Below are 144,179 nucleotides of genomic sequence, written 5' to 3' on the forward strand. Positions count from 1 at the left end.
GCTGAGTGCTCCAATATTCTAGTTACATCCTTGACTGGGTTAACTGCACCTTCCTCCTTATGATGCTTGATGGTTTTTGTTTGACACACATCTTGGTGATGGTTAGGGGCTTTTCTCCTATTACCCAAGCCATTTTTTCCACAGCATCATTGATATTTATAGAGACATAGAGTCATAGAGATGTACAGCACGGTACAACCAGTCCATGCTGACCAGATATCTCAACCCAACCTAGTCCCACCTGCCAGTGCCCAGACCTTATCCCTCGAAACCCTTCCTATTCATATACCCATCCAAATGTCTTTTAAATGTTGCAATTGTATCAGCCTCCACCACTTTCTCTGGCAGCTCATTCCATACACGTACCACCCTCTGCGTGAAAACGTTGCCCCTTAAGTGTCTTTTATATCTTTACCCTCTCACCTTAAACCAATGCCCTCTAGTTCTGGACTCCCCCACTCCAGGGAAAAGACTTTGTCTAATTATCCAATCCATGTTCCTCATAATTTTGTAAACCTTTATAAGGTCACACCTCAGCCTCTGATGCTCCAGAGAAAACAGCCCCAGCCTGTTCAGCCTCTCCCTATAGCTCAAATCCTCCAACCCTGGCAACATCCTTGTAAACCTTTTCTGAACCCTTTCAAGTTTCACAACATCTTTCCGATAGAAAGGAGACCAGAATTCTAACATGAACTGAATATGTAATAAGTGAGGGCTCTGTCAGCTAGGTGAAAGTGCCCATAGTGTAAGGCTCTATGATCTATTAAGCAGAATGTGAGACTGCTGTCTTACTCCAATTGTCCATAGAGCAACCTTGTCCTAGCTATAGAAAAGCACGACTGTATAGTGGAAAGTTGGATTCCCTTAAAGGTCTTTTCAGGAGGACTGGTCAATGCTATTGTAGCAGAATCATTACTGATGAGTTTCAGGATATTATAGCAATGGATGATGTTACACTGCAAACAGCACAACATTCTTGTGTTGTTATCAACAGGGTGCCACTCAAACTGGAGCTTTATATCCCATGGTATCTTATCTGACTGACCAATGACAACAAACTATTCTCTACTTTGCACATTTCCAATTTATCACTCCCTGAATATGTTCCATTGGCAGGTCCTTATAGCAAAAGTATCATTGTTCTCCATTCTTCCATTTTACACTGTGTAATTGTCAGTTCCTTTTCTTCTCCCTGAAAGTTAATAAGACATTTATTTTCACAACTTGATATATATGTGAGGGTTTAGTACCAATTCTTACGCCCTTAATAACCATTCTAATGTTATCTACAAGGTCGTCAACATGCTACTGATCCTTCCCTTGAATTTTGGGTCAGTTGTATTAATGCTACTTGGGAATAGTGGTTGTAATTCTTCTAATACACCTTTCCCCTGGACCTGTATGACCATAAGCACACAATCAGTTCTCCTGGTTGTGAATCCTGTGCAGTCTTTGACTATGCAGTCGTAGTAAATTCAGGACTAATTTAGAACTTCCAAACGCCCTATCCCCCAACATCTCCTAAAAAGCTTCACTTCTCCATCCTGTCTGGGTAGCCTGAAACACTGATGTGAGTCTGATAGTCGAGGACCACAAAGCATAACTTCTGCTTCATCCAACTGACAAACATGCCATTCTAAGAACCATTTATGCATCTTCTAGACCTGTTTACAAACAATTCTTCAACAACAGTTCTATTTCAAAGGAATGTACTTAACTCCACAGCATTCTCATCTTCAATGAATATTTTGTAGTGACAGACTTGTCCTTTACAACCTCCCAGGGCCAAAGTGACTGATTTCTCTTTCCTTGTGACCATCTTGATCCCCTGCTCACTGATTAAACACTGGTCTAGTATCTGTTGGAAGATACACTCTGCTTTTGCACCCCTCTTAATCCATCAATTCTTCTGCTGAAGGCCCTGCTTTCCATAATTGGTCCCTCCTTGATCATTCTGTCTGCATAGGATGCCCATATTTTCAACACTGGCTGGATCTGATATTCCCACAATTTCCACCAATACTGCTCTAATCTTTGAGGCACACTTCACTAGTTTAACATCTATTTCACTTGCTTGTTGTAGGATGTTTCTGAAATCATTACCCACTAAGATTTCCAGATTTAAGATTATTTGGTGGTTCAGATACAGCCCTTTTGTGACATTTTAAGAGAGACTGGATCATTCTGGGTGGGCTTCTCTATCCCAGAATATTCCTCATATTCTGAGTATGTTTTATCAACATATTCATTAGGGGTTTCTCCACCTTTTGGGTGATTCCTCTTACTGCCCATAAATTGATCTGTTACTCAATGTCCTTCTAAACTGCATTCTTACACCAACCAGCTCTCTGTAGTATTTGCTGCCATTGCTTATGGTTCAGCTTGGATATTAGCCAGGCAGGTAGGCCACTACTGTGGGGAGCATTGTGGCTCATACCACAATCAGTACAACAATCACACACATATGCTATCAATCTCTTTCATTTCCACCAAAACCCCCAGTTGCCACAGTTAGGCTGAAGAATGACCAGGTCTTCTAATATCAACTGCTTTCTAACCAGAATGAAAATAAATGATCATAGTCAAGTTTTGACCAGGGTTGTTAGAATTAGGCATCATTGACTTGTCTCTATGGAGACCCTGAAAATAGAGCTACAGTCCCACTGCACCACACATGGTGCAGTCACACTGTCAATGGAAAGTAATTTCTCTCTCTCTCTCTTTGGACTCTGGTTTGGACTTGGATTCTGAATAAAGGAGACAAATTGCAACTGGGAACTCCAGGTCAGAGCCAATCTGCATTTGGGCTTCATGTCTCAGACAAAATGTTAGCATTACAACAGGCTTACTCATAACTTAAACAATTTCCTTTGACTGATTTACCGTTAACCCCTCTCACTCCTATTTAGAACAAACTCAGCTTAATTTTGCGCTGTGTACAAATTGCAATTCACATCCCCTCCTCTAGCCCATCCCCAGTAAGTTTCCTTCAAGTCACTGAAAGTTAACATGGCGCTTCTGCTTCTTTACCCGGTTACAACCGGAGACAACTGTCTAGAGTTGAAACCTATCCTCAAGGTTTCCACGAATGTTATTCTCCTGACTTTTCACCTTCCGTCCCAACCATTGGATGGAATTAGAGTGTGGTTCAGTTTTGATGAATTGCAAGTGTGTCTGGGAAGTGCATTGAGATGAGCTATACTAGAAAATCTTACAGCATACTGAACAGTTATTTGACAGAAATGAACACTGATGAATATGAGAATGCAATTAATATAATTCAGTTTAAAATTTTAGTACCGGAAGAGGCTATTTGGATGGTCCTATCTTCCTATAAATCAAAAGCCATCTTCACCTTGAATTATGCCAGTGTTAATCATGGTGAGGTAGCCCTCTGACATTCACTGTATCAGCACACACCGGGTGAACTATTGTCCCAAGATATAGGAGAGCACTGATCATCTGAGGAACCAAACTAAAACAAAAGTTTATACTTTCATCAGGCAATGGGGAGAAAAATATGCTTGAAAGTGCAGAATTCAAAACAAAGTTCTTTCTTCCTCAAAAAGGAACCAGAGCCAACAATAATCTCACTGCAGTTGCTGACTTCTAGAGCTTAGTTAGTTAGGCAGACAGGCTACAATGTTACAAGAATCTTAAAGCTCTCTATCGTTTTCAAGAAAATAACACAGAAAATGAGTGATCTCAACTGTTTTTTTTGATACGAGACTATAATGTGAACAGATGTTGTTAATTTTTGAAAACTTTAGGAAGTCTTGATTAACCAATTAATTCATACAACAGGGTACACTGAGTACTTGAAATAGAACATTTGTAACACACATTTCTAGCATTAGACACTAGACAATTTTTCAAAGGTCCAGAAGACATGTTCAACCCAAATAACTAAGTGCTTGATTTGTTTCCACTTCCAGCCATATATTTGCAGCCACCACTCTAACATGATTACCGACCTCCCCCTGTCCTGTTCCACCCCACTGCTTCTTGCACCACCATTAACAGTACTGCTTTTAGCTACAAGTCACTGAACTCTGTAACTTTACTTCCAATTCTCTTTACCTTGTCACTTTTGTTTCCTTCTTCAAGAGTCCCTTGAAATCTGACCTTTCACAATGCTCCCAGTCCATTCCCCAACTGCTCTTTCTACATTTGCTTATTCCTCATACTTAATAACTTTACAAGAAGCAAATAAGTCCATAACAATGCAACTTGTTCACATTTTATTCACATCCTGAGCAAATGTACAAAACATAATTGTCATTCATAAAAATCATACATAATACATTTGGAGCAAGGGGACCTAATGAATTGTTAAAAAGCAATCCTAACTATAAGCAAAAATAGCAAACTTTTCTCAGAAAATACATTTTATATAAATATACACAAACATATTTACAAATCCTTCTGCAAACCTACAGTCAGAGTTTGATCAACACCAACTGTAGAAACCCAACTTAGCATACTGAACTGAACCTGGAACTTGACTGCAAGTTTAGTACTGCTAAATCAGTCAGAGCATTAATCAGTGAGAGGAACCTATTTACACAGTTCCATAACGTATAATACAGGAACAATTACTTTCACAAAATTTGAATAAAAATGTTGATTATGAAGAAGAGCCAAGATTAGAGTAATCCATGGGATATGGATTTGTCTTAGTTGGTATCATACTAACTTCCTGAAGAAGGGCTGATGCCCGAAACGTCGATTCTCCTGTTCCTTGGATGCTGCCTGACCTGCTGCGCTTTTCCAGCAACACATTTTCAGATCATACTAACTACACATTTTTTAGTGTTTGATATTCAGTTCTATAGCAATTAAATATTAAAGGACAATGAATAATGGTTTGTCTATTTGGCACAAATGGCATGTGTCACAGCTCCCCAAGATGAATTTCTAACTGTGTCATTGAAGAACTGAAATAATCGTTGAAAGGGATGAAATTTCTCTATTTGTAAATTTTATTAAAATGCAGTATAAGCATAAAATAGGACCTCCCCCAACTGATAAGTTTCAACTGAAGAGCACAGAGGAGATTAAAGATGTGGTGATCAAGTTATATCAATGAGAAAAGAGTAGGGGACTGAGTCCATAGCATTATCTAGTAATACAGCACAACTGTTTGGCCTCCACTATTTACAATCCATGATGAGGAGATAGCATACAATGAATGTTTCCAAGTTTGCTGACAACTCAAATTGTGGGGCGAATAAATAGTAAGGAGGACATAAAAAGACTGCAGAAAGAAATGAATAAGTTGAGCATGTGGTAGATGAAATAAAATGTGAAGAACCATGAAGTTACCCATTTTGGTAGGAAATTCTTTAGGATTCTGTTTTCAGTCCTAAAAGAGATTCTAAATTTATATTACTGAATAAATTTCAGTGGCAGGTTGATGACAAGTATGGATGTAATATGACAAGTATGACTTAGTGAACTAAGTCAGACATCTCATCTCTGATTGTTTGTAGTAGGCAGAGTGCAGTTCACACTCAACCATATCATGCTTGCAAATCTAAGACAAAGCATTTAATGTTAAATGTGATTCCTTAATTCAGCAACCCTTGCTGAATAATCCTGAGTGCATTAATAGCTACTCTAAGAACCAATATAAGATGATCAGTAAAACTCAGAACATGGCTCATATATGCATCATGGAAGTTACATACATTCATATGCAGAGGTCAGTTCTCTGTACAATGAAATAAGATCAAACATTACTTATTAGAATTACACAGAAGCATGGCAAACCTACAGTCTCCATTTGCAACACTTCCACCAATCAAAGTTGACTTGTCAGTCTATAAGTTTCCCTTTTTCTGTAATATAAATTGTTGTGATAGTTTAAAATTTGGCATTCTTGCATTTGTTCTGAAAAGTGCATAACAAACAGCTTCAGGAACAGGTCTTTCTTTTCAGCAATATTCAATATCTGCACTACTAAGTAACTGGTTAATTTTTAAACAAAGCAGAATATTTTTTCAATGGGCAACAGATGAAGAAATGTGTACAGGGGGACATGTATTTATATTTAGGATTTGCAGAAAGTTAACATCCAGATAAAAAGAATTAAAATCATAGAATTGGAAAAGCAAATGCTATGTGAGCTTTTGCTATGAAAGGGTTAGATCATAAGAATAAAGAAGACTAACTAGAATTACATAAGGCACAGGTGAAGCCACACTTGGAGCACTCACTAAGTATGATTTTAGTCTCCTTAGGTAAAGAAAGCATTCATCCTAGAGAGTATGCAAGGAAACGTTCACTTGACATCTTCCTTAATAAGTGATTGTCCTATAAAGGAGATATTTAACAGGCAAAGGCTATATTCTCTGGATTCTAGGAAAATGTGAGACAAAACGGAACTATACACAGGACTACAGTTTCAGAAGAAAGAGTCAGATATTTACAAATGAGATAAAGAGATTTCTTCACTCAAATGGTTGTGAATCATTGGAATTCTCTGTCTGAGAACTTTGGATTCCTCAACTGTTGAGTACATTCAACACAGAGGCTCATAGAACACATTAATGGAATTAAGGGCAAGTTGAGTTGAGGTAGTAGGTCAACCTTGATGTTATTAATGGCAGAAATGCCTACTGCTTCTATCTCTTACATTCTTAATTCTAAAAGTAATGCAGCACTGTGAGTCAAAAGAAGCAATGTTACATAGCCATTTTTAAATTATTACAATTTGACTAAATATTGCAATTTCTCTTGCATTACTGTCATGGACTCCATAAAGACTGTCTGCTTTTATTTTTACATATGAATAAATCTTACAGAGTGACTGCAGGGTACATCAGCTGGTCACCACTTAATGTTCCATGTGAATAAGGATTATGAGATTGTTGTCCATAACCTGGTCTGTCCACATATGCAGAAGCCATTACGAGTGTATGATCTGGTGGAAGCCCATAGCTAATATATTGTGCTGGTAGGAAAGGATTTCCTGTGGATTGTGAAGGTAGGAATTGCTGAGTTTGGTGGCAGCCCATGACAGGGAAATTTGTAGGCATGTTCATGTAGAGGTTTATACCATCTGTTCCCATGGAACAGATGTTGTTCTGCCGTCCCATGGAACTCCTTGTGGAAGTAGTCGTGGAGCTGGAAGTAGAATGGCGGGAAGGGGTTCTGATACCAGTTGAAGGAATAGACTCCAGCAAACGGCTCTGGGTGGGGGCATCCTGCTGGTTCTCCTGTGGCTTGGGTTTCAAGCATCTGCAGCAGCAAACTGCAATGAATGAACCAACTATGATGAAAGCTACAAATATGGAACCAACGATGAGGAATGGCAAATACATAGGAACTGCAAAGAAAATGTGAAAAACAGTGTTATTATTGGGCACTATAGTTGACACTCCGCTTATTAAAGAATTGTATAAAGCAACAATACAAACATTTAAAGACTATTTACGTTACAATTTGGTGGAGTTCAGTGGTATGGAGAAATTATACTGCGTTCTAAGTAAAAAGAAAGGTTCTGAAAACGGAGTCAGATTTTTCTTGCGAATTTGTTCTTAAGCACATGAAGTAACAAAATCATGTCAAATATTTTATGGTTAAGCAATATTAAACCATCCCCTGGTTTTATCTACAAGTTACAACAAAAAAGTTCTGAAAAGATGCAAGATACATTTCCCTACATTGTATTATTTCCCGACAATGACGATCATTGATGAAAGGCCTTGCATAGTCATGTGATGTAATTAAGCTCCTTTCTACTAAATTTTAAAGTTATGAATATTCACATTTCTACAAACTGCATCCATTTTCTCCTGTCATTTCTGGACCATACTTTACAGTGGCTGAATGCGTACACCATCAACTTTAGTTACACATTCCCTTGTACTTTTAGTTCAGACTAGTCCAATACCTGGCCTATGAGAGCACACCAATCCATTCCAGCCTGCCACTGGTTTTCCAAAACACAAAATGAAGCTGGAAGATTCTGCAAGATGTTCCTCCAACCACTGGCCATTTTCTTCTGTTATTTGCTGTTGGTAAATCGACTGGTGAATGAGTCTGTTGGCAGAGGCTTCATTTAGCCCAAAGCCTGAAAGCCAGAATGGTGAAAGTGAATCTGCTGAAGGGGGGAGGAGAAGTGTGGGGTTGGAGCATGTAGAAGAGTGTGCAAAGGATTGGATGCCTGTTACACTAGTGGTGGACACAGACACTCACGTGACAAAATGCAACTCCGTATAGTTCTCATCTGGTAAACAAATACAATAACTTTCTGCCATTCATTGACTGGAACCAGCGTCAAGATGTGTTTGCAAGATGAGAGCAATTTCAGGACTTCCATCTTTCACTATATATCAAATCATCTGAAGTTGCTATTGCACTTGCACAAAAATAACCATAAGCCCCATTGAGCTTATATATATTTGACAGCAGATCATGGGCCAATACAGTTTAATACAGCTGTTGACCATTTTGAATGACAACTTTCAAAACCAACTCAAATGATATCTGGAAACTTCAATAACGGGAAGTAATTAGGCAATTCTGATCTGCATAATATTTCTTGTTACATTTCATTTCATTGCACAAAGGATTTAAATTGTTTTCATTAGCTGAATATACTTTTATTCATTTGGGAAATTGGCATCATTTATAAGGTCAGCATTTAATGTACATCCTCAGTCACTCTGACAGCGTGGTGTCCCTGACAACTTGGCAAAGAGATCTGGATTTTATTATATGCTGTGTGGAAAAGTTTTTACTCCCACACATTGCACTTGTTCGTTTTGCAAATTACTTAAAATCGCCTCCTCATTCACAATCCTTTTTAAGAGGAAACAATTTTATCCTAATTACTCTATTCCGACTTGACTGAAAACTTCAATCAAATCTAATGTTAGCCCTCACCTCTCCAAAGAAAACAGTCCCAAATTCTCAAATTTATCTTTACAACTGAAGTTTCTCATCCCTGGAACCATTCTTGTAAAACCTCTTTGCACTGTCTACAAAGTGATCACATTCTTCCTGAAGTGCGGCACCTAGACTGTACAAATACTCTAGCAACAGTCTAATTAGTCTCTTAGAATCTGGAATGCCCTGCCTCAAAGTGTAATGAAGGCAGATTAAACAAGGTAGACAAGAGAACATTAGATAATTATTTAAATAGATATAATGTGCGAAGTTACAGGAAAAAAAGGGCACAAGAATGCCCCTTCAGAGTCCCAGTGCAGACAAAATGGGCTGAATGGCCTTCTTCTGCACTCTAACAAGTCTGTGATTCTCACATAAGTTCACATAAACTCCTTCCCCTTATACTCTATGCCCCTCTTAATAAATCTCAGGACACGGAATGCTTTATTAACTGCTGTCTGCACATCTCCTGTCACCTTTAATGACTTATGCACATATACAGCCAAGTCTCCCTGCTCCTGTGCACCCTTTCTTTAATCTTGTTTTTCCATGTTCCTCACTCATCTTTGCATTCAGTTTGATCTGCCATCTATCTACTCACTTCAACAGTTTACAATACTTCTAAAGTCTGTTTTGTCTTCAAACTTTGAACTTGTTCCCTGTACACTAAGGACTAGATAAGTATCAAGAAAATCAAGCATTATCAACGACTGGAAAAATCCAGCACAAACCTTCCTCCAGCCCATAAAATGTTCATTAATCATTGCTTAGTTTCCTGCCCATGTGCAGATTATTGGTAAGTACGTTTTTGTAGTTGCTTACAAACATTACTGCTGTCTCAGTGGCAGGTACCTGGGTTTGATTCAGTCTTGGGTGACTGCGTGGAGTTTGCACATTCTCCCTAAGTCTGGCTTTCTATTGGGTTCTCCAGTTTCCTCCAACAGTCCAAAAGATGCACAGATTAGGTGGAATGGCCATGCTAAATTATACGTTAGTGTCTAGGGATGTGCAGGCTAGGTGTATTAGCCATCATAAATGAAGGGTTATGGGGAGTGGCTCAGGGGTCGGTGACGGGGGCGGAAAAGGTGGTTGTGGTGGGGCCTGGGTATGATGCTCTTTGGAGAGTCAGTGCACAATGATGGGCCGAATGATCTCTATCCACATTAGAGGGATGAAAACTGCTGAGTGTTCAATGCATAAATTATAATTAGATATAAACAATTCCTACTGAAATTTCAATTGGTAAGAACACTACCGAAATTATATGAAATTTACAGACGAGGAAAATTCCAGATTGGATCTAATTACCTTTGTGTGTTAATCTTAATCAGGGCTATGGTTGGGGTGTCATTATTAGTGATACTCCCCTTAACTCAAAAACAAGACCTTTCAGTAGGGATGCACTGACTGTCAAGAATATTTCAGGTTTGAAATCTACAAGTCTCACTCAAAAGCCCATTCAATTGCAGCACAAGATATCCACTGTAACCAGCAAATTCTAATAAATATATATAGTTGTGGATATCAAGTGACAACAGGACCAGAATTCAGCATTAAACAAACTCCACCAACTGATTTTTTTACACTCAAATGTCAAAACCTACCTATACTCACAATCTGGGATCACATAAAAACTTGCAAGTGAGAGAGGCAGTGAAGAACAGTCAGAATTTATAGACTGAATCCAGCAAACAGTTCCAGAAGTGGAGAGAAGAAACCTGCTTGTCACACTCTCTGATATTTCCACAACTACTCTGATAGACAATTTTAATAATGGAATTTATAGACTCTGCAGGACTGTATAATGCAGGAGTGTTTCTTAAAGCAATATTTTAATAACATATCAGACATTTTTAAACTTACCTGGCTGGAAGGAAGTGGAGTAGACTATGTTGACTCTTCCTTTCATATGGACTGTAATTTTACTGTTTATCCAGTGTAAAATCAGATTGGACTACAAAGGGAACAGTGAGCCTAATCCAACTTCCCACTTGGTAGGTTTGCTTAAAATGACCCCCCAAGGCCCAATAATAAAGGTCTTTATAACTAGCCTCTATGAGCAATTATAAACATACTTTTAGGACTTCTAGTAGCCTAGTTTTTTTTCTCCTAACATAATCTCCACTTGGCAGAAGGAGAGTTTGTTTTGGGATTAGGGAGTGTCCTGGTCAGCACTTTGGTCAATGGAAGTTATTCATTTAGTGATATACTTATAGATGCACAAACATCCTCTGTGTACATACTCCAGCACTTGTTGAATACTTTGGCATCATGGGTAGCAGGCTGCTTAATACTTTTTGTCATTCAAGGTATGTATTAAACATGTATTATTTTAATCTCAGTTTCCACAGAAAAACATGATGGAACGACTATGTTGGCGGTATGGAAAAGTTGTTATAATTCATTAGCATTATAGCTTTTGAATGCAAGGTCATAGAATACTTTGAGAATTTTTATTAGAACAGAGAAGATCAATAGGAAAATCAAATAAGTTTTCAAAATTCTGAACGGCTTGGAGCAGATAAGCAGTAAAACAACAGTTTTTGTATTAGTAGCAAAGTGGAATATATTAGAGATTTTTAATATAGATGGAAAACTGAAAAAATATTTTACAGAATGGGTTGTTCACGTAACTGTTCATTACAACATTAAGTACTTTCTTGCAAATGGCTGAAAAAGTTTCAGCCTATATGATATAGGTTGTGTATTTAGTTGGGATGGAATGCTACAAAACAATAAAAGTCACCACAGTATTACCAGACTGTTGAGCTGCTCTTTCATGACAGGGAGAGAGACATTCTCTCTCTCTCTGTCATGAAAGAGCGAGAGACAACTGGTGGTAGTTTAACCTGGGGGCCTCAGGAGAGTGTAGAAGGTCCTTGGTAACCTCAACCAAGGTAGGTATCAAATCCTCACTATAAGTAACAGTTGAATTGCAAACCAGCCATCTAGTCAACTGAACTAACTAACCCACTTAGAAAACAACTCAGGGAATGTGATTGCAAAAGATATCACAGTTGAAAAGCTAGCATCAGGGATCAATATGATTAGCCATTGGCCTTCAATCCTTTTACCATATTTGATAAGGTTATTAAACGCACTTGCAATTTCTTTTGAAAAAAAGTGCCCTTAAAGTTTCATTTTATTTCAATTCCACTTTCTTTATAGATCACTACCAAAGGTATAATTTCTGAGGCATGCAGACCAGATGGCCTAACGTTCAATCCCTATGTTGCCCTGAATTAGATATTTCCCAGGGCAATAGTTAAGATAGACTTGGCTGCAGTAGTCCTTCTATTAGGCAATGGAAAATCAGCCAATATTTCCAATCCTGACCATTATCTGCATGTGCCTGTCAGTGAGAAGATGATATTATATTCTGTAATATTCTCAAGTTAATGAGTCTTCCAACACTTATGCCAAATTCCACACATGAAAAAAGACTAATTGAAGAGCACCAGATGTCGATTGCCACGAAGCAAGAAAACTACAATTTAAACCATGTACAGATCTTTAACAAATGCAAATATGCTGATAGTGTTTTGTCTCAATGGAGTAGAGTTCCACATGGGCCTCCAATGCTAAAGTTTAGAAAAAATATTTTTTTACAAATAGGCAGCTGTTAAGACTTGGAACCATCTCTTGGATGTAGTGGCCCAAGCACTCTCTGAAATAATGCAAGGAAAAAGCAAGGGATAGGGACTAAATATTGAGAGTTAAGACTGGTATAATGGGTCGAGCAGTGTGTGGTTTTCCTCAGAACTGTGAAACATGTATGATTTCCCCCACTCCCATCCCCTATCCAGCCAAAGGATCTGAAACCAATTTCAATGAACAGCCAAAAATTAGTTAACTGAGCACAGAAGAGGGATCAAATCCATTTTGCTTGCATAACTTTCTGATGTAAATCAGCATACACATTCTCAATCTTTTACTGTAACTTCCCTAGCTCCGATCCGATAACGAGAAAATAACTCATACAGAATATCAATAATTACAGTGTATTTAAAGACTAGATGGGATGCGGTAAACCACCTGTAGTGATTAAGATAGGATCAATGTGTCCCCCTACCTGATGTTGACCTGTTATAAGAGTTTGCTTCCTGATGCTCATTGTTATCGTTGCTGCAGACGCCCTGGTTCAGCCGATTATCTCGCAGGGAGCAACAATACCTGAGACCACACGATCCGCAACAGAAAGTGGCCTCTTGGCCATCATATCTCTCGGGACATTGGAATCCCGAGTGCCAGCTCCCGTTACTGTCAGACCAGCCGTGGCAGTACTCTCCCGAAGCGGCATGAACACCGAGAAGCCAGTTGGTGAAGAAAAGTAGCAGTGTACCAAACTGAGCAGTCCCCATGGCCACAAGGAGGACTGCGGGCTTCAACAATTAGTTTATAAAAGCAGATCGATTTTAAAGGAGATTGAACAAATAAAAAAAAAGCACGCTGTTAATACTCCAGCTTTCACAATCGGTGTCTGTCCTCTCCCTCCTCACGTAGGGCTGAACCTCCAAATATTGGACAATGCGAGGCGTACTGCAGGAGTGTTAACTTCTCAGTGTTAAATAGCTCTATTCATGGCGATCACCTTCTCAACTTCTAACCGGGAGAACATTCAGATAATTTTCCATCAGTTCGCAAGTCTTTTCATTAGAAACAATAGCGATGATCCTTTTTCTTAATATCTCATAAGACACAAATTAAAGTCGGTAACGTGCAACTTTCAGACACAAGTATAATACTATCCACTTTCCATTCCCTTTTGACTCAGTCTGCTGTTGAAAAAATCTTTTTTTTACTTAAATTGTGGCAAGTGCATCCCTATAGGCTGAGCTTTCTCCACCAATCCTGATTGAAAACACCTACAAAGTCACGCCTTTAGGGATATATATTCCGCCTCTTCGGTGAGATTCGGGTGAGAGCACATTTAATATAATGACTTATTTAAATTTGTCGATTGTAAAGTTTGATGTATCCTATCAAAATAATCTTGATAAAACTGTAACAATGTAGAGGCGTTCAACCCAAAACCTGATACGAGATTATTCCGAGAAGATGCGAAAGGCTATTTTTCAAAACATTATTAAGTCTATGTGGTTAAATTTAAAATCTGTCGGGTATTTGAAGTAAAGATTAAGGGGTGAAAATGGAGTTTTAAAGAGCAGAGCTGAGAAATGTTTGAAGTGAAATCTTTGGAATGTGTTGTTCGTCATGTAAGGAACATTGAAATCAGGCCGTATAAAAAATAACAGTTTCCGAACGTGAATTGAGTTCCTGAGCTTCTTGACTTTAAACTGAAAGATTAACCTATTCAAAATGAACTAGTTGAATAAAATAAAAGTACTGGAGGAACTCAGCTGGCCTTCCAGCATCTGTGAAGGAAGAAAGATTTTTGTAACCCTTGCACTATGTAGGCAATGGCAATAAAGTTGGCAGAACGCCGGAGAAGTTCAGCGAGGAGTTCCCACATGGAGAACAAACAATCCCATTTCCCAACGGTGTTGAGCTGGAAGTGAAAGGACAGAGGCCAACTTGCATTTATTAGCATATATTAACATCTTCATTGTGACATCTCTTTGATTTGCAGTTTTCCATCCCCCACCCTGGATAGAAACGCCATGGTTCCTGTTGCCAAAGTAGGATGCCAGTTTTCTCTGTCCAACATGTTTGGGGCAATTGACAAGGACAGCACAAGGCAGTTGTGGACTGCCAGCATTTGACTGGTGCATGTTGGGCTTTAAAAATGGTGTCAGTACCTGAAATTCCGAGAGTGGGAGGTCTCAACAATGACTAAGACCAGCAATGATCTGTGGGGCTGACAGTGGCCCAGAGTTCTAAGCCGTCTGATCGGCCCATTAACCTCAGGAGTCCAACTTTAAGACCCACTGCCTTGTGGTTGATTTCTAAGTGTCAGCTGATTAGCCTAACTAGCCACACAATTACATTCAACAGGATGGCTTGCCACTTATATTTCTTCTAATTTCACTTTTTTTCTGCTTGGCTGGTTTGATCTCCCCATGTCTGCGTGGATTTCCACCAAGGGCTCCAGTTTCCCAAAGATGTGAAGGTTAGGTGGATTGGCCTTGCTAGATTGCACTGTAGTGTTCAAGGATGAGCAGGCTGGGTGGATTAGCCATGATACAGGATTATGGGGATAGGGTGGAAGTCTGAGTCTGCTTGGGACACTCTTTGAGCGGTTGGTGCAGAATTGATAAGCCAAGTGGCCTCTTTCTGCACTGTAGCGATTTTATGATTCCACAATTCTATACATAGTCCCCTTAAGATCATGCATGTATCCCAAAGAGAATGTTGCTTGTATGCAGCCTGCTTGATACATATGCACGGCATTGTTTAAATTGTACATAGTGTTATGACATGGGGTAAACCCTCCTGCTTAATTTAAAATCAGCAACACAGAAAAGATTTATTCCATGCACTAATCTGTAAAATTTCAAGTGGCCAAGAACTATTTGAAGTAAAAATTAACAACTTTATTTCTTAAAGTGTAACAGAGAATAATTAACTAACAACTATCTACAACTCCTTTCTCTAATCTATCTTTACCTTCCCTTCTATAATACAGTAGCTGGAGCTTATGTTACATCGTGTCTTATTGAAAACACTTGGTGCTCTCACTGATAGCTTTTACTCTTTTAAAAGGTATATTACACCCACATCATCATAACTATATATATATATAAAACATTAAATAAAGACAAATTTCATCTAAGCTCTATCAGTTAAATCCATGATAACGCATCTATGATTACATTCTTCCAACCCACAACATATACAATTTTTAAATTAAAAGTCTGTAACATAAGACTCCAAAAAATTAGTCTCATATTCTTGTCTTTAAAGCATTCTGAGAATGTAAGAGGATTGTGATCAATGTACACAACTGTCTCCAACACATTTTTTGTCACATACACATTAAAATGTTGTAAAGCCAGTACCAAATGCAATAGTTCCTTTTCGATTAATGAGTATTTCTTCTGGTGGACGGTAATCTTCTTCGAAAAGTAACCAATTGGCAGTTCAATCCCATCCTCATGTTCCAACTGCAATGTCACTAGCATCGATGGTGACTTTAAAAGGTTTTGAAAAGTTTGGTGTAGCTGAAACTGGTTTGGTGGTTAATATTGATTTCAAATGGTCGAAAGGCATTGTTCTGTACACCGAAACTTTGTGATCTTCTTCAGCAAATTGGTTAATGGTGCCACTACACTGCTGAAGTTTGGAACAAACTTCCAATAGAATTTGCTGGGTTCTAAGAATCAAAGGCTTCACTGGAGGCTCCCAAGCACTTAGGATGTCACCTAGACAGGGGACGAAACGTTTGCAAGACAAATTCCCAGCTCGGCGAACAGAACCACAACAACGAGCACCCGAGCTACAAATCTTCTCCCAAACTTTGAATCAAAGCACCTCTTTCTTTGAGATTGATCATGGAAATTCCTCGATGGCCTTCGTATTTGCGTTCTATGGGGTCAACCTTCCATGATCATTGTTTTGTCCCAAGAGCGTCACCTCTGCTTTCGCGAATTCCATTTTGTTTAAGTTTATCACCAGTTTTGCTTCTCTTAGTCATTCAAAGAGCTGTGCCAGCTATACCAGGTGATCTTTGCAGGACATACTAAAGATCACTACATCGTCCAAAAAGACTGCACAGTTTATTAACCCAACTACAACTCTGTACATGAGTCATTGGAATGTGGCTTAAAACTGATATAGCCCATTTGGGGTTACAAATGCAGAAATTTCTTTCGCCGTGTCTGATAAGGGTACCTGCCAGTAACCATGCATTAAGTCCAATTTGGTGATGTAACTTGTTTGTTTAACTTTCTTAATACAGTCCTCCAATCTAGTAATTGGATAGGAGTCCAATTTTGTAACGGTGTTGACCTTTCGATAATCCATGCAGAATCGTTGAAACCCTTCCAGTTTGTGAACTGAGACGATCAGCGAACTGTACTCGCTCTGGCCTGGTTCAATGATGTCCTGGTTGAGCATGGCCTTCACCTCCTTCTGGACCTATCTGGCTTTGAAAGGATTAAACATAGGGGAGTTGTTTTATTGAAGCAGTATTCCCTCCGTCTACTTGATGTACAATAGCATTAGTCCTCCCCATCTGATTCTTACACATGTCCTTACACTGCAGTAACAAATCTTTCAGCTGCATTCTCAGGTCCTGAGACAGATAGCTTACTAACACATCCCACTCCTCAAGGACTTCTTCATTTTTAAATCTATTTTGAGGCATATCAAAGTCTACATCATCTGGATTTCATTCCTCACTCTGTGGGGCAGTAACTAACACCTGTTCCTCCAGTTCTTTCTCTCTGGTATAATACAGTTTCAACATGAGTTTATGTGACATACTCGATACCTTTTTTTTCCTATCTGACATGTTTACTAGATAGTTCACCTGACTCAACTTTTTCTCAATTTGATAGGGACCACTAAACCTGGCTTTGAAGGAATCTCCTATCACTGGTAACAGTACTAACACGTCATCCTCTCAGGAAAATGTCCAAGTCTAAAAGCTTTTATCAGCCACCTGCTTCATTCTACACTGTGCCCTCTTTAGATGCTGTTTAGCTAACTCACCTACTCTATTTAATCTCTCCCTTACTTCTGATACCTAACCTAAGTGTGAGATCTCCGACTTTGGTGCTGTCAATTTTTCTTTAACTAATTTCAAAGACCCTCTCATTTCATGTCCGAATATCAACTTAAAGGGAGTAAACTGACTAGATTCATTTGGGGCATCTCTAATGACAAACAATACAAATGGGATATCTTTATCCCAATTATTCAGGTCGTCCTGACAGTACGGTCTCAACATGGTCATCAAGGTCTGATGTCACCTTTCTAAAGCTCCCTGGGATTCAGGGTGATACACACTGGATTTAAAGTGCTGTATACCTAAACTATCCAGAACCTCCTCAAACAGCTTAGCAGTAAAATTTGACCCTTGGTCTGACTGAATCTCTCAGGGTAGCCCATACTGTGTGAAGAAAGCTACTAACTCCTCGACTACCTTTTTTTCCTGGATACTCTGTAATGGAATTGCCTCCAGAGATCTGTTAGATACATCCTTTATGATTAACAAGTAGTGGTTCGTACTTTTAGTTCTTGGGAGGGGACCTACACAATGAATTACAACCCGTGTGAAAGGTTCTTCAAATGGGGGAATTGGCAACAAAGCTGCTGGCTTGATTACTACCTGTGGCTTACCTACCATTTGCATGTATGACATATACGGCAAAAGTTAACCACATCCTTGTACATTCCAGGCCAATAAAAATGTTTTTGTACCTTAGCCTGAGTTTCTTTTACCCTGAGGTGACCTCCTACAGGTAGTTCATGTACTACCTCTTGTTTGTATGCTACCGGCAACACAATCTGGTGCACTTCGGCCCATTTCTCCTCTGCATTAACCTGCCGTGGTCTCCATTTCCGCCTTAGGATTCTATCTTTCAGATAACGATTCTCCAGAATATTCTCTGCCTCCTCTTTGGAGTACGCATCCACATATATATCTTATTGTCTTGTCTTGCTGTTACAAGTCCCTTAGCCTTTCAGGACTGACCACCTCTGCCTGACCCTCTGCCTGTTCAGGTTTTTCCTGCGCCATTACATCAAACAGAGTATCCGCTAACTGAACCTCAACACCTTCATCTTTCTCTTTACTTTTCGCTTTATATTGTGGCTTATGATAGTGGGATCTGGTTACCACACAGTCTGGGAAAATACCAGGATATTTCAGTTTTAACTCCTCAGTTTCTTGGGCTTCCTTGGGCTTTTCCACAACAAGGGGTGTCACCCCCAACTTGGATCCTGCCAAATCATTCCCAAGAACAAACTGAATTCCTGGAACTGACACTCTGTCAACCACTCCCACTGTAACTTCCCCAGTATTAAGTTGGCACTCCAATCTGATCTTACATAGTGGAATGCTAAATTTCTGTACATCCATCCCACACTCTCGGATAACAGATCAGAATGAGTGCATATTCGCTCATCCCTTAGAGTCATAGAGATGTACAGCATGGAAACAGAACTATTGGTTCAACTCGTCCATGCCAACCAAATATCCCAACCCAATCTAGACCCACCTGCCAGCACCTGGCCCATATCCCTCCAAACCCTTCCTATTCATATACCCATCCAAATGCCTTTTAAATGTTGCAATTGTACCAGCCTCCACCACTTCTTCTGGCAGCTCATTCCATACACATACCACCCTCTGTGTGAAAAAGTTGCCCCTTAGGTCTCTTTTATATCTTTCACCTCTCACCCTAAACCTATGCCCTCTAGTTCTGGACTCCCCCACCCCAGGAAGAGACTTTGTCTATTTATCCTATCCATGCTCCTCATAATTTTGTAAACCTCTATAAGGTCACCCCTCAGCCTCCGACGCTCCAGGGAAAACAGCTCCAGCCTGTTCAGCCTCTCCCTATAGCTCAAATCCTCCAACCCTGGCAACATCCTTGTAAATCTTTTCTGAACCCTTTCAAGCTTCACAACATCTTTCCAATAGGAAGTAGACCAGAATTGCACACAATATTACAACAGTGGCCTAACCAATGTCCTGTACAGCTGCAACATGACCTCCCAACTCCTGTACTCAATACTCTGACTAATAAAGGAAAACATACCAAATACCTTCTTCATTATCCTATCTACTTGCAACTCCACTTCCAAGGAGCTATGAACCTGCACCCCAAGGTCTTTTTGTTCAGCAACACTCCCTAGGACCTTACCATTAAGTGTATAAGTCCTGCTATGATTTGCTTTCCCAAAATGCAGCACCTCACAATTATCTGAATTAAACTCCATCTGCCACTTCTCAGCCCATTGGCCCATCTGATCAAGATCCTGTTGTAATTTGACTATCAGTGACTAGTTAGATCCTATATCGCTCAAAATTATAACTTCTTGTCCTTCTCTCCTGTTCTTTCTGAGTAAACTTTACCCAGAGAAGCAAATCCTTTGTAGAGATGAAGTACTAACTCCATACCCAGCCCCTGCCTCGGCTGTGCACTCTCCTGCAACTCCTCAGCTCTTTTTGAGGTTTCCTTTACTACCTTCACTAATGCCACTAGCTTATTTTCTTTTACCACATCTTTTCCCACTGTGCTTTTCTTTAACGACCAGCACTGTGAATTTTTGTGTCCCACTGTACCACAGTTGAAACACCTGAGGCCTTTCACCTTCTTTCTACCCTCTTGAGCTTTTTTATCCTGTGGTAACTTCTTACCAGTGCTCCATACTCTTGGTTTCTTTGTGTAGGATCTCTCCTTCTCCCCACTTCTATCTCTCATGGGACAAAATTCTGGCTAGAAGCTTGAGTTCTGTACCAACATGTATTCATCTGTTAATTCTGCTGACCTTCTCACTTCCTGAACTTTCTATTCCTCCACGTGAATCCTTACCATCTCTGGAAGTGAGTTTTTAAACTCCTCCTGCAGAGTAACCTCTCTTAGAGCCTCAAAGGTCCTTTCTATTTTTAAAGCATGCATCCATGGATCAAAATGACTATGTGTAATTCTTTCGAACTCAACATAAGTCAAACCTAGTTCTTTCTTTATGTTTCTGAACTGCTGTCTATATGTTTCTGGTACCAATTCATAAGTACTTAAAATAGCCTATTTAACCTCTCTATAACCTCTTGATCCCTAATCTGACAGTGCGGCAAATACCTCACCAGCTCTGCCTACCAATTTAGTCTGAATCAGCATTACCCATAAATCCTCAGTCCACTCTGTCTGCCTAGCCAATTTTTCAAATGAAATAAGGAAGGCTTCAACACCTTTCTCATCAAAATGTGACAGAGTTTTGACATATTTGTCTATATCACTACCAACTCATTTAATCTCCATCCTGTTAACTTGACTTTGCTGACTAAGCTTCAACTTCTCAAGTTCAAATCTCGCTCTTTTTGTCTCTTCCTTTCTTCTCTCTCTCATCTTCTCTCCCTTGCTTCTCTCTCTCTCTTTCTCCCTTTCTTTTCTCTCTCTCTGCTCATCTAAAAACCTTCTCTCTCTCTCTTTCTCTCTCCATCTCCTCTCTTTCTCTTTCTTCTCTCTCTCTCTCTTCCCCTTTCTCTGCCCCTCTCTCTTTGTTTATCTTCTAACTCCACTTTTCTTAATAGTAATTTAAGTTTTTCTACCTCTACTGCAGTTGTCTGTTTCTCTGACACTCCTAAATGTTTGAGTAACTCCCTTACAATTTCAGCTTTACCTTTGTCCATGGTTAAACCCAAATCTAACTTATTTGCTAAATCTAAAAGTATGGTCTTTTACTTTCCTTCTGAACATTCTTAGCAAATTTGAGAATCGTTTTCAAATCCCAGAACCACTTCAGCAATTTTAAGAGCCATTTCTCTCACTTTTAATTTAATAAACCACAATTCACCAAAATTAAACAAATTGTCTCACCTTGTTTTTATTTAAAGATCTAGAACACTAACCTGCAAGTGTTTAAATCTGCTGAGAGTTTTTGGACCCCCAAATCTATTCAAATCTGTCTGAATCAGTTCAAATCCTGGAACTGAGCCCCCAGGTAAACCCTCCTGCTTAATTTAAAACCAGCAACACAGAAAAGATTTATCGCAAGTAGTAATCTATAAAAATTCAATTGGCCAAGAACTATTTAAAGTTAAAATTAACAACTTTATTTCTTAAAGTATAGCAGAGAATAATAAACTAACAACTATTTACACTTCCTTTCTCTAACCTATCTTTACCTTTCCTTCTATAATGCTAGTCCAATAAACCCTTCCCCCCACCAACCACCGATTAAAATTTACAGAAAAATTCAAATTTTAAAGCCAGCCAGCAGTCGAATCTTCATCTTCATCGGACTCCAGGTGAGTGTTGAGGTTTTTCTCTGTGCAAACTCCTTCTCTAGACAGATATCCCTCAGAGAGTTCCGACTAGCTGTCCACAGCTGTTGGTCTGGTGGCAGTTTTCACCCCCAACTGTTCAATTTTCCCCAGTCTTATACCCCAAAGCATCGGATTGTGTCATTGGCTTTTAAGATTGTCAATATACTCAATTCAAACTTGATTGGAATTTGGTATTTTTCGGGGTATAATTTAAACTGATTGGCCTAATTCAAATCTGTTTTGTTGTTTCCAGGCAACCAGCTACCCCAGTAACTGGAGCATATGTTACATTGTGTCTTATTGAGAGCACTTGGTGCTGTCACTGCTAGCTTTTATTCTCTTAAAGGTACAGTACAACCACATCTTCATAACAATAACTCAAAGTAAACATTGCTCTTCACTACTTTTTAAAGTTCAGTTGCAGATGACCAATAAATGTTGTCCATGCCAACAACACCCATATCTAATGAATTAGTATAAAAAAAATGAGTAGGCTGCCTGACCCTAGGTTCTTTGAGAAGGTGACCAAACAGGAAGATGAGAGTAAACCGGTTGATGTGGTGTATATGGATATCAGCAAGGCATTTAATAAGGTTCCCCACAGTAGGCTATTGTACAAAATACGGAGGAATGGGATTGTGGGAGATATAGCAGTTTGGATCAGTAATTGGCTTGCTGAATAAAGACAGAGGGTGGTGGTTGATGGGAAATGTTCATCCTGGAGTCCAGTTACTCGTGGTGTACCACAAGGGTTGGTGTTGGGTCCTCTGCTGTTCGTCATTTTTATAAACAACCTGGATGAGGGTGTAGAAGGGTGGGTTAGTAAATTTGCAGATGACACTAAGGTCGATGGAGTTGTGGATAGTGATGAAGGATGTTGTAGGTTACAGGGAGACATAGATAAGCTGAAGAGCTGGACTGAGAGGTGGCAAATGGAGTTGATGTTGACAAGTGTGAGGTGATGCACTTTGGCCGGAGTAACCGGAATGCAAAGTACTGGGCTAATGGTAAGATTCTTGGTAGTGTAGATGAGCAGAGAGATCTCAGTGTCCATGTACACAGATCCTTGAAAGTTGCCACCCAGGTCAACAGGGTTGTTAAGAAGGTATACAGTGTTTTAGCTTTTATTAATAGAAGGATCGAGTTCCGGAACCATGAGATTATGCTACAAAACTCTGGTGCGGCCACACTTGGAGTATTGTGTACAGTTCTGGTCACCGCGTTATAAGAAGGATGTGGAAGCTTTGGAAAGAGTACAGAGGCGATTTACTAGGATGTTGCCTGGTATGGAGGGAAGGTCTTATGAGGAAAGGCTGAGGGACTTGAGGCTCTTTTCATTGGAGAGAAGAAAGTTGAGAGGTGACTTAATAGAGACATATAAGATAATCAGAGGGTTAGGTAGGGTGGATAGGGAGAGCCTTTTTCCAAGTACGGTGATGGCGAGCATGAGGGGGCATAGCTTTAAATTGAGGGGTGATAGATATAGGACAGATGTCAGAGGTAGTTTCTTTACTCAGAGAGTGGTAAGAGTATAGAATGCTTTACCTGCAACGGTAGTAGATTCACCAACTTTAAATGCATTTAAGTTGTCATTGGACAAGCATATGGACGTACATGGAATAGTGCAGGTTACATGGGCTTCAGATTGGTATGACAGATCGTTGCAACATCGAGGGCTGAAGGGCCTGTACTGCACTGTAATGTTCTTTGTTCTATGTTTTAGGTTCATACAAAACAATGATCACCTGGGGTGATACATCAAAGAGTTAGCAGTTTTGGAGATTTATATCAGCATAAGTTTATGTGTTAAATCTTCCATCTCTACTTCCTATTTACCCAATTTGATCTACTTTTCTCATCATTTTATTACATTTTGTGTGAAATAGTTCTGGTTTCATATTCCTAATTTTTGAAATGGATGTTGTATATATAAATAACAGCCAGATGGTAGAATCTAGCTTCCAGTTATTCATCATATGTTTTGAATCTTTCACCTAACCTTTTCCTCTGGAATTGAAATGACTAATATTCAACACAAGGGTTTAAATTTTAAACAATCCTGAAACATTTGAAATCCCAATTATCTGGGGAAGTAACCAGCCCTTGCTCCCATTCCAATTAGAAGGTCAATATGAAAAACAGTACAGAAACATTTTCCCTCTTTTGAGGAGGTAAGGGTCACTTCCCTATCCTTGACCCTATCTTCCCTCTGATGGAACATACTTCTTTCTTTCTGGTGGTTTCTATGCCTCATTATTCCCCTTAGTCCTAAGCTGAGTCCAGTATTGCCTGGAAAAGTAAGAGCTCCTCTCACTTATCTCTCCACCCTTCAGGCTCTCTGCCTGTATTCCTAATGAAGGGCTTTTGCCTGAAACGTCGATTTTACTGCTCTTCAGATGCTGCCTGAACTGCTGTGCTCTTCCAGCACCACTAATCCAGAATCTGGTGTCCAGCATCTGCAGTCATTGTTTTTACCCTGGAAAAGTAAGAGCTCCAAGTGAAGTGTTTTCCTGCACCTCATTGCCTTTGCAATGAATAAACCCATAAAGAGCAGTAGAAACTCTATTTCTCACAATACCAAGTGGGATGGATATTCCCAAAAACCCAGGCTTGAACTTGTATTCCTTCCCTGGATCTATATTTGTGTACTCTGATTGTACATGCTGCTCCTTTGTCCCAAGAATACATTGGCATCGTTCAGTTAATTGGACTGATGAAATATTTCAAGTTTCAACAGTTTCTGTATGAACATTTTTCAGACTTATGTGAGGAATAGATGAGATCAACTTTATCTATTTCTTTAATTAGGTAGAATGCATATTGAGTGATTTTACATGGTGCAATTGGTGGGGGTAGTTACTGATGAAAGTTTGATCTGGAATGTTAATTCCACTTCTGTTTCCACACGTGCTGCTTCAGTTGCTGAGTCTTTCGAACAATTTCTGTTTTTATTTCCAATTTCTGAGATCCATACTATTTTTCTTTGGTGATGTGGAGAGGGAGAACCTTTCCTCATTGTAGCTTAGTTCACTATTTTTAAAAAAAACATATTTTGAAGGTGACTCTTCAATTAACTCATTTGGTATTATGTGGTTGCATGATCGTAAATTTTAAGATTTTAATGTGAACACGTATTGGGCACAGAATGGCAAAGAGACATAAGAAAAATCCAGTATGTCTTTAATCTATTTTGTATTTCCAAATATCACAGAAAGTTTGAATTATTACATCAAATATTTTTTGAAAGAAATTGGAATGCTTTTTATTGCTAATTGAAAAAGTGGGAAATAGATAAATACAGAGATATATAAAGAGAATTATCCAGAAATCTGTGATAATTGGTAATCTTTTGGCTGAAGGCCCCTATATTGTACATAATTAACCAAGCCAGTTTGTCACTATGACAACTGATCTTTCATATATTGTACAATGTATTTGAACATGCACTATAAAACAGTAGCACAGCCTAGTCAACCCAAAAAAAAATCATGAAAGTGTAGAGAAACCTACAAAAAACTACAATTTATATGGAATATTTATAACAAAGAAAATACACATTGCAAATCTAATAATATTGGTAAGGCAGTGCCTCCCTCATCTCACCTGATAAATTGTCACTGCAAGGAACCAATAATAAAAATAACATATAGCACTTTTAACATAATAGAAGATCCCAAAATACTTCAGAGGAGAATTATAAAATATTGCATCATGTTGAACCACAAGGGATATTAGGTGAGGTGACTAAAAGCTTGCTCAAGGAGGATCCCCAAAGGTATCAGCTAAGGACCTGGACAGCTGCAGAGATTGTATTCCAGTGTATAGAGCCCAGGCAACTGAAAGCACAACCATTCATGGTGGAGCAACTAAAATTAGGGATGCATAAGCAGAATTTGAGGGACACAGATATCTTACATCACTGCAGAGCTGGAGGAGATTACAGAGAGAGGGAAAGACATGATAAACAGATGGAATTGTAAAAATTCTCAAAAGACCACAATCTTGGCTGAGTCAAACCAATATTCTCTACTTCCGGTTGGCAGGGGTCCTGTTTAATCTTGTGCAGTCCAGTAAGGGCACCTTCACATTGAGGCATCCTCATCGTCCCTGACCTGCTTTGGCAGTGCCATCTCCCCTCGTGACTGTCAAAATTCTAGAACTGTTAGGCCCTGTTTTGGTCTGCAGCATTGAGACTGCACAGAGGCAGCTGGACAGAGCAGCTAATTAGCAACAATGGCATCTTTTTAGATCCAGTTGAGTGAGAATATGGGCATTCAATTTAACATCTCATCTGAAAATCAGTACCTCTAATATTGAAGTGCCCTCTCACTGCTGCACTTGGATTCTAATCTGGAGCACAACTTGAATTCATAAGCTGTCTCAAGGCAAGGACGACAACAACATACACCATTGCAGGTTAAATGTAAGCACATGAATAAAAGACCATAGGGCTATAAGCTATAGGAACAAACATTAGGCCATTTAGCCCATCCAATCTACTTCGCCATTCAATCATGGCTGATAAGGGATGAACTCAGATTTCTCCAGTTTCCTCATTTCCCCTCCCCCCACCTTGTCTCAGTCCCAACCCTCAAACTCAGCACCTCCTTCCTAACCTGCAATCTTCTTCCTGATCTCTCCGCCCCCACCCCCCTCCAGCCTGTCACTCTCACCTTTACCTCCTTCCGCCTATCACATTTCCAACACCCCTCCCCCAAGTCCCTCCTCCCTACCTTTTATCTTAGCCTGCTTGGCACACTCTCCTCATTCCTGAAGAAGGGCTCATGCCCGAAACGTCGATTCTCCTGCTCCTTGGATGCTGCCTGACCTGCTGTGCTTTTCCAGCAACACATTTTCAGCTCTGATAAGTTTCTCAATCCCATTCTCCCGCTTTCTCCCTGTAACCCTTGATCCCTTTGGTAAGCAAGAACCTATCTATCTCAGTCTTAAATATACACAATGACCTGGCCTCCACAGCCTTCTGTGGCAATGAATTCCATAGAGTCACCACTCCATGGCTGAAGAAATATCTCCTTATCTCCTTTTAAAAGGTCTTTCCTTTACTCTTAGGCTGCGCCCTTGGGTCCTAGTCTCTCCTACTAATGGAGACATCTTGCCAATATCTACTCTGTCCAGGCCATTCAGTAAGTTTCAATTAGCTCTCCCCTTGTCCTTCCAAAACTCCATCGAGTATAGACTCAGAGTCCTCAAAAGTTCCTCATATGTTCACCTTTTCGTTCCTGGGACCATTCTCATGAATTTCCTCTGAAATTAAAAGAAGTTTGTGAGAGCCCCGTGTCACCTCTTTTTGGAAAGACCACCAATGTTGGTCCACTCAGAGTTGTTGTCTTCCTATTGGATGAGAACCTTGATCATGGATGCCACTTGCCAAGAGCTGCTGGTCAATGAGAGGGTGCCATCTCTATTGAATCATAGTTCGACTGGTGGTGTGGCTACTGTTGATATATATTAACTCAAGGCCACAGATTGCTGGATCCCAGACCAGACATAAAAGATGGCAGAAGGGGCAGGGTAGGAGTTTTGGGTGCAGTAGGATCAGGGGTGCAACTCTCAGTGGGCTTGCTTCATGATGCTGGCACTGAGTGCCTTTGAATGAAAGGCCCCACCCTCCATGCCTGGAGACCCCAATCAACTCGCACTGTATGCCACTGGGTTAACACCAGAATGAGACCTTTAAGTGGGCATTAATTGCATCTCAATTGGCAATATGATGAACTAGCCATCCACAGGTCTTCCTGTCACAGACTTAATCAGGGTGGTGGAAGGATCATGACAGGGTCTGTACCTGCTAGCATCCCATTTAAATGCTTCCCCACATATCCAACCACAGGGAGCACAGAAGTTTCCAGCCATGTCCATTAATTTAAAGACATAATTGAATCATTTAAAGTTAACATCAGTATTTGAAATATGACAGTGTGTTTACTTCATCCTCATTTCATTTCTTCAGAATTGTTCAGACAACAGGCACTTGAATCTTGCTGCAAAATCATTATGGTGACTGCAGGTGGATATCCTTTAGACCTCCTCATAAGAAAAACAGAGCCAGCCAAGAAGGAGTGCAGTGCTGGAACTTGTCTCTGATTTTCTGTCTCGTGTTGATGAAACATTTTAGCACTACATAAATTACATATATGGAGGAAATAGCCAACAAGACTGAAATCTTAAAGAAAAGTTTCCAAGTTCACAGAACAGTACGCTAACAAATGTTGCAAGTGGTCTACTCTGACAGCATGTTTAGATAAGAATTTCTTCAGGGCATAGCAATTTTACACTTTAGCTCACAACGTTTAATCGAAAACATCTGAGCTAACCCAGAAGTCCTCTACAACCTGATATTGTGTGCATGTGGATGTATGAGGGTATTTACTGTGGAAAAGGTCATTGTGGTCACAAATGATATACTTCAAAGTGCTTTGTGGTGTCACCTATTTTATTCTTTACAGGCGATAAAGAAACAAATGTTTGTTTCAGAGTGAAAATGGAGGAAACATTGAAGCAAAAATTATTGAGAAACATGTTTTTGATATAAACAATCTTAAAAACAAACATTTTTGAAACAGTGGGACAATTTTGAAAATGGCTACAAAAGTGGAATCCAGTTTATAATTATTTGCTGCTTGCTGGTATTCTGGTCACCCATCATGGACACATCTTCAGGACATTTTTGTTCAATCAAGCAAATTCAGAGGCTATGAAGGCCAATCTGTACACTCTAACTGGACATGTGATCAAAGCAGCCTTCCAATGGCAGAGCTACAGTTGAGGGGGAAGGAGTGGAAAAATGGGAAGTGGTCAGTTTTTTTGGCATGCTAGCAACATCCCCCCACACTTGCCAAAACCATTGGGCTATAGCTGTAGGCCACCCGACCAGTGCAGTTGTCAGATAAATGTTGAAATGTTTTACAGCCTCCTCAATGGGCACTTCTTGAGGCATCTCTCTCTGTCTCTTTCCTTCATCGCTGACTTAAGTGCAGGTAGGTCTCACGTTAAACCTCCAGCCTCAAGTTTCCACCCTTCTATCTGAGGATATTGCTTGACTTGTGTGCCCTCTTGCCACCAATTAAAAAAATTATGAAGGGCATCAGGCAGTGACACCATGCAGGATTGGGACCCAGAAATGCATTCAGCATCAGGCTCCCCACTGCAGAGCATAAATTCAGGACAATATGCCAGGCAGAATGTTGTGTTCATTGCACAACAGATTTTCAGCAAAATAACCCTGAAATAGCACCCACAGCACCATCTAGTGACTATGAACAGAATAGACCATGTCTGAACAGCCATGTTGAACCATTCGTAATTGCACCATTTGTTCAGGGAAAGTTAACGTTATAGTTTTGGACTTACGAGACTGGCTTGCACTTAAAGCCTTATTGGGTGGCTTCACATTCCCGACTTATACCAAGCAAATTTTGCAAGGGGGATTTTGCTGGACCAAATGAAACAACAGCAGGCAAGCAAAAGTCTCATTTAAATTTTATAATTATTTGCATAAAGTCCCATGCTGCATTTTAATAGCTTTTGGCAAATCTCCGCTTCCAGCAAATATGGATGGGTACATGCCAGATATAGAGACCTGGCTAGCTTTACCAACATTCTTAAAGGAAAATTGCTGTAATTGAGTGAGGTGTTTTGTTGTTTCATCATAAACATTTATCTGCAATGCTCTGCTTTGCTCAGGTGCTTCTGCAGTTGTTTGAGTTGTTTTAAATCCTACAGGAAAGTACATTTTTGCTGTCCTTAACTTTGATTCAAATTCAGTTTGTACTAGTTTTCTTTTGGAGTCACAAGGTTCAGATTTCATGAGCTGATCCAGTACTCTTGTACAAAAACCAAGACAGACACTTCAGGGCAGTATTGATTGGGTGCTGTCTTTTGGATGAAACATTGAACTCTGATGTCATCTTGCAAATGATACCATGACATTATTACAAATAATACAAGCATTTAAGCCTAGTTTCCTAGCTGATAATTAGTTCTCAGTAAATATTACAAAAACAACGATAAGATTATCTTATCATTATTTTATTTGTTTATGAAAACTTCCCATGAGCAAATTGGCTGCGATATAACAGTTGATATCCTTCAAAAGTATTTAATTCACTATTAAGCACTTTGAGTCATCCAAAGATTGTGAAAAGTGCTATATAAGTGCAAGTCCTTTTCATAAATAAACCTGTGAAATGGAATATATTTAGGTATTCTCATTTGTTAAATATGTGCAGAAAAATAATTTCATGAGTTGAATCTTCCCCATCTTTTCATGTGTTCATTCTCGTTAATGCTCAAAGACTAGATACATCCTGTGATCCCTTCTTCAGCATTGGTATTCACTGTAGAGAGTGTTTCCCACCTATTCCATCTGTTACAGCCTGAATTTCAGTAATTTCACAGGCTGGAACATCTATGAAGTTCACAACAACATTAAATTTTTATGTAACAGAACTTCTCAAAATACCATGTTTAGATTTATTCCATATTTTGCCAAGGAATAAGCATGTAGATAATGTAGGTAAACTTATTTTGGCCCTTTTGATATGGCAACATATTTCTGCATCTGCACCCAGAATTGGGAAACTGCATTCGCCCAGTCTATAATGCCCACCCCATACGGCTTGGGCCAAGAATTAACAAACCTTTGGCTTTAAAAGAAGAAAGCTTATCATCCTCAGCTGAAATTTTGGCAGCAGGATCTCTGAAACATATCCAAAAGTATTTCATTATGCATATTTTCTGTTGCTGTTGTTATTCCTCATTTTATACTTTGCAATAAAGGCTTGCTTCTGACCACAGAAAACAAAAAGAGAGGCCACACAAAAATGAAGGGCAACAATTTACCTTGCAAAAATTGATGCAGCTGGTCCTTGTAGTTGCTATCAAAGGGATGTCAATGCTTTGGGTGAGTGCACAAAACTGGTGCCTATATTAATTGAATCAATAATATTAATCAGTAAGAATGATCTTCTCCTATCCATCTCTTGGCCACATGTTACAGAGTAATACAGATTAGCGAACCTTAACTCTTATTTCTTGTGTTCAATGAGTTTGATGATTTTTAGCTACAGCAGCAGTGGACATGCAGTTCACTTCAAGGACCTTTAGAAAAAGTGTGAGAGGACCTGGATGCTTTATGAGGACAGTCGAAGCTCTGCTGTGATGCCCTCACAATTAAATGACCTTTCAGCACTCAACTGTTTTGGTTCACTCATGGAGAACAGCATCTTGCTCAAGATACGAGTGCATTCAAATAATAAATAATAATTAACAAGCTAAAGCTTTAGAAATAAAACATTGATTGTAATCACAATGGGAAACTGAAGTTTAATTTTCTGACTTATTCTTTAACACTGATGGTAACTTCCTAAAAATAAACTGACAAGCAAAAAGAACAATCCATCTTCCAGATGTTCCATTAACTTCAAGAATTTCTTCAAGCAGTGGCCTAATCAGCAGAACCAATTCATATTTATAACAAAGATTTAAGAGATCCATAATAATGACTATATAGATTTGTTCCCATCATATAGTTGTTATTTAATGAAATCTGAGGACTTTTGTTCTTCTTACGAAGAAAATAGTGAAGAGTAATTCATTGCCGAAGAAAAGGATTTTAACACCCAACTTTCAGGACCATGGATGAATGCCAGGCTATCACAGAACATTAGTAGATCAAGCCATAAATTAACTTAAACCCAGGGTCTGAAAAGGCAAGGATATTTTTGGTTGTTTTGAAAGAATCTGAGATCTCACAAAAGGGTTGCATTGATAGCAATGTCATGCAGTATTATTCAGACTGAAAAATAAGTGTGTATCTTTAAACAAATTTAGCCTAAATATTTACAATATAATCATTCCTGAGGAAATTATTTTTGGCTTTAAATGCATTAAGTAAATGTCAAAAATGAAAAAAAAAGATTTTAGAAACATGACCCTATACTTCCTAATAAATTTGTGAATGTCAGATGTGAGCCTGTCTCGGTCTGAGCGGCTCACCCATTTTCTTTCTTTGGATGACAAGTTTTTAATTATTAAGGCAAGAGACTCCACCCCTCTTCAGGAACACATCCTGCCTCATACAGCTGCTGGATAATCGGAGTTGGCAACTCCACAATACTGGCAGGCAACCCCAGAGAGTTGTCCACTGCCAGTACTGCAGCTAGGCTAAGAAAGAGGCATTCAACAATGGTGACAAATCTTCTGCCAACTAAAGGATCTTAAGCCAGTATGCCCCACTGATGGGGCATTTGGAAGCATGTCAGAGGAGGGTGGTGCAGGGAGGGTACAGTGTGAGGGAGAGCTCCTCTGATTAGCACTGGGGATCTGAAAAGGAAGTAATCCTTCTCGTACTGGCCAGCAGCTTACAGAGTCAAACCTGCTAAGCTGCATGGTGGGCTCAGGGCACTCACGTTTACCATTAAATCTGAGCTGTGGTGGGATGGGTACATTTAATGCCCACTCAAGGGACTCAACTAGCCCTCTAATGGACAGCTCACCTTTTGTCTTGCCAAATACTCGTAAAATAGTAGTGGGGTGAGAACAGGCGGGCTGATAGTGGATATGCATCTGGCGGCTGATGCCCTATTTTATGAAATGACTCACGTGGCCTCCCTGCCCATGGGCAGTCCATAAAATCCAGTCTCTTTTTTAAGTTGCAACATTTTAAAAGACCTGTGGGGAAGTTTCCATCTTGAGGTACCATATCTTTCCCTTACCTGCAATACCAAGTTGTAGCTTCTACAGAGTTGGAGGAGCTCACCCACCATTCTTAATTTGATCATGAACATGCAGCCTAACTAATAGTTATTCATTCAATCAAAATTCAGTGCCCCCATGTCACGCATTTGATCTGATGAGTGCAAGATGAAAAGCTTTGTTAGCATATGTCTTTTCTCAACAATATTCAACTTTACAAATGTAAATAGTGAGGGCTTTACTACACACATAAAAATGCAAAAATATTTAAAGAGGGAGTAGGATAGCTTGGTGTGAAGGAGAAAACCTAATTATGAAGGATCAAGATATAGTTGAGACTTTGATGATAAATATTTATCATTAGATTTTTATAAATGATAGAGGAGGAAAAAGAATGTTTTTGTGCTGGAGAAGGATACAGAATAATTGTCAGAGAAAATTGTACAAAGGGAAATGTTCAGGAAAAAGATACCAGAACTCAGGGCAAATAAAACTGGCTTCTGGCAGCTGCAATTTGGGCTGTTGAAATTCAGCAAAAAAATTGATGGAGTTTCTCTCACAGTTTTTCAAACCCTGATTAAATTGTAAATTATGTGAGCCAATGTATTCAAGAGAGAGAGGAGAATAAAGTAGATTGTGATAGACAAGTATGAACAAATTTATATTACCCATAATAGTGTGATCAGACAAACTCAACAGCTTTGCATGTTTGATAAATAGAGTGTTTTTGAGGATTTGGTGTAGATAAAGAAGAACCAGCAGAGGTAGAGTACTTGGATTTCCAAAATACACTCAATAAATAGCAACACAAAATGTTAATACTCAAGATAAGACCTCTTGGAGTTGGAGGTATATGATTGTGAATAGAGGAATGGCTAATGGAAAGGGAGCAAAACCTCAGAATAAACAGGGTATTTCCAAATTGACAGGCTGCAGCTACTGGACTGCCACGAAGATTAGTGCTAGACCGTCACTACATACAATGTTTAATATATCATAAACATAGAGACAGAGTACGTCACTACATACAATGTTTAATATTTCATAAACAAAGAGACAGAGTATTATATCTAAGTTTGCCGATAATACAAATCTGGATGAGAATGCAAGATGTGAGAAGGATCCAAGCAAGTTACAAAAACAGGTTTAGTGAGCAAACGTCAAAATGGAAAATGGAGTGTAATGTGGAGAAGTTTCAGGCTATACACTTTAGTAGTAAGAACAAAAATGGAGAATGTCTTTTGAACATGTCAAATGATGTTTGGAGAGACTCAGACAAGGAACATAGATAATTAGCAATCAATTAGAAAGCCAAGTGGTCTTACTGCATGGGGTTGACATACGAGAATAAAGAAATGTTGTTACCATGTATACAGTTCTGGTGAGATGACATCCATATTACCGTATGCAATTTTGGTCTCTGTATTTAAGGAAAGCTTTACTGACATTGGAAGTTTCAGACTGAAGCTTCATTCAAATGGCCTATTAGAAGACAGCATTGAGTATATTGTGCCTCAAGTCTCTGGAGTTTTGATATATGAAAGGTGATCTGATTGAAAGATACATGATTATGAAAGGTTGGGACATGGTAGTTTGATTTCCCTGGCTGGGGGATCTAGAGTGCAGAGGCACAACTTCAGGATAAGGAGCCGGTCATTTAGGACTAAGATAAGGACAAATTCCTTCTCTTAAATGTTTAAGTGTCTTTGGAACAATCTACACCAGAGGCTTTTGGATACATCAGCATTGAATATATTCAAGGCTGAGATAGACACAACTTTGCAGACCAGGAAATTGAGAATAAGGGAAGCTGACAAGAAAATGGAATTGAAACATGATCGCATTGAATGGCAAAGCAGGTGCAATGATCCATCAAGTCCACTCTACCTCCTGTTCATAGAGTCATGGTCATAGAGTCAAACAGCATAGAAACAGACCCTTCGGTCCAACCAGTCCATGCCAACCATAATTCCAAACTAAACTAGTCCTACCTGCCTGCACTTCCCATCTATATCCCTCCAAACATTTCTTATTCATTTATTTATCCAAATGTCTTTTAAACATTGTGACTGTACCCACAGCCACCATTTCCTCTGGAAGTTCATACCTCACTTGTGTAAAAGAAATTGCCCCTCATGTTGTTTTTAAAACTTTCTCCTCTCACCTTAAAAACTATGCCTCCCCGTCTTGAAATCCCTGATCCTAGGGAAGAGGTACCTGCCATTCACCTTACTTATATCCTGCATGATTAATGTTCTTAAACAGTGGGAATAATTGTAAACGATTTCAGAAAGAGAAAATCATCACAGCGGGAAAACAGGCAGATGATATAAAATAGTTCAGACATATGAGAGATGGTGCATTTTGTGGAACAAAGAAAGGGACTATATACTATGCAGCTATGAACTGAAAGACTTTGCGGTTCCTGAGATATTTTAGGACTATTACCTTATACAATAGTTCCCAATGTGCAACTTACTGAAAGTAAAAGTGTGAGCAGATAAAGTTACAAAAAAAAAACAGTATTTTGAATTTCATAAATAGATTTATGGAGTATGAAAATAAATTAAACATTTTATAAAACATTAATTACACCAAAATTATATGTGCATAAAATACCATTGTGTCCTGTTCTCATCTGTTGAAATAATTCTTGTTGGAGTGCAAACATAATGCAAATTTCTTTTCTCTACTGCAAACCATCTTCATAAAATAGAATAGGCCTTTCTAAAATAAATAGGTAGTTAGAAATGATACATGTAAGAATAACGTGTAGTTACAAATTGTCAAACAAAAGTTTCAAAGTAAATGTAGGCTAAACTGTGGCAAAATATTGGCATAATATAGAACTGAGGGCTGATTCATCCTGCCATGAAGGAATCAGTGGGATTCATGTTATGCAAGTAGAGTTATGTCTGCTTAAGATGTTATATAAAATACTCATGGATTAATTTACAAAGAGTTGTTTTACTAATTTATTTGCCAATGCATTTAAAGGTAGAAGTCTGTCCTTGATAACAGAGCAACCTGAGTTGCTGTCCCTCAAGCCTGTTTGGCCATTCAGTAAGATCATGGCTGATTTGATTGTAGCCTCTGATAAGCACAGAGGTGGAAGGTTATTAAAATCTTTCTATCTCTACCTTAAAAATATTGAAAGACTGCTTCCACTTTCTTTTGATGAGAAGCGTTCCAAAGACTGAGGACACTGTAAGAAATATATTCTCCTCATCTCTGTCTTAAATGGGTGATCTCATTTTTGAATGGATTCAACAGGAGTTTAGAGTCATAGAGATGGACAGCACGAAACAGATCCTTCGGTCCAACCCATCCATGCCAACCAGATATCCCAACCCAATCTAGTCCCATCTGCCAGCACCCTGCCCATATCCGTCCAAATCCTTCCTATTCATATACCCATCCTGATGCCTTTTAAAAGTTGCAATTTTACTAGCCACCACTACTTCCTCTGGCAGCTCATTCCATACACGTACCACCCTCTGAGTGAAAAAGTTGCCTCTTAGATCTCTTTTATATCTTTCCCCTCTCACCCTAAACCTATGCCCTCTAGTTCTGGACTCCCCCATGCCAGGGAAGAGACCTTGTCTATTTATCCTATCCATGCCCCTCATGATTTTATAAACCTATATAAGGTCACCCCTCAGCCTCTGATGCTCCAGGGAAAACAGGTTTGGCCTATTTAACCCCTCCATATAGCTCAAATCCTCCAACCCTGGCAACATTCTTGTAAATCTTTTCCAAACCCTTTCAAATTTCACAACATCTTTCTGATAGGAAGGAGACCAGAATTTCATGCAATATTTCAAAAGTGGCATAACCAATGTCCTGTACAGCCGCAACATGATCTTCCAACTCCTGTACTCAATACTCTGACCAATAAAGGAAAGCATACTGAACGCCTTTTTCACTATCCTATCTACCTGCGAATCTACTTTTTTCTTTCACAAGAGAAATCAAATTTTCCACACCTGCCCTGTCAAAGCCCCTCAGAACCTTATATGTATTTTTTAAGCTACATGTTGTGTTATGCCATTGTAGCTGTATTACTTTAAGAACTAGATACACAGATAATCCATGCACCAGGATGAATCATATCAGCAACTGCCAAGTGAAACCCAGTAGCAGCAAGCTAGAGGATGCATACACAGTTATATGGAACTGCAAGTTGTGGTCTGAATGTTAAATAAACCTTCCCTCCCCTATCCACTTTCTGTAAAGACCCTTTCCTTCCCTATCCACTTTCCCTTAAAACCATTCCCTCCACGACTTCCTTGTCAGGTCCACGCGCTCCCCCCCGCCACCAACCAACCCACCCATCTCAGCACCTTCCCCTGCAACCACAAGAATTGCAAAACCTACACCCACATGTCCCCCCCTCACCTCCATGTAAGTCCCCAAAGGAGCCTTCCACATCCATCAGAGTTTTACCTGCATTTCCACACATGTCATTTACTGTATCCATTGCTGCAGATGCGGTCTCCTCTACCATTGAGGAGACTGGACTCCTATTGCAGAGAGCACCAGGAAACACCTTCACGATACTTGCATCAACTATTCCCCCCCCACCCTCCCCGCCCCGTGGCAGCACACTTCAACTACCCCTCCCACTCTGCCAAGGACATGAAGGTCCTGAACCTCCTCCATCCCCAAACCCTAACCACCCAACCTCTGGAGGAAGAACGCCTCATCTTCCGCTTTGGGACCCTCCAACCACACGACATCAATGTGGGTTTCACCAGTTTCCTCATTTCCCCTCTACCCGCCTTATCCTAGTCCAACCTTCCAACTCAGCACTGCCCTCATTACTATCCTACCTGTCCATTTTCCTTCCCACCTCTCCGCTCTACTCTCCTCTCTGACCTATCACCATTACCCCCACCTCCATCTACCTATCACACTCTCAGCTACCTTACCTGCAGCCCCACCCCCTCCCATTTATCGCTCTACCCCCTCAGCTCACAAGCCTCATTCCTCATGAAGGGCTTTTCCCCAAATCATGGATTTTCCTGCTCCTCGCATGCTGCCTGACCTGCCATGCTTTTCCAGCACCATACTCTCAACTCTGATCTCCACCATCTGCAGTCCTCACTCTCTCCCTGTTCAATAAACCTGTCCATGCTTTTCAAGTAAGCCAAATTCAAGCTACTTAATGTGCATAATTTTCCAAAAATATGTTATGAAGTTGATGTTGTGTACTGTACCTTTAAGATAGAGTGAATAACGTTTTGCACTGAGAGCTTACAAGCACCTGTCATATAACTAGCTAGCAGTCTCAGAGTGTACTGGAAAAATGAAAATATGTAACATTTGGCTGTGAAACAAATATCTGAGTTGGTTGCTATTTTGACAACAATTCGAATTTGACCAATCAGTTTAAATTATGCCCCAGGATACAAAACCCAATCGAGTTTGAATTTATTGTTTTTGCCAACTTTGAACCAATGAGATGATCCAACGTTTGGGTATTAAAAAAGTTTTGAACATTAGACAGAGGGTAAACTGCCATTGAGACAGACTGCTATTCAAAACACTCTCTATCAAAGGTACCTTTTTCATTTGAAACATTGTTGCAGCAAAAGACAGATGATGACCCCGGGAGATTTTCAGCTGAAAGAAGGAGGACATCGGAGATGACAGCTGTCATGTGGTTTTGAAATTAAGTTGATGTAATTTTAATACAGGTTTTTATTGGAACAGTATATTGTTATAGAGCTGGAGGCAGATAACAAACGTTTTAGAGAAGGGAGACTTCAAGTTGTAAATAGTTGTTGTTTAATGTTCACTTTTAGAGTTAAAGAATAAATTAATCTTTTTCTTTAAATAGTAGAATAGAGAATAGTGTTCTCTGTCCCTCATATTTTAACAAATTACGAGGCGAGATGAGCTTTTCTGGATGTTTGGTTTAATTAGCAGAAGGGTTCACCACCATGCCACAACAAATATAAGAAATATGACTGTCACCTCTTCCTCTTATTAATTCCAGTAGGTGCAAGATGAACTTGCCCAACCTACCTTATAAGATAACCCATTTCAGGAATTAGTGTAGCACTCCTTCTCTTAACTGCTTTCAAAGCATTTACATCCTCCCTTAAACAAGGAGATCAATATTGTACTACTGCTCCAGCTGTGGTCTCACCAATACCCTGCATAATATAAATATAATGCTGTTGCCAATACAAGGGCCTCAACTGGCAAGGACGAAGGAAGACCATTCATGGGCCTTTCCAGCATGGAATAATCAGAGCAGAAGTGGGACAGTAATGAGGTTCTACCTGCCTCACTTCCAACTGATTAAATGCACTCTTCCCCACCAAAAGATCCATAAAAGGGGATAGCCCAAAATTCTGCCAATTGAATCACATGATCAGCACTTTGAATTATAAAGAAGTAGGGTTACTAAAGTCAAGTATAGAGCAAGAAAAGACAAGAAGACACTTGTTTTTGGCTGTGTGTGTCCCTTAGTATAAAGTTTTTTTGCTGCAGCATTACACTGAAGTTGCCCATGCAGCTTGAGGTGCAGCATTGAAGTGTAGAATTGGAATGTAAGTGGATTGGAGAAGTAGCATGAGGTTTCTAAGAAGCTGGTACATATTGAGTGCCAATATCTGAGTATGTGGGATGCAAGTGGCTAGTGTCCATGGTGTGTCCCATGAGATGTTGTTTCCCAGTGTCCAACATGGAATTAAGCAGCGAGTTGAAGTAATCAGGTACCTACTCTGGCACTCATGTTGAGAATTCTTGGCATCTAGTTTGCTCACAGCAGATGGAAGGACATATTGCTGCATATTAATGAGGTGAGATGTGGAATTAATAAGGTTATTAACAAGCAATAATCTCTTTTTAGACAACTCACTGTTCCCAAACAAAAATCTCACTTCAACGTTTGGAACTTAAATAAAAGATGATGCGAGTTACTCCTGACATCAAGATAGCCTTGCTGGGCTTCTTGTGTGATGCTGTCACATTTTTTGTCCTAAAGCTCACATTGATTCTGCTGCTATTTTATGAGATGGACTAAAATAGAATCCAGAATTGACACACTGAAGAAGATAATTCTTGAGGCATAGAATAGCTTCTGAACTGAATGCTACATCAGAAGCTGAACAAGTACATATACTTTTGTATACTTGGGAGGAAAGCAGATTAGAGTCATAGAGTCATAGAGATGTACAACATGGAAACAGACCCTTCGGTCCAACCCGTCCATGCCGACCAGATATCCCAATCCAAACTAGTCCCTCCTGCCAGCACCAAGCCCATATCCCTCCAAACCCTCCTATTCATATATCCATCCAAATGCCACTTAAATGTTGCAATTGTACCAGCCTCCACCACATCCCCTGGCAGCTCATTCCATACACGTGCCACCCTCTGCATGAAAAGCTTGCCTCTCAGGTCTCTTTTATATCTTTACCCTCTCACCCTAAACCTATGCCCTCTAGTTCTGGACTCCCCGACCGCAGGGAAAAGACTTTGCCTATTTATCCTATCCATGCCCCTCATAATTTTGTAAACCTCTATAAGGTCACCCCTCAGCCTCTGACGCTCCAGGGAAAACAGCCCCAGCCTGTTCAGCCTCTCTCTGTAGCTCAGATCCTCCAACCCTGGCAACATCCTTGTAAATCTTTTCTGATCCCTTTCAAGTTTCACAACATCTTTCCGATAGGAAGTAGATCAGAATTGCATGCAATATTCCAACAGTAGCCTAACCAATGTCCTGTACAGCTGCAACATGACCTCCAACTCCTGTATTCAATACTCTGACCAATAAAGGAAAGCATACCAAATGCCTTCTTCACTATCCTATTTACTTGTGACTCCACTTTCAAGGAGCTATGAACCTGCACTCCAAGGCATTGTTTTTTAATCATTCATAGGATGAGGGCGTCACTTGCTAGGCCAGCATTTATGGCCCATTCCAAAGGCCAGTTAAGAGTCAACCACATTGTTGTGGTTCCAGAGTCACATGTTGCTCAGACCAGGTAAGGGTGGCAGTTTCCTTCCCTAAAGGACATTAATGAACCAGATGGGTTTTTCCAACAATTGATAATGATTTCATGATCATCCTTAGATTCTTAATTCCAGATTTTTAAAAATTGAATTCATATTCTTACATCTGCCGTGGCAAGATTTGATACTGAGTCCGCAGAATATTTCTTGGGTCACTGGATTAATAGTCCAGTAATAATACCACTAGGCCATTGCCTCCCCCATGATGAAGCTATTTCTCATTAAGAGATAAAAGAATCAACATATTCAAAGAGGCACTGAACGCTTTCAATAATTATTTCAATCTTAGAATTAATAACATTGTGAAAGTGTGAGATTTAGCATAAAATAAAGCGTCTAGGAGAATCCATAGATGACTTCATTCATGATCTCTACAGACTACAGAAAAGGTACAATTAGAGTGATTTAAAGTCAGAATTCATAAGAGAACAAATTGTTATCAGCATTATTGATAAGTCTTTGTCAGACTTATTACAGTCCAAAGCAGACTTGAAGCAAGAGAAAGTCATACAGCTGGCAAATGAAGCAGAGTTCCAGAACTAACTCATAAATCAGTGCTAAGGGAAGAAGATAAAACTCAGATGAGAGATATTCATAAGAACCAGAGCCACTGGAAATGCATGTGGCAATCCAAAAGGTAGGACAGATACCAGACATCAAAACTCTGTACAGCAAATAAATCTGACAATCAGGAACAGTGTCCAGCTATTAAAACCAAGCATTTTTATTGTAAAATGAAAGGTCTTTTTTAGAAATTGTGTTAAAGCAGGGCGCAGCTGCAGAAAATCAAAAAATCCATACAAAGGTGTAAAAGTAAACTTTCTTGTGGAAATCAATTATATTGCACAGACCAGGGCCCAAGTCTCACACAGCCATCTCCTTTGCACTCACTGACCTACATGGACTCCATTTAAGCAACACTTCAGTTTTAAAATCAACCTTATTTTCAAATGCCTCTATTGCTTTGCCTTAGGTTTCCAACATTTTCCACTCTAGGACTGCGTTCATCTGGTTCCATTCTTATCTATTGTTATAGACAATAGACAATAGACAATAGACAATAGATGCAGGAGTAGGCCATTCTGCCCTTCGAGCCTGCACCGCCATTCAATATGATCATGGCTGATCATTCCTAATTAGTATCCTGTTCCAGCCTTATCTCCATACCCCTTGACTCCACTATCTTTAAGAGCTCTATCCAATTCTTTCTTAAAAGAATCCAGAGACTGGGCCTCCACTGCCTCTGGGGCAGAGCATTCCACACAGCCACCACTCTCTGGGTGAAGTAGTTTCTCCTCATCTCTGTCCTAAATGGTCTACCCCGTATTTTTAAGTTGTGTCCTCTGGTTCGGCACTCCCCCATCAACGGAAATATGTTCCCTCCTGCCAGAGTGTCCAGTCCTTTCATAAGCCTATACGTTTCAATCAGATCCCCTCTCAGTCTTCTGAACTCAAGGGTATACAAGCCCAGTCGCTTCAGTCTTTCCGTGTAAGGCAATCCTGCCATTCCAGGAATTGACCTCGTGAACCTACGCTGCACTCCCTCAATAGCCAGAATGTCTTTCCTCAAATTTGGAGACCAGAACTGCACACAGTACTCCAGGTGTGGTCTCACCAGGGCCCTGTACAGCTGCAGAAGCACCTCTTTGCTTCTATACTCAATCCCTCTTTCAGAAACTTATTCATTGAAAGCCACACAATGATTTTTTTAAAATAAAAAGACATAAGTCACATGCCGAGGACTTGAAATCACAGTAAAAGATGGATGAGCATTTGCAATATTGCAGTATTTGCATTTGCAGTATCTGTGGTATTAATTGGAGCGTCCTGTCATTAATTTTGATCAATGGTTTGAAGATGTTATTAGACACCTCTAGAGCAGGTCAGATTTGAATCTGGGCCTCCTGGCTCATAGGTAGGGACACTATGATTGTACCAAAAGAGCCTTCTGTTTTGTTTTATACCTGGAAGTGCTATTACGCACAAGTGAGTGACTTTCACACCATTGAAATCACTGTTATTTTTTATGTTTCTTTCCTTTTGAGTATCACCAGTAATCATCTGTGTAACCAATTAAATGTTTACAAGTAAATTCTATTGTGGGCATTGCAAATGTGAGTCGTGGGGAGGAAGTGGAGGTGAAGAGAAAGAGAATGGACAAATCATAATGGAGTTGGAGGTGGAAATTAGGCATAATAACCCTCCCGTGGTGCTTACCATTTGGTGAAGGGATTGAGAATATTGATGGACACTGCATGCTCTCTCTCCAAGGACACCTGGGCACATACAGAACTGTGGAAAGTACTCTTTGCCTGAAGGAGTATGATTTGGGAGCACCTCCTACCAATTAACAAAGCTTGCAAATAATAACTTGAATATTCAACTGGCTGTAAACAAACCATTACACATAATCAATTGAGTAATGGGACTCTGGCAATGAAAGGAATTTGTTCTGATATCATCTAAAGACATGATCCTGGAATCCATTGTAACACACAGAGTGTCAAATGACAAGCCAGATAATCTTTTGTGTGTGTAAGCATCTATTTTCTCTACAGACCAACACAAGCAAATGAGACACTGAAGAGGTAACAACCCTCCTTACTTCCCAGACAATTGAAAGTTTCAAACCCTGTTTGCTGTTTTTTATTCTCTGTGTATGGCATCTTAGATTTTAAACAAAAATCAGTCTCACAATTCCAGAAGCACAGATAAACTGTCTGACTACATGTTTAAACCACCTTGACGGCATGTTCAGGAGGACCCCAAACAGTCTTCAAGTGGCATTTAGCTTTTAACTTTTAATTTCCTAATCTACCTCACTTTTTAATCTATTTGTGTCTGTGTGGTCTTGTGTGTGAAAACAGTATTTTTTTTAGACAGGGTTAAATACGATAAAGAGGTACACCGCTAAAGCCAAACGCCAACTCGAGGACACCTCTTCCTACTGCCCCCTCGACCCCTCGACCACGACCCCACCCCCCATCACCAAACCATCATCTCCCAGACCATACAGAACCTCATCACCTCAGGAGATCTCCCACCCACAGCTTCCAACCTCATAGTCTGCACTGCCCGGTTCGACCTCCTTCCCAAGATCCACAAGCCTGACCACCCTGGCCGACCCATTGTCTCAGTATGCTCCTGCCCCACTGAACTCATTTCTACCTACATCGACATTGTCCTATCCCCCTAGTCCAGGAACTCCCCACATACGTTCGAGACACCATCCACGGCCTTCACCTCCTCCAAGACTTCCGTTTCCCCAGCCCCCAATGCCTCATCTTCACCATGGATATCCAATCCCTCTACACCTCCATCCGCCATGATCAGGGCCTCCAAGCCCTCTGTTTTGTCCTCTCCAGACGTCCCCAACAGTACCCTTCCACCAACACTCTCATTCGTTTGGCCGAACTGGCCCTCACCCTTAACAATTTCTCCTTCGAATCCTCCCACTTCCTCCAGACAAAAGGGGTAGCCATGGGCACACATATGGGCCCCAGCTATGCCTGTCTCTTTGTTGGCTACGTAGAACAGTCCATCTTCCGTAATTACACCGGCACCACTCCCCTTCTCTTCCTCTGCTACATTGATGACTGCATTGGCGCCACCTCGTGCTCCCACGAGGAGGTTGAGCAATTCATCAACTTCACCAACACATTCCACCCTGATCTTAAATTTACCTGGACCATCTCTGACACCTCCCTCCCTTTCCTGGACCTCTCCATCTCCATTAATGACGACTGACTTGACACTGACATTTTTTACAAACCCACCGACTCCCACAGCTACCTGGATTACACCTCTTCTCACCCTACCTCCTGCAAAAATGCCATCCCGTATTCCCAATTCCTCCGCCTCCACGGTATCTGCTCCCAGGAGGACCAGTTCCACCACAGAACACACCAGATGGCCTCCTTCTTTAGAGACCGCAATTTCCCTTCCCACGTGGTTAAAGATGCCCTCCAATGCATCTCGTCTACATCCCGCACCTCCGCCCTCAGACCCCACCCCTCCAACCGTAACAAGGACAGAACGCCCCTGGTGCTCACCTTCCCCCTACCAACCTTCACATAAATCAAATCATCCGCCGACATTTCCGCCACCTCAAAACAGACCCCATCACCAGGGATATATTTCCCTCCCCACTCCTTTCTGCCTTCCGCAAAGACCGTTCCCTCCGTGACTACCTGCTCAGGTCCACGTCCCCCTCTACAACCCACCCTCCCATCCTGGCACCATCCCCTGCCACCGCAGGAGCTGTAAAACCTGTGCCCACGCCTCCTCCCTCACCTCTATCCAAGGCCCTAAAGGAGCCTTCCACATCCATCAAAGTTTTACCTGCACATCCACTAATATCATTTATTGTATCCGTTGCTCCCGATGCGGTCTCCTCTACATTGGGGAGACTGGACGCCTCCTAGCAGAGCGCTTTAGGGAACATCTCCGGGACACCCACACCAATCAACCACACCGCCCTGTGGCCCAACATTTCAACTCCCCCTCCCACTCTGCCGAGGACATGGAGGTCCTGGGCCTCCTTCACCACCGCTCCCTCACCACCAGACGCCTGGAGGAAGAACGCCTCATCTTCCGCCTCGGAACACTTCAACCCCAGGGCATCAATGTGGACTTCAACAGTTTCCTCATTTCCCCTTCCCCCACCTCACCCTAGTTCCAAACTTCCAGCTCAGCACTGTCCCCATGACTTGTCCGGACCTGTCCTACCTGCCTATTCCACCTACCCACTCCACCCTCTCCTCCCTGACCTATCACCTTCATCCCCTCCCCCACTCACCCATTGTACTCTATGCTACTTTCTCTCCACCCCCACCCTCCTCTAGCTTATCTCTCCACCCTTCAGGTTCACTGCCTTTATTCCTGATGAAGGGTTTTTGCCCGATTTTACTGCTCCTCGGATGCTGCCTGAACTGCTGTGCTCTTCCAGCACCACTAATCCAGAATTAAATACAATAAATACAATTCTCTTTTCTTTTTGAAAAGCTTAAGGAAACATGCCTGTTTGCATCTTTTGTAGTCACAGCATATAAACAGTTAAACACTCACAATAGCTTCTTATCCCATTGCCAGGCCATTATCTCTGCTGCCAATGAAGAATCTAATCTTTGTGCTCTCCTATTCCTCATCAACATTAACAAGATCAACATTATGATTTGCAGATGCTGGTGTTGGACTAGAGCGTACAATGTTAAAAATCACACAACACCATGTTATAGTCCAATAGGTTTAATTGGAAGCACTGCTCCTTCATCAGGTGGTTGTGGAGTACACAATTGTAAGACACAGAATTTATAGTAAAAGTTTACAGTGTGCTGTAACTGAAATTATACACTGAAAAATACCTTGATTGTTTGTTAAGTCTCTCATCTGTTAGAATGACCATGATAGTTTCACTTCTTTCATACGTAAATCACAAAACGTTTTTTAAAAGTTACATTCTCAGGTTAACTGTAACAATTGGTGTCAGCCAGATAAGATGTTGAACGTGTTAGCCCCCTGTGTTCTGTTGTCTGTGCCATAATGTTTAGACTGATTCTAATCTAAAAAATGAGTTAACAGAATCTTACATGCATTCATGCAGTTTTTGAGCAAAGTACAATTTGACTCTGCAAGTACAAATTCACCCCACAGATGTATATGTGTATGTGTGCATGTGAGTTTTTGTGTGTACCTGGTGGGAGGTGTCCCCATATGTATTGATGGTATAAAAACCTCATAAGAACAGGGTACAATGCTCAACTCATCGCCCGCCAGTTCCGATGTGCCACAGTGAGAAACCATAATGACCTCCTCAGGAGACAGACAAGAGCTGCAAATGACAGGGTACCCTTCATTGTCCAGTACTTCCCAAAAGGTGAAAGACTACGCCGTGTTCTTTGCAGCCTGCAGCACATTATCAATGAGGATGAGCACCTCTCCAAGACTTTCCCCATACCTCCACTGCTCGCCTTTAAACAACCACCAAACATGAAACAGATCATTGTTCGAAGAAAACTGCCCGGCTTTCAGGACAAAACCACACAACCTTGTCACGGTAGACACTGCAAGATGTACCAAAGTATCGACATGGATGCCACCATTTCACGTGGTGACACCTCCCATGATGTACATGGCAGGTACTGATGTGACTTGACCAAAGTTGTCTATCTCATATGCTGCAGGCAAGGATGCTCTGAGGCATGGTACATTGGTAAGACTGAGTAGTGGCTATGGTAGCAGATGAATGGATACAGCACAACAATCAACAGACAGGAGTGTTCCCTCCCAGTCGGAGAACACTTCAGCAGTCCAGGACATTCGACCTCGGACCTTTGGGTGACCATCCTCCAAAGCAGACTTCAGGACAGGCAATAATGCAAAGTGGCTGAGCAGAGGCTGGTAGCTAAGTTCGGTACCCATAGGGAGGGCCCTGACTTTTGCACTCAACTCCCTGAACAATAAAGGCAAGCATGCCATACATCTTCTTTAGAACCTTACCTACTTCATGGCCACTTTTAGAGAACAATGGACCTGAACCCCAAGATCACCCTGTATATCAATGCTATTCAGGGCTCTGTAATTAACTGTATACTTTCTCTTAACATTTGATCTCCCAAAGTGTATCCCTTCAAACTTATCTGGATTAAATTCTATCTACCATTTCTCTGTACGTATCTGCAACTGATCTATATCCCGCTGTATTCTTTGACAACCTTCGACACTAAAGATGACCTCACTGCACACACACACACAGACACACACACACATTTGGGAGTGAATTTGTACTTGCAGAATTACATTTTATTTTGCTCAAAAACTGCAACTGTAAGATTGTGTAAATCCCTTTTTTAGATTAGAATCAGTCTGAACATTGGGGCACAGACAGCCTCACAGAGGGCACCTCACACCTTCAATGCATTATCTGGGCCAACATGGTATCTATTGTTAAAGTTCACTTGAGAATGTAACTTTAAAAAGTCGTTGTCTTCAAATCTTAACACAAACTCTGCTCCCTAGATATCTGTTCCTTCCCTTTCCTGTGCTATACTGTTATACATATAACAGTACAGCACAGAAACAGGCCTTTGGCCCACGACGTTTGCCAAACATTATGCCAAATTAAACCAATCTCTCTTTCTGCCCTTGGTCCCTCCATTCCTTAGATATTGATGTGTTTATCTAAAAGTTCTTTAAATGCCCCTATTGTATCTACCTTTGCCACCACCCCTGGCAGCATATTCCAGAAGCCTACTACTCTCTGTGTAAAAGACTTCCCCACACATCTTCTTTGAACTCCCTCCCACCACCTCACGTTAAATACTTGCCCCCTAGTTTTAGACATTTCAACTCTGGGAAAAAGGTTCTGACCGTCAACCCTAGCTGTGCATCCTGTAATATTATAGACTTCTATCAAGTCTCCCCTCAGCCTCTGCCACTCCAGAGAAAACAACCTGAGTCTTTCTAGCCTCTCCTTATAGTTCATACCCTCTAATCCATGCAGCATCCTGGTAAACCTCTTCTGCATCCTCTCCAAAGTCTCCACATTCTGACCAGAAATGAATGCAATACTCTTAAGTGTGGCCTAACCAAAGTCTTAGAAAGCTGCAACACGACACCCTGACTTTTGCACTCAATTCCCCGAACAATAAAGGCAAGCATGCCATACATCTTCTTTAGAACCTTACCTACTTCATGGCCACGTTTAGAGAACAATGGACCTGAACCCCAAGATCACCCTGTATATCAATGCTATTTAGGGCTCTGCAATTAACTGTATACTTTCTCTTAACATTTGCTCTCCCAAAGGGTAACCCTTCAAACTTATCTGGATTAAATTCTATCTACCATTTCTCTGTCCATATCTGCAACTGATCTATATCCCGCTGTATTCTTTGACAACCTTTGACACTATCCACAACTCTATTGATCTTTGTATCGTCTGCAAACTTACCAACCCATCCATCTACATTTTCGTCCAAGTTGGAACACCACTAGACACGTATCTTCCACCACTACCCTCTGTCCTCAATTGGCAAGCTAATTCTGAATGCACATGGCTAAGTCACCATTGATCTCATGCATCTTAATCTTCTAGATGAGCTTACCAAGAAGGACCTTGTTGAAAGCCTTATTAAAATCCATGTAGATAGCATCCACTGCTTTATCCTCATCAATCACCTTTGTCACTTACTCAAAAGCTTCAATAAGGTTAATAAGACATGACCTGCCCTGCACAATGCCATGCTGACTGTCTCAAATTATGCCATGCTCTTCCAAATACGTGTAAATCCTATCCCTAAAAATTCTCTCCAATAGCTTCCCAACCATTGATGTGAGACTCACCAGTCAATAGCTTCCTGAATTATCCCTATTTCCCTTCTTGAACAGAGGAACAACATTAGCTACTTGCCAATCCTCTGGGACCTCTCCTGTGGCTAGCAAGGATACAAAGATCTTGTGCAAGGCCCAGCAATCTCCTCTCTTGCCTCTTTCAATAACCCGGGGTAGTTACCATCAGGCCCCAGTCGTATGATTCACCTAATGTTCTTTAAGAGACCCAACACCACTTATTTCTTGATCTCAAATGTCTAGCAATTATATGCAGCTGTACCTGATGGTTGAACCAAGGTGTGATTCTAACCACTTCACAGAATCATTGTAGTGCAGAAGGAGGCCATTCAACCTATCATGGCTGAAGCAACTCAATGAAGGAACAATTGACTTAAATCCATTCTTACACTTTCTCTCTGTATTCCTGGACATACTGCTCTTGTCATGTTACCCACATAATTCTATACAAAGTCACAAATTACATCTTACGTGATTGTGGCAAAGATAAATTATCCTTTCATTTCTTTCTTGGGCTGTTAATAGCTTCTGACTCCAAAATGAGTTCCCAACTACATATACGCATCATCGCCAAGCCTGCTTATTTCTATTTCTGTATCATCTTCATTGACTTCATTCCTGCCTTAGCTCATAAGCTGCTAAATTTCCAAACAAATGTTTGTTAACCTTGAACTATTCCAGTGCACTGCTAACAGCCTCTCACCTTCCATCCTCTGTAAACTTGAGGCCATGTAGAACTCGATGTACATGTCCTTCCTTACATGAAGTCCCATTCTCTGTTCATGCTTGTTTTTGCTAACATACTTTGGCTGTGGTTAAGCAATGTTTCAACTCTTAAATTCTCAATACTGCGTCAAATCCCTGCACAGCCTCTCCACTTCTTGTCTGTCTTCTTCAAGCCACAATTTTCTGAGTTATCCTTGCTCATCAAATTCTGTCCTTGAGAGAAACTGTAATTACAACTGCTCCACCATTGGCAGCTGTGCCCAAGATATCAAGCCACCGAGCTCTGGAACTCCTTCGTAAAACTCTCTAGCTTTCCACCTCTCTTTCCTTGTTTAAGATGCTCCACAAAACGATAAAACTTTGGCCAAATGCGCAAATATTTCCTCATACAGCTTGATGTCAAACATTGCTTTGTAATAATCTTGTGAAGTACCTTTGGATTTGTTTACTATAAATACATTTATAGAAATGTATATAGTTATTGTTATGTACAGTTTTGAATGTTGTATAATGGAAAAGACATTAAAACCATATTGAAATCAACGATGTGTTTCCATGGATTAAATGTGGTCTTTGAAAATGTACTAAAACTATTTCCACTGAGGCTAAGATTAAGGAATCCACTAAACCATTCCAAATTATAAGTTGTGAAGTGAGGAGAACTATGTCAAAATATTTGTTTCTTTGAAAGGTAATCAAATACATATTTGAAACAGAGAAAGCATCAGCAGAAGAAGGAGCAGGCAGGATTAATTTGGCACAGACATGTACTACTCCTGTAATAACTTCCCTGCTGTAAATATCTGTCCAGAACTGAATGCATCACAGTCAATTTGCTTCACTGCAGATGATATAAAGAAAGAGCATAAGATACTGAATACTACAAAGATTGCTGCATGAGCTGCAACAACATTCTGGCAATAATACTGAAGACTTGTACTCCAAAACTAGTTACAACCCTAGCCAACTTGTCCAGTACAATTACAACACTCACATCCATCCAGCAATGTGGAATATTGCCTAGGTATATCCTGTCCACAAAAGACAGGGCATATATAATCTGTCCATTTATCACCTTGTCAACCAACATGATCATCAGCAAAGTGATCAAAGGGGACATTTGCAGGGCTATCAATGGCACTTGTTCAGCAGTGACCTGTTCACTGATGCTTAGTTTAGGTTCTGACAGGATTATTTATTCCTGACCTCATTGCACCATTAGCCCAAACACCAAAAGTGAAAGTCTGGAATCGTGTGGAATCAAGAATTGAATTCTGCTGATTGAATCACACCTAGCACAAAGGAAGTTTGTTCTATTTGTTGGAGGTCAACCATCTCTGTCTGAGCACATCATTGCAAGAATCCCTCAGGGTTGTGTCTCAGCCCAAACATCTTCAGCTGTTTTATCAATTATGTTTCATCCATGATAATTAGATTAGATTACTTACAGTGTGGAAACAGGCCCTTCGGCCCAACAAGTCCACACCGCCCCGCCGAAGCGCAACCCACCCATACCCCTACATTTACTCCTTACCTAACACTACGGGCAATTTAGCATGGCCAATCCACCTGACCTGCACATCTTTTGGACTGTGGGAGGAAACCGGAGCACCCGGAGGAAACCCACGCAGGCACGGGGAGAACATGCAAACTCCACACAGTCAGAAGTGGGAATGTTTTGCTGTTGACTGCACAAAATTCAGCACTATTTGTGACTCTTCAGATACTGATACAACCCATGTCCAAAAGCAGCAACACCACCCTCAAATAGCAGTAGCATTCAAGTCGGACAAGTCCCATGCAATGATCACCTCAAACAAGAATGAATTAACATTGCAAACAAGAGTCCATCTATAAGATACACTGTCATAGCTTACCAAGGATTCTGTGTCAGCATGCTTCAAATACACAACCTGTACAATCGACAAGGACCAGCAGCACATATATTGGAATACCACCCTTTCCAAGATCCCCTTAGATCCACTCACTATCCTGGCATTGGAACTATGTCATAATTTCTTCAATGTAACTGAGATAAAGTTCATGGAAACACCCCCTGCAAGTTCCACTTCAAGCTGCACACCACACCTGTGCTATGTGGTAGTTAGAGTAGAAACGAAAGACTAGGCAGGATTAATACATGATTTAAGAGATGGTGCTGGAGGGAGGGGTTCAGATTTTTGGGACATTGGACCAGTTCTGGGGGAGGTGGGACTATTACAAATTGGATGGGTTACACCTGCGCAGGACTGGAACCAATGTCCTTGGGGATGCTTTTGCTAACACTGCTGGGGAGGGTTTAAACTAATGTGGCAGGGGGATGGGAACCAAATGAGGACATTAGTGGATAGTAAGGAGGTAGTAACTGGAACTAGATAATGAAGTTAGCGTGACCAAGGGGAAGAATGGGCAGGGAGCAGATGATGAATACAAAGGGACTGGTGGTCTTAGGTGCATTTGTTTTCATGCAGTAAGTGTAGTAGGTAAGGCAGATGAATGTAGGGCTTGGATTAGGACCTGGGAGTATGATGTTATTGCTATTACTGAGACTTGGTTGAGGGGAGGGCATGATTGGCAACTAAATGTCCCAGGATATCGATGCTTCAGTTGGGATAGCGAAGGAGGTAAAAGTGGTGGAGGAGTTGCATTACTGGTCAGAGAGGATATCACAGCTGGGCTGAAAGAGGGCACAATGGAGGACTCGAGCAGTGAAGCGATATGGGTAGAGTTCAGAAATAGGAAGGATGCAGTAACAATGTTGGGGCTGTACTACAGGCCTCCCAACAATGAGCATGAGATAGAGATACAAATATGTAAACAGATTATGGAAAGATGTAGGAGCAACAGGGTGGTGGTGATAGGAGATTTTAATTTTCCCAACATTGACTGGGATTCATGAGTGTTAGAGGTCTGGATGGAGCAGAATTTGTAAGGAGCATCCCGGAGGGTTTTCCAGAGCAGTATGTAAATAGTCCAACTTGGGAAGGGGCCATACTGGACCTGGATTTGGGGAACGAGCCCGGTCAGGTAGTTGAAGTTTCAGTAGGGGATTACTTTGGGAATAGTGATCAAAATTCCTTTTTTTAAAAAGTGGCCATACCACCAGTGCTTCACCAGATGTTCACTGATGATGTTACCTAGTATGGAGACGAAACATCTGAAAATGAACCTTCCAGCTCAGCGAGCAAACGTACATCCAGACCCTCAACCTGAGCTATGGATCTTCTCAAAACTCGCTAGATACATTAATGGGCAGGGAGCAGAGGCATACAGACCTTTAGAAAATAGGTGACAGGATTAGAGAGAGGATCTGGAACAGCACAGGCTTGGAGGACTGAAGGGTCTGTTCCTGTGCTGTAATTTTCATTGCTCTTTGACTTGGAACTATATCATCATTCCTTCAACTGTTGTTGTTTTGAAATCCTAGAACTCCCGTCCTAAGATTTGATTTGATCTGATGTATTACTGTCACATATACCAAGATATAGTGAAAGGTATTGCTTTGCGTGCCAGACAAATCATACTTTACATAAGTTCTTTAGGGCGATATAACACAATGCAGAATAGTGTTACAGCTACAGGGAAGGTGCAGTAAAAAATCATCTCTAATATATGAGATCCATTCAGAGGTCTGCTAACAATGGGGAAGCTGTTCTTAAATCTACTGGTATGTATTTTCAAACTTCTGTATCTTCTGCCCAATGGAAGAAGGTGGAAAAGAGTCTGACTTGGATGGCAGGGGTCTTTGATTACGTTGACAGCTTTTTCCTGAGGCAGTGGGAATTGTAGATGGACTCATAAGAAGGATGGGCTGCATTCACAACACTCTGTAATTTCTTGTGGTCTCGGGCAGAGCAGTTGCCTTACCAAGCCTTAATGCTTTCTATGGTGCATCTATAAAAAATGGTAAGAGTCACTGTGGACATGCCAAATTTCCTTAGCCTTCTCAGGAAATACAGTACTGTTGTGTCAATACATCTATGCTTCCCAAACTTCTTCCTTAGGTGAATGGTTTGAAACCTGACACAATGGCTCTGTGAGCAGTCGGGGTAGGAAATGACTTATTAAAGCAGGGAGAAGGGGGAAGGTGTAACAATGCTACATCAGAGGTTATGATGTAAAATTTCAGTTTGCCACCACCACTTTGGATCCCAACTTCCACTTTGGGGAACCCTGCACTAAAGACCAAGGAGTGCCATCGTTCAAGAAAACAGCTGACCACATATTTCTAAAGTGCTACTAACGATGGACAACACACCAAAACTTCCATCACACCTTTCTTGTAAAGCATTTTGAAAATGCAAAGAAACCAGAGAGGCAGACTTCAGACAAGCAACTATGCTGAGCTCAGCTGAGGCACAGTATTAATGATGTACATTTATTTAGCTCTAATAGGTCTCTGGGGACGCGGGGGGGCGGGGCCGTGCTCGAGGGGCGGGACAAGGGGCGGGGCCATGTTCAGGTGAACAGCGAGGGGCGGGACTGAGGCCTTGTCCTATGGGCGGGGAAAGTGCGGGGTTTGCTCGAGGGTGGGGCTTGGGGCAGGTCCGGACGGGGCTTTGGGTTGGGGGGAAGGGAATTTGAGGGTTGGGTCCTGGGCACAGCCTTGTGCCGGATTCGGGGCAAGGGAGCCGGGTAAAGACAGGGACGGGGCTGAGACCGAGGACAGGTCTTGTTGCGCTGAATGGGCGGAGCTAAATGCGGGGGTGGGGGCGTGTTGAGTTCTGGGCCAGGGACGGGAACGTTTTGCGGGAATGGGCGGGGCTGAGACTCAGGGGGCCAGTGTGGGGAGGGGGGGGGGGGGGGGCCGAGTTGGGGGGCGGGGCCGGGTTGGGGGCGTGAATGGTGGGCGGGGTTGAGGCACGTCCTGGGCTGGGCCAGAGGCGGAGCGACATCTCGCGTGATGTGCATGGGGAGGACCGTGGCAGTGATGGCGGACTGTAACGGTGTTGATGGATGGAGTTCTGATTAAAAACAGAAATGAAGGCTCCAAGCTTTTTGATTCTTCAGTCAAGTTCCTGATCGTGACTTCCCACAATGGAATACATTATAACACCCAAGGTAGGAGAAAAGCGCTCTCCTGGCCATGTCAATCTAAATATTAAAAGCTGCTCTAACTCCAGCGGGTTCATGTTGATTGTCATCATTCACTTCTACCGTCTGCCTTTCATTTCCTTTCCCTCCCTCGGATTTCCTGTTATTTTAAGCTTCGTTGGTTTGAAGTTATTAGTCTGTCACAGAAGAGCAGACATACCCATTCATATTATAAATTCATAATTAACTTGAGTGGAGGGCTCAGATTGGAGTTGATAAAGTTGAAATGCTCTCCCTGACAAGTCGGTTAATCTGATTGAACAGAGTGCATAATGCTGCTTCTCAAATTTAAATATGAATCGCTGTTTTTGGGGAAAGCTTGAATGTTTGGGCTTGTTTCTGTCCTCGTTGCAAACTCATTTCCTTCCACTTCTAGTCCACTCCCTATGTCATAGTGAAAGTACAAGCTGACATTGAATCAACAAGAGTCGAGCCTTAACCTGAGTCAAAGTGGCTAATCTGAAGATTATTATCATATTAAACATATGGCATCATGCTGCTGAGGTATTTAATGCAGCTAAGGTACACAGGATGCATAGTTAGCATGCTAACTTATGCACAAGATTTCACATATGATAAAATTACTTGTGTGCTTTAAAGAATAGATTTTCAAACTAGTGCCTTTGAGGTTATCACTTTTGATTTATCTATTGCATTACTAGAGAAAATGTTCTGTAGCTGTCCATCAGGTTTATTGCCCTGATTCCCTCTGAATTTACCATTCAGGAAACTATGTGATTGTTGTCATTTTCTGGTTTCTTTGGATCCTGTGACTTTGGAAAATCTTTTTAGCACTGCTGTTTTAAATGTTACATTTATAAATAGAACTTGGAGTTCAGTTGGTATGTTCTTGTGTATCTGATCTTTGGCTGAGCTTGAAAGTATCCTTCTGCCAAAGGATACTTTCCACCGCATTTCCACCCCAACCTTGGCACATCTGTCAAAACCCTGTGACATTTTTATTTATCTCCAGGTTAATCCAGTACTGTCCAACCAGGCTTTCTGTCCTGCACTGTCTCTGTATTGAAAAGTTCCATATATTGCAAAGTTTCTCTTAAAAATCTTACCTTAATCTCAAACTCCTCGAGGATTTTTACCACTTCTTAGCTGTGTAGCCTTGGCTAATTTGGTACATTAGAGACAGTGATGAATTTCATTGTCAATGTCTACTTTTGTTGGGAGGTGAGTTCCAAAAAATGAGAAATGATCCACATTTTTTAGAAACCTTCCCATGTTTTTACTTGATTTGGGGGTGCAAAATATATTGTAATATGGCAGTCTGTGGCAGGGGCAGAATCTTAGTTTGGTGAATGTGCAAGACTCATTTTCCTATTGATCACACAAAATTTGTTGGACATGTCTTTCACACCGACACCAAAACCCTGAAGCAATTGTTGTACCCCATGTCTCAGTCATGGCAGGACACTCAGCAATTCATTAGAAACATGCTAAAGATATCCTCAAAGCATCCCTAAAGAGATCAAGCATCATCTGATACACTCTTTATTATGTTGCCATTTTTGCAATGATGTCCATTTAAAAGATTTAAGATGTAAAAGAGCCAAGTACCCTCGATGTTGTCACATGACCACAGGTCACAGGCTGTCTGCCGTATAGCTTTTGAAGTACAGACTGTGTTTGGAGTTGACACTCTTTATTAGTTTAGCTGTAAGTAAACCCACCAGACATCTTCAAATTGGGTTTAATGGCATATGTTTGTGAAGTATATTCTATATATTTCTGTCCTTTTGAGCATTCCTAATTTCATTGCTTCCTTATTGATGATGGCATTTATACCTGCCAACACTCTAACGTTTGGAATTCCATTCTTAAGCCTCAGCTCCTTTACCTCTCTTACTCTCCCTTTAACGTATTCCTGAAAACTTAGGTCAAGGATTCCAAGGCAGAATGGCACATTGGATCCAAAATTAGCTGAGAGGCAGGAAGCAGAGAGTGACTTGGAGGGATGGTTCTGTGACTGGATATTTATTTCCAGTGGGATTCTGCAGGGTTGGTGCTCGAGCCCATTTGAGGTGAATAGTAATGTTTGGACATAAATGTTGTGGTATGATCAAGAAATTTGTGGATGACACAAAAATTGGTAGGAGGATAGCAGCAAAGTGCAAGAAGATATCTACAGACCGGTCAGCTGGATGGAGCAATGGCAAATGGAATTTGCCCTGGAAAAGCATGTGATAATGCACCTTGGGGAGGGCTAACAAATCATGGAATTACAATATAAATTGTTGGACCCTAGAAAGTACAGAAGATCAGAAAGACCTTGGTGTGTATATCCACAAATTCCTGAAGGTAGCAGAGTAGGTTAGTAAGGTGCGTAAGAAAGTATATCGAATTTGTCTCGTTATTAGCCATGGCATAAAATATAAGAGCAAGAAGACTTTGTTGGAACTGTATATAATGCTGGTTAGATAACAAGTGGGATGATGTGCAATGTTCTGGTCACTGCTGAAAGGCTGCGATTGCACTAAGGAGTGTGAGGAGGGGATTTAACAGGTTGCTGTCTGAGCTGGAGGATCTGAAGTGTGAGAGATTCTGTTACAGGTTTCTTTACTAACTCATTCATCAGCTCGCTATATTCATCAATACTGCATTTTCTTTCATTCATTCATTCGTAACCTTTTACTAACCCGTGGTTTAGTATAACACTTTTTCTTTTATTCATTCATAAAATCGTGTTTTTATAGTGCATTTTACTGTTGCCACAAAGACTAAATTAAAATATCCCTTCCAAACTCATTACTGCTCCTTCACATCTTCAACCGTTTTCAGGCCTATTTACATCAAAATGTGCCTCTGAATAAATATCAAAGGCTACTAGCCTATTCAGGAACAATACTCTCACCGCCATAGTGTCTCCATAACCCATCCAAAACTATGGAAAGGTTATAATATTAATGAGCCCTTACCAACCATCTCTCAGGACCTGAACAGATCGCAGAACATCAACAGTTTCCCCAACTAGTATGTACTTATTAAGTACATATTAAACAGGGCCAGTAAACTTACTATCAAAACAGGGCTTCTGTGAAACTACATAAATGAATGAAACTCTCATCGGCCAATAGTAACCTCATGTAACTTTTAAGCAGCGTTTAGATATTCTCTTGCATTGCCATTGCCTCTAGAGCCAAGGGCCAAAAGCTGGAAAATGAGATTAGTGTAATCAGATTTGTTGACATAATGGGCTGAATGACTACCTCCTTCATAGTAAAAAACAGAGTCTTTGGGTGTCCATAGGAAGCAAGACATAGGCGACAACCAGCTTTGGTGTATACGTTACTTGTTGCTTATGTGTCAGACAGCTATCTTCTTTATCAAAAGAGAATCTAATCATCGTTGCTTGTCATTCAATTGCATCATCATCATTGATTGCCTCGTTGTTGATGTCCTAGTGGTTACTATTAACCAGAAACTGAATTGGACCAGCCATGTAAATACTGTAGCTATAACTGCAGATCGGAGGCTAGTAATCTCTAGCAAATAACTCGCCTCATTTCTACCCTTGCCTATCCACCATCTACAAGATGCATTTCAGGAACTAACCAAGGCTTCTCTGATGGCACCTTCCAAATAAACACAACTACTCAGAAGGTTAATGCAGTAAAAGCATGGGAACATCATCTGCAAGTTCCAGCCAAGCTACACACATTCTGACTCGGAAATATATCGCCATTTCTTCAATTGTTATTGACTTGAAATCCTGGAACTCCTTTCCTCATAGCCTTCCTATAGCAGGTGGATTGCAGAAGTTTAACAGGGCAGCGTATCACCACTTCCAGGATAGTTAGGGATGAGCAATAAATATTTGGCTAGCTAGTGCCTTCCACACCCCATGAAGGGATTTTAAAAAATGTAGCCTTCAACCAATATTGACGATACCTAGTCAGCCATCTCACAATGACACCTGTCCAGTGGTGGGTAGCTACTAACCTTTGAAATAATACTTCACAGATTTTGCACTATCATATTTCAGCGATAAAGAAGCTGCCCCCTACTTCTACAGGACACCCATTGCTGATTCATTGCAAGAACTTTAGAGTTGCTCATTTCAATCCTAACGTTTGCTTTTTATTTTTTACAGGTAGAGCAAGTAAAGTTACTAGACCGGTTTACTTCTAAGAAGCCAGCTGTAGGAACACTTTACTTGACTGCGACACATCTGATTTATGTAGAATCATCACCAGAGATTCGCAACGAGACATGGGTATGTAGTGACATTTTTCTTTGCTACTTTTGAATTGAATTTAAAGCAGAAATTCACACTTTACTGAACATACCTGATGGGAATGATACACATTTGCACGCTATGCACCATCTAATTTTTATGTGCCTTTGACTTCAATAAAGTGTAACATGAGCCTTTGATCTAAACTTGTCCTGTTCCTGTTGGATGAAGGTTTTGATTTCAGGGTTGAGTTTTTAATAACTTTCCAAAGACCTTTTATGTTTTAAGATATTTTATGAAATCGAAGTGATGCTTGAAGTTAGTATTATAAGTCACCAAGGTTTAATGAAGTGAAGTAATGCTCAGATGTTGCAAAGCATGATTATTAAATGCCCGAAGTTGTAGAAGGATGGAAAGATCAAGGGAGCAAAGACATCTAACTCATTCTTTTCTCAAAGCAGTTAGAGTAGTAAACTCATAAATGTTGACTTTTTGAGCCAAGATGTAGGTAGGAAGAAAATAGAATGTAGGATGACCTATTTGCAAGTGAGGAAGAAACCAGGAAGAAACAAGAAAGAAACATTTGAAATTTGCTGGGATAAACCATGTTGAACTTTTTTTGATCCAGATTTCAAATTCATATCTCATTCTAATAACATTTCTCACAACTTACAGCTATCCCCAAGTAAGAAAGCTGTGAATTAACTTGCAATTAGTGGTGCAATGTTATAAGACAACAGGCTTTACTTATGGAACTTAAATTCTAAACAAGCCTAGACAAATAAGATGTGTGTGTTTCCTGTCCTAGCACTTGTGATCCAGTGTCAAATGGATTTGGCTAACTTTAGTCCAATTCCTGATTGACATTGCTTATCGTTTTATGCTCAATTTGGAATTCATAATTTTTAATTCTAATCAGAAGCCACCAATTGAAGTTGAAGATAGGGATTGTTTATTCATTTCTCCTTCTGGCTGAATGCTACAGTAGTGCATTCATATCAATTTTCACTTCAAATTTTACTTAATAACATGATCCAACAAAGAGAATTGGGAATACTGTATGCAGAGGGCTGGTGTTGTGACTGCTGTTCACAAATGGAATAATAGTAGAGCATTGTATGGCCTTCAAAGGCCATTAATAAAATTAATTTCTAATTTTTAAAATAATACTTCACAGATTTTGCACCATCATATTTCAGCGATAGAGAAGCTACCCCTTACTTCTACAGGATACCCATTGCTGATTCATTGCAAGAACTTCAGAGTTGCTCATTTCATTATTTGTCGAGAACGTGATTGCCACGATGTTTACAGTTCACTTCTCAGACTGTCACAACCAGGTACCATACCTTTAGTGTGTAAATTGATGACTGTATTTTAACCACTGTATGGATTACTTTCATTGATGTAAGCTTTTGAAGTTACTATTGGTGTATTCCACGTAGTCAGTACAAATGTATGTATTTATATAGTGCCTTATCACATTAGAAAAATGTGCACTACTACTTTGGTGTGCTGCTTATGTGGGCAGTCATGACAGCTGATTTATACACAACAATATCCCAAGTAGGAAAGCAGTAAATTAACTTGCCATTCATGGTGCAATATGTAATAAGACAATAGGCTATTTCTCAAACTTTAATTCAAAGCACACGAGGCAAATGAATGGGAGTGTTTCCTGTCCTGGCTTAATGATCCAACATCAAATGGATGCAAGGGAAATTGTCTTGCTAACTTGATTGGGTTTTTTGAAGAAGTAACGAAGAGGATTGATGAGGGCAAGGTAGTGGAGGTGATCTATATGAACTTCAGTAAGACATTCGATGAGGTTCCTCATGGTAGACTGGTTAGCAAGGTTAGATCCCTTGGAAAATGGAGAAATAGCCATTTGGATCAGAACTGGCTTGAAGATAGAAGACAGAGGGTGGTAGTGGGGGGGTTGTTTTTCAGACTGGAGGCCTGTGACCAGTGGTGTGCCACAAGGATCCACTGCTTTTTGTCATTTGTATAACTGATTTGGTTGTGAACATAGGAGTTATGGTTAGTAAGTTTGCAGATGATACCAATATTGGAGGTGTAGTGGGTAGCGAAGAAGCTTACCTCAGAGTACAATGGGATCTTACCAGTTGGGCCAATAGGTTGAGGACTGGCAGATGGAGTTTAATTTAGATAAATATGAGGTGCTGCATTTCGGAAAGGCAAATCAAGGCAGGACTTATGCACTTAATGGTAAGGTCTTAGGGAATGTTGCTGAACAAGGAGACCTTGAAGTACAGGTTCATAGTTCCTTGAAAGTGGAGTTCCAGGTAGTTAGGGTAGTGAAGAAAGCATTTGGTATGTTTGCTTTTATTGGTCAGTGCATTGAGTGCAGGAATTAGGAGGTCATGTTGCAGCTGTACAGTACATTGGCTAGGCCAATGGAATACTGTATGCAATTCTGGTCTCTCTGCTGGAGGAAAGATGCTGTAAAATTTGAAAGGGTTCAGAAAAGATTTACATGGATATTGCCAAGGTTAGAGGGTTTGAGCTATAGGGAGAGGCTGAATAGGCTGGGGCTAGTTTCCCTGGAGTGTCAGAGGCTGAGGAAATCATGAGGGGCATGGATAGGGTCAACAAATGAGGTTTTTTACCTAGGGTGGGGGTATCCAAACCTAGAGAGCATAAGTTTAAGGTGAGAGGGACAAAATTTAAAAGGGACCTAAGAGGCAGCTTTTTGACACACAAGGATGGTGCATGTATGGATTGAGCTGCCAGAGGAAGTGGTGGAAGCTGATACAATTACAATATTTAAAAGGCATCTGGATGTGTATACGAATGGGGAGGACTTAGAGGGATATGGTCAAATGCTGGCAAATGTGACTAGATTTATTTAGGATACCTGATTGGCATGAATGAGTTGGACCAAAGGGTTTGTTCCATGCTGTACCTCTGTGATTCTCTTTGGTGGTTTACAGTTTTGAACTACTGACAGTGTTGAACACTCATTCGTAATGGGTTGAGAGAAAAAGAAAGAAAAAATACATTGATACTTTTAAGGCTGACAGATATTGTTGGGCCCTGACCTATGCCAAAATTGGGTGATAAATGAAAAAAGTTGGAGACTGCCACATCAATAAAAATGACTTGTGTTTATGTTGTACTTGAGAAATGTTCCAAGGAGCTTTATAGAAACGTAAGCAAACAAATATGATACTGTATTAAGGGAGCAAGTAAAAACTCAGGTAAAATGCTATAGGAATTTCCTGAACTACAGCTTAGATGTCTAATGATACAACTAATGCTGTTGAGATGAAGGGAGTGGAAGATATATAAGAGACCAGAGTTAGAAAAATACAAAGTTCTTGGTATGGCTGCAGAACATTACAGATAGGAAATAATATTCTGAGAAAAAAATTGGAATCTGTCTCTGAAATTAAAGCATTGCAGACAGGACTGATGTGGGAACTAATGAAGATAAGTGAAAATTTGCTGATGGTTGAGCAGGATTTTGTGTGTGAACAATATTTGGCAATATTTTGGATGAATTGAATTTTGTACTGGACTTGAAAGACAGTGGAGAGTTGGAATAGTTCAATCTGTGGTGAGAGGCATGAAACAAGATTATGGCACCTTCGGCCTAAGTGATATTAGATTAGTCACTTGGCTGGAATTCTCTTCCCAATAATCAACTATACAATCCAAATAGATGTTTTGTCCTAGTGTAATCACGGGCCTATTAATCAGTGATTGTATTTGATAACCTGCATGACTTTAATTAAGCTTCAGAATCATAATACATACTTCTTGGTTCCAAAACGTTTGATCTGCTGATGTGGGCTAAAATGCACATATGTATCAACAAACACAGGAATGAGAAAGAGTGATTCACAGTGCAGAATGTTATGTGCTCTTTATGATAAGAGGCAAGAAGCCAAGAGATCTGGTATATCTGCTGTTTAAAAACATTTTTTCTCACCTTGCATCTTCTGCAAAACACTTTAAAACTGTGTCCTCTGGTTCTTGATCTGTTCACCAGTGGAAACAGTTTCTCCTTATCTACTTTGTCCAGATCCCTCATGATTTTGAAAAACTCTATCAAGTCTCCTCTCCAAGGAAAACAGTTTCAATTCTAAAATAATGTGTGGCATACAAGGCATTCACCTGAATAATTCTATTCAATTCAGAACTCTGGATTGTAGAAGCCCATGGGACAGATCTAAGGGCTGGTGAATATGGACCTTGGTTCCCCATGGGAGACTGGTTAGCAAGGTTAGATCTCATGGAGACTATTTAACGAACAGCTGTTGCGAGTGACGCACAAATTTGTTCCTCTGAGACAGGAAAGAAGGGGTAAGATTAAGGAACCTTGGATGACGAGAACAGAGAAACTTCTTGTCAAAAGGAAGAAGGCAGCTTATGTAAGGTAGAGGAAGCAAGGATCTAGCACAGCTTTAGAGGATTACAGGCTTGCTAGAAAGGAGCTCAGAAATGGACTGAGGAAAGCCAGGACGGGGTACGAGAAAGGCTTGGCAAGAAGGATTAGGGAGAGCCCAAAGGCATTTTACTCATATGTGAGGAATAAGAGAATGATCAGGGAGAAGGTAGGGCTGATCAGGGATAGTGGAGGGAACTTGTGTGTGGAGTCTGAGCAGATAGGGGAAGCCCTAAATGAGTTTTTTGCTTCGGTTTACACCAAGGAAAGGGAACTTGTTGTAAATGAAAACTTAGAGGAGCTGGGATGCAGTCTTGACCAGATCAAAATTGATGAAATTGATGTGCTAGAAATTTTGGAAAACATTATGATTGATAAGTCCCCAGGGCCAGACGAGATTTATCCTAGGCTGCTCCGGGAAGCGAGAAAGGAGGTTCATAAGCACTGACAAGGATATTTGCCTCCTCACTCTCCATGGGAGTCATACCGGAGGATTGGAAGAAGGCAAATGTTGTTCCTCTTTTCAAGAAGGGTAATAGGGAAATCCGTGGCAATTACAGACCAGTAAGTCTTACATCTGTGGTCAGCAAAGTTTTGAAAAGAATTCTGAGGGATAGGATTTGTGACTATTTGGCAAAGCATAGTGTGATTAAAGGCAGTCAGCATGGCTTTGTGAGGGGCAGGTCATGCTTCACAAATCTAATTGAGTTCTTTGAGGAGGTGTCAAGACCGGTCGACAATGGTTGAGCAGTAGATGTGGTGTATATGGACTTCAGCAAGGCATTTGATAGGGTTCCCCATGGTAGGCTCATTCATAAAGTCAGCAAGTCTGGGATACAGGGAGATTTGGATACCTGGATTCAGAATTGGCTAGCTGAAAGAAGGCAGAGTGTAGTTGTAGATGGAAAGTATTCTGTTGGAGGAGAGTGTTGAGTGGGGTCCCGCAGGGCCCTGTTCTTTGGTCTCTGCTCTTTGTAGTTTTTATAAATGACTTGGATGAGGAGGTTGAAGGGTAGGTTAGTAAATTTGTAGATGACACAAAGGTTGGAGGTGTCGTTAAAAGTATAGAGGGCTACTGCAGGCTTCAGTGCAACACAGACAGGATGCAGAGCTGGGCTGAGAAATGGCAGGTGGAGTTCAACCTGGATAAGTGCAAAGTGATGCAGTTTGAAAGGTCGAACTCGAATGCTGAATATAGGATTAAAGACAGGATTCTTGGCAGTGTGGAGGAACACAGGGATCTGGGTGTGCAAGTACATTGATCCCTCAAAGTTGCCACCCAAGTGGATAGGGTTGTTCAGAAAGCATATGATGTTTTGCCATTCATTAACAGGGGATTGAGTTTAAGAGCCATGAGGTTTTGCTGCAGTTCTACAAGTCCCTGGTGAGACCATACTTGGAATATTGTGTCCAGTTCTGGTCACCCTTACTATAAGAAAGATGCAGAGGCTTTGGAGAGGGTGCAAAGAAGGTTTACCAGGATGCTGCCTGGACTGGAGGGCTTGCCTTATGAAGAAAGGTTGAATAAGCTCAGACTTCTCTCTCTGGAGAGAAAGAGGAAGAGAGAAGACCTGATCAAGGTGTACAAAATAATGAGAGGAATGGATAGAGTCAATAGCCAGAGACCTTTCCCCAGGGCAGGATTGACTGGTGTGAGAAGTTATAGTTTGAAGATGTTAGGAGGAAGGTATAAAGGAGACGTCAGAGGTAGGTTCTTTACGCAGAGAGTTGTGAATGCATGGAAAGCATTGCCAGCGATGGTGATGGAAGCAGAGTCATTGGGGACATTTAAGCAACTGCTGAACATGCACATAGATAGCATGTTGAGGGGTGCGTAGGTTAAGTTACTGTATGTTACATTAGGATTAAATTTCGGTGCAACATTGTGGGCCAAAGGGCCTGTTCTGTGCTGGGTGGTGATGGAGTGTGTTTTTCAGACTGGAGGCCTGTGACCAATAGAGTGCCACAAGGATCGGTGCTGGGTCCGCTACTTTTCGTCATTAACCTAAATGATTTGGATGTGAGCATAAGAGATATAGTTAGTAAATTTTCAGCTGACACCAAAATTGGAGGTGTAGTGGACAGCAAAGAGGATTACCTCAGATCACAACAGGATCTTGATCAGATGGGCCAATGGGCTGAGGAGTGGCAGATGGAGTTTAATTTAGATCAATGCGAGGTGCTCCATTTTGGGAAAGCAAATCTTAACAGGATTTATATACTTAATGGTAAGGTCCTTGGGAGTGTTGCTGAACAAAGAGACCTTGGAGTGCAGGTTCATAGCTCCTTGAAAGTAGAGTCACAGGTAGATAGGATAGTGAAGAATATTGGTCAGAGTATTGAGTACAGGAGTTGGGAGGTCATGATGCGGCTGTACAGGACATTGGTTAGGCCACTGTTGGAATATTACATGCAATTCTGGTCTCCTTCCTATCAGAAAGATGTTGTGATACTTGAAAGGGTTCAGAAAAGATTTGCAAGGATGTTGCCAGGGTTGGAGGATTTGAGCTATAGGGAGAGGCTGTATAGGTTGGGGCTGTCTTCCCTGGAGCGTCGGACGCAGAAGGGTGACCTGATAGAGGTTTATAAAATCATGAGGGACATGGATAGGATAAATAGACAAGATCTTTTCCCTGGGGTAGGGAAGCCCAGGACTGGACAGCATAGGTTAAGGGTGAGAGGGGAAAGATATAAAACGTTTTCACACAGAGGGTGGTACGTGTGTGGAATGAGCTGCCAGAGGAAGTGGTGGAGGCTGGTACAACTGCAACATTTAAAATGCACCTGGATGGGTTTGTGAAAAGGAAGGGTTTGGAGGATATGGGCCAGGTGCTGGCAGGTGGGACTAGATTGGGTTGGGATATCTGGTTGGCATGGACAAGTTGGACTGAAGGGTCTGTTTCCATGCTGTACATCTCTATGATAATTCCATGATAATTGGCTTAGGCAATAAGAAAAAGCTGATTTGCAGAGATATTAACCTGTTAGTAAATATTCAGAAGTTATAGGTAGACCCTTTTTCCTAAAATACCTTTGGCATAACCACATAGATAGGTTAGTCACTTGGCTGGAATTCTCTTCCCAATAATCAACTATAAAATCCAAATGGATGTTTTGTCCTAGTGCAATCACAGGCATATTAATCAGTGATCTTCTTTGATAACCTGCATGACTTTAACTAGTTAAGCTTTAGGATCATAATACATGCTTCTTGGTTCCAAAACGTTTGATCCACTGACCTGCACGAAGATGCTTCTATGTATCAGTGGACTGTGTTCCAAAGAGGGAGAGTATGCATTACATATAGGAGATCAAAACCCTGGACCTGGATGTAGACTGTTCAATTACTCAAATTAGAGACGTTCAACAGTCATGAGTTTTCACATACTTAGACTTGACAGATCAAAAGCAGTGGAAGGTGTAGAATGGTGCCTAACACTTTTAATAATGGTGCATGTGTGGACTACTTTATTGATAATTGTTGAAAACATTCCTTTAATATAACAAGTGTTTAACTACTATTAAATTTCTTGAAAATGTTATTTGTATTTCAGTGGTGTTTGAGGAACTTTATGCTTTCTCATACAACCCTAAGCAGACTGAAATGAGCAGAGGAATGGGTTGGAAAATAATAGATATAGAAGATGATTTCCACCGTATGGGAGTACCAAATGAATACTGGGAGCAGACTGATGTAAATGAAAATTATGAGGTGAGCACTAATGATTCTCTGCTGCTTTTGATTTTTGATCCTGTGTGTTTTCTCTTCAGTGGCACTATAGTTATTAGATAGATAGCTATGAGCATCTCAACAATTCTTAGCCTTGCTTGAACAACCACTGCCTAGAATGGTCATAGAGAAGTACAGCATGGACGTAGTCCCTTTGATCCAACTTGTCCATGCTGATCTGATATCCTAAATTAATCTAGTCCCATTTGCTAGCATTTGGCCCTTATCTCTCTAAACCGTTCTTATTTATCACACCAGAAATGCTAGAATTGGAGTCTAGGTCTGCTGTAATAATTTAATTGGTCTCAGCCAGAGCAGCAGATTGAGTGCTATGGTTGTTCTCCCTCTTTAAACAAGTTGGAGATATAAAAACCACTTTAATTACAGTTCCCACTTTCTGATTCACAATCTATTGAATCCCAATCAAAAGTGAAAGAGTTAGCATCAGATGAGAATTAGATTGAGGTAGCTTTTTAACAAGCTACATGGTCATGAAGAATGAGGAAAGATTGGTCCTGTTTCATTGAAGAATGAGAGCTGATGTTTTTGAAATGTAAAATTCTGAGGTTACTTTGCAGCATGGATGATGAAAAGGGGTTTTCCCTAATGGGGAAATCTAGATTTGGGGACACAGTTTAAAAATAAGTGGTTGCCCATTTAACACAGAAGTGAGAAACATTTCTTTAAGAGCGTTGTAAGTCTGCAGAATTTTCTTCTTCAGAGAACAATAGAAGTAGAGCCATTGAATATTTTTAAGGCAGAGTTAGGTAGATTCTTGACTGACAAGAAAGCCAAAGTATAGAAGGGGGAGAAAGGAAAATAAAGGTCATGATCAGATTGGTCATAATCTTTTCCAAGATTGGAAGAGACCTGAGGACCCATTCATGCTGCTAATTTTCTATTCTTCTGATCTTATGTTCAGTTCTAGGAACTAGAATGTTTTTGCATAAATTCAAAAAGCAGTAAGATTAAACACTTCTGAAATGACAGTGGAATAATCCTGACTCTTGCTTGATCGTGTTTATGTTCAGCCCAGATAACTGAAAAACCTACACATGAAGGATAATCATGTTTTCCACTCACTTAATTCTCTACTATTTTAATTGAGGAATTTGAGTTACAAAACTCACTTTTGCAAAGATTCTGTATTTCATGACTTCTTGCTTTTTGATGCCTAGTACCTAGTTTGCAGGAGCTGAATCAATACTTACAGCTCCTTTCTTTTTAAGGGATTTCTAAAATGCAACCTGTTTATTACTTTTCTACTGCTCCTACTTAGCTCACACTAACAAAAGAAAATCTTCACTAATAGAAAAGGGAGTGTTGAGGTCAGTCAGACTATCTCACCTTGCCTTTTACAGTGGTGGAAACAGATTCACTCATTTACAAACGCAAAAAACAGTTGAAGTGGGGGAAACAAACAGCAGATCTGAGGGAACAAAAATGTGACTGTGACTAATTGGGTAGTTAGTTTAAAGAGTAGAAGGGGACATCTTTTATGATCCCAGCTGAATCCAAATCTAAATCCCAACTGGACAAGTCAGATCCCAGACTGAATTCTGGCTTGAGTGATTATATTTTGTTTTAGTTATTTAACAAGATGGTCTTTTGCTGAAACAGACCTGCAGTGCTGCAGATTTAGTTATAACAATAAAACAGAAATTCATTTTGCAAACAAAGAATAAACCAAGCTACTTGTATCTAACACCAATTGAAAGATTTCAAAACATGCAGTAAAACTACACTCCCATCCATCCAAATTCCATCATGTTGAAACACTCAAACAACATGGACAGTTTACTTTTGTTTCACACCTATAGATTTAACATAACTATTTATTTTAATTCCCAGTCTAAAGTATCTGATAGACTCTTCCTTGATTAGTCACAAAATTAAGTTTAAACTTTCTCAGCTTTGAATAAACCCTCCAGCATTCTAAACAAATGCTTCTGGGTGTGGAGCTTTCAAACTAAAGCCCTGACAGTGAGGTAGTTTGTTTCCTAAATTTTTGAACTTATTCCTTTTGCTTGGAGAAACTATTTCATACATCAGAATTCAACCAGGATTTCCGTGAACTGAAATCAAAAGCTTTCAAAGCTGACGTTTTACTTCTTAATGTTTACTTTGTTCATTTGCAAAACTCTTCCAATCAATGCTTCCTCTAAGCAGTGTGGTTGGACACAGACACAGCCACTCTGGTATTTGCGCTTGGTGATTGGCATGCCAACATCGATTGCAACATTGACTTGCACTCCTGAAAGTTACTGTTAGGTGTGGAATTTGGAGGTATGTGCAGAAAAAGACAACAGTAGATGAATCAGCCAGGGTAACTCCCTCAAACTGATTTAAAAAAATTATGGGTCCAAAAATACTTACAAATTAATCATTAAACCCTCTCATACAGACAGACCAAAATCCATATGCCACTTGTTCACTGACTGAATCATTTATTGTCACATATATATAGGGAGGTACAGTGAAGGTGTTCTGTTGGAACAAGCCAGTGCCATTTTGAGGTATAAAAGAATAAAAAGAAAGTACTTTAAACAGAGTTCACCTTCATTGGCCAGGGTCTCAAACACAGCTCCAGGACTTCTGCAAGGTCCCCACTCTGGGCTTACCACAGCCAGGAGCCCCCACTCTGGGCACTGACACCGCCACAGCTGACGACCTCCTGCTGCTGAAAGAGTCCATGCGTCAGGCCTGTGACCCGGGAGTCACAGCTGACACTGCTCCGGCCAACTCGACTCCAGTGAAACATTCACAAAGGACAAAGATCCAAACTCTAAAATAAATATTAATATATTTGTAATATATATGAATCAGATACCTACGCCTTGCACCACTTCCTTCTGCACTACATTATTCACTTTCTCTAATATCTTGTTAAATGGCTTGGTATCATATTTTGTTTGATAATGCTTTTTTGAAGCACTTTGAAGGTTTGCTAGGGTTAAGGCACTGGATAAATATTAAGTTGGTCTTAAAATCATATCCTATTCAGTTGAACTTAAATGTAAGAGCATTATAAGTTTTTTCCTCAGTTTTGTACATTGGCAGCAAAATGAGGCTTTCTTGGGAACTGTTATTCATTTTATAAAAACTGAGCATCCCCTCCACGTACTTGTCGGATTCTACCATTCGATTGTTTTGGTTCCTTCTAGATTTGCAATACCTATTCAACATTTCTGTGTGTGCCAAAAGAGGCGAGCAAGCCAGTAATAGTGGGCAGTTCAAAGTTCAGAAGTAGAGGGCGGTTTCCTGTTCTTTCATATTTTTTCAAGGAGAATAATGTAAGTATTTACCTATTTCTAATTTTGTGCTGAGGCTTGAATAGGACTTTCAAGAAATGCACTGTCTGCCCTCTCAGGTGAATGTAAAATATCTCCCGCTACTATTTGAAGATAAGTAGCGTAGTTATCCACATTATCCTTGTCAGTATATTTATTCTGCAATCAACATCACAAAAAATTTTCAGTTCATTATTATATTGCTGTTTGTGAGAGCTTGCTTTGCACAAATTGGCTGCCATGTTTCCTACTTTACAACAGCGATTACATTTCACAAAAGCTTTCATCCACTGTAAGGTGCCTGGAGATGGCGAAGAGCAATTGTCTAACTGTTTTTATATTGCTGGCAAATGCAACCTCTAATGCTTATCCCTAATTTCCCTTGAGAAGGTGAGTTGATTATTATGCATTTCAATATACCACAATCGAACGTGTAGCTCAAGAGGCTGATGGTTCTCATATGAGGTGAGTATTCAATTTGCTAGTTAAAATAACAGATTTACTTATTAATGCACAGTAGTTAAAGCACAAGTTTATTCCATTTATGGTGTCGTGGTTTCCACTGTAAACTTTTAGGAGAGAGTCATCCTTGTAGTATGGGATCTCTTTAGCCTTCCCACCAAAGCTTATTACCTCAGACTTATTGAAGTTCAATCATGAGTTAAATTTCCCATCTGCTATATTATTAATGTCTTTGAATGTTTTGTCCCAGTCCTATGTGTTATCCACATATTTTGAAAGTGTTTCTCTGTTCCTGAGACCGCATTCTTTAAAAAAGCTGCACCACAGTGATCCCAGCACAAGCTCTTGTGGAAAATCAGTTTGCGCAATTTGTTAATCTGAGTGAAAACATCTTCACCTACTTCTTTTTTGGTCAGCTTGCATCCATGCTTCTACTTGTTTCGACTGCACAGATTCTGCCCTTCGTTATGAGTCTGCAACTTTTCTAGCTCAACTGAATAAACAAGAAGAGCTCGTAAGTTTCAGAACAAGTTGTCTTTACCATGCTCAGAACAATCAAGGGAACTCTGGTCAACTAAATTCAGTCCCAAAAGATACAGGTCAGAAAGGTATCAATGTAGACATATTCCTTTCATAGTTCATGTCCTGAATGAAGTACTTAAATTATGAAATATATATGTGCCTCAATCTCTGTAGTATGGAAATGGTATATTCATTTGTAATTTTAACATAAACTTGATTTTAATTATTTTAACCTCCTGATTAACATTTGGCTGCTGAATTTGTCTAGTGTTGTATAAGCGGATTGATACATGAAATCATAGAACATCGAACAATACAGCGCAGAACAGGCCCTTTGGCCCTCGATGTTACCCTGACTCCTGAACTATTCTCAGCTCGTACCCCCACACTATCCCATCATCATCCATGTGCTCGTCCAAGGATTGTTTAAATCTTCCTAATGTGGCTGAGTTAACTACATTAGCCGTGAGGGCATTCCACGCCCTTACCTCTCTCTGAGTAAAGAACCTGCCTCTGACATTTGTCTTAAATCTATCAATTTGTAGTTATGCCCCTTCATACAAGCTGACGTCATCATTCTCGGAAAAAGACTTTCACTGTCTACCCTATCTAATCCTCTGATCATCTTGTATGTCTCTATCAAATCCCCTCTTAGCCTTTTTTCCAATGATAACAGGCCCAAGTCTCTCAGCCTTTCCCTCCAGCCTTCCCTCCAGACCAGGCTACATCCTGGTAGATATCCTCTGCACCTTTTCCAATGCTTCCACATCCTTTCTGAAATATGGCGACCAGAACTATACACAATATTCTAAGTGTGGCCGCACTAAACTTTTGTATAGTTGCAGCATAATATTGCGGCTCTGGAACTCAATCCCTCTACAAATGAAACCTAACACACTGTATGCCTTCTTAACAGCACTATCCACCTGGGTGGCAACTTTCAGGGATCTATGTACATGGACTCCAAGATCCCTCTGCACATCCACACTACCAAGAATCTTTCCATTGACCCAGTACTCTGCCTTCCTGTTATTCATCCCAAAGTGCATCACCTCACATTTAGCTGCATTGAACTCCATTTGCCACCTCTCAGCCCAAGCCTGCAGTTTATCTAAGTCCCCCTACAATCTGTAACATTTTTCTAAACTGTTCACTACTCTACCGACTTTAGTGTCATCTGCAAATTTACTAATCCATCCACCTATACCTGCATCTAAGTCATTTATAAAAATGACAAACAGTAGTGGTCCCAAAACAGATCCTTGTGCCACACCACTAGTAACCAGATTCTAAGCTGAATATTTTCGATCCACCACCATTCGCTGCTTTCTTTCAGAAAGCCAGTTTCTAATCCAAACTGCTAAATTACCCTCAATCCCATGCCTCTGTATTTTCTCCAACAGCCTACCATGTGGAACCTTATCAAAGGCTTTACTGAAGTCCATGTATACCATGTCAACTGCTCTACCCTCATTTACATACTTAGTCACCTTCTCAAAAAACTCAATGAGGTTTGTGAGACACGACCTGCCCTTGACGCAACCATGTTGACTATCTGAAATCAAATTGCTGCTTGCTAGATGATTATAAATCTCATCTCTTATAATCCTTTCCAAAACCTTTCCTACAACAGAAGTAAGGTTCACTGGTCTAAAATTACTTGCGTCATCTCTACTGACCTTCTTGAACAAGGGCACAACATTTGCAATCTTCCAGTCCTCTGGTACTAAACCTGTCGACAATGATGACGTAAATATCAAAGCCAAAGGCTCTGCTATCTCCTTCCTAGCTTCCCAGGGAATCCTCGGATAGATCCCATCTGGCCCAGAGGACTTGTCTACTTTGACTCCTTCTAGAATTGATAACACCTGTACATAACTAACCTCGAACCTTTCTAGTCTAATATCTTGTACCTCATTCTTCTTCTCTACAATGTTCTCCTTTTCCTGAGTGAAAACTGATGAGAAATGTTCATTTAGCACCTCTCCGATCTCCACAGGGTCCACCTTCAACTTCCCACTTCTGTCTATGACTGGCCCTATTCCTACCCTAGTAATCCTCTTATTCCTCACATACGTATAGAAAGCTTTAGGGTTCTCCTTTGTTCTATTTGCTCTTCTTAACTCTCTCTTTAGATCTTTCCTGGCTGATCTATAACTCCTCATCTGAACCATCTTGCCTCATCAATACATAAGCCTCCTCCTTCTGCTGAACAAGAGATGCAATTTGTGTAGTAAACCACTGTTCCCTTACTTTATTGCTTCCTCCCTGCCTGACAGGGACATACCTATCAAGGACACGCAATATCTGTTCCTTAATCCAGCTCCACATTTCCATTGTCTGCATCCCCTGCATTTTGCAACTCCATTCTATGCATCCTAATTCTTACCTAAACAATTGCATCTTTTCTAGTGGTGAATTGCAAAATTTACCCACTCATTGCATACCTCTTATGATTGTAAACTCTTCAATCATAGCTTTTTGTATTTAAGGAAAACAGTTCCAACTGCTCCAATCTTTAAGTAAAGTTACTCATTCCCAGAACTATTCTTATACTTTTTAAAAAATATCCTCTAAAACCTTCAAATTGTTCCTAAAGTATCCAGTACTGGCTACCCACTGTGCCCACTTCAGCATAGAACTCCTTCGCTTATTTGTCTCTCCTTGTTCATCTACAACTTTGCATTTTTGAAAGTTGCAAAGTTGCAAAGAAATTGCATCTGTGTAGTCTTTGCTTATTTCACCAGCCTCTGCCCTCTGCAAGTTTATCAGTCTCCTCTTTACAATTCACTATACTTCCAAGTTTTGTGTTGTGCAAATTTTTGAAATTGTACATCAATATTTAAATTATAAATTAAGAGAAGCTGTAGTCCAGTACTGATGTCTTGGGAGCACCACTCAAGGGGAGAGGCCGTAATGGACGTCATTTGTGAGTGATCCAGAGATCAAGGCTAATGCTCTAGGAACACTGCACTAGTCGGTGGAATTTGAATTCAATTAGTAATCCTGGAATTGAAAACCAGTCTCAATCCTGATGATCGTGAGACATCATGAAAATCTCCAGTTGATTCCCTAACATTCTTTAGAGAAGAAAAATTTTCATCCTTACCTGATCTAGTCCGCACTAGTCCAACAATGTTGTTGGCTTTTAACTGTCCCCTGCAGTGCCTTAGCAAGCCATTCAATTCAGGGGAATTAGAGAGGGACATCAAACACTGATATTGCCGTTGACGCCCAAATTGTTGATACATACTCTGACTCAGTCCGAAAAATAGCTATTCATTGCACCACGGTTTCCTGTCTTCCATCGTCTTATCCATGCTACGACTTCCTCTTTCATCTATAACACTTTATCAAACAAGTTTCGTTGGGCCAAAATTGAATTACTCAACAAAGTTTCCTGAATAAACTTCAGAAATCCTTCTCCTTCTCTGCCGTTTACATTATTATATGTCAAATCGTCTTAAACTCTTGATAACAGCACTGGCAAACTGCTCAGTGATGACATTTGGTCCTGGCTCTGTTTAGGTGGCACCTTACCTAGAATTGGTCTCAATGTTTTAGGAATTTACAACTCTCCTTCACTGTCCGTTCTGCTTTGGATGCATCCTCCATGTTCTGTTCACACTTGTCTGTGATATTGAGAGTAGTCCAGATATTATTGCATTTTTGAGGTCCTGTTTCTTATTTTCCTTTCTAGGTCCCTTAAACCGGTTTGTACAATTTTATCTCTTCCTCCCCTTATGGATTATACTGCTGGTTCTACACCCTTTTGACCCCTTAATGTTTTTAGGCTGCTCAGTAAAATCTTGCACATAGGCACCACAGAGATATCTAGGGATCATGTATGTGGACACCCTGTAGTTACAGGATCCCCTCTCACTATCACTCACCCATTGTGCTATGGGCTTGTATCTTGACTATAAACACAGCTGAATGCTAATTAGAGAGTGAGATACATTTTGAGTCCTGTATCAAGTGTTTGGTCCTCCTTGACTGGTGATTAGACGTTCCCCTCTTTGTCTACTCACTTTTATGTTGTGGGGTGACCTCCTCAAGAAACTTGCTGCCTATGTAGTTTTTGTCTCATGGATGCATTGCAATGACAGTACTTGGTGCAGAAGCTCTGAAACCTAGAGCTTGGACATGAAGCTGTTCAGCTATTGGCATAGGATGTGTATTCTGTGAGACTGATGTGCCCTGCATTTATTAGATTATGAAATAAATTAGGAGTAGAAACAGGTTTAAATAAACACCAACTACTCATCAATTCCATTCCTTCTGCTGACATCACTTTGGCCATGGGCCCCAGTTATACCTGTCCTATTGTGAGGGTTCGTGGAACATTCCTTGTTTCAGACCTACTTGGGTGCCCCCTCCACAATTCCTTAATTGATTACATCATCAGAGCTGCTCCCTCTCTCATCAGGAAAAATGTAGCCATTTCACTTTCCACCCTATTCTCATCTTCACCTACTCCATTTTTGACTCCTCCCATTCCTACCTCAGCATCTGTTTCCATTTTTGGGGATAGTGTAGCCTTGACATCCACTCCAAACCACCAACTTCCACAGTTATCTAGACTATGCATTTGACACCCCTGCTTCCTGTAAAGACTCCATTCCATTCATCCAGTTTCTCTGTCGCATCTGTTCTGTTGATAACACCTTCTGCAGGGAGCCTCTGAAATTTCCACCTTCTCAACCAAGGATTTCCCACCACCATAGTTGATAGGGCCCTCACCTGCATCCAACCCATTTCCTGAACTTAGGCCTCACCTCTTCTCTTCCATCACACAACTTTAATAGTATCCCCGGGTCCTCACTTTTCACTTCAGCAGCATTCACATCCAAATGATCAAAAGCTACCATTTCCAGCATCTCCAGCAGGATGCCACAATCAGACATAAATTCCCTTCCATTCCTTATCAGCCTTCCGCAAGGACCATTTCCTCCAGGATACCCTGGCCCACACCTTCTCCACTCCAGCCTGTCCATACACCCCACAATATCTTCCCATGCATTCACAGAAGGTGTAACACCTCTCCGTTTACTTCCTCTCTCCTTAATATCCAAGGGTCCAGACACATCTTCAAGTTAAAGCAACTTCACCTGATCTAGTCTACTGAGTCCACTGCTCACAATGTGGTTTCTTGTACACTGGGGAGTTGAAATGCAGAGGGGGCGTCCACTTTGTGGAACTCCAATGTTCTCTCTGCAACAGTGATCTCGAGCTTCTGGTTGCCTACCGTCCCCATGCCAACAGTACTCCAATGAGGCTCAGTGCAAACTGAAGGAACAACATCTCATTTTCTGCTGAGGAAGCTTGTAGCCTTCTGTACATGTACACGTATATACACACACACACACAACATTGACTCTGCTTTCTCCTCATAGCTGCTGCCAGACCTGCTGAGTTTCTCTAGCAATTTCTGTTATTGTTTCAGATTTTTATCATTCACAGTTCATTTTTTGAGCACTCTTATAGTTTGGTTAACACAAATGTTTCCTTAGAATCTGAGATCTATAGATAATGAGTCAGTATTGTGTGGTGGGGAACATTTTATGCTGTGGTGGGGTAAATTCCAAACATGAGAGAACAATTTTAAATTTGAGCTAGATTGCATAAGGTTGAGGCCACGAAGCATGTTTTAAAACAAAGAATAGTGAAAAGTCTGCAACTCTTATCCTCAAAATGCTTGTTGAAACTGGACCAGTTGATAAACCGAATGTTAACTTCAGTCAATTTTTATTGGGGAATATGTGTTAAATGTTTCTGCTATGTCTTTAAAACTTCTCAAATATTTCCACCCATATATCTTCCGAGGATAGTGCCTTCCTCATTCAAATAAGCCTTTATTTGAAAAAGAATACTTTTGGTCATTGTGTTACTGTGGTTAATACTTAATTAGTTAAAGTTTTACGTGATTTAACACTATGCCTTGCTATTCACATTGCTTGCTATTAAAATATGAAACTGAACTCTCTATCGCTTGTGACATGTGACATGAAGCTATCCAGCTAGACTTTGTACTAGAAATTATATTTCATTCAATGACTGGGCATGATGGATGTATCCAAATGGACTGTTAAATCATTACTTATCTATTAATTTGCTTTTTGTTTCTCTACTCTCAGCCCTATCTCTAATGGAATCCAATGCTTGTTTCACCAGGCTGCCATTTGTCGGTGCAGTCAACCGCTTTCAGGGTTTAGTGCCAGGTGTATGGAGGATGAACAAATGCTACAAGCTATCAGCAAGGCCAATCCAGGAAGTCCATTCATGTATGTGGTAGACACGAGACCAAAGGTATTTTTGTTCACCAAATCATGCTATGGACATGACTTCAAAAGTTACTAAACTGAATGCTATTAAAATGTGCTGTTGTGTTTCTGTTTGGGAGGAAGGAAATTGGCTCTGGTGCCCAACTAATTCCATCTGGGATTCATATTGAAGGATGTATACACATGATCATTAGCAGCACTGGAAGCTAGATGTCCACTGAGAGGGGTGGTGGAGTCCAGCCACCTGTGGTGCAGTGATCCTTGATGGAAAGTCCAGTGATGTGGAGATTCCCGGATTCCTTCCATGTGCTGACACACCTGTATTGGTACTGTCATGACATCAAATAGCCTTTTCGGCTGACTTGATGTTCTGTTTATGAACTTGAACTACACAACTCCATTTAATATATTTGTTTTTGTCTGCACTCATCAGAACATTCCATAACATAATTTCAAGCTGTAAACAGCATTTATACTACATGAGCGGAGATTGCTGATTTGGCAAGTGGAGTCTAATTTGTAGAGGGTTTGGCATGTAGAATGTAAATATTGCTGTTTAACAGTTATCAGCTAAGCTTTGATTAGACTTTGAATCAGACAGGCTAACTCTGATTCTTCAGGACATTGCCCTGAGAAATGAACTGGTGAATGGTTGTTACCTGTTTTGTTGAGTTATAGAGTCATACAGCACGGAAACAGACTCTTTGGCCCAACCAGTTTATGCTGGCCATAATCCCAAACTAAATTAGTCCCACATGCCTGCGCTTGGCCCATATCCCTCCTTGCATTTCTTACTCATGTACTTATTGAAATATATTTTAAACATTGTAACTGTACCTGCAATCACCACTATCTTTGGAAGTTCGTTCCAAACAAGAACCACTCTCTGTATAAAAAAATTACCTCTCATATCTTTTTAAAATCTTTTTCCTCTCTCCTTAAAAATATGTCCCCTAGTCTTGAAATCTTCTACTCTAGGGAAAGAAAGTTGAAAAAATGTTGAAATGGACACTGTCTGTATACATGTTTTTATGTCTGCAAAGAACCAGGTCTTGTGTATTAATACTTATGGCTTCCAGAACACTTTGTCACTTTGCTAGTCAGATTGACAGTCCTAAATTGTTTGTCAGATAATCCTTTGCACATTCTGATTATCTAACAAATGTTGTCCAATTGCAGAATCAGACGGAATGTTAGGCACTGAGCAAGATATGCAAGAGCAGGAGAGTTGTGTCCTGTCAGTACCTTGCTTGTTGAAAACAGCTGAAAAGGCATGCTTTTTGATACTATTCCTAGTCTTTGTAACATATGGCCAACATCCTAACATTACACTGGCACTAAAATACAGATACTGCATTACTTCTTTGTGGGATGGGCAGAATATAATTTTGACTGAATGACAGTATTTGGTTAGTGGCAAACCCCACTACTGCATTACAGCAACGTGAAGCAGCTAGTTTCGCCTATTGCTCAAACTTTTGAGATATGTTATTCTTCCACAGTAATAGGAAATAGAGTGGGCATTTTTCAAAACCAAGTGTAACAGCTTGGGGCTTTTTTCAGTTTGTCCAATGAACAATTATGGGGAACAATTGGCTACTTGTTTGGTAATAATTGGCCCAACTTGCAAAGTTACCACTAAAGCCAATTTTATAGTGCTTGGAACTGTAGGAGTCCCAATATGTCTGTTGAATAATGGGGGTAGGTTTATGATTTTTCAACCAGAATGTCAAGGAAAGGCAATTCATTTGACTGTTCCATTTCAGATATGATTTTTAGTGCAGGATGGAGCTCATGAGGACATGTCGGGAAATTATTTCATGTAGTTGCAGATACAAATGTGGCATATATGTAAACTGCAGATTGAAAATTTGCAAAGGGTGTGAGGTTAGTTGTCATTTCTTTTTTAAGATATGTTTCTCATAGTATCCAACAAAGATATTTGCAGGCGTTAGGGCTAGTGGGGATCCCATGGTAACACCATCTATTTGGGCAATCATGTGATTGAAATTGAACTCAATTGCACAAATTGCTGAATTCATAAGTTCAACATGTAATGATGGCCAGTCTAGCGCTGCAGCAGAGATGTCACTCTGATTCTTTGCTGAATGGCTAGCATGTTCGTGAACATGTGGACGGAGTATCACCATGGATCTGCATGTCCTAAAGTCCTCCACCGTGTAAGTGGAAGACTTGGTCAAAATGTGTTGTAGCAATTCACAAAATCATTTGACAGTTCGTGGTGTGCAGAGGTGCTTATAAGTAAGATAGGACCTAAAGGAATATCATTGTTGTGTCTTGGACAACCTGCACATAAACATGGTGAGATGTGAGGAGGAACACTATTTAATCTGTCATCTGGCAACATACATTGCTCTTGTACACATACAGTCTCAGGATATGGGACTATCTATTTAAGACTGAGATGAAGAAACATTTCTTCACTCACAGGATGGTGAACTTGTGGAATTCTCTACCACAGAAGGCTGTGGAGGCCAAGTGATGAATATATTTCAAGAAAGAGACACGTTTTCAGATTTAAAAGGCATCGAGGGCTATAAGGAGAAAGTGAGAAAATGGAACAAAGCCTGATTGTTCACTGTTAATCAGCATTAATGGGTGTATTCTCCATGGCAATATCTCTAACAATCAGAATTCACTTGCCAACTAATCAGCACTGTCCCCTCATCAGCTTTCTCCTTGAATTGGTATTCTTGCAAAATGTCATGATAGGTGCATGATGAGGAGCTTCAATGAAATGTACTTTTTCAGTAATATGCAAGTTTTGTGCTACCAAACAACTATGTGTTTTTCACTCACCACAGGATGTGTGGTTGAGTGCAGGAGAGGACCACATAGAATGTTGGTTAAAGAGCAAAGCACACAACTATCAAGTAAGATACTTTTGCAGAACATGGTAGTAGGAACAACCTTTGAGGTGTTTTGGTGAGTTCCTGGATTGGGTCTGAAGTGTTCTGCAGGGAGTAGGGCAAAGGATTTGATGACTGGCCACAAAGACTGCAACAGGTAAGGGAGTTGCATTTGCACTTCCCCTTGGTCTGCAATGTTACAGGAGGTGTGATGAGGCAAAACTCTGTGCAGTGCCTTTTGCCAAGTTTAGGTAGGCTGCCTCCATGTTCCTTGACAATGACAGGAAACAGTTTGACAGGATAGCCAGTGCACTCACCATTTTTGTTTTTTCCTTAATGTTTTCCATGTCCACTCTTGTCAGATTTTCGTCTGACTTCCCTGTAGCTGTATTATCCTTGATCTCTCTGTAAAATAAGCTGATATTATTCTTTCCTCCAGTCGTGGCTGCAGCCTCCTTGTGCTAGTGACTCACCATAAGCACAGATCTGAAATCTACACTGTCCAGTGAAGTGTGGTGCCAGTATCTGAGCTGTTGTCTGGGTCAGGTCAAATGATTTACATCTTAGTCAGATCAATACGATTGTGTGCTCTCCCTCTTCCTCCTGGGTGTGCTTTTGTAGTACAAGCAGAAGTTGCTCTGAGAAGGGGAAATCAGAAAAGGTATATTGAAGTGAGGGGAAGCAAGAGGTCTGTAGCCTCATCTGCAACGTCACCATGATGGCAGATAGCAGGATATTGATGGAACAGTGAGTAGGAGCAGTTATTTGAAGGTGCATTTCTTGACCTTGACCAACCATGTGAAGTCACTGTACTAGTGGCACTGCTGTCTCATCTCTGTGGTCAGGATCTGGGAATGAATTTCCCAAATCTCCAGGTGTTTTTTGATAGGTTGGTATCCCCTCTGTTATGTCCTTTACCATCACTAAGCTGTTCACTCAAATTCCAGCTATTTTCCTTGTTTAGAATTGTAGCTGTTGTACTCTGCAGCAGGCTCCTATGATTCAAAGCAACTTCACTTTAAAAGGAGCACACTGTTTGCCTACCTGCTGTTTGTGATCACTGTTTAGTCACCTACTGAGCACTCAGGCAGCCAACAGCATGGGTCTCACTCAGAACAATGTAACAATCAGAAAAATGAGGAGGCATTCCCAGGATTGAATGTTGAAGGTCACAAGTCATGACTCTTGCATCCAAAAACAACTGCAGACAGGTACTTTGCCTTTTATGAACAGATGATGGATGAGGATAGCTTGACAGTCAGCCATGATACCTTCCAACTAAGGATCATAACACATTTATTCTTCTGGGTGCTCAAATCTTTGGCCCCAGTGCATGTTACTCGCTGTTATTGTTTCTATGGGGCTAAAAGAATCCAAAAGAAATCATCATTCAATTATGATTGAAAATGCTGTTTAATTATATAACTTGAGAAGACGGAAGAAAATTCAAATAGTTTGCTAAATTTGCATTCAGTTTTTAAAATTATTTTAATCTAAGACAAATTGAATACTGCAGAAATATAATTATTGAATATATGTTTGTGGAGATGAGAATAAAAATCCATATCAGAAAACAAATGAATCAAAATTGCAGGGATAATGTTCAACAGTACTGATTTCTTTTTACAGTTAAATGCCATGGCAAACAGAGCTGCTGGAAAGGGATATGAAAATGAAGATAATTATTCCAACATTAGGTTCCAATTTATTGGTATTGAAAACATACATGTGATGAGAAACAGTTTACAAAAGCTTTTAGAAGGTAATGCTTATTTTCTGTTCCAGCTATCTGTGAATAAGTAGAATAGTAATTGGAGTTTTAATGCTTGATATCGCTTTGGTACTTATAACTGCTGAAGAATCCTTAATTGAATTTATGTGCCCTTCTGATGTAACAAATACTTGAGATTTTTGATCTGCATAACCGAGCCACAAAAGCAAAGGATGGAAATCAGAAATAAAAATAGAAGGTGATAGAAACTCAGCAAAACAAATACCATCTGTGGAAAGAAAATAGAATTAATGTTTCAAGTCAATTATTTTACATCAGGCTTTGTAGTACACTAGGAGAAAGTGAGAACTGCAGATGCTGGAGATCAGAGTTGAAGAGTATGATGCTGGAAAAGCACAGCTGGTCAGGCAGCATCTGAGAAGCAGGAGAGTTTTGAACATAAGCTCTTCATCAGAAACTGAATGCAGTGTTGATTGTTCTACAGCACCAAAAAATATTGCTCATGTTTGGTCAACCTTCCAAAACAAAGCTGGATCTTTTCAGTACCAGCCAGAATGAACACTGACTGTGACATGAAAAGTGTGTTTTTAGAAGTTGCCTCCTTTCATGACAGAACTGTTGCTGGTGCTGTGTGATAAATTTTGCATTAAACAAAACAACAACAAAAATGTATGTGTACTTGCAAAATAATATATAGATCACTGCTCGTGCTGCAGGTTTCCATGAAAGGGGCCTCAGAAGCAAAAAGGTTGAGAAAAACTGTTATGAACCATCAAAGCAATTTATTGGACTAAGCATTAAATGTTGCATACATAATTAATTTAACAATTTTGTTCTATCAGGCTACATAATAAATGACTGATTAATGGAGAGCAAACATGAAGATGTTATTTGAACTTCCAAACCACTCCTCTTGCTCTTTCGTCTTTAATCCTATAACCGCAAGGATAAGATTTTACTTTTTAATAACATCGCAATTTATGCATTTGCTATATTTGCTTGAGGGGAGCCAATTAAGACTCACATTAAAATTAAGCATTAATTATTTTAGAAAATAGTTGAAATTGTACAGAAATATTTGACCATTATTGGACCATTACTCCTCTTCAGTGGAAGCAAGTCATCCTTAGCCCTGAGGAGCTGCAGAAGAAGGTGGTAAACTACCTGCAATTGGATCTCCGGGTGTCAAAGCACTTGTCCTTGGCTCAAACACTTTTTGTTTCATCCTGGCTTTGCCCCTTTTAATTCTCTCTTTAACTGAAAGCACTGTCTTGTGCTTAAATGCTACCACATGGGTATATCTTGGCAAAAGTCAAAACTGAGTCACACACTGTAAATGCCATTTGAGACTGCTCAATAGTCATCAGAAGCGAAACTCAGATTTTCTTTCTTTAACATAACATAGCAAAAATGTTGGAAACAATAAATCTGATAGCATCTGTGGAATGTCAGCTCATATTTTCTTTCTCTCCAGTCTACTATTTCTGTTCAGTTATTTCCATAAAATTTATTGATAAAGTTAATTATTCATTTATAGTTAGTAATGTTAGTTAAACATTTTTTTTTTGAAGATTACACTTTGGAAGACGTCCAAAATGTGTATGGAATAGCTCATTGTCACACAACCTCTGTCATTGCATTGATAAGTACTTTTGCATGTTTTATGTATGAGGGACCTTCAGGTATTGTCATGTTTTCTAATTCTCTTCTAATGCTGTGTTAGTGAGTTATAAGAGCAACAGTGCTATGATTCCAGAAGGTATTATAGAGGGATGCTCCTACTTCAGTAAATATGTAAAATACCTTCAAATTTGGGAATCTCAAACCCTTTGTCCATTGTTTTTGACCTTCATTTGTTTAATGGGTAATGGGAAAGAAAATGTTACAAAATAAAGTTTAACAAATTTTTTTTTAGTATGTGAACTGAAGGCCCCATCAATGAGTGAGTTTCTCACTGGCTTGGAAAATTCTGGGTGGCTTCGTCACATTAAAGCAGTTATGGATGCTGGTGTCTTTCTAGCAAAGGTAACAGCTTGAACTTTTTTTTCTTGGCTTTTGTGCCCTTTCTAGCCTGCGTTGAATTCTGATTGTAGTTTGCATCTGTGACAGAATGTACAATTGACATGATTCTGAGCTCTATAATCACACTGCCTTGTTTGCTCAATCTTTAAAGCTGCCTTATGTTGTACTTCCTTAGCCAGAATTTAGTATCTGCTTCTCTCTTAGTTTTTGGTTCATTTTATTCCTGCATTGTGCTGCTTTCCATAAATGTTTCCACAACATGTTTTATTTACTTATTATAAAAGATTAGCTTGATTGTGGACTGAAATGGGGAAGGACCATTTAATAATTAATAACTGTGGAAGGAATTTTGAAACTTTTTACAGGAACTCATTGTGAGTTGTGTTTATGCTGTTGCATTGCGAGCAGCATGGAAGGAGAAATGAGGTGGCGTGGTACTGGTGGTGGGGGTGGGGGGAGCTGTGTGTGTAAGTGAGATTTGTCTGGCAACAGATTGACTGTTTTATGCATTTGTAATCAGTTGTGAATGCCAGAGATGATCAGCCTGACGACAGGTAATGGAGTTAAGTACTTTGCAGCCAATATCATATAAAATTAAGTTTACTTATAGTATTACAACCGATTTGGCAAAGTAAGCGGATTTTCACGCCTCACTTTTCCTGAGGTTGCCACAAAAGTTAGTGATTTGGTCAAAAAATGCAATGTTCCCAATTTACCTTTCTGATGGAATCAGATTAATTGGCCAGGTTTCAGTTCTTAACAAGGACTAGTGTTTATTATAAGTAATTTCTGGCCACAGGTAGACAAAACTATAAAGCCTCAACATTTAACTCTACTCATTGAAACTCTGATCCCCTTTTAAAACCTGGGTTGGTTTCTGGGTCAGCTGAGCAGCTGGTGTGTGGCAATACAGACACAGATGGTCTCCAGACTGGAAGAAGCTGTTTCTCTACAGTAAAAGTATCCAAAGCCTGAAGAAAACTAGTTATTTTCTCCCATCAGTTGCTATAATCTAATGTCTTTAACCAGTAACTAAAATACTTTACAATTACCCTGTGACTGTTGTAAAGAAATGAAAGAATTCAGAAAGGAGATTGGAGAATAGAAGATCTTAGGAAGTGAAAGGGCTACCTTATCAAATATTGTGGACTGGTGTCATTGAACTATGCTTCCCTAGTGTTTTTCCTCCACCATAATGCCAACGTTTTTGTTTTGTCTCTCTCTCTCTCTTTCTCTCTGTAGGAGTTTTAAAAGGATCTGTAAGTTAGCTTGCTGAGCTTGAAGGTGTGTTTTCAGATGTTTCGTCACCATACTCGGTAACACCACCAATGAGAGTCTCTGGTGAAGAACTGGTGGTATGTCTTGCCTCTCTATTTATAGAAGGTGGATGATGTCATATCTGGTTTCTTTTTCAAAGGAAGGTAGATAGGGTCTAAATCGATGTGTTTATTGATGGAGTTCTGGTTAGAATGCCATGCCTCTCAGAACTTTCATGTGTGTCTTTGTTTCGCCTGTCCTAGGGTGTGTGTGTTGTCCCAGTCAAAGTAGTATCCTTCTTTGTCTGTATGTATGGAAACTAGTGAGAGTGGGTTATGTCTTTTGGTGGCCAGTTGGTGTTCGTGTATTCTGGGGGCAAGTTTCCTGCAAGTTTGTCTGATGTAGTGTTTTTTTACAGTTCTTGCATGGTATCTTGTAAATAACATTAGTTTTGCTGGTGGTATCTAATGGATCCTTTAGGCCATTAGTCGCTGTTTAAGCTTGTTTGTGGGTTTGTGGTCTACCATGATGCCAATGGTCTGAGTAGTCTGGAAGTCATTTTTATATGTCTTTGATGTAAGGTAATGTGGCTATATCCTAGGACAGGTGGAACAAAAACACACACGAGAATTCTTAAGATGCATGATATTCTAATCAGAACTCCATCAATAAACACATCGACTTAGATCCTTTCTACCTTCCCTTGAGAAAAAGAACCAGAAATGACATCACCCACCTGAAGAGACTAAGACCTATAAATAGAGAGGCGGGACATACCACCAGCGCTTCAACAGACACTCTCACTGATGATATTACCTAGTATGGTGACAAAACATCAGAAAATAAACCTTCAAGCTCAGCGAGCTAACTTATAGACTTATCATCAACCTGAGCTACAAATCTTCCCAAAAATCGCAAAGTTTTAAAAGGGGTTAGAGTGTCAAATAATAGAATTAAATGTAAATAGTTCAGTTTTGTTTACCTATGGCTAGAGGTTATTTAGTTGTAACAGACAGTAGTTCATGTTTAGTGAAAGAATCTGGTCAATCTGTAAAGCTGATTCCATCAGACAAATAAACTGGAAACTTTGCTTACTTTGATTAAAGCACTAATTTTTGTGGTGACTCCAGGAGTAGTGGGGCACAAGAATCAGTGCACATTCCAAAATTTTGTTTAATTCAGTCATAGAATGTGGGCATCACTGGCTAGGTGAGCATTTACTCCCCATCCCTAATTATCCTAACAGTTAACAACATTGCTGTGGATCTGGAACCATATATATGCTAGACCAGGTGAGGACAACAGATTTCCTTCCCTAAAGGACATTAGTGAACCAGATGGTTTTGTGGTCATCATTAGACCCCTAGATCCAGATTCATTATTGAATTCAAATTCCACTATTCAGTATGGTGGGATTTAAACCCAGAGCCTCAGAACATTAGCAGAGATTTTGGATTAATAGGCAAGCGATAATGCCCCTCAGCCATTGCCTCTTCCAATGGGTTATACTATTCTCAACAAACTTTTTTATTCAACTTGTATTGATAGTGAAGTACTCTTAACAATAGCCCTTCCTGCACGCTTCTTCTCTCCTAACATACTGCTATTCTGTGGTTTTAATTGATTATCACTTTATTGGAAAGAAGGAAAAAAGATCACATTTGTACAAAAAAAGGTACTTGCAGATGACCTGTTTAAAATTGCTTGTATTTTTTCATTACTGATAGGCAGTGTCTGAAGAAAAGGCCAGTGTGTTAGTCCATTGTTCTGATGGGTGGGATCGTACTGGTCAAGTTTGCTCGTTGGCTGCCCTTCTCCTGGATTCCTACTACCGGACAATAAAGGGATTTATGGTGAGGGTGTACATTGTGAACTCGAGTGTTTGAGAATGTATCTACTTTGGCAATTTCAAAAGAGGTTTTGTTGTACATTTCTTAATCAGATTGTGATATGTTTCCGAAATGATCAAAACACATCTGACCAAAAAATAATTTTTAGGCCCTGTAATTATGGCATTACCCTGGATTATGCAGAACAGATGATGCCCAATTTAATTATTTATCTGGTGGCACAGTGGTTAGCACTGCTGCCTCACAGCACCAGAGACTCGGGTTCAATTCCCGACTCAGGCGACTGACTGTGTGGAGTTTGCACATTCTCCCCGTGTCTGCATGGGTTTCCTCCGGGTGCTCCGGTTTCCTCCAACATTCCAAAGATGTGCAGGTCAGGTGAATTGGCCATGCTAAATTGCCCGTAGTGTTAGGTAAAGGGGTAAATGTAGGGTAATGGGTGGGTTGCGCTTCGGCGGGTCGGTGTGGACTTGTTGGGCCGAAGTGCCTGTTTCCACACTGTAAGTAATCTAATCTAATCATGGCCGGACTTTAGAAGGGGTGAGGATGGGTTGGACTTGGGTTGAGTATCAAAGGTGGTAGCACTGACTCCATAATTTGTTTTAGCGTTTTGATGGGGTGGGAAGAAAACCACATTTGAATTCTTCTTCATAGTTATTCAATCAATTTTGCATTAAAATGTTCAGGTATAGACAAAGCAGTGTCCAATTATAATCTCACAGTGCAGTCCTCTGTAGTTCAATGATTTTAATAACCTGCCAAGACTTTATGTTCCCATACAAAGCAATGCTGAGGTACTAAAGAACTAATGGCACTCAAGGGACCATGCCCCAGCAATGATCAGCATTTTCAGAAAAAGGAGAAACTTTATTTTTGTGCTGGAAGGTGCAATAAATGAATATTGGTTTAAAAAACATTTTTTTCTTGCTCCTTGTCTTTTATTTTAAATACTAACATTTTTCAAAAATATTCAAGTGCTGTTGGATTTTTAGGGGCAATTTGCCCTGTGGTGCACACTGACATATTCAGAGTGTTTACTAGATAATATTGAACTATTGCCATCTCAAATAATTCCTTCTTCTCCCGGGTGTAGTGGTAGTAAGGCCAATATTGTGGTGTGTTGACTGTACGCTGACTGAAACAATCACAGTTTGAAGGTGAATTACTTGAACTGAATAACTCAAACTTTTTTAAAGGAAATGTTTTAGCTGTTTTATTTGTAAATGTTATGACTTTCAGTTTCTATGTTTTTTTTTCTGAACTTTCATCTTAATCGCATTAGTAATTTAGAGCCATAGAGATGTACAGCATGGAAACAGACCCTTCGGTCCAACCTGTCCATGCCAACCAGATATCCCAACCCAGTCTAGTCCCACCTGCCAGCACCTGGCCCATATCCCTCCAAACCCTTCCTATTCATATACCCATCCAAATGCCTCTTAAAAGTTGCAATTGTATCAGCCTCCACCATTTCCTCTGGCAGCTCATTCCATACACGTACCACCCTCTGCGTGAAAAGGTTGCCCCTTAGGTCTCTTTTATTATCCTTCCCCTCTCGCCCTAAACCTATGCCCTCTAGTTCTGGACGACCCCACCCCAGGGAAAAGACTTTGCCTATTTACCCTATCCATGCCCCTCATGATCTTGTAAACCTCTATCAGGTCACCCCTCAGCCTCCGACACTCCAGGGAAAACAGCTCCAGCCTGTTCAGCCTCTCTCTATAGCTCAAATCCTCCAACCCTGGTAACATCCTTGTAAATCTTTTCTGAACCCTTTCAAGTTTCACAACATCTTTCCGGTAGGAAGGAGACCAGAATTGCACGCAATATTCCAACAGTGGCCTAACCAATGTTCTGTACAGCTGCAACATGACCTCCCAACTCCTGTACTCAATACTCTGACCAATAAAGGAAAGCATACCAAATGCCGCCTTCACTATGCTTCTTAAACATTTTCTCATCTGGCAACATATTCCAGTCACTTAACACCCTCTATATAAAAAAAACCTGCCTCTCACATCTCCTTTAAACTTTCACCCCTTTATCTTAAACCTATGTCCCTTAGTAATTGACATTTCTAGCCTGGGAAAAAGACTTCAACTATGCATTTGGTCCATGCCTGTCATAATTTTGGAAACTTCTGTCAGATTGCCCCTCAGATGCCAGCAGTCAAGTGAAAAACAGACCAATTTCTTTGTCCAATCTCTTCTCACAGCTAATACCCTCCAAACCAGGCAATATACTGCTAAACCTTTTCGGTATCCTCTCCAAAGCCTCCCCATCCATCTGGTTGATTGGCGACCAGAACTGGATGCAATATTAGGGATATATAAAATGTAAATAAAAATATAAAATGTAAAATCCCATTTAAAAATTGACTTTCATTTGAGTAATCCCTAAAACTACTGGCACGTTTAATGAGTATTAACATACTGCCATATTTATTTTTTGTTGGAAGGGGCCTCTTAAGTTTGAATGCAGAGGTATTTAAACTTGTTTGCGTGACATGTGGCAACGTAGAGGCTTAGTGTACAACAACTTTTGGTTTGCAGATGTGCTTTGTAGTGGGTAAATATCCCAGTTTCAAGTTATTCCATCTCTTTTAGCGTTGAGTCTCTTGGCAAGGTAACCTATCAATTTATTATTTCTGCATTTAACCACCTGGGTGTGGTTGGCAGGATTTGGTCTCCTGACTGACTCTTCAATTATGTTTTATATTAATGGCTTCACTTTTTCATTTTTATTGTAAAATTTTGGCATTGTCTTTCATGCACTGGAGAGAATAGGTCCTAGGATGTTTAGATCGATTTCCTACAGTGTGGAAACAGACCCTTCGAACCAACAAGTCCACACCGACCCTCCAAAGAGTAACCCACCCAAACCCATTTCCCTCTGTCTAATGCACCTAACACTATGGGCAATTTAGCATGGCCAGTCATCTAACCTGCACATCTTTGGACCATGGGAGGAAACCCACGCAGACACGGAGAATATGCAAACTCCACACAGACAAACGCCCAAGGATGGAATCGAACCTGGGACCCTGGTGCTGTGAGGCAGCAGTGCTAACCACTGAGCCACCGTGCCGCCCAACGTGTTAATATTTGCAGGAAGCTTTGACATTTTCAAATTACCTCCATACCCAGATATTGGTGGAATTATGATCTTTCGAAAAAAAAAAATCAATTTTTGTCACGTTGAAGACTGAAACTGTGAAATTAACTAGTCAATGTGGGGATAACAGTGAGGAAGGTTGATCCTTAAGTATGACTGAGAGGTTTGACCATGTTTGACTGTAATCACAGAAGGAATTAGGAGGAGTAATCTCATGGTTCAATCTTTGAGCATATTTGAATTTTCCAGATGTGGAATGAGGAGCTGCCCCAAAGTTTGAAGCCTGGACCTAAGCAAAACTGATGTCATTTACATAAGGATTTAGAGAGAAATTAACTATTTCAAAGGAATATTAAATCATATATATATATATATAATAGCTCTTAAATTGCTGATTGAAATGTACAGGAAGTGAATGTGAATCTAGAAAATTATTAACAAAAAATATAATTGTGTTTATTGTTTTCAAGGTTCTTATAGAAAAAGAATGGATCTCAATGGGACACAAATTTTCCCAAAGGTAATCAGCTGCTTTTTCATTGCTATTTGTGTAAATGTGTGTGAATTGATTTAGTTTCTCAGTTATAAGAAAACGTTTCCAGCACATTGCAAAGTAGTGGTAATCTTCCCTGGACGGTTGAGAGTGTGGTGCTGGAAAAGCACAGCTGGTCAGGCAGCATCCGAGGAGCAGGAAAATCGATGTTTCGGGCAAAAGCCCTTCATCAGGAATGAGGCCTGAATCTTCCCTGGGCATCATGGTGTGTAAAGACATCACAAATCACATGATCACATCGTATTATTAAGTCAGACAAGACAGAATGGTCCAGTTCCAATTGCTGGTATTTGTATAATTTGTTGATCTCAATCAAGATGATAGTGAGTTAACTTAAATATGTTTGGATAATAGAAGATAAATCTAACATCTGTTGCTGTCAAATGACTTCTAAAAGTGCAGATGGTTGAGATCTAGCTGTCAATTACAGGAATATCATTTTTTTTTCTCTTGCTCAATTTCTCTCTCTCTCTTGCTCAGACACTCATTTTTTTTCTTATCTCACTTCAGTTTATCTTTTAAACTGCTGAGACCCCGGCAGAGAAACAAAAGTTGCTTAGGTAGGCAGTGCTTCTGGAGTTTTACTCAGTGAAAGTTGGCTGTGATGTGAACAAAACATTGTAACTAAAGAATGTCAGATTTGAAGGCTGACTGTAATAGGTTTGTGGGTTTATGCCAATTATTTCGATTATTGTGTTAAACCTTTCAGTCTGGTAGCATAGCCAATCTGGGTTAGAAAGTTATGGGTTCTTGTTCCTCTCCTGTACTTGAATGCAATGAAGATTGTTCCTGTTTTGAACCTGACCCCATGAAAGGGCAGACAATGTGGTATCGTTTTGAAGAAGGAGATGCCCCCCTACTATGAATCCTTTCTCAATACTTTGCAGTTCAGGAAATATTGTTGAGTGACAATTGCCTGCCTATTCCTGCTTCTTATATTTTTCGGTATGTTACTTAGTCCAAAATCAATCATTGTATGAATTTAGTAGGTGATTTCTTTTCTTTCAATAGAAATTCATTTTTTGTTTTAGCAGATTTGTATTTCAGCAATGGCTGACAAGGACAGAACGTCAGGTCCAGTTTTGGCTTCTTCAAGCAATAAGTAGCTGTCCATTAATCCAGGATTTTGCTTCAGCAGATCAACTGACCCTCATCCATACCATCTGTTACCTCTAGACTCATGACTTTAAAAACCTCTATCAGAACTCCTCTTTAGCTATTTTTCTTTCGAGGAAGAATAGTTCCAACTTCTTCAAACTATCCTCGCAATTGAAATTTCTCATCCATGAAACCATTCTTAAAATGTTTCTACACTCTCTCCAATGCTTTCACATCCTTCCTAAAATACAGCACCCTGAAATGTATGCAAAACTTTAGCTGAAGTCTAAAGTGTTTTGGACACATTCAGTATCAGTTCCTTGCTGTTGTTCACAATGTTGTTATTAATAAAGCCAAGGATACTGTATGCTCTATTAATTGTTCCCTCCCAGGACTACTTAGATATTACCTTTCAAACCCACAACCACTTCCATAGAGAAGGACAAGGGCAGCAGATACAAGGGAATATTTTCACCTGCAAGTTCCCCTCCAAGCCACTCATCATCGAAAAGGGAAACATATATTGGATTAGTGTTGCTGGAAGAGCACAGCAGTTCAGGCAGCATCCAACGAGCAGCGAAATCGACGTTTTGGGCAAAAGCCCTTCATCAGGAATAAAGCTTTATTCCTGATGAAGGGCTTTTGCCCGAAACATCGATTTCGCTGCTTGTTGGATGCTGCCTGAACTGCTGTGCTCTTCCAGCAACACTAATCCAGTATTTGGTTTTCAGCATCTGCAGTCATTGTTTTTACCTTGGAAACATATATTGTCATTCGTTCAGTATGCTGGGTCAAAATCCTGGAATTTCCTCCCCAGTTAATCATAGGTCTACTCACAGTATATCAACTGCAGCAGTGGAAGAAGGCAGCTCAGGATTACTTTCTCAAAGACAACCAGAGCTGGGCAGTAAATGCTGGCCAGCCAGTGGACCCTACATCTCATGAGTGAATTAAGAAAAACTTATCCTGCTGTCTTCAGTGATCTATTCACATATACACCCAAGTCCATCTGCTTCTGCTCCCCTTTCAGAACTATGTAGAATTGAGGGTTACCTCAGTTTCTAAATTTTCATCCTTGATTTCATTATGTTAGTTGATGAAATTTAGATTTTAATGAATAATTCTGGAATATAAAGTTTATCTCAATGTGGCCTACATCTGACTCCAGACCTTCAGCAATGGTCAACTTGTAACTGTCCTCTGAAGTAATCTAGCAAGCCACTCAGTCCATAGGCAAGCACATGAATGCTGCTTTTGCCAGCGATGCTCACATGCTGTGTTAGAATATCCCTCCATGGGTCACCTCTCCTGAGCTCTGGAACCACCTCAAATTCTGCAATTGTCAGTGAAATCTGCACTCCTCCAATTCTAGCTTTATTTTTATATGGCCAATTCATTTCAGCAGTGTCTTTAGCTGCCAAGCTGGAATGCTCTCCTTAAACCATTCTGCCCAGCTGCTTCTCCTTACAGATATTCCTTAAAATCACATTTTTGACCATATTTTTGATCAGCTGTGCTGATATCTTCTCATGTAGTTCTGTGCAGATTTTGTTGGGTAAATCTTTTCTTTATATGGTACCTATTGGGGTATTTTACAATGTCAAAGGCATTATATAAATTCCAAATTGTTTACAGGGAGTGGAGAGAGTGCAACCAAGGTCTCTGTTCAGATTACTATCCAGTGTCTTCTGCAAAGAATGTACTTCGTATGTACGTTGTGAAGAGTACAGTATTGAGCTTTGATATTTGAAAAGCTTGTCATGATACATGATTGCATGTAAAGGTGTTGAATTGGACAAACATATATGAAAACAGGTCTTTCAGATCTGCTTGGAAGAAAAAATAAATACCATTTCAATTTAGGACTTCATTATATGTGAGATTGGACATTCCTTATTAATTTCTTTTCAAACTCTTCACAGATGTGGGCATCTAGAAGCTGACCCTAAAGAAATTTCTCCTGTATTTACCCAGTTTATTGAATGCACTTGGCATCTGATGGAACAGTTTCCATGTGCTTTCGAGTTTAATGAGAAGTACTTGTTGGAGATCCACGACCATGTTTTTTCTTGTCAATTTGGCAACTTCATTGGAAACTGCCAGAAAGAACGCCATGAATTGAAGTGAGTAGGAAGACTGTGCATGTTGCAAATGAGTTAAGCCAAAGTTGTTAGGATTCAGAAAATCTTATTGAATTTGTATTTATTGCTACACTAATACCCTATTTAGTCGTCAATCATAACAGGTAATGTGTTTTAAATTAGATCTAGATTGTATTTATTTATTTTTGACAACTAGTTAAAAACTTCAGCCCAATACAGATGCACAATCCTTTGTCTAAAACGTTTGGGACCAGCTGGTTTTTGGAATTCAGAATTTTTCAAATTTCAGAATAAGTACTAGTTCAATGGTGAAATTTTTAAAAGTCTGACTGAACAGCAGACTCACTGAGAGTAATGGACCCCGAGACAGAATTGAGGCCTGCCAGTGCTGGGTCACGCCCTCCCACGTCCCATCTGAGTGACACACATCAAGTGGGTGTGAAGTTGGATTAACTGTTTGCACATCAAACAACCTTGTTAATGAGACAAAAACTTCACAAAAAAACCTTCGGAATTTGGAGCTTTTCGGATAAAGGGTTGTCTACTTGTATTATAAATCTCTTGATTAATGGTGATTAATTTGCAGTGACATTCACGAGGAGATATACCAAATGTCCTGAATTTTACCAAGTTAGCTAACCTCAGTCAGGACAATGGAAGTGCTACAGGTTCAACAGCTCTAACTAGGAAACAAGTTCCAATCTTAATGGCTGTATATATTTTTCACTGTGAGTGCACATGTGTGTGCAAGACTGTTGAGGTCATATCTGTGATGTTCTCCATAACTGAGTAACTTGTTGACAACTGCTTATTCAGTTCATGTTTGTAAAGTGGTCACTTGTTTGCGGTAACCGAGAGCTCCAATATTCACTCAACTGTTTCGCATTTCACGTTTGGAGCTTTCAGAAGCAAAGGAGAGAGTTTGATTTGAAGTCAGTGCTTGCATGTCAATTTTCAACATTGTGTATTATGTTTGTATTTTTAATGAGTTGAAAATCCTGCAATTACACTATCAAGTTTAAATAAATGCCCAACTAGATACTACAATTGGTTCTACATTTAGAAATTATTTTTGTGGTTATAGGCTTCAAGAGAAAACCTATTCCTTGTGGCCATTCCTATTGGCAAAGCAATACCCCTACCAGAATCCTCTGTATAAACCCAGTGCAGTCAACATTGTGTTAAAGCCCAATACTGCCCCTTTTAACTTCAAGTAAGTATACTTCAGTTCCTTGATCAATTACTCATTAAAAGCAATGCTGTCTGTAATAGTAGCTTTTGTTGCTGCTAATATAACATCCCAAATATAACATATTAGCAGCAACAAATAACGTGCAGAAACAGATTTATAACATATTATAACATGATCTGTATTTCTTTGGGGGGAGGTGAGGGGAATTGTGAATGGCAGAAGGTTGGATTATTAAGATTGTTCTTATGCCTTTTAATTAGTTGATCATAGTCCAGTAATACTCTATGGGAGCAATTAATAGGAAGGTTAAATACTTTAAAATCTAAACCTACCTTAGTTCTTTCCATATCTAATTTCAATAGATGGATGCTGCCGGAGGGAAGGGCTAGGTCTAACCAACCTACTGTTGGAAGGCAAATTGATCACTTGAATCATTTAAGGAAACTGTCTGCCTTCAGTTCTGCAGTATTTTTATATTTCATTTGTGGAGTCTGAAATTCCTGGACCTAAAGAATTGTCAAATAATAGGAGGCCAGAAAGGATGGATCTATACAATGCCTTTCGGGCATTGATTGTGAACCAGAAAGTACAGCAGTGTTTCCTTCAGACCCAAAAATTCTACCAGCCGCAAATAAAACAGCTGCAATCAGCTGACCCCATTCCTGAAGATGTCCAGTTTTTCCTGAACAGTGCAATGTGAGACTTGCCTCGCAGATGATCTTTGACTGTTTTTCCAAATGTCAATCAGGTGGAAAACCTGTTGATAGAAGATGAAAGATATCCTGTGGAAACTATGCTGCAGGATGTTATCAAGAGTTCCCAGCCCTCCACCCCAGCTCTTACCTCCCTACCTATCATTGTGATTCTAAATAAATATTGGGGTTAATATGTGTGTTTGTTTATTGACATCTGTATTTGACTTGGCTGCAATGCTGTTCATGTTTGAGTAAGACTCGTGTATGAGGAGCAGCCACTTGCCAGAGTTAAATCGGAACCTATGAAACAATACTCACTATCAGTCAGCTGACAATCTTACAGGCGGCTCACTGTCGGCTTATCAAGAGCAATTCGGAATAGGCAATAAATGCTGACATAACCGGTGACAGACATATCCCATGAATAAATCTTTTACAATTTACACAAATGCGTCTTGTAATAAAATGCTTTGTTGATGGCATTAATTTTTCCACTGATGAAGTAATTTTCTTGTCTTATGGCTTGCTTATGTCAAGTGTAGACCTTTTGATTAAAAGAAACATAAGTCGCATATTGCATTTCAAATAAAAGAATTGGCCAGCATGTTCCTTTTCTGCCTTTGCTGCTTTTAAGCCAATGCTGGGGTCAGTGAATCACCTGACTTTAAATTTCCCTTTATGGGATACCAAATTCTATTGTTATAATCTACATGTACAGTTCTGTATTATTTGGTGCTTTGGAAGATCTACAAAGTATTCAACTAGTTCATTTTCTTAAACTGAAACCTCCTTTTGTTGAGCACCTAATATGTTTGCTATTCACATTTTTATTATATTTTGATTTGTAATAAAAATAAGTTTAATAATTGTCAGGGGTTCCTTAAGTTTCTATTTATTCACATAAGCTTTGAAACTGATCAATTCCACAATGGTTGGTTTTGACTGTGAAGGCTTACTGCCATTTGTTGAAGTGTCACCATCTTTATACAGTTGAGTCTGTTTTCTTGATCAGGTTCTGGTGTGGTATGTACAACCGTTTTGATAAAGGAATGCAGCCAAGACAATCAGTCGTAGATTGTCTGCATGCTTCAATGAAACAGAAAACAGACTTCGAAGAAACTGTCGCAGATTTAAATCAGGTAAGTAAAGTTAAAATTAATTCATTGGAGTTCCATGATGCAATGCACCAATTGATGTCACACCATGGCATTCAAATCCAAATTTCTAGTTGCAGATTGCATTCCGAGTTGCAGTGCTACATTTTGCCTAAACACCCGAGTTCAACAAGTGAAAGTCAGTCAGTTTTTCTACTCTTATTGTGTGCATGGTCTTCACGTTAATCACATCATTAGGAGTGAGACTCCACTGCCTGTGTGCACCTCTCAGTTTCTCCTACACTGACTTCTTCTCTGTCAGCAACAGTCTAATATGACCTCATGATAACTCAGTTATGCTCTGACCAAGTACTTTCTACATCTTACAAAGATAGAGACAAAATAAGCTAAGAGATTTTTCCTTTTTAAAAAGAAACTGCAGTTTATATTAATTTCTATGTCTGTTCAAACAGTAGTACCTTATTTTCGTGCCTTATTCAATTTGTGCTGTTCTTCGAGTGATTGCAGCACAGAAGAATTTAATTTGTCAACTTCGTTCTGGAATAGAGTGGTGCTGGAAAAGCACAGCAGTTCAGGCAGCATCCTAAGGAGCAGGAAAATCGACGTTTCAGGCAAAAGCCCTTCATCAGGAATACAGTGTATGAATTCTCCTGAGGATATAGGAAAGGAGGGGTCCTTTGCAATTCTGAGAGAGTGTGGCCCTCAGCTGAGGCAGGGCAGACTGTAGAGAGGTTAGGTGCCGGTGCATTGCTGCGAGCGTAGAGCAGAGGATCCTGTATTCCTGATGAAGGGCTTTTGCCCGAAACGTTGATTTTCCTGCTCCTGGGATGCTGCCTGAACTGTTGTGCTTTTCCAGCACCACTAATCCAGAATCTGGTTTCCAGCATCTGCAGTTATTGTTTTTACCTTGTTGATTTTAACCCTACTGCGAATCCTCTTGCAAGGATGCCTGCCTTGAAGAAGGTTTCCTCCTCTCTCCTGTATTCCTGATGAAGGGCTTTTGCCCAGAACATCGATTTTCCTGTTCCTGGGATGCTGCCTGAACTGCTGTGCTTTTCCAGCACCACTCTACTCCAGAATCTGGTTTCCAGCATCTGCAGTCATTGTTTTTACCCTTTGTCAACTTAGTGCCAGGTCTCTGTGACAGCAAATCACCTAGTCCCGTTACACCATCATTTTGTTAAAGCCCTGCATGTTTTCTCTCTTTAGCTTTTTATCCAATTCTTTTTGAAAATTGCAGATGAATCTGCCTCCAGCAGGTACTCACCAACACACACTCAGGCATTGCATTCTAAACCCTAACAAAATTTGGTAAATTGGCAAAAAACATTCCCTAACTCTGTGTTCAACAATTCTCAACCTTCTGCTAACAGGCAGTTTACCACTGTCTAGTTTGTCTACACCCCTCATGATTTTAAACACTACCAAATTACTTCTAGATTTTTTTTATGACAAACAGCTTCAGCTTCTCCAATCTATCCTTCTACTTGCTCAGCCCTAGAACTATTCAAAATCTTTTTCACACACTCATTAAAGCCTCCATTGACTCTATGACTGTAACTTTCCTTAAGTTTAAAGCCGAGAATTGTACTCCATAGTCCAGTTGAGGCCAAATTGTTTTACAAATATTAGTCTTGGTTTACAAATATTAATAACATTCTTGCTTCCATACTCCAAGCCTGCAATTATAAGGCCCAGGACCCTGTTTGTTTGAACAATTCAGTTTGTCTGTAAGACAAGAACACAAGAATTAGGAACAGGAATAGACCAAGAGTTGTCCTTGCTACTTCACTCAGTATGACATGACTGACCTTGGGCTTCAACTCCACTTCTCTACACATTACACACATTCTGTGATTCCTTAAAATATCTGTGACCTGCAACAATTTGTGCACATATTCCCCTAGTTCTATGCAGTCACTTTGCAGTCATAGAGTCACAGAGATGTACAGCACAGAAACATACCCTTCAGTCCAACTCGTACATGCCAACCAGATATCCGAACCCGATCTAGTCCCACCTGCAAGCACCCAGCCCATATCCCTCCAAACCCTTCCTGTTCATATACCCATCCAGATGCCTTTTAAATGTTACCAATTGTACGTGACTCCACCACTTCCTCTCACAGTCCATTCCACACACGCACCATCCTCTGTGTGAAAAAGTTGCCCATTAGGTCTCTTTTATATCTTTCCCCTCTCACCCTAAACCTATGCCCTCTAGTTCTGGAATCCTCACCCCAGGGACACCTCCACCTTGTCTGATTGCCCTATCCATGACCCTCATGATTTTATAAACCTTTATAAGGTCACCCCTCAGCTTCTGATGCTCCAGGGAAAACAGCCCCAGCCTATTCAACCTCTCCCTCTATCTCAAGTCCTCCAACACTGGAAACATCCTTGTAAATCTTTTCTGAACTGTTTCAAGTTTCACAACATCCTTCTGATTGGAAGGAGACCAGAATTGCACGCAATATTCCAACCTAGTCAGCGTAGTCAGTTAAGTGTATTATATGGCACTTTACACAAAACAGAAGAAATGGGAGCAAAAGTGGACCAATGAACTACTAAACTAACTTTGTCATTCAACACTAATCTGATGTCCACAATCTGGCATTCTTAGGATCAAAACCATAGGCCTAAGCATTCTCCTATGTAGCCTGAAAACAACCTCCCAACTCCTCTACTCAATACTCTGACCAATAAAGGAAAGCCGACCAAATGCCGCCTTCACTATCCTATCTACCTGCGACTTTCAAGGAGCTATGAACCTGCGTTCCTCAGTCTCTGTTCAGCAAAACTCCCTAGGACCTTATCGTTAAGTGTATAAGTCCTGCTCAGATTTGCTTTCCCAAATGCAGCACCTCGCATTTATCTGAGTTAAACTCCATCTGCCACTTCTCAGCCCATTGGCCAATCTGATCAAGATCCTGTTGTAACCCGAGGTAACCTTCATCGCTGTTCACTGCACCTCAAATTTTGGCGTAATCTGCAAACTTACTATCTGTACCTTTTATGTTCACATCCAAATCATTTATATAAACGACGAGAAGTACCGAATCCAGCATCGATCCTTGTGGCACTCCACTGGTCACAGGCCTCCAGTCTGAAAAATAACCATCCATTAACACTCTATCTTCTACCTTTTGAGCCAGTTCTGTATCCAAATGGCTAGATCCCCGTATTCCTTGAGATCTAACCTTGCTAACTAGTCTCCCATGGGGAACCTTGGCTCCATTATCATCCTGTAGGGAACATCATTGTATTGCAGTCTCCAGCCTAAATTACAACCATTCATCGTTGCTCTCCAAACCCTGTCATTCGGCCAATTTATTTTTAATGCTGCCACTGTTCTTTTTTCCGAGGGGCTTCAGCGTAGTCAGTTAAGTGTATTATATGGCACTTTACACAAAACAGAAGAAATGGGAGCAAAAGTGGACCAATGAACTACTGAACTAACTTTGTCATTCAACACTAATCTGATGTCCACAATCTGGCATTCTTAGGATCAAAACCATTTCAGATTTTAGGTCTTCTTTGATTTTGGATTGCACATTGTTTTGCACAAAACTTTCACTGGTTCCACCGGCTTAGGTCTCCAAGAATGGTCTCTTCGTGTCTGTACTTACTCTGTTCTTGGAAGAGTGCCTAGATTTCTCTATAGAAAAATATCCAGTTTCAACAGGCAGATTTTTGATAGCGTGTTTGTGAGACCATGGCCGTTGTGACCATGGAACTAAAATTCCAAGGACGTAAAGTCTAGAGCACTAGATGGAAAGTAATTTTCTCCAGTCTTTTATTTTTGCAGTGATGGCATGCTGTTGTCTGTAGGATGACTATTCCCCTTTAATTTAAAAGTTGTTCAGGTGTACTTGGGTCTGTCTTGTCTGAATTCTGTCTTCTGAGTTTTTTTTGTCTTTTTCACACATGTAGAGGCACACACTTTGTGCCAGCAGGCTCTGGATGTTTCCAACTCTGCTGTTGACCCTTCCATTCTGCAGCTGAACTGCTCAAGGGCTTTTCTTTGGCAAAATTTTCTTAACTTTCTTAGTTCTTTGTGCTGTTCAATCTCCAATTCTCCCCGTTCCTGCTTCAAAAACCAATATTGTATCACACAGCACAACGATATATAGAGCCCTTGATTTTTACATTGAACACCTTTCCTGCTATTTCAATTATAGCAGTCCAAGTCTAATTTTAATTGACAGTGCCAAGAATGAAAAATATGTGGTCTTTTGCAGGTGTGAAAACCTGACCATGGAGGGAGAGCTGAGGGCGGCACTGTGGCTCAGTGGTTAGCACTGCTGCCTCACAGCGCCAGGGACCCGTGTCCAATTCCAGCCTTGGGCGACTGTCTGTGCGGAGTTTGCACATTCTCCCCATGTCTGCGTGGGTTTTCTGTGGCTGCTCCGGGTTTCTACCCATAATCCAGAGATGTGCAGATTAGGTGAATTGGCCATGCTAAATTGCCAATAGTGTTCAGGGATGTGTAAGTTATGTGCATTAGTCAGAGGTAAATATAGTATAATAGGGTAGGGTGGGTTAATCTTCGGACGGTCTGTGTGGACTTGTTGGGCCGAAGGGCCTGTTTCCACACACCCACTGTGGGGATTCTATGGTACAAAACAAACTTCCAGAGTTAGTGCTCATAAAGTAAATGTGACAGTTGCAACATGGAAAATTTCCCGTGTGTCAGGGAACAGAGTAATGGTTAATGGATGTTTCTCAGGCAGGGTGAAGGTCTATGATGCTGTTTCCTGTAGGTCATTGTTGGGAGTCTAGCTTTTCCTGATGTGTGTATATAGCTGATTTTGACATGAGAGTACAGGGCAAAATTTCAGAAATTGCAGTTGATTGAAAATATTGGGAACTGTGAGGAGGACAGTGTAGAACTTCAAAAGTTGATGGATTGCACAGATACGAACCATATGATGATCAATATGGAGAAGTGTAAAGTGATACAATTTGGTAGGAAGCACATAGGCAAAGTGAAACAGGGGTCCAACTCTAAAGAGGATGCAGGACCACAGGGACCTGTGTGTATATTTACTTAAATCATTGAAGCTAGCATAATGATTGCAAGAGCAGTTAATAAAGCACAAAGTATCTTAGGTTTTATTAATCAATATCTCAGCTGATAGCAACGATCCTATGATGAATGCCACCTGTGCACTTTCACTTCCGAATGTTTCAAACTGCACGTGCATTCAAAATCATGAGAGGTTAGGACAGAATAAATAGGGAGAAAATGTTCCTACTCAGTTTGGAAGGAGAGGGCACTGATGTAAAGTAATTAGTAAAAGATGCAAGACTGATATGAGGGAAAGCTTTTACACACACAGTGGTTAAGGTCTCTGGAAGGTACTGCCTTAGAATGTAGTTGAGGCAAGTTCAATGAAGGCATTCAAAAGGGAATTAGCTGATTATCTGAAAAGGAACAATGTGCAGTGTTGCTGCACAAGAGATTGGCAGTCAGTGAGATAGTCTGAGACAGTGCAAACATAATGGGCTGACTTGCCTCTTGTGTTGTAACAATTCTGAGTTTCTATGACCAAGCAGATGAAGAAAAGACTGAACTCCACGCAGCTGAAATGCTGTCATTACTTCCATGCTGCTATAGGAGCCAAAGCTCAAGGAAGTGCCACGAACTATCGACAATTTGATCTCCCCAAGGAGGGGGGAGGGGGAGCACAATGAAACACAGGAACTAAAATTGTCTCATAGAGAGCTAGGATCATGGTGATTAAATTCTGTTTTGCAGGCTAGCCAACCGATAGACTGTAGTCTCTGGAACTGAGATTATGAAAACCTGAGATGTGAGATGATATTGCGGCAGTCTGATTTGGAGTTCTCTTACTTTACAACCTTTTTTGTTTACATAGGACATAGAACAGTACAGCACAGTACAGGCCCTTCAGCCAACCTTTTATCCTACTGTAAAATCAAATTAACCCACATACCCTTCATTTTGCTATAATCCATTTGCCTATCCAAGAGTCAATTAAATGTCCACAATGTATCTGACACTACGCACCCATCTCTTTCTGTGTAAGAACCTACCTCTGACATCTCCCCTAAATCTTCCTCCAGTCACCTTAAAGTTATGCCCCCTTGTGATAGCCATTTTGCCCTAGGAAAATGTCTCTGGCTATCTACTCTGTCCATGCCTCTCATTATCTTGTACACCTCTGTAAAGTCACCTCTTATCTTTCTTTTCTCCAATGAGAAAAGCCCTAGGGCCCTCAATCTTTCTTCATAAGATATACCCGCTAGTCCAGCCAGCATCCTGGTAAGTTTCCTCGGCACTCTCTCTAAAGTTTCCATATCCTTCCTATAATGAGGCGACCAGAACTGGTGGTCTAAATAGAGCTTTATAGAGCTGCAGCATAACCTTGCGGTTCTTAAACTCAGTTCCACTGCTAATGAGAGCCAACATACGCCTTCTTAACAGCCCTATCAATTTAGGTGGCAACTTTGAGGGATCTATGGACATGGACCCCAAGATCCCTCTGTTCCTCCACACTGTCAAGAATCCCGCCTTTAACCCTGTATTCTGCATTCACATTTGACCTTTCAAATGAGTCACTTCACACTTTCCAGGTTGAACTCAATCTGCCACTTTTCAGCCCAGCTCTGCATCCTGTCAATGTCCCATTGCAACCTACAACAGCCCTGCACACTATCCACAACTCCACCAACCTTCGTGTCACTGGCAAACTTACCCACCTTCCACTTCCCTATCTCCGTCATTTATAAAAATCAAAAAGAGCAGTTTACTGATGTAAGAGCTTTCAGGCTTTCACAAACCTGCTGGTGAAGAGAAATTAATAGCCAGATATCTCAGGTAGAGAAGCTGAGTCCCTCATCATGAAGACAATGTTTTAAAGATTTTTATGATTTGCGATGATCACTGATGTCAACATAGATTGCTGAGGGAATTTGTGGGCTCTGCCTTATTTGTATCTATTGTTTGATAGTACAGTATTGATAGTTTGCCTATTATTTTATGTGTACCTCATACTAATTCTGGATGTTAGAGGACAGGATAGATTGTACTTATGATTACATCTATGACTCTTGCATAGAAAAAAAATTTGTTTGCGAGTTTTGAGAAGATTTGTAGCTCAGGTTGAGGCTCTGGATGTAAGTTTGCTTGCTGAGCTGGAAGATTCGTTTCCTCACCATACTAGATAATATCAACAGTGAACCTCCGGTGAAGCACCAGCTTTCTATTTATGTGGGTAGGTTTCCTTGGGTTGTGATATCATTTCCTGTGATTATGTCATTTCCTGCTTAGGTTGGTAAATGGGGTTCAAGTTGATGTGTTTGTTGATAGTATTCCGGTTGGAATGCCATGCTTCTAGGAATTCTCGTGCATGTCTCTGTTTGGCTTGTCCTAGGATGGATATGTTGTCTCAGTCATAGAGTTATAGAGATGTACAGCATGGAAACAGAACCGTTGGTCCAACCAGTCCATGCCAACCAGATATCCCAACCCAATCTAGTCCCAACTGCCAGCACCCAGCCCTTATTCCTCCAAACCCTTCCTATTCATATACCCATTCAAATGCCACTTAAATGTTGCAATTGTACCAGCCTCTACCACTTCCTCTGGCAGCTCCTTCCATACACGTACCACCCTCTGTGTGAAAAAGTTGCCTCTTAGGTCTCTTTTTTTATCTTTCCCCTCTCACCCTAAACCTATGCCCTCTAGTTCTGGACTCCCCGGCCCCAGTGAAAAGACTTTGTCTATTTACCCTATCCATGCTGCTCATAATTTTGTAAACCTCTATAAAGTCACCTCAGCCTCCGATGCTCCAGGGAAAACAGCTCCAGCCTGTTCACCCTCTCCCGATAGCTCAAGTCCTCCAAACCTGGCAACATCATTGTAAATCTTTTCTGAACCCTTTCAAGTTTCACAACATCTTTCTGACAGGAAGGAAACCAGAATTGCACGCAATATTCCAACAGTGGCCTAACCAATGCACTGTACAGCCACAACATGACCTCCCAACCTCTGTATTCAATACTCTGACCAATAAAGGAAAGCATACCAAATATCGCCTTCACTATCCTATCTACCTGCGAATCCACTTCCAAGGAGCTATGAACCTGCACTCCAAGGTCTCTTTGTTCAGCAACACTCCCTAGGGCCTTACCATTAAGTGTATACGTCCTGCTAAGATTTGCTTTCCCAAAATGCAGCACCTTGTATTTATCTGAATTAAACTCCATCTGCCACTTCTCAGCCCATTGGCCCATCTGGTCCAGATTCTTTTGTAATCTGAGGTAACCCTCTTCGCTGTCCACTACACCTCCAATTTTGGTGTCATCTGCAACTTACTAACTGTACCACTTATGCTCGCATCTAAATCATTTATGTAAATGATAAAAAGTAGAAGGCCCAGCAATGATCCTTGTGGCACTCCACTGGTCACAGGCCTCCAGTTTGAAAAACAACCCTCTACCACCACCCTCTGTCTTCTACCTTTGAGCCAGTTCTGTATCCAAATGGCTAGTTCTCCCTGTATTCTGATCAGTGACATCCCTGACCCGAGCACCTGGGAGACAGCATACCATCCGGGGTCCCGTTTTCAGCAACAGAACCGCTTATCTAATCCCCTCACAATAGAATCCCTTATGACTATGGCCCTACGAGTCTTTTTCCCGCCCTTCTAAACAGCAGTGCCTGCCACGGTGACCTTGACAGCTGCTGCCCTCCCCTGGTGAGCCATTTCCCCCAACAGTATCCAAAACGGTATACCTGTTTTGGAGGGAGATGACTGCAGGGGAGACCTACACTGCCTTCCTACTCTTTTTTTTCTGTCTTTTGGTCACCCATTCACTGTTTCCCTTAGCAATCTTAACCTGAGGTGTGACCAGTTCACTAAATGTGCTACCCACAACCTCCTCAGCATCGCGGATGCTCCACAGTGAGTCCATCCGCAGCTCCAGAGCTGTCATGTGGTCAAACAACAGCTGCAGCTGGACATACTTCTTGCAAGTGTAAGAATCAGGAATGTCAGACACGTTCCTATGCTCCCACATCAAGCAAGAGTCACATGGTCACATGTCTGAGGTCCCCTGCCATTGTAAGCTTAGCTTTATTTGAACTAACTGAAACCAAACAACGCACTTAAATAAATGAAAAAGAAAGATAAGAAATAAAAGCCTTACCTTACAGGGTGTTTTTCTTCCGGTTAGAGGAGGGGGGCGGGAGGGAGATACTACACGTGTAGTATCTCGGGTTTAGCCACTGCCCAAATATATATTAAGCCCTTACCTTCCCTGCAGCCCTCGATTCACTCCTCCTTCTCTCCTCATCGCTCTGGCAAAATGGAGGCTGGAGGCCCGACTCCCAAGGTAAGTCTCTTTATTTGCGGGTAAACTTACCCTTCCCGGCAGCCTTCGCTTCACTCCTCCTTCTCTCCTCGTCGCTTTGGCAAAATGGAGCCTCATTAGTCCTCTTTGTTACTTCAAAAAACTCAGTCAAGTTTGTGAGACATGATTTCCCGTGTGCAAAGCCATGTTGACTATCCCTAATCATTCCTTGCCTTTCCAAATACATGTACATCCTGTCCCTCAGGAATCCATCCAACAACTTGTCCGCCACCGACGTCAGGCTCACTGGTCTGTAGTTCCCTGGCTTGTCCTTACCACCTTTCTTAAACCGTGGCACCACATTAGCCAACCTGCAGTCTTCCGGCACCTCTCCTGTGACTATCGATGATACAAATATCTCAGCTAGAGGCCCAGTAATCACTTCTCTAGCTTCCCACAGAGTTCTCGGGTACACCTGATCAGGTCCTGGGGATTTATCCACCTTTATGCATTTCAAGACATCCAGCACTCAGTGGTGTCCTTCCTCATCTGTATATAAGGATATTAGTGATAGTGGGTCCTATCTTTTTGTGGCTAATTGATGTTCATGTATCCTGGTGGCAAGTTTTCGGCCCGTTTGTCCAATGTAGTGTTTGTTACAGTTCTTAAAAGACCCTACACAGACAAGAAGCAAAATGAACGTCATTTAAAAAATACCTTGCAAGAACTATAACAAACACTACATTGAACAAACAGGCAGAAAACTAGCCACCAGTATACGTGAACAAGAACTAGCCACAAAAAGACATGACCCACTATCACTATTATCCTTACATACAGATGAGGAAGGACACCACTTTGGGACAACACATCCATCCTAGGACAAGCCAAACACAGACACACACGAGAATTCCTAGAAGCAGAGCATCCAACCAGAACTCTATCAACAAACACATCAACCTGGATTCCATTTACCAACTTCTGAGAAAAAGAACAGGAAATGACACTGCCAGAAATGACATCACCAACCCAAGGAAATCTAAACACAAAAATAGGATGCAGGTCATAAAACCAGTGCTTCACTGGAGGCTCTCTGATGTTACCTAGTTATGGTGATGAAACGTCTGAAAATGAACCTTTCAGCTCAGTGAGCAAACTTACTTTTTTTTTTACTTCTTTAAATCTGTGCACATTTTATTTTCTAAGTGAGTATTTGGGATTTCTAATTTGTATACTATAAAAGAAAAAAAACTACAGGTCCCTTATTTAATTGTAAAAGACTGTGGCTCTTGCCTAGAATTGCAGCAGTTCAAAAAGGAGATCAAATCAATGGTGAAAAACTTTGCACACAGTTTTTTCTGTCACACACTGTTAAAGGAAAATCTGTTCTGTTTAAATACGAAGTTAATCATGATTGCTGAATTAGAATTCCATGCCCTTGATTATGGGAAATTCTTTGCCCTCTGAATCACCTCGAACTGTGCTCTTGGTTTGCCTTCAAAAGCAGAAGAAGAACCATTGCTGCGACAAAGTTGTATAGCTGTTGGTATTTTAAGAAAGGTTAGAAAGCTCTACCAATATATAAATCATGAGTATTTTTAAAATTGGTGTTTTAACTTAAGAATTTATAAGAAAATAATTGGTGCCTTAATATATATAGCAGTGCACATTACTACTTGCAACTTTTCTGATGCTTGTTCTATTTTTCTTATTACAGAAACTAACTCATCAGGATAAATCACATTCTGATTCTACTTTTATCTTACCAATGAAACTTTCTATTGAGGAAGATTCCACCCACTTGCAAGTAATTGGTGCTCCTCAGGACTATTTGGAAGAAGAACAAATGATGTTTACAAATGGCGCAGAAGAGGTAATTGAAACTGTTTCTGCTGGGAGCAAGGACGTGGATAATGTAACAGACTCCTCTTTCAAATGTCAGTCTACTTTGAATAACATTGACTCCCTTGAGCTAGTTAAGTTGAACATACATGTAGATGAAGACAACCATCAAATATCCCAAGATACGATTGAAAAATAATTACTTATCTCCATACAATTGTATGTATTTGTTCACAAATGTATTCATCTTGATATAAATTATCATTTTTCAGAAGTGTCAGAAATGGAAAATGCCAGCAGGTAGTCTTTAACAAAGGGAAGATACCCCAAGATCTTTCGGGGAACCTGGCTGCTTAAATGAGAGGATAGGTTTCAAAGGGAAATGTTATAAAATAAGACTTTGTGTGGATTCTCAGTTGCCAGAAGCCAATATAGAAATTTAGTGGACTGTTCATAATGGATAGGAAATTGTGCTCATTTTCCACCTGAATTCCTTATGCATTTCTAGTGGTGAAATGCAGATGTTATGAACTGACCAGTTATTGAAGCCTGTCTTCACGAATTTCTTAAAATTTAATAGACCAACTTGAGTATGTTGCTTCATTATAGTGTTTTAGCGTTTTACTACTGAAAAAGCCAGTGTTGGGTATGGTGAACGCTTTTGAGAATCTTAAGCTGGCTGTTTTGTATATATTGTGTAAATGACCAATATGTTTTCTAAATTGGAAGTTCTTAAAGTTTTAGATTAAATACTTTATATAAAGAATAAACATCATTACATTTCCCTTTTTAATTTTTCTCCAGTCTTCTCCCCTTACCTGTCTTTCTGTTCTCCTTGTTCAGAAATAGTTCCATGGCTGCTACAAGCCCACTGATATGTTGCCAAGTTGCCAAAGTGCCTGTTCTATCTGTAATCCAACAAAATAAGTTATTCTCCAATGATATTTGAGTCTAATTCAGTTTGTGACAAATCTCTGCCACATGCAAAAATTACTGCATCATAATTAGGGATAAGAGCTGACATTTTTAAGACCAGCTACTCCCCTAACTAAGAGAATTCACTTGACCTATGAGATGTGGGGATTGATTCATGAATTCGTAGTCTTTGAGTGATTCAGAACCAGCTTGTATTGGAAGATGCTTTCTAGGCCAAATCATTGGAGGAAGCTGTATTTCACTTTATTGTTTCTGCAAGACAATTTTTGGATTGTCCTCTTCTATGTATTGTGGACAGTATTGGTAATTAGCAAAAGGTTTAATAGCTCTTTGAGTGATTGTGAGATATTATCGCTTCACATTTTGCCTACTGTTAAAATAGATTTGTTGTTTTATTTTCCATGTTAGTCAGCGCCTGTTTCTTTATCAGACATCATGAGGAAACTTCTCAATGTCTCAATAATGGTTAGAATTTTACAAAATAAATCATAAAATTGCCATAAGTGGAATTTTATTATAAAATGCATCAATATACTTCTGTCAGACTAAACATTTGGTTCATACATCAGGATGGAAAGTAAGGGTCTTGTTAATACATTGTTATTGTGATGAACAGTGCTGTGGTTCATGTTGGGAGTGCATTCATTTGCAAACCGGCTCCCATTCACTCAAGGTTGCGCAGCACCACTTTTCTCTCAGGCTTTAGGTCACCCATTTATAAGGGTATTAATATAAAGGGTATAAAGAGTATAGAAGGAATAGTCGAACTGTAGTTTATATCAGTATTCTTAATGGATACACCAAAGTCTTTCTGGACATCATTTAATACTTTTGCACTTTTAAAAGATATTGATTTTCCATCCTTGCAACCAAAACAATGTCATTTCATTTGTTATTTCGTCCAGTCACTTAATCTGTCTATATTTTTCTACAATCACTTTTTATGGTTTCATCTCACAGTTTAAATTCCCACTTTGTATTGTAGAAAATGATTTTACATATTTTTTTGTTGGAAATCTTCTATCAGGATTATTGGGTATCTGTCAAATCTATAAAAGCTGAAATGTCAACCCTTCATTTGTGTAAGAATTAGCAAATGCTGATTTTTTTTTATTTACCAGAATACATATTTGCTTTGCCCATACTTCACCAATTTATTTTATTTAAATACTTACAATAAAAGTGCCAGGTTCTATACTCATTTGGCAGTCTGCAGAGATACTTGCACTATTAGTTGGGGTCCCTGGATTTCAAAACAGCATAAACTGTGACTGACTCCCCATTTCCTCAGACAGATGCTGAGGCTCTTTGAGAAGTCCTTTTAATAATTCTAAATTAAGACAACTGCCAGCACAGAATGAGAATTCAGTTTAAGACCTTTACGACTTATATGGTTCAGTTGATTTTTATCTTGTTCATATATTCCTTTCTTAAACATTTTAAGGATAGTGTTACATTGAAATTGACTTGATTTTTAAATAGTGATTAAGTAGACTTTAAGAAAGCTTGAAAGTTTACCCTACATGAAGGCAACTCGAGATTATGTAGAACGTGACTGATTATTAATTTCTAGGTTTTTTAATTTGTCTCCTTTTGTGTATTGTAAAAGTTGTTGTCAGGTCAGAATAAGCAAAATGGTTGACCTGCAGTCAGTAAAGGAACTTTAATTTTTTTAAAAATTGTTATGTAGTTTGATTGCAGATCATTGTTTAATTTGTGCTAACTGCTTCTGTATAAGTTTGTTCTATAAGTTTCTTTGGGTAGCATGGTGCTTGTCATCGAAGTATTAATTGAGGCATGAACCATATGCATTCGTATACAGTATTTCCTTTCAGTTTTCCAGCAGCTGCATTGTTTCCTTTTGAACAATATTCAATATTAATCTGTACAGTAAAATCAAACAGGGAAAGACTTACTGTTGCTGTTCAAATGTTGAGTAATTATTCAGTAAGTGAACAAAATTCCTTTAGATTTCACCATCGCTCTGAGTTATAATCTCTGAATTAATAGATGTTGAACATCAGCTCAAAACTGTATTTTTCTGAGCTGTTTTCTAATAGGGAAATTGCTCCTGCTTGTATGATTGTGATCAGCATTTCTTCTCGGCTACATGAATGCATGACTGCACAGCACTCGAAGAACTCAATGCTCACGAGATAAACAGGCTGCACCTGAGTAGCAGTTCCTTTAAGATTAAAAAAAAAATTTTAAATTCTGCTTTGCAAATATTTATGACTGATCAAAATTTTAGTTTGGAGTTTACTGCATTGAGAGCAGTTTTGGATGTGCTGAGAGAGTGTTGTTGGCTGCACATTTTTATCCTCCGTTTTACCACCTATCCTTCCATGTTGTTGGTTTGTGTTGGTGTTTAATTCAAGAAGCATCGGGTGTCTTTTGTTATCCTTTTCGAATTCCCATTATTTATGAGGGTCTGATGGTAGCTGTAGGTAAGTTAGTTGTCATATGTCACTGTTTGTTTAACGTGTATTTCCTGTTATAATTAAGTGATAGTGATCAGCAGAGGAACTACGGGTTATTTTTTTCTTTCTCCTTCTCATTTAAGTCAGGATGGTAATGACATTTGTACAGCCCTTACTCATTGCCCAAATTAGTAAATAGCATAGACTATGTTGAGTACTAATGGGTCAACTTTGCTATTGAGGGAAATCATTTTTGTCAAATTTAAATTTTTCAACTTCTCACTATTATATGCAGCAGTAACTCCAGCTGTGACTCTTTTTGACAATTTTTACCCTCCTGAGGACAGCCTTGCAGATGGATTTTTAACAAGCCCTTGATGTTTCGATACTTACTGAATTTTTTGTTCTCCATACAAGTGAGTCTGTGAGCTTTGGCAGTCTATTTCGCCATTAGTACGTGATAACCAAATTGGATGATATCCTCATATCACTATGCAGGTGCACTGTTTGCAGAGGTCAAGTGGTAATGACGAGGCACTGATATCCCTCCATTCTAATTCAGGTGTAAAATGTGACACGCCAGCAGGCTCTTATTCTACCCTCTGTCAATGAGCGTATCATTTTGAGCACTGGATTAAAATTGCAAGCAAGAAAGCACACTGATTTTGTTTTACTCTCTTGTTGCCCCAAGAGAAACTGCTGAGGTTAAAGTGCCAAATATCAGTACTGCAGATGTTAGAGATCTAAAGTGAAAAGTACTGGTGAAACTCCACAGGTCTGGTAGCATCTGCAGAGAGAGAAACAGAATTAATGTTTTGAGATCAGCATGTCATTTAGGATGGAGGATAGGAAATTAATTTTCATCTACTTTGTGAACATACATTATTATGTTGATAGTTCTCTACCCTTTATGATGATAGTTATTATGTGAATATCAATAATTCAGCTTCTGAACAATCTTACTCCCAACTGTGGAAATTGATGTGGTGGTACCTTGAATGGTTAGTCTCTGTTTTAGTTGATTGTACCCCTATCTAAGTTAATTTTCAGTTCTTCAGAATGTTGAGCTGTTCCTTCTTTGCATCTGCACCATCTCTTTGGCCTGAGCCCATGTACGAACGTCAACTTCTCCAGGACCCCATGCCCCATGGTGATATTTGATGTAACATGATCAAATCCTCTATAATCAGCATTTGGAGAGTGTTAGTACAATTTGTGATGAGTAAATAAATTTGTCATAAATGATAGTCATTTGGATGGTCCCTGTATGATAAATGGGACTGAAAGTTAACCACTTTGGAGCCATTAATGAAAGATCAGTAATCTGTACTTAAGTCCTGTTTCTGTATCTAGCTGGTTATGAATTGGTTGTGATACACAACTTTAAACCTATTTTTTGGTTCTTGTCCTCATCTATTAGCCTTGCACCATTCCAAATTTCCTTCTAAACTATGCTGTTGTGCAGCTACCTAAGGTTCCTGTGCAGGTTCATAAAAGTCAGTCTATTTCAGTTGTCATATGTGTGTGTGACCGACACTTTAAAAAAAATAAAATACCTGTACTCAGCAACAAAATCACCTCTGACATTTTAATCAGTTCTGCTTTCCTTTATTCGTTCTAAATTTTGGCTCACCTTCCTTTTCCCCTGTCCTTATACTTGTAAAACCTGTTGCATCTGTTTCCATTTTCTAGTTCACCACCTAAACATTGTACCTATTTCTCACTACCTGAGTTGCTGAATATTTCCAGCACTTTGTTTATATTTGAGATGTTGAATATCAACAGTATCTTAACTTTGTTTAACGAATTTAGGTAAGTTGTATTTTCAAATAATGTCTGAGTCTCAGAATGAATGATCAGTTTTGGTTTAAATCAATATTGCCTAAGCAGTAACCTTTTAGCTTACTGAGGAAACTAGATTGTATCAGGAATTTCCTTTTCACCTGAATTAGTGAGATTTAGTTTTGTTTTCACCATCGCTTGTCACACTTATAAATGTGGTAAGTCAAAGAAATTCTCAATCTTTTGGAGCTTTATGTAGTTAATTCAGTGTGTTATTTGAAAATGGGATAATATTACAGTTTAAAAAAAACATTACATTGTGTGCCACATATGGTTTAAAACAAATACATTTGTAAAATATTTGAAATTCTATTATTTGGATATGCCAGAATATGTACACTTTTAGTTCATTATTCAGTAAGACTTATATTTGGACATTTCTAAACATCTTACTGTTTCAATGTTCCTACCTCCTCCCCACCTAGCTCACCAAAGCAAATTGGTGAGGAACAAAGCTTGAATGATTTAGCCCCTTGAACCAATTTTACTATTCAGTTTGCTAATGGCTGATCTGTAGCTTAACTCCATCTAATTGATTTGTTCCACAATCCTTAATACCAAACAAAACCTAGTTTAAAAACAAGAAAAAAACAAAGAATTGCGGATGCTGGAAAAAAACCTAAATTGCTGGAAAAACTCTGCAGGTCTGACAGTATCTGTGAAGAGAAAGGAGAGTTAACTTTGAGTCCAAAACTTTCTTCAGTACCTTCTTCAATTGACCTTAGTTTTGAAATTTATAATTGGCCCAGCCTCGGCAAATCCTGGAGGAGAGAATTCCTACTTTTTCTCCCATATTATATGTAAAAGTCTTTTCTGACATTAACTTCGACCTATAACTCTGTTTTAAAGATATTATCCTTTTGTTCTCTCCAGCCCTCTGCTTACCTGCCTTTTCGCTGCCTCTCTATATTAAAACTAGAGACATCTGTTAAATTTTGCAATTCTAATGAATATTCTCAGCAGAAGAATGTGCCATATCCCTCTGTTTCTGCGTACAGTGGACCTGATTTCAATTTTGAATACCAGCATGTGAATTTATATTTTCTAGTCACGTGATGACCAGATTACTTCAGTCATTAAAACGAAAACCATGTCTTTACCAAATTTGGTCCTTTGTACTACTGGATGAATAAACTCCTGTATTTTATTAGAACGCAAGCAACATTTTCAGGGAAGACAATTCAGTACTGTCCCATTTTGTGTTCAAAACGAATTTCCACAAGATGTATAATTTATTTTTGATGCCAAATTGTACTGCAAACTCAATCTGTACACTTGTATTCCAGACAAGAATATTAACTATGTATCAGAAAAGGGAATCCTATCTGTCTTTTTCTTATTCAAAGGTGCTGAAGTGACATATATTCCCAGTTGAGATCATCTAACTTTGCAAAAAGCCTTTACCAACTGACGTAATCAGAGAAAATCTGTAAATTAATAAGTATGTTGACTAATTACAAAACAAACACGTTTATTTGTTTGCCCTAAAGGGGAATAAGTTATTCAATGTGCACTACTTTTAAAGAATGTTTTGTGAATCAAGCCATTAAATATTTTGTACCAGCATATTTGTCTTTATCATTCTTGTACTTGTATTTGTAAGCAGTAAAATGTTCTTTTTTGTAAATAATAAAAGTATTGAGTTTATCTCTTCTATGTCAAATTATTTACGGTTAACTATTTCTTCTCTACATTTGTAGAGAATTTGTGATTTTAAATTGTGGTTGAAAGACTCAACCTTTTCTGAAATAGAAATGCACAGGTTGGGAGGCCATTAGGCCCATTGTATTCATGACAAATGAGAAAGCTTTTTCTGTCTTGCCTTTTTATTTCCCCAGGTCTTTCTGAAGATGGTGACATTTCTATGTATGCCAGCAATCCTGTTGTACCTTTTTGACCATTATTAATGTCCGCTTGAACAAAAGTGGTGGAAGCTTTATATAAAAAAAGTTAGACCCTTACCTTTACAGTGGAATAGAGGACAAAAAAAGAAGTTATACTAAGCTTTCTTAATCCCTGATTATCAGTTCTGGCTCCTATATTCTTGGTCGTCTAGTATGGACTGGAGACTGTTATAAAATGGTACTAGAATGAAGAAGTTTGGTTATGTGGATTAATGGGAGAAGCCAGGGTTGCTATACTTTAAACCATTAAACAAATCTAATAGAGGTGTTCAAAACCAAAAAGTTCTGACAGTAAAGGAAAAGTTCCTGTGACAGATGGGCTGGTAATCAAGAATACAAGTTTAAGTAGATTTCCAAAAGAACCCAAGATACCATGAAGAGAAAACAGCGTACACAGCAATTTTTTGTGCAATCAAGTACAGGAAAGGTATTTGAAGCAGATTTATTTAAAACATTCAAAAGAAAATTTGATATACTTGAAGGGCTATGGGGAAAAAGTATGGTTTGAACCATCTACGTTAGATAGCTCTTCCAAAGTGCTGACAGACATGATGATATGATATGTGATCTGTGCTGTATAATTCCATGAGTATTAAATCAGATATGCCAATTTAACCGGTGGCTAAATTCTAGGAGCTGGAAAGCTTGAACATTAATTTTTAACTGGGTGGTTTCACACCGAAACACAGAAACAATGTTGATTGATGGAAGTGCCTGAACCACAACACCCGATTAAAGCTTTTCAAACATCGTGGTTACCTGAGTGATTTTCACACCTGGGAAACATATGTCTCAAAATAGCTCAATTTGCTGACGAAATCACTAACGTGTCAGCTTTTACAAAGCAGCGTAATCATTAAGTGAATAAATCCAATCTTTTGCATTCAGGATCAGTTAAGTTTATCTTCCAAGATTCACTCTCTTTTGCAACCCTGGAATATTGATATCCAAGAACATTTTTTCTTTTGCCAGGAATGATTGTGCTCTTGCCAAAAGATGTGTATGTAGAATTGTAGAGATTTAGAGAGCAGAGAGATAGCTTTTAGTTTTTTATGCCTTCACTTTAACAAAATAATCTGCAATTTTATTGCTTGTTCTCACTGAACCTCATATCTTCCCCTGTTTCAGAAGTTTACTCTGCAATCAGAAAATGCTGCCTCTATTCCCAATGGCAAAGCATTCCATATTGTAACACCTTTTCCCAGTAACCTCTCTTTGAATTTGCAATTGGGAAATAATCTTTCTATTTTTCCCCATAAAATTCCTTCATAAACTAAAACGTTACACTTCCTAAAAAAATTCCTTGACTTATGAAATGAAGCATAGAGTGCAAAACAAAGGGAGTTTTGGTAAACATCTAAGTGGCTGGTTAGTCTCGTCTAGAGCCTTCTATCCAATTCCAGTCAATGCACATGTTCCAAGAGACATCACTTGACACTTAGAATTGCATCTGCCAGCCACATGTCTTATTCTTTTCCATATCCTTAGTTCCAACATAACTTATAGCTGTTCGCTTTTGAACTTTTCTTTCTAAATTTGCTCTTATTTACAGAACCACAATTATTACCATGCAGAAGGAAGCCATTCAGCCATCATACCTGGTTCAGCTCTGTTATCTAGAGTCAGTCTCGTATCTTTACCCCAAGTCCAAGCATACTAGTGCATTATTTTAAAAAATCTAATGCCTTAATTGAAGCTGCCTCCATCACACCTCCACGTCGTGCATTCCGTTCCTTAACAACTTGGTGTGATTTTTTTTCACTCTAAATACTCTTGCTTTGTTTGCATATCACTTTAAATCAGTGCCCTCTTATTGTTTCTTTTACAAGTAGACATTTTACAAGCATCCGATCTACTCTGCCCAATCCACTCATGGTTTTGAAAATCTCAATCAGATTTCATCTCTGCCTTCTCTCCACAGAGAACTGTCCCAATCTCTTCAAATTATCCTCATCTAAAGTTTTTCATATCTGGAGATAGTCTACTAAATCACTTCTGCACCGTCTCCAATGCAATCATATCTTACCTATAATATTGCACCCACAAATGCACACAGCACTCCAGCTGGGGTCGAACAAGTGCTGTGCTTCAAGTTTAACAATATCTCCTTGCTGTTGTGCTTTAAACTATATATGAAGAGAAGAACACTGTTTTATTTGCTGCCTCCTCCACCTGTCTTGCCACCTACAATGATCTGTGCACATTTACACGCCAGTCCCTCCACACCTGCATTTTATTTAGATTTGTACCCCATATTTTACATAGTCTTTACTCTCATTCCAACCAAAATGCATCACCTCAAAATTCATTGAATTCACCTCAATTCTACATTGAACTACATCTGGCACCTATCTGTCCACTCCAAATGTCGATGTTCTTTTGGAGTTCCACACAATCCTCACCATTGACAATTCTTCCAAGTTTAATCTTATCTGCAAATTTGGAAATTGTCTCCTGTACATCAAGATCTAGGTCATTAATTTATATCGGGAAAAGTAAAGGTCCCTGGAGAATGCCACTACAAACCTTACGTAGGCAGGCAGGAAGAACACAGCAAACTCCGTAGCATCAGAAGGTGGAAAAGTCGACATTTCAGGTATAACCCTTCTTCAGAACTGGAGTGGGTGTAAGGTGAGCTGCAGGTAAATGAGGTGGGGGGGGGGGGGGGGTGGCAGAAGGAAGGGTGTTGAAGTGGGGATAGGTGAAGACAGGTAGACGGTATGAATTGGTTGATCAATGGGAGGAATGAATCGGTTGGTGGCAGGGAGGAATGGAAGGGAAGGGAAGGGGATGGGATAGAAAGGGAGTCGGGGGATAGGAAGGGAGATTATTTGAAATTGGAGAACTTTATGTTGAGTTCTCCAGGCTGTAGGCTGCCCAGGCAGAAGATGAGGTGTTGTTCCTCCAATTTGTGCTGTGATTCATTGTGGCAATGGAGGAGGTCAAGGATGGTCATTATTGGAAAGGAAGTGGGAAGAGGAATTAAAATGGGCGGTGACTGAGAGGTCTGGTCAGCCCCTGTGGGCCCAGCTACAATGCTCGGTGAACCATTCCCTAAGTTTATGCTCGGTCTCCCCGATCTAGAGAAAACCACATCAAGAGCAACTGATGCAGTAAACTAGGTTGGAAGAGAGGTAGGTGAACCTCTGTCTTACCTGGAAGGACTGTTTAGGCCCCTGGATGGAGGTGAGGGGGTTAGTGTGCCTGCAGGTTTTGCATCTCTTCCGATTGCAGGGGAAGGTACCTGGGGGTATGGCGGGGTTAGTGGGGAGAGTGACACTAACCAAGGACTGTAGAAGGGAATGGTCCTTGCGGAAGGTGGAGAGGGGAAGATGTTCTTGGTGTTGGGGTCTAATTGGAGTTGCCGGTAGTGTTTAAGGATAATGTGTTGGATAAGGAGACTGGTGGGGTGGAAGGTGAGGACAAGGGGGACTCTGTCTTTATTGCATTGTGGAGGTTTTAGAGCAGGGGAACGGGGAATGGAGGTGGTGCAGCAGAGGACTGTCTGGATGTTGTGGAGGGGGGGGGGGTGGTGGTTGAAGCGGAAAAAACATTGTTCGAAATATGTGCATATCTGCGATGCTCGAGAGTGGAATGTCTCCTCATCTGGGCAGAAGCTGAGGAATTGGGAGAATGAGATGGAGTTCCTGCAGGATACTGGGTCAGAGGAAGTGTAGTCCAGGTAGTTATAGGAGTCTGTAGGTTTGTGGTAAACATACATCTGGAGACTCGCCGGAGGTGGAAATGGAGAGGTCAAAAAAGGGAAGGGAGGTGTCCGAAATGGGCCAAGTGAATTTGAGGGCGGTGTGGAAGTTGTGGGCGAAGTTGATGAACTGCTTCAGTTCAGCCTGGGTGCAGGACGCTGAGCCGATGCAGTCATCGATGTAACAGCGGAAGATTTGGGGCACAGTGCCTGTGTAGTTACTGAAGAGGGAACCAATGCCATCCGACTGAGTGCCACCCACAAACAACTGTACTTGTATGAATGCCTCAGGAATCAGGTACTACCAAAATGTCTCAAATACCAACCAGTACTCAACACCCCACAAGTCAAAAGAATAGCAGAACAGAATGGCTGCAGAATATTGCAAGAAAAGATCAACGATGACCACAACCGACTCCACAAATACAATTGGGAAATTTCACACCAAAAAGCTTTATACACACCAATGTGACAGACCATGAATGGACAGACACACTAGAACGGGCCATCAGTATCAAACAACAGCAAACAAAGAAAATGAAAAAAAAACATCTCTACAGGAAAAACTGGACAAGCTCTCACAAAAGAACAACACTTGACAACTCAGAGGCTTGGATTAAAAACCTATCAGACCGACGACTAACAGACATGGAAAAAGCCTCCCTAGTAAGAGGTTTGAACTACAACTACAGAGACTCTGACAAAAAGGACTTCTTAGCAGCATTAGAATTAACCCTGAAAGAAAGACACCCGACTCTCAGAAGAAACCCATCAGACCATCAGACAGACAGTAGCACCAACACTAAGCAGAAAGAAGGAAGGGAATGCCCTCAACATAAAGGAAAGGAAGCCCTAAAAGGACAAGAAAAGACAGAAACATTGTAATCTATTGGCAGACAAAGGATGCACGACTGTCATCCTAAACAGAATACAATACATTGAAAAGGTGAACTCACTGCTCACAGATACCAACACTTACCAACGGGTAGCAATAGACCTGACTCCACAGCTAGAAAACTGTGTCACAGCCACCTTGAAGAAATTTTAAACATCAGGACAAATTAACAAGACAGATCTCCAAAAACTGAAACTGGTCAGATCCAACACACCCTGCTCCCAAGGACTACCTAAAGTACACAAACCAGGGCCCTCCTCAGACCCATAGTCTCACCACCTGGAACACCGACATACAGACTAACCAAGGAACTCCACCAAAAACTGAAATACCTCATAGAAGTGTCATGCCACTCCATTCACTCCACCACTCCATTCACTCCACCCACGAATCCCTGAACACCAAAGACACTGGGATAGAAGAGGACGAAATAATGGTCTCCTTTGACATAACAGCCCTGTTCACATCAATTAACATCGGCCTGGCCAAAGAAACACTGACCTCACTACTAGACGAACCAAGGACACAAACACCAGACAGCACCAAGTCCATCACCAAAGACAACTTCCTCAAGCAAGTGAACCTGTGCCTCACTAGCCCCTTCACATTCAATAACAAGATCTACAAACAAATCAACAAAATACCCATGAGATCACCAATATCCCAGCCTCATTTCTGAAGAAGGGCTTTTGCCCGAAACGTCGATTTTCCTGCTCTTCAGATGCTGCCTGACCTGCTGTGCTTTTCCAGCACCATTCTGATGTAAACTCTGGTTTCCAGCATCTGGAGTCCTCACTTTTGCCTAGTTGATTGTAACCTTACTGAGAATCCTCTTGCAAGGATGCCTACCTTGAAAAAGTTCTCTTCCTCTCTCCACAAGAATCTCAGTGACTCTTTGCTACCTTCTCCCCAGCCCCACACCCTCCCATTTATCTCTGCACCCTGGAGGCTTCCTGCCTCTATTCCTGATGAAGGGCTTTTGCCCGAAATGTCGATTTTTCCTGCTCCTCGGTTGCTGCCTGACCTGCTGTGCTTTTCTAGCACCACTCTGATCTAAACCAAAAGACATGACCCATTATCACGAGTATCCTTACATACAGATGAAGAAGGACACCACTTCGACTGGGACAACACATCCATCCTATGACAGGCTAAACAAAGACACGCACGAGAATTCTTAGAGGCCTGGCATTCAAACCAGAAGTCCATCAATAAACACATTGATTTGAACACCATTCACCAACCTCTGAGGAAAAGAACCAAAAATGATATCACCCACATTAAGAGACGAAGACACATAAGTAGAAAGAGGGACAGAACACGAGTGCTTCACCGGAGTCTCACTGATGATGTTACCTAGCATGGCGATGAAACGGCTGAAATCTTCCAGCTCAGCGAGCAAACTTACAACATGTTGAACTCTTCGACAAAATAGGTTTTTTTTTAAAAAATGGTAAAAGAAAGGAAATGTTTCCAAATCTGCTCACAAAGAATTAGAAAAATTCTGTCCCAAGAGTATAATTCTGCAAAAAAAAAGGGGCATGTGTAGAGTTCACTCCCAAGCAAAGAATGCAAAACTCGATGAATGCTTTGTTTTGGTTGTCCTGCCTGTTATTGCAACTGTGGTCTAATCAGCTCAGATATGTGAAAGGCAGCTGTGGACTGATTATAGAAAGATAAAATTAAAAGTAGCTCATCAGAAAGGGGCTCTTGAAGTTGCAAATGTAATGGCATTTACTGTCTGAGCCTGAACAACTTAAACAAACATAGCCATCACTCATCTAGGCCTCACTGGGAAGAGTCCACAGCCACTGGATGACTTTTTTTTTCCACACAATGAGGCAGCTGGCAGTGTTGAAATTATCCCACAGGCAGGGTGTCACTCATTGATGTTTTCTTTGAAGGAGGCACATATATTTTCTTCTGCACAGAGAGTGAAATTTAATTAAATGCTTAACCAGCTGATTTTTAAAGAACAGGAAGAATGAGGATGTGCACTTAATCTGTACAAGAATCCTATAAAAATGATGAATGTGGTAGCAAGGGCTTTGTATTACTGGAATTATTAATTAATAGGCACTGCCTTTAAACAAAAGAGCTGATTTGGCCACAGTAGCTACATAAATTATTATATTTTTACACTTTAGAACTAGGTTCATACATCAGGATTTCTAGCAGTAACAGTTATTGAAGGCTTATTGCTAACCTTAAAGCCATACACTGTATCACTTTGAACAAAAATGGCTCCACTAAGGATGTTGATTTTCAGCAATCAAGTTGTGGAGGATTTACTGCAGGGGTCCTGAAGCAAAGAATGCCCCCACCCCCCACCCCTTGGAAGAGAAGGATAATACTAAAATAAAATGAATTAGGATGAACAGAATCAATCAATGAAATTACATCTATGCCCCAAACCTGGAAGCAGATGAGGAAGAAATTCTTTAAGCGAATTTGCTAAACAAAGCGAAACTAGCAAGGTAAAAGAGTGAAGTAAAAACAAAGAATGCTAGAAATGTTATTGGACTTAAAACATAAAGTGTTTCTCCCTCCACAGATGCTGCCAGGCCTGCCTGGGTTTCTCCAGCAATTTCTGTTTTATTTAAAATTTCCAGCATCCAAAGTATTTTGCTTTAAATAGCAAAGAGTTTTTTTTTGCCAACATTCTTCATTATTTATTACTAAACCTGATAAAACACAATTGGGGCTAAATGCAGAGATCATTATCAACTTATGATCTTTGTAAATCAATGTACACTTTTTTTTAACAATTTTGCTGTACCCCATTGCACTATCAAATGGAACGTGGGATTATCTTGACACATCAAATAAATTAGATAAAAACAAGGACTGCAGATGCTGTAAACCAGAGTCTAGATTAGAGTGGTGCTGGAAAAGCACAGCAGGTCAGGCAGCATCTGAGGAGCAAAAAAATCGATGTTTCAGGCAAAGGCCCTTCATCAGGAATAGAGGCAGGGTGCCTGCAGAGTGGAGAGATAAATGAGAGGGGGGTGGGGGTGGGGAGAAAGTACAATTGGTGAATGGGGGTAGGGATGGAGGTGGTAGGTCAAAGAGGAGGGTGGGGAAGGTAACAAAGAGTACAATGGGTGAATGGGGGTGGGGATGAAAGTAATAGGTCAGAGTCGAGGGTGGAGTGGATAAGTGGAAAGGAAGATAGGCAGGTAGGACAGGTCATGAGGGCGGTGCTGAGCTGGAAGGTTGGAGCTGGGGTGAGGTGGGGGAAGGGGAAATGAGAAAATTGGTGAAATCCACATTGATGCCCTGGGGTTGAAGTGTTCGGAAGTGCAAGATGAGGCATTCTTCCTCTAGGCGTTGGGTGGTGAGGGAGCAGCGGTGAAGGAGGCCCAGGACCTCCATGTCCTCGGCAGAGTGGGAGGGGGGAGTTGAAATGTTGGGCCACAGGGTGGTGGGGTTGATTGGTGTGGGTGACCCAGAGGTGTACCCTAAAGCGCTCTGCTATGAGGCATCCAGTCTCCCCCCATGTAGAAGAGACCACATCGGGAGCAACGGATACAATAAATGAAATTGGTGGATGTGCAGGTGAAACGTTGATGGATGCCTTTGGGGCCTTGGATAGAGGTGAGGGAGGAGGTGTGGGCGCAGATTTTACAGTTCCTGTGGTGGCGGGGGAAGGTGCCAGGAAGGGAGAGTGGGTTGTTGGGGGGCATGGACCTGACCAGGTAGTCACGGAGGGAACAGTCTTTGCGGAAAGTGGAAATGGGTGGGGAGGGAAATATATCCCTGGTGGTGGGGTCCATTTGGAGATGGCGGAATGTCGTCGGATGATTTGGTTTATGCGAAGGTTGGTAGGGTGGAAGGTGAGCACTGGGGGGGGAGGGGGGTTGGGGGGGGGAGGGGTTCTGTCCTTGTTACAGTTGGAGGGGTGGAGTTTGAGGTGGAGGGGGCAGGATGTGGAGGAGATGCATTGGAGGGCATCTTTAACTATGTGAGAAGGGAAATTGCAGTCTCTAAAGAAGGAGGCCATCTGGTATGTTCTCTGGTGGAACTGGTCCTCCTGGGGGCAGATACGGCAGAGGCGGAGAATTGGGAATACGGGATGGCATTTTTGCAGGGGATAGGGTGGGAAGAGGTGTAATCCAGGTAGCTGTGGGAGTCGGTGGGTTTGTAAAAAGTGTCAGTGTCAAATTGGTCGTCAATAATGGAGATGGAGAGGTCCAGGAAGGGGAGGGAGGTGTCAGAGATAGTCCAGGTGATTCAAATAAATTGACTATTGCAAGAAGAAGGAAACATGAAAGCTGATAGGGAAGCATTCTGCAACATGCAGGATTATTATTATTTTCACAGATTGCCTGTTTGTTGATAGAATGAGACCACTTTCTGTAAATAGTTAGGTGGCTGAGATAGATATTTGGGTTGTCGGGACTAGTTGGCTCAAGTTGAGGGGGTATTTACTCCAGTGGTTTAAGGCTAATCAGGTAGTTGGGGGTTAGTTACATGGTAGGGGAGTAGTTGAAAGTACTAGTGGTGGGGGCATAGCCAGAGAAATGATTGGACGGAGTGTCAATTATGAATTTATTCAGGCGTTTGACTAAATTTTTATCTGTCTAACATTTCCTGAGTAACTATCAAGGTAGTCTTTGTCCCCAAGTCTGGAATGCAAGCTTAGAGTTGGAAACTTTCAAGCAATTTCCTGAGCAGCAAGGAATGATCCATTAGAATTTTAAGCCCTTCATCAGTATTTCCACAGCATCCCAATGCATACCTGTCATTATAGGTTCGGTCTTCAATAAGCTGGAGTCTGGAAGACCTTGTAAAATGTCATAAGTTGAACAACAAGTTATATTTACATAGTGCCTCGAAGAAACGAAATGTCACAAGGAGCTTTATGGGAACATTATAAACGAAGGTTCATTATAAGGAACATTATAAATTGAGTAATGTAAGAGAATGTTATGTCAGACAATCAAAAGCTTGTTCAAAGAGGAAGATTGGTGAGGATTGTTTAAAAGGAGGAGCATGAGATGTAGAGATTAGGGCAGGGTACTCCAGAGCTTGGAACCCAGGAAACTGAAGGCACTGCCTCCAAACAGGGGGAGCTAATGGATATCAGGGATGAATGTCAGTGGAGTAGGAATTGCCGAGGGTTAAGACACTGGCAGCTGAGAATGGATTCCATCGAGTTTACCGAGGGTAGAATGAATACTGGCCAGGAGTGCACTGGAATAGTCAAGCCTCGTGATAATGAAGGAGGGGAATTTCAGTAAAGCCAGGCAATGACATTACTGATATTAAAAATAGGAGGTCAGAACCAATCTCAGGATCAAATGTAACACCAGAGTTGCAAACAGACTGGCTTATTCTTGAACTGTCGCCAGGGAGGTGAATGAAACAGAAGCACTGCAAGTACACTTTCCAAGAAGCTTTCACACTGCTACATTCCTGAGTTAGATTGGGAGTGAACCCTGTGATTATACTATCTAAGACTATTAACACTAAATAGGCCTATCTGACCTGTTTTTATAAGAACTCTGATGTGTTTATTTTACTTAAAGAGTTAATGACAATGTTTCCATATCCTTTTTGCTTTTACAAATTATATTTTAATGTCACCTATTTGTGATTTGACAATTTTGTTTTTTTATACTTCAGTTTCTTACATTCCCTTCCTTGCTTTTTCTCAAACAGACAGAAGCCCACATTGTCACCTATCTATATTTACCCACACGGGTAGGCTGACCAAGTAAGGAAGGACATAAGGGCTAAATTTAGCCTGTTCTGTGCATCTCTGTACAGACACACTTGCTGTGATATTTGGAGCGGCTACTAGACTGAAGAAGTAGTTTGGATCAGCTTAAGACTTTGGTTATTTGGTTACAAAAGTAGATCAGGGAATCCTGCATGTTACTGGATCAGTACAGGGGCAGTAGAATATTTTGTTGCCTAACTTCATTCCTGCTCTTTCACATCTTTGACTGTATTAAAAATCAGCAAACTTTAAGGAGTGACTGGAGTGAATTATGTCGGGTTGTGGCTGCAATTGAGCTGATGATCTTTCAGTGACATGGAACCGGATATTATGTGGCCTATCGAAATGAGCCTTGTGGATATTACAAAGATGTTTTCCATGTTTCAGCCAACCGAAGAAGAAGGCAATGGAGAAATAAGTCAGTTAAACCAAGCAATCTCTAACGATGATGACAAACTACTAGCTGAACTTTTATCTCAGGAAAGGTACAGGAGATTTATCAATAGTCGAAGTGGGTGGGGTGTTCCAGGCACTCCTCTACGTTTAGCAGCTAGTATGGGTCACCTAAAATGTCTGGAGGTCCTCCTAGTCCATGGTGCTGAGGTGGACAGTTTAGACGTGAAAGCTCAAACACCTTTGTTCACTGCTGTTAGTGGTAAGCATTTAGATTGTGTCCAAGCCTTGCTTAGGGCTGGAGCTAATCCTAATGGGAGTATTTATAACAACAGTTCACCTCTTTTGATTGCTGCAAGAGAAGGGGATGTGGAGATTTTAAAGGAACTGCTGGATCATGGAGCAGAAGTCAATGTTCGTTGCAAAATGCCAAATTGGGCCTACAATCCCTGTGCTTGCAGTGGTCCTCTCTACCTTGCTTTGGTTTATGGACACTTTGACTGCTTTCGTCTTCTTCTGTTATATGGAGCCAATCCAGACTTTAACAGCACTGAGGAAAGACTACTGTCAAGAATTAAATCACCAAAGACAGCTCTGGAGATGTGTTTTAAATATGGCTGTGGAACTGAGTATGTCCAGTTGCTCATAGACTTTGGAGCAAATCTTTATTTACCAGATCTGTCGGCAAGTAAAAATATAAAGCAAAATGAAGTGCTTAAACTGCTAGACAGAGCCAGAGGTAAGTATGTATTTAATTGCTCTTTTTATGTTAAGAAGTCGTACTGTTAAGTAGCAAGTCTTGTGCATTCATTGAACAGTAACGACCAAATCATTATGTATTTTCTCATTAAATGGAAAACTAGTATAAAAGAGAAAAATCCATCTGCTGACACTCAAACAAAAACTATTTCAATAAAAACAAGAGGAAGAATCACTGTCACTACTTACTAACCAGAATTTAAGTATTGTGGAGATTTTTCAAAACCAAAATTATCATTGAAATTTTGCATATGTACATTCAGTAGTTCTGAATGTATTAACTGTTAAAAATTACAATAGAATCCCCTCAGTTGCAAAGTTAATATATTAGCATGGATTAAAGATTAAGTAAAAACACAATACTGCTGGATAGCTGAAATTAAAACAGAATATGCTGAAGGAGTTTCCGTCCAGCAGCATCTATGGAGGGGGAAACAGAGTTAGCATTTCGAGTCCAATATTGTTATTCTTGTGAACTGTAGATAGAAGGCAGAAGATTGGCTGTCTGGGAAGAAAGCAGAAAATATGCATAAATAGATCCTTATCTGATTGATAGGCTGTGACAAGTGGAGTCCCACGAGAATTTGTGAAGGGGCCTTAACATCTTAAAATTTATATCAATTACTTAGATGAGGGCTATGAAGACTTGATAGTTGAATTTGCTGATGACACAATGAAACGTAATTGTGAAAAAGACATAGGAAGTTTGCATCAAACTTAGGGAATACTGGAGAAACTAAATAGGTATGGCAGTATCTGTAGAGAGATAAATAGCGTTAACATTTTGAGCCGTGTATGAATCTTTTTCAGAATACAAAAGTGAGATATTAAGCAAGTATTTTGCATCAGTATTTGCTGTGGAGAAGGATATGAAAGCTAAACAACTTTGAGAAATAAATACAGATATCTTGAGAAGTGACTATATTGCAGTTGAGGAGGTGCTGGACGTCTTAAAACGCATAAAGGTAGGTAAATCTGTGGGACCTGATAAGGTGTATCCCCGAACTTTGTAGGAAGCTAGGGAAGTGATTGCTGGGCCCCTTGCTGAGATATTTATATAAGTAATAGCCACAGTTGAGGTGCTAGAAGATTGGAGGGTGGCTAATATGGTGCCATTATTTAGAAAGGTGGTAAGGAAAAGCCAGGGAACTCTAGACTGGTGAACCTGACATCAATAGTGGGTAAGTTGTTGGAGAGGATTCTGAGTGACAGGATTTACTTGTATTTTGAAAGGCAAAGCCAGATTAGGGATAGTCAACATGGGTTTGTGCATGGGAAATCACTAACTTACCGATTTTGAAGAAGTGACAAAGAAGTTTGATGAAGTTCGGTGAACATTGTCTCTATGGATTTCAGCAAGGTTTTGTTTTGATTTTCTACAGTGTGGAAACAGGCCCTTTGGCTCAACAAGTCCACAATGCCCCTCTGAAGAGAAACCCACCCAAACCCATTCCCCTACACTATATTTACCCCTGACTAACACACCGGGCAATTTAACATGGCCAATTCACCTGACCTGCACATCTTTGGATTGTTGGAGGAAACCAGAGCACCCGGAGGAAACCCACGCAGACACAGGGAAAATGCGCAAACTCCACACAGGCAGGAATCGAACCCAGTACCCTAGTGCTGTGAGGCAGCGGTGCTAACCACTGAGTCACCCTGCCACCCCACAAAGGTTGACAAGGTTCCGCATTGTAGATTAGTTAGCAAGGTTAGATCACATGGAATCCAGGATGAGGTAGTCATTTGGATACAAAATTGGCGTGAAGGTAGGGTCAGAGAGTGGGACTGGAGAGTTGCTTCTCGTAAAGGAGGCCTGGGTCCATTGTCTTTTGCCATTTATATAAATGATTTGGATGTGAAAATAGGAGAATTGATTGGTACTTTTGGAGATTACACCAAAATTGGAGGTTTAGTGGGCAGTGAAGAAGGTTATCTCAGAATACAACAGACAAGGAGTTTAATTTCGATAAATGTAAGATGCTGCATTTTGGAAAGGCAAATCAGGACAGGAATTATACACTTAATGGTATGATCCTGGGGAGCTTTGCTGAAAAAGAGACCTTGGAGCGCAGGTTCATAGTTCCTTGAAAGTGGACTTTCAGTAGATAGGGTAGTGAATAAGGTGTTTGTTACGTTTGCCTTCATTGGTCAGTGTATTGAATACAGGTGTTGGGATGTCAAGTTGCAGCTGTAGAGGACATTGGTTAGACCACTTTTGGAATACTGCATTTAATTCTGGTCTCCCTGTTATAGGAAAGATGATGTTGAACTTGAAAGGGTGCAGAAAAGATTTACAAGGTGGGAGGATTTGCACCATAGGGAGAGGTTGAATCGGCTGGAGCTATTTTTCCTGGAGGCTGAGGAATGACCTTACAGAAGTTTACAACATCATGAGTGGTATGGATAGGGTAAATAGACAAGGTCTTTTTCCCAGGTAGGGGAGTCCAAATCTCGAGAGCACAGATTTAAGGTGAGAGGGGAAAAATACATAAGGGACCTAAGGAGCACCTTTTTCACACAGGTGGTGGTGGTGTATGGACTGAACTGCCAGAGGAAGTGATGGAGGCTGGTACAATTAAACAATTAAAAGGCATCTGGATGGGTATATGAATAGGAAAGGTTTAGATGGATTTGGGCCAAATGCTGATAAATGGGACTTTATTAATTTAGGATATCTGGTTGGCATGGGTGAGTGGACCAAAGTAGGACCATGCTATACATCTCATGATTGTATGTTGGAAAATAGGTCCTTTTTAATTCTTTTGTTAGAGATAGAGGAAGAAGAGGATAGATGGCGTAGAGGCCCCATGCAAAAGACAAAGGTGTTGTTAATACTAAAGGAAGGAAAAGGAGGTGTAAATTAAGGGATGAAAAGGAGCAAATTGGTCCTTTCTAATAAGTGCAAAGTAAAAAAGACAAACATTACGCGGTTGTGGGATAAGTGGGGGAATAAGTGGCAGGATGACAGGGAATATAAGAAAAATGGAGAACAGATATCATGCAGCCAGTTTCTGAAGTCTCAAGATTGTGAAGTGCTTAAGCAGAAAAATGAGGTGTTGTTGCTTGAGCTTGCATTGTGCTTCATTGGAACATTGCAGCAGGCCCAGGATAGAAATGTTAGCAAGATGTTTTATTAACATGGCTAGCAGTTGGGAAGTCAGGGTTATTCCTACTGACAGAGTGATAATGCTCTACAAAACTGTCACTGCATTTGGTCTTGCCAATGTAAAGAAGACCTCATTGTGAACAACAAATGCAGGAAACTAAGTTGAAAGAAGGACAAGTGAAAAGCAGCTTCACCTGGAATGTATGTTTGGGGCCTTGGACAGTGAGGAGGGAGGAGGTGAATGATTGAGTGTGTTACACCTTCTGTGATTAGATGGGAGGGTGCCATGCAGGAGTGAGGATGTGTTAGGAGTGATGGAGGAGCAGACCAGAGTGTCCTAGAGGGCACAGTCCCTGTGGAATACTGACAGTGGAGGGGAAGGGAAGATGTTCTGGATTGTGAACATAGGAGATATAGTTAGTAAGTTTGCAGATGACACCAAAATTGGAGGTGTAGTGCTTACAGTGAAGAAGGTTACCTCAGACTACAGTGGGATCTCAATCAGATGGGCCAATGGGCGGAGGAGTGGCAGATGAAATTTAATTTAGATAAATGTGAGGTGCTGCATTTTGGAAAAGCAAATCAGATCAGGACTTATACATTTAATGGTAAGGTCCTGGGGACTGTTGCTGAATAAAGACACCTTGAAGTGCAGGTTCATGGTTCCTCAAAAATAGATTCACAGGTAGATAGGATAGTGAAGAAGGCATTTGGTATGCTTTCCTTTATTGGCCAGAGCATTGGGTATAGGAGTTGAGAGGTCATGTCGCAGCTGTACAAGACATTGGTTAGGCCACTGTTGGAATATTGTGTGCAATTCTGGTCTCCTTCCTATTGGAAGGATGTTGTGAAACTTGAAGGGGTTCAGAAAAGATTTACAAGAGTGTTGGAGGATTTGAGCTATAGGGAGAAGCTGAACAGGCTAGGGCTGTTTTCCCTGGAGCGTCAGAGGCTGAGGGGTGACCTTATAGAGGTTTATAAAATCATGACGGACATGGATAGCATAAATAGACAAGGTCTTTTCCCTGGAGTAGGGGAGTCCAAAACTAGAGGGCATAGATTAGATTACATTACAGTGTGGAAACAGGCCCTTCAGCCCAACAAGTCCACACCAACCCACAACCCACCCATACCCCTAGCCTAACACTACAGGCAATTTAGCATGGCCAACTCACCTGGCCTGCACATCTTTGGACTGTGGGAGGAAACCCACGCAGACACTGGGAGAACGTGCAAACTCCACACACTCAGTCGCCAAAGGCGGGAATTGAACCCAGGTCTCCGGCACTGTGAGGCAGCAGTGCTAACCACTGTGCCACCGTGCTGCCCACATCGGTTTAGGGTGAGAGGAGAAAGATATAAAAGGGATCTAATGACAACTTTTTCACACAGAGGGTGATCTGTGTATGGAATGAGCTGCTAGGGGAAGTGATGGAGGCTGGTACAGTTACAGGATTTAAAAGGCATCTGGATGGGTATATGAATAGGAAGTGTTTAGAGGGATATGGGCCAAGTGCTGGTAAATGGGACTAGTTTAAGTTAGGATATCTGTCCTGCATGGACGAGTTGGACCGAAGGGTCTGTTTTCAAGCTGTACATCTCTGACTCTATGTTATTTGTGGTGATATCCTGCTGGAGGTGATGGAAATGGTGGAAGATGATCCTTTGAATATAGAGACTAGCAGGATAGAAAGTGAAGACAAGGGAACCATATCATTGTTCTGGGAAGGAAGTGAAGGGGTGTGGGCAAAAATACAGGAGATATGTCAGACTTAATGGAGTCCTTGGTTGAAGAAAAAGGAAGTCATAATGAAAGAAGCCCAGTGGAAGCTGGCAACATCAGAACAGACATGATGGAAACAGAGAAACTGGGAGAATAGAATTAAATCCCTGCAGGAAGCAGGGTGCTATAAAGTGCAGTTGAGGTTAACTGTCAGAATTGTTGAGCTGATAACAAATGTTTGTGGGCAGTCTAAACCTAGAAATATAAACAGTGAAGTTGAGGAAGGGAAGGGAACATTCAGAGACAGACCAGTTAGAGATGAAAGAAGGTTGAAAATTGGAAACAAAACTGATTAATTTTTCCAATTCCCGATGAGAACAGGAAACAATACCAAATATTGATGTTCTGGAGGAAGAGCTGGGATTGTTCTGAGTAGGACTGGAAAAGGGAATGCTCCACACACCCTATAAAGAAACAGACAAAGCTGGGACCCATGTGGATACCCATGACCATACTTTTGAAAGGAAATTTTGCATGTCCACAAAGACCAATTTTTATAGGTGCACCATACAAAGCATCGTATCTGGATGCATCAAAGCTTGGTATGGCATCTGTTCCTCCCAAGACCACAAGAAACTACAAAGGGTCATGAACACATCCCAGTCCATAACACAAACTAGTCTCCCACTCATTGACTCCATCCATAGTTCACACTGCCTTAGGAAAGCAACCAACATAATCAAAAGCCCTTCCCACCCCAGTTATACTCTCTTCCACCCTCTACCATCAAGCAGAAGATACAAATGTTTGAATATTTTCACAAACAGATTCAAGAACAGCTTCTTCACTGCTGTTATCAGACTTTTAAAGTCATACAGTAATATTGAATTGGCCTCTCAAATTTTAATGTTGGTCTCGTTCTGTGCACCTTCTCTGTGGCTCTAATATTGTATTCTACACTCTGTTCTATTCCCTGAAAAGATAACACTTTTCATTGTATCTTGGTACAAACAAATTAAATTAAATCAAAAAGCTGAATGTGAATAGCTTGAACAAATGGGCAAAAGTCTGGCACATGAAGTATATTAGGGGAAAATATTAAATTGTTCACTTTGGCAGGAAGAATGAAAAGCAGTGTATTATTTAAATGGAGAATGGCTGCCAAATTCTAAGGTGCAGAGGGACCTAAGCATAAGTCACAAAAGGTTAATAAGCAGATAAAGCAAGAAGGCTAGTGGGAAACTATCTTTTGTTACATGAGGAATTCAACAAAAAGTAAAAATGATGTGCTTCCGTTATCTGGGGCTTTGGTGACAACATTTTGAGTACTGTGTGCAGTCACATTATATAAGGAGGGATATAAATGTGTAGAGCTGGTTCAGAGGAGGTTGACTAGATTAATACCTGGAATGAGCAGTTTGTTTTATGAGATTAGATTGAACAGGCTGTGAGTTTTTGAGCTGGAGTTTAGGAAGTGTGAAGTGACTTAATTGAAATGTATAAGATTCTGAATGGTCTTCACAAGGTTTACATGGAAGCAATGTTTCTTTTTGTGGGTAGTTTAGAACGCAGGATACCGTTTTAAAGTTGAGGATCGCCCTTTTAATACGAACAGAGGTATTTTCTCTCAATGGATTGTGTGACGCTGGAACTCTCTGCTTCAGAAGTTAGTGGAAAGGGCAATTCAATACTCTTAGTTATTCTTTAGTTTGTGTACAGCTCTGATTATACTGAAACTGGAATACTAGGTGCCACACGACAATTCACCTCTCTCTGGATACCTACCATATGCTTATGGCAACAATCAGTACTATTGAACAGAACCTAGAAATGCAAGTTCAGATCATGTTAGATCTCAACCCAGGTGCAGAAGCCTAAAAAAAAACTCAAAACCTTTACATTCAACACCTAGGTTTGAATACTGAGAAAATACATCACAATTGCTATTGATACTTTTGCTCTAAGAAATTGACCTAACGTATCTTTGATTCCAGCTCAGCCAAGGTGCTTGATGTCACTTTCCAGGATAACCATCCGCAAATACCTCAAACAAGCAAGTGGACTGCATTCCATTGACCAGCTGAACATACCCCCAATTCTAAAAGACTATGTGAAACACCATCTGAGTTGACTGTTGTGTTTTTAGAAGCATATATGGTTTGTGTTCGGTAGAGATGCGATCAATTTAGCCAAAAACCTTTCTTTAAAATGTATGATTTTAAAATTGTGATTTCACATCTGTCACAGATAGAGCATTTTAACTTCAATGGTTATGAAACTAACTGGATTATTACCGATTGGAATTGTCTTGTGTGTTGTATAACAGTAAATTTTCAAACTTCAACTCTCTGTTATGGAGAAGGGAAATTTAGGTTTATTCTTACCAATAGAATTTCTTAATTTAATTTAAAGATAGTACTCAATGCTATATCAATAATTCCATGTATTAGTTCAACAAAATTTTGTTAGACATGACACATTCTTCAACAGAGTAAACCCTAAGGTATTCAGGCAAATATATATTAGAAAGGATAATGTGATGTGAACTAATCGTCTATTTATTTAATAAATAATAATTGTAGTATATTTAATAATTCAACAATTTTGTCAATTACTTATTTGTGCTTTTTTCTTCTACAATTGAAAACATGTTTAAATAGAATTGTGATGCCTACCACAATTGAGTTGCCTGATGACATTTTAATTGTTCAGTGAATGGGCCCTGCTTGTTTAGGTTTCCACATGAAGAATTGAAATTTATGTTAGATGCCAGAGTGCTACTTGGAACTTGCTGAATGAGGTAGGATAAAAAAACAGAAGGGCTGAAAGCAATGAGAAAATAAAAAAAAACTTCCATTGAAAGAAATGGAGTACTTCCCCTCCCTTAATATGTTAATTGTTTGTGGAGTAGGGAAAGTGCTAAGTATAAGATCACAAACTGTTATGAAGTTTATGTTAGCACCTCTTTTGAATTGCTAGTAGGGGTTGATTTGGAGTAGTTTGTTTGCAGGCAAAGGGATCTCTGGAAAGTGGGAAACCTTTAAAAATAAGATAGCTCAAGTTCAAGGTCTATATGTTCCTGTGAGGGTGAAGGTTGGCAAGAATAGGGAAATCTGGATGACAAGAGATATTAAGGCTTTGACCAGAAAAAAGGAGGCATGACACAAGTACAGACAGCTGGAATCAAGGGAAACCCTGGACGTATATAGGGAATACAGGAGTTTACTGAAAAAGAAAATCAGGAGGGCAAAAAGGGGGTGTGAGATAGCCTTGGCTGAGAAGATTAGTTTGAATCTAAAGAGGTACTTTAAGTATATTAAAAGAAAAAGAATAACTAGAGAGAGAATAGAGCTCCTCAATGACCAAAGTGGACATGTATGTGTAGAACCACAGGAGAAGGGTGAGCTCCTCAATGAATATTTCTCCTCTGTGTTTATCATGGAGAAAGACATGAAGACTTGGGAACTTGGGGAAGTTAGTGGTGAAAGCTTGGGAACAGTCCATATCACAATAGAGGAGGTGTTGGATGTTTTAGAATGTATGAAGGTGGATAAATCCCCTGGTCCTGACCAGATATATCCAAGAAACTAGAGGGTAGAGAAGAAATTGTGGGGACCCTGGCTGTTAGAGTTCTTTGATGAAGTGACCAGGAAGGTTGATGAGGGCAGGGTGGTAGACATAGTCTATATGGACTTCAGTAAGGCCTTTGATAAAGTTCCACATGGTAAGCTGCTCAGGCAGGTTAGATTGTGTGGAATCCAGGGCAAGCTGGCAAATTGGATACAGAATTGGCTTGATGGTAGGAAGCAGAGGGTCATAGTGGAAGGATGCTTGTCAGACTGGAGACTTATGATGAGTGGAATGCCTTAGGGATCAGTGCTGGGCCCATTGATGTTTGTTATTTATGTCAATGGTTTGGATGACAGTGTACAAGGCGTGATTAGTAAGTTGGCTGTTGACATTAAAATAGACGGTATCATGGACAGTGAGGAAGGTTATCAAAAATTGCAGTAGGACCTTGATCAGCTGGGGAAGTGGGCGGAGAAATGGCAAATGGACTTTAATATAGATACGTGAGAGGTGTTGCATTTTGGAAAGTCAAATTAAGGTAGGAGTTTCATGATGAATGGTCAGGTCTTACGGAGTGTAGTGGAACAGAGGGATCCTGGAGTTCAGGTGCGTCATTCTCTGAAAGTGGAGTCACAGGTGGACAGGGCAGGAGGCTTTTGGCACACTGGCCTTCATCAGTCAGAGCAGTGAGTATAGAAGTTGGGAAGTTAAGTTACAGTTATATAGGACTTTGGTGATGCTGCACTTGGAACATTGTGTTCAGTTTTGGCCACCTTGTTATAGGAAGGATGTTATTAAACTGGAAAGAGTGCAAAAGAAATTTACAAGGATGTTGCCAGGACTGAATGGTCTGACTAATAGGGAGAGGTTGGACAAGCTAGGATTTTTTTCTTTAGAGCACAGGAGACTGAGGGGGATCTTCTAGATGTGTATAAGATCATGAGAGGCATGGATAGGGTGAATGCACTCAGTCTTATTCCCAGGGTTGGGAAATCAGGGACAATGAGGGCATCAGTTTAAGTTTAGAGGGGAAAGAACAGAGGGAACCTAAGGGGCAACTTTGTTACACAAGAGGGTGGTATGCATATTGAATTAGCTGCCAGCGGAAGTGGTTTAAGCGGATGCATTAACAACATTTAAAAGGCATGTGGAGAAATACGTGGATAGGAAAGGTTTAAAAGGATATGGGCCAAGTGTAGGGAAATTGAGTTGGCATGGGCAGATATTTTGGTCGGCATGGTTCAATTTGGGTCAAAGGGCCTGTCTCCACGCTGCCGGTCTTTATGACCCTATGACTTTAAATGGCATGTTGCTCCTAAGTATTCTACAAAATACAGGATCCACTTCAAATATTGAATGACTGTATCTTATGCAAATAAATGGACTTGAATTATGACAGGTGCTGCTTTTGTAGGTAATTTATTATCATTCAGACCTACCATCAAAATAACATTTTCACTGCATTTAGGATTTTTAAAAATTAGAATATCAGCACTAAATTAAGCAAAAAGTATAAATATTAATATAAAAGCAGAATACTACAAATGCAGGAAATCTGAGATATTAAAAATATAAATAATCAGCAGGTCTGACAGCATTCATTAAATACAATTAACATCTCAGATTGATAGTAAAGATAAAATCTCCATTGTCCTGCTGGGCTAGAGAGCTTCTGTTTCATTAAAGAGAGAGATGACTGGTGGTGGTTTAACCTGAGGATCACTATGCCTCAGGCAAGGGGAGAGGATGATAAAGACAGTCATCCATGGTAACCTGAGCAAGGCAACCCACACTGTTTTTATGCATTACAAACTAGCCATCCAGCTAACTGAGTTAATTGACCCCCCTTCACCTTGATGACCATTCAACATTACACATTTTCAGGATTTACTGTAATACCCGACCAAATGGCAAACAAGTCTTTCTCACAACTATCAATATTTGAGGGACAATTCTGAGCAAGTAAGCAATTTACACAAAAAACTGTCTTAAACAACATTCGCTGAGATGAAAAAGAATGGAAACAGGTCTGTACTTCAGTCTTCCTGCTGATGTGATGTCTCCTTAATTCATTTGTCTCAATCTTTTCATAAGCTATGTCCAATGTTTTGTTAATGAGTGGAGCCATTCCAAATTGTCAAACCACACTATTAATGTTCAGTATATGGTTAAAATTTCCAGATAATTTCTGATTAGGAGTCATGGACACGAAACATGAACTTTGTTTCTCTCTCCACAGATGCTGTCAGACCTCTTGTATTTCTCCATCAGTTTCTGTTGTTGCAGATTTCCAGCATTCCCAATACCTTGCTTACAGTTGGTTAAGGTAAAAACAATGACTGCAGATGCTGGAAACAAGATTCTGGAGTAGAGTGGTGCTGGAAAAGCACTGCAGTTCAGGCAGCATCCGAGGAACAGGAAAATTGACGTTTCGGGCAAAAGCCCTTCATCAGGAATACAGACAGAGTGCCTGAAGGGTGGAGAGATAAGTGAGAGGAGGGTGGGGTGGGGAGAAAGTAGCATAGAGTATAATAGGTGAGTGGGGGTGGGGATGAAGGTGATAGGTCAGGGAGGAGGGTGGGGGAAGGTAGCAAAGAGTACAATGGGTGGATGGGGGTGGGATGAAGGTGATAGGTCAGAGAAGAGGGTGGAGTGGTTAGGTGGAAAAGAAGATGGGCCGATAGGACAGGTCATGGGGACAGTGCTGAGCTGGAAGTTTGGAACTGGGGTGAGGTGGGGTAAGGGGAAATGAGGAAACTGGTGTAGTCCACATTGATGCCCTAGGGTTGAAGTGTTCCGAGGCGTTCTTCCTCCAGGCGTCGGATGGTGAGGGAGCGGCAGTGAAGGAGGCCCAGGACCTCCATGTCCAAGGTTGATTGTGGCCAGGATTTTTAGTCAAGGCATTTAGTCAATGCATGAGGTCCATACATAGAATGACTTGATAACAGGTTAACAGATGTCTGTCATTAATACTGTGTGGATGTCTGTTTTAAGCTGTTACCCTTTGAAGAGTCATACAATGCACAAGACATGGAGCCCCCTTCGTTAGAGGAGAAAAACACCGCAACCCTTGTGCGTGGTGACGGACACTTCCTATTTTGATTGCATGTTTACAATTTGGATGCAGGTAGAAGCCAATACAGGTATCACTTCACAGAATGAATCATAAGCTCAGCCTTTCAGTCTAGCCCCCTTTCCCCAAAAAAATGTTCATTTCTGCTTGTCCTCCCCATCAACCCTGGAGGCTTTGGCCTTCTTCATATTCCTACCAAACCCATTTGTTTAATTGCTCATTCCCCCACTTTACTCCCTGAGCCCCAGGCATACAAGTTAATCATACCAAACATAGTATTGCAGTGTCCCCATATCAAAGAAGGTGATGATCCTTTCCTACAGTACCCTTATTCTCCTGTACTGTGTTATTTCCCATTCTTATATGTTGAGTTACTGCCTTCACAATTACTAATGGGTGAGCACTGCTGTTCACAGCGCCAAGGACCCGGGTTCAATTCTAGCTTCGGGCGACTGTCTGTGTGGAGTTTACACATTCTCCCTGTGTCTGTATGGGTTTCAGTGAGGTGCTCCAGTTTCAAAGGTGTGCAGATTAGGTGAATTAGCTATGCTAAATTGCTCATAGTGTACGTTATTAGTCAGGGGTAAATGTAAGGTAGGGGAATGAGTCTGGGTGGGTTACTCTTTGGAGGGTCAGTGTGGACTTGTTGGGCCGAAGGGTCTGTTTCCACACTGTAGGGATTCTATTTCTAATTCCTATCCCTCTGCATCCCAGCATGGTGCCTCCATTCCCCACAACTGACTTCCCCAGCATCCCCACTATAATACTAGCACTTGATAAGCCTCGTAATTTTCAGAGTACAGATCCTCTCAACTGACTGATTTGGAAAGACAGCCCTGACAGATAAATGACCAGATCCCTGACTGATTTTTGTGCCGCTCTCATACTGATGTCAATTAATTCTTAGATGGGACCTGCAGGACTGACTTTGGTTGACTCTTCAGAAAGTAATGCTACATCTCCCCTGACCTGGATGCCCCAAGCAGCTGATTAATAATGTCCAAACCTCTGAACTGAGATTAGATGATGTCCTTGACTTACTGTGCTAGTAGCCCCAGTACTCTCCTTAGAATTTGAGAAATAGCCATTTGGTTACAGTACATGCTGTTTGTTTCTCATGTATGCTGCTGCCTCATGCTGCAGGTTTGATATTAATGTAACAGTGCAGTACAGCAACAGGCTGCCTAGCTTCATGTTGGCACTAAAAGGCAGGGCAAGACAGAAAGATTGTATCCTTGTCATTCTCACAGAGGCAAAAAATGCAAAAAGCCAGAGGTGCTGTGAATGTTCAAGCAGGCACAAAGTGATTGAGCACTAAGAGAGTGAGCAGGGAATCCTCAAATGCATCTTGCTCCAATCCATCAAATGAGACATTATTCCTGTGCGCAAAGTGGCTGGAAGCAGCATTACAATGTAAAGTGTTAGTACACTCCAAAGCGCAGTATTGAAATGGAAAACTGTATTCTATGTGATTCAGAGATGTACCATGATAATGTGGTGAAACTGGTACATGTCCAATGTCAGCCTTTGTGTACATGAGGGTCCAAATGGTCATGGAGTACATGGAGTGTACCTTAAGATGTTAGAGACTGCTGAACAAGTTGGAGACTTGGAGGAGAAAGTTTGTAGCTGCCAGGTAACTGCTCTGACTTTCACGTTGGGTATTGTCACCATGTGGTTTCTCTCAGCCACATGGGGAAGTGGGACATTGTATATAAATAAGGCAATAATATGTACTAATAAGATGAAAATGCATCACTCTTCTTGCCATTCCAACCCTGAGTAGAAAAGACTCTTTTTCCTCATCACCGTGAATCTAAATTTTCTAATCTTTTCACATTCCAAACTAATTTATCATTCCGGAGGAGAAAGTGAGGGCTGCAGATGCTGGATATCAGAGTCGAGAGTGTGGCACTGGAAAAGCCCAGGTGGTCAGGCAGCATCCGAGGAGCAGGAGAATCAACATTTTGGGCAAAGCCCTTCATAAGGAAAGGGTTTTCCAATGCCCATGTTACTAAGGGGCTGGGAAAATGAAGCCCGCTGAATCAGCAATGGCAGTAACCAACCTTTACTGGAGCATGGAGAACCAATTTAATTGTTCAAAAAAATAAAAAATATTTGTTATTGTCATCTTTGTTATTTAGTAATTAATACTTAAAAGCACAAAATAAAATCTGTACTATAACAAACAAAATAACATGTTTCAAATTAACATAAGAAACCTGCCAAATTGTTTTGTGACTTGAAGGGCTTTGTCAACATTTTTAATTTAAGACTCCCATCTCTATGCATATTACTTGATATTCTTCCCATTTATTTCTCTGTCAATGTAAGGGATTTAACAACCATATCAAGACTGTTTGTGTATATCAATAATATTCCAGTTTGCCTCACTATAATTCTCATGTCATTGTGCATAAGTCCCTTTGCTAAGTTATTACATTTTTATGAGATTGTTTTACCAAATAATTTCTAAGCAAGCTAACACAAAAACGTTAAAGACTTTTCCCAAGGCATGTTTTGACAAGAAAATTATTTTCAAGTGTTATTTTTATTTGAGAGTGCCCCAGCGCAACATTAACTGACAAGGTAATAGCTTGCATGAGAGAGGGAAGGAGTTTGACACTGAGTGGGAGAGATTGACTGAGAGATTGATATGATTTAAGTAGACATGGAGGGAGAGAGAGAGAATGGCAAAGTTGCGTTGGGACCACAGGGTAAGGAACACACCTAAACAGACTTAAATCTGGATTATCAGAGTAAGGCAGAGGGAGAAACAGGAACAGATACACAGAAAATGGAATCATTACATTTTTAACACATTCTCATTAGTTACTCCACCAAAATCCAACATGTGAGAATCTTTGGTACATTATTGTCTGTTCTCAAGACCATATTGTAGTAACCCTATATTATCAATTCTTATTGGTTTCCTTTCCTTCTAGAATTCAACTGAACTGAACTAGTAACCTTCCAATGTTAAGCAGCTTCAACCTCCAACCTTCCCATACATTATCCCTCTCACTCAGAGACATGGCTGCCTCAACTATAGTTAAAACTCCCTTCATAAATCTATCTGCGTAATGTCTTTGTCCCTTATTTTAAAAGTAGCAGTAATCATTTTGTTAAAAAGATTATTGCCACGCAAATACTTGGTTTCAATGAGACTATGTAAATCAGTTATGTTATATTGTTTTGAGTTCATTTCATAATTGTAAAAAATTAAATTGTGGTTTAATATACGGAAGGGATGGAATGTAGTTACATTAAACTTCCAGCAAGCAATCAGTCAGGCTGGAATAGTAACATTAGCCCATCAGTGTGGTTAGTATTGACAGTAAGATTTACTCCAGCAAATACTTTTCTAGAGGAATGTAACTTTAAATAAATAATTGCATTTTATGTATTCTCCTAAATAATTGAAATAAAAACATTGATAAGAGCAGGATACCAGAATTCTGGATAAACCTTAGTTCACACATGAAGAATGATCACTTAGACAAGGTAATGAAGGGATGTCTGCTGTCCTGCAGCTGTACTTAACAAAAGACACTGGATTTTCAAGGGAATTAAGGGAAAGTGTGGCAAGGTAGAGCTGAGGCAGAAGATAAGTCACAATACTATTGAATAGTGGAGCAGGTTTGAAGGGATAAATGGCTCATTCCTGCTCCAATTTCTTAAGTTATTATGTGAGGAAAGATGTGAAGAAATTGATTTATGTACCTTCAGGTGAAAAAGATTATTTGATCCACCTAACCTTGTCCTTCCAAAATACCAAGTCAAATTTTCCCCTTTACATCTAGATTTTTGTTAAACCAGTCCCATATTTTGGTGTCAGCTGCCTTTCCCAGAAAGGAAACAATACCTCCAGCTTTCAAACAATTCTGTTTTAATAGGAAGAGAACTTTGATGTTAAGCCCCGACACCAATTTTTGAAAATCTCGTTTTATCTTTACATGAAAAGCAATTTCAAAGTGAATCCCTTCAATTTACTGACAGTAGCTGATTACTAAACTGGAAGGAATGTGAGTTGGTGCATGTCACATCAGGAACACTTGTGGTTAAAACACATGGGAAAACATAAACATGGTATATAGACATTCCAGGTAACTCTATCCAATCTATTTCTCTTTAACTCACAGGAGGGTAGCTGGTGAAAGATTTATTATTCCCCTTCCTTCAATTGCCATCCAACATATATATATATATATATTGCATATCAGCTGCTGGTGATCTGGCACGCCTACAAACATACTGTTACAAATCTATAGTTGATAGTTCATGTATTTTGGATATTACATTTAGTTTTGGGAATTAAAGTTTTGGCAGGGGGAATGGAGGCATCTGGTTGGGAAATTTAAAAGATGGAGGTCATGCTGACTTAAGAGGTTAACATTTCAAGAGGTATGATCATAAACGGTAGATGTGCTTACATAGCTAAACAACAGGAGACATGGCACCTACAATTATTCCAATAAAGTATAAATTTATTCTCCTTCCCCACCTACGCCAGATACAACAACCTTTCTCAGCCATTTCCACTCCCTTTGCCTTTAGTTCTGTGACACCTGTGGTCTCTAATCTCCCGTGCCCTCTAAAATTTCCATGACATTCTCTTCTGTTCAACTTGTTTATTTTTACATGTGTCCTCTGATTTAGACCTCCCAGTGATGGAAAATGGCTTACCTGCATTTAAGAGTAGTGTAAGTTTCAATGAGATCACCCCTCATTCATTGAAACTCTACAGAATACAGGCCCAGACTGCCCAATCTTGATAGGACAGTACTGCCATTTTAGGAACAAGTCTAGCAAACCTTGCTCTGTGGCAACAATACCTTTCAGAAGATAAGGAGATGAGATTGGACACAATACTCCAGGTGTGGTCTAACTAAGCTCCTGTACAATTTAATAATGAAGCAATTGAAGCATGAGTGCTTTGTTAACTGCTATCCTACCACCTTCAACTTATGCACATATACGCCAAGTCCCACCAAGGAGGTTGAGTGAAGTAATTATGCCACAGTTGAAGAGGGTGAAGACATGATTGCCAAGCTGGTTCAGTGTGCTTCGTGCTTGATGTGGGAGGTCAACGACTCTGTTATTACACTGACCATACCGGAAGAGAGCAGACGATGAGGAAGGCAGAGAGGAGACAGGTGCAAGAGACCCCAGGGGAAGTACCTGTCAGGAACAAGTTGAATCTTTTGGAAACAGTAGAGACAGATGACACTGCCAGTCCACGAAGCGGCCAGGTCTGTCAATCAAAAGTTGGCGTGGAGAACAGAGCAGAAGAGTCGGACATCGCACAGAGCCGTGGTAATAGGGGACTCCATAGTGAGAGGAACTGACTTTGGTTTTTGTGGCAGCAGACGGGACTTAAGGATGGTGTGTTGCCTTCCTGGTGCCAGGGTTAAAGACATCACAGACGGAGTGCAGGAAATCCTCAAGGACGAAGGTGAAGAGCCAGAGGTGGTGGTACATGTCAGCACAAATGATGTCGGGAAGAAGAGGAGGAACATACTACAGCGGGACTTCGGAGAACGAGGAAGAAGGCTGAAAAGCAGGACGTCCAAGGTGGTTATCTCCGGTTTGCTTCCAGTTCCTCGGGCTGGTGAGGCCAGAAACAGGGAGATAATGGCCTTGAATGTGTGGCTGGGGAACTGGTGCAGGAAGCAAGGATTTAAATTCTTGGATCACTGGGGTATGTTTTGTGGTATACAAGAGAGATGGTTTGCACCTTAATAGGTTGGGGACCAGCATTCCTGCAGGCA

At 40.4% G+C, this 144,179-nt stretch overlaps 3 protein-coding genes across 3 annotated transcripts; 2 read left to right on the top strand and 1 right to left on the bottom strand.

Annotated features, from left to right (window-relative positions):
• Positions 1-4,214: 4,214 nt before the first annotated feature.
• On the bottom strand, positions 4,215-13,704 carry shisa2a (shisa family member 2a). Its single transcript, XM_072595272.1, has 2 exons — positions 12,968-13,704; positions 4,215-7,330 (listed from the first exon to the last, which is right to left on the bottom strand). The coding sequence occupies exons 1-2, from the start codon at positions 13,254-13,256 to the stop codon at positions 6,801-6,803; spliced, it is 819 nt and encodes a 272-aa protein (XP_072451373.1). The 5' UTR covers positions 13,257-13,704; the 3' UTR covers positions 4,215-6,800.
• A 40,811-nt stretch (positions 13,705-54,515) lies between these two features.
• On the top strand, positions 54,516-115,117 carry mtmr8 (myotubularin related protein 8). Its single transcript, XM_072595273.1, has 14 exons — positions 54,516-54,673; positions 58,809-58,931; positions 60,070-60,232; positions 66,858-67,015; positions 70,198-70,326; positions 77,482-77,616; positions 82,091-82,223; positions 84,109-84,218; positions 87,200-87,325; positions 90,907-90,956; positions 94,010-94,210; positions 95,274-95,402; positions 97,089-97,215; positions 108,229-115,117. The coding sequence occupies exons 1-14, from the start codon at positions 54,650-54,652 to the stop codon at positions 108,550-108,552; spliced, it is 1,932 nt and encodes a 643-aa protein (XP_072451374.1). The 5' UTR covers positions 54,516-54,649; the 3' UTR covers positions 108,553-115,117.
• A 10,614-nt stretch (positions 115,118-125,731) lies between these two features.
• asb12a (ankyrin repeat and SOCS box-containing 12a) lies at positions 125,732-136,712 on the top strand. Its single transcript, XM_072595274.1, has 2 exons — positions 125,732-126,910; positions 133,760-136,712. The coding sequence occupies exons 1-2, from the start codon at positions 126,094-126,096 to the stop codon at positions 133,894-133,896; spliced, it is 954 nt and encodes a 317-aa protein (XP_072451375.1). The 5' UTR covers positions 125,732-126,093; the 3' UTR covers positions 133,897-136,712.
• Positions 136,713-144,179: the final 7,467 nt, after the last annotated feature.

Source organism: Chiloscyllium punctatum, chromosome 25 (assembly GCF_047496795.1).
Source record: "Chiloscyllium punctatum isolate Juve2018m chromosome 25, sChiPun1.3, whole genome shotgun sequence".
NCBI lineage: Eukaryota > Metazoa > Chordata > Chondrichthyes > Orectolobiformes > Hemiscylliidae > Chiloscyllium > Chiloscyllium punctatum.

What these genes read in the sequence shown, in the direction of transcription:
- shisa2a (XM_072595272.1), bottom strand. Translation starts at nt 13,256, where the DNA reads ATGGGGACTGCTCAGTTTGGTACACTGCTACTTTTCTTCACCAACTGG. An exon ending in TTATAACAGGTCAACATCAG is followed by an intron (nt 7,331 to 12,967) that starts GTAGGGGGACAC and finishes TTTTCTTTGCAG; the next exon opens with TTCCTATGTATTTGCCATTC.
- mtmr8 (XM_072595273.1), top strand. Translation starts at nt 54,650, where the DNA reads ATGGAATACATTATAACACCCAAG. An exon ending in AATACATTATAACACCCAAG is followed by an intron (nt 54,674 to 58,808) that starts GTAGGAGAAAAG and finishes TATTTTTTACAG; the next exon opens with GTAGAGCAAGTAAAGTTACT. An exon ending in TCTCAGACTGTCACAACCAG is followed by an intron (nt 60,233 to 66,857) that starts GTACCATACCTT and finishes TTTGTATTTCAG; the next exon opens with TGGTGTTTGAGGAACTTTAT.
- asb12a (XM_072595274.1), top strand. Translation starts at nt 126,094, where the DNA reads ATGGAACCGGATATTATGTGGCCTATCGAAATGAGCCTTGTGGATATT. An exon ending in ACTGCTAGACAGAGCCAGAG is followed by an intron (nt 126,911 to 133,759) that starts GTAAGTATGTAT and finishes CTTTGATTCCAG; the next exon opens with CTCAGCCAAGGTGCTTGATG.